General features: G+C 38.2%; 12 protein-coding genes across 13 annotated transcripts in view; 2 read left to right on the forward strand and 10 right to left on the reverse strand.

Annotated features, from left to right (window-relative positions):
* The window catches only part of ankrd34ba (ankyrin repeat domain 34Ba), a 5,016-nt gene extending 4,853 nt beyond the window's left edge, over positions 1 to 163 (forward strand). Inside the window, exon 2 of the mRNA XM_033989342.2 lies at positions 1 to 163. This exon is cut by the window's left edge and continues 2,637 nt beyond it. The gene's annotated coding sequence lies outside the window, so the exon portion shown is untranslated.
* Positions 30 to 8,304, reverse strand: marveld2a (MARVEL domain containing 2a). Its single transcript, XM_033989344.2, has 16 exons — positions 7,157 to 8,304; positions 6,809 to 7,029; positions 6,288 to 6,323; positions 6,021 to 6,187; positions 5,704 to 5,875; positions 5,303 to 5,353; positions 5,083 to 5,197; positions 4,058 to 4,139; positions 3,739 to 3,804; positions 3,005 to 3,668; positions 2,745 to 2,912; positions 1,939 to 2,069; positions 749 to 928; positions 502 to 673; positions 206 to 247; positions 30 to 128 (listed from the first exon to the last, which is right to left on the reverse strand). The coding sequence occupies exons 1-16, from the start codon at positions 8,076 to 8,078 to the stop codon at positions 30 to 32; spliced, it is 3,288 nt and encodes a 1,095-aa protein (XP_033845235.2). The 5' UTR covers positions 8,079 to 8,304.
* Positions 8,305 to 9,602: 1,298 nt separating this feature from the next.
* On the reverse strand, positions 9,603 to 29,291 carry pi4kaa (phosphatidylinositol 4-kinase, catalytic, alpha a). 2 transcript variants are annotated; one of them, XM_033988936.2, is made up of 54 exons: positions 29,081 to 29,291; positions 28,127 to 28,243; positions 27,959 to 28,052; positions 27,758 to 27,846; positions 27,531 to 27,603; positions 27,189 to 27,451; positions 27,051 to 27,117; positions 26,824 to 26,972; positions 26,670 to 26,735; positions 26,504 to 26,600; positions 26,235 to 26,426; positions 26,065 to 26,165; positions 25,431 to 25,560; positions 25,237 to 25,366; positions 25,073 to 25,168; positions 24,813 to 24,996; positions 21,160 to 21,260; positions 19,428 to 19,596; positions 19,168 to 19,218; positions 18,920 to 19,028; positions 18,694 to 18,830; positions 18,491 to 18,624; positions 18,334 to 18,416; positions 18,193 to 18,263; positions 17,996 to 18,120; positions 17,844 to 17,925; positions 17,578 to 17,661; positions 17,396 to 17,485; positions 17,191 to 17,310; positions 16,880 to 16,972; positions 16,643 to 16,799; positions 16,421 to 16,548; positions 16,177 to 16,335; positions 15,941 to 16,092; positions 15,760 to 15,867; positions 15,549 to 15,676; positions 14,608 to 14,763; positions 14,438 to 14,517; positions 14,124 to 14,323; positions 13,964 to 14,051; positions 13,713 to 13,880; positions 13,574 to 13,627; positions 12,982 to 13,102; positions 12,784 to 12,913; positions 12,635 to 12,705; positions 12,470 to 12,542; positions 12,196 to 12,376; positions 12,003 to 12,107; positions 11,786 to 11,911; positions 11,588 to 11,708; positions 11,350 to 11,509; positions 11,157 to 11,246; positions 10,976 to 11,059; positions 9,603 to 10,891 (listed from the first exon to the last, which is right to left on the reverse strand). In XM_033988936.2, exons 1-54 carry the CDS (start codon positions 29,177 to 29,179, stop codon positions 10,840 to 10,842), a joined length of 6,288 nt encoding a protein of 2,095 aa, XP_033844827.1. In that variant the 5' UTR covers positions 29,180 to 29,291; the 3' UTR covers positions 9,603 to 10,839. The 2 variants fall into 2 exon arrangements, with proteins under 2 accessions (XP_033844827.1, XP_033844826.1); XM_033988935.2 differs by having other exon boundaries at positions 15,456 to 15,676; positions 29,081 to 29,279.
* A 1,018-nt stretch (positions 29,292 to 30,309) lies between these two features.
* On the reverse strand, positions 30,310 to 34,852 carry slc25a1b (slc25a1 solute carrier family 25 member 1b). Its single transcript, XM_033990204.2, has 9 exons — positions 34,741 to 34,852; positions 33,113 to 33,220; positions 32,814 to 32,913; positions 32,596 to 32,734; positions 32,427 to 32,511; positions 32,034 to 32,138; positions 31,846 to 31,961; positions 31,694 to 31,767; positions 30,310 to 31,510 (listed from the first exon to the last, which is right to left on the reverse strand). Exons 1-9 carry the CDS (start codon positions 34,850 to 34,852, stop codon positions 31,396 to 31,398), a joined length of 954 nt encoding a protein of 317 aa, XP_033846095.1. The 3' UTR covers positions 30,310 to 31,395.
* On the forward strand, positions 34,711 to 39,194 carry zgc:56235 (Voltage-dependent anion-selective channel protein 2-like). Its single transcript, XM_033989127.2, has 10 exons — positions 34,711 to 35,214; positions 35,337 to 35,560; positions 36,323 to 36,393; positions 36,556 to 36,605; positions 37,240 to 37,392; positions 37,462 to 37,514; positions 37,614 to 37,835; positions 37,934 to 38,084; positions 38,168 to 38,225; positions 38,321 to 39,194. Exons 3-10 carry the CDS (start codon positions 36,327 to 36,329, stop codon positions 38,410 to 38,412), a joined length of 846 nt encoding a protein of 281 aa, XP_033845018.1. The 5' UTR covers positions 34,711 to 35,214; positions 35,337 to 35,560; positions 36,323 to 36,326; the 3' UTR covers positions 38,413 to 39,194.
* tor4aa (torsin family 4, member Aa) lies at positions 39,161 to 42,931 on the reverse strand. Its single transcript, XM_033989125.2, has 3 exons — positions 42,771 to 42,931; positions 41,163 to 41,615; positions 39,161 to 41,082 (listed from the first exon to the last, which is right to left on the reverse strand). The coding sequence occupies exons 2-3, from the start codon at positions 41,613 to 41,615 to the stop codon at positions 40,234 to 40,236; spliced, it is 1,302 nt and encodes a 433-aa protein (XP_033845016.1). The 5' UTR covers positions 42,771 to 42,931; the 3' UTR covers positions 39,161 to 40,233.
* Positions 42,932 to 43,951: 1,020 nt separating this feature from the next.
* On the reverse strand, positions 43,952 to 48,869 carry brap (BRCA1 associated protein). The gene is given in 13 exon segments (XM_033989132.2): positions 43,952 to 44,354; positions 45,264 to 45,403; positions 45,711 to 45,814; positions 45,900 to 45,989; positions 46,071 to 46,180; positions 46,379 to 46,517; positions 46,587 to 46,662; positions 46,851 to 47,000; positions 47,077 to 47,195; positions 47,904 to 48,093; positions 48,165 to 48,363; positions 48,445 to 48,609; positions 48,692 to 48,869. Coding segments are annotated over 13 exon segments (1,788 nt in total). The 5' UTR covers positions 48,771 to 48,869; the 3' UTR covers positions 43,952 to 44,127.
* Positions 48,870 to 50,719: 1,850 nt separating this feature from the next.
* On the reverse strand, positions 50,720 to 58,144 carry naa25 (N-alpha-acetyltransferase 25, NatB auxiliary subunit). The gene is given in 25 exon segments (XM_033989131.2): positions 50,720 to 51,318; positions 51,462 to 51,602; positions 51,695 to 51,805; positions 51,876 to 51,973; positions 52,059 to 52,089; positions 52,091 to 52,125; positions 52,197 to 52,326; positions 52,405 to 52,642; positions 53,227 to 53,352; positions 53,425 to 53,576; positions 54,049 to 54,148; positions 54,240 to 54,420; positions 54,481 to 54,570; positions 54,652 to 54,856; positions 54,939 to 55,051; positions 55,127 to 55,299; positions 55,403 to 55,492; positions 55,577 to 55,688; positions 55,977 to 56,055; positions 56,111 to 56,218; positions 56,307 to 56,381; positions 56,461 to 56,579; positions 56,662 to 56,800; positions 57,158 to 57,243; positions 58,003 to 58,144. Coding segments are annotated over 25 exon segments (2,913 nt in total). The 5' UTR covers positions 58,061 to 58,144; the 3' UTR covers positions 50,720 to 51,195.
* A 1,076-nt stretch (positions 58,145 to 59,220) lies between these two features.
* On the reverse strand, positions 59,221 to 66,489 carry pitpnb (phosphatidylinositol transfer protein, beta). The gene is made up of 12 exons (XM_033989130.2): positions 66,394 to 66,489; positions 64,715 to 64,745; positions 64,296 to 64,441; positions 64,018 to 64,109; positions 63,909 to 63,916; positions 63,718 to 63,792; positions 63,542 to 63,625; positions 62,783 to 62,860; positions 62,612 to 62,716; positions 62,414 to 62,536; positions 62,188 to 62,269; positions 59,221 to 61,077 (listed from the first exon to the last, which is right to left on the reverse strand). The coding sequence occupies exons 1-11, from the start codon at positions 66,411 to 66,413 to the stop codon at positions 62,222 to 62,224; spliced, it is 810 nt and encodes a 269-aa protein (XP_033845021.1). The 5' UTR covers positions 66,414 to 66,489; the 3' UTR covers positions 59,221 to 61,077; positions 62,188 to 62,221.
* Positions 66,490 to 66,749: 260 nt separating this feature from the next.
* ttc28 (tetratricopeptide repeat domain 28) lies at positions 66,750 to 104,528 on the reverse strand. The gene is made up of 34 exons (XM_033989123.2): positions 104,318 to 104,528; positions 101,461 to 101,820; positions 81,781 to 81,928; positions 81,044 to 81,316; positions 80,646 to 80,776; positions 79,612 to 79,833; positions 78,947 to 79,135; positions 78,779 to 78,875; positions 76,867 to 77,063; positions 76,647 to 76,800; positions 76,398 to 76,569; positions 76,147 to 76,315; positions 75,890 to 76,050; positions 75,318 to 75,806; positions 74,839 to 75,031; positions 74,677 to 74,757; positions 74,352 to 74,604; positions 73,670 to 73,779; positions 73,173 to 73,302; positions 72,515 to 72,742; positions 72,287 to 72,443; positions 72,020 to 72,160; positions 71,786 to 71,930; positions 71,538 to 71,717; positions 70,935 to 71,452; positions 70,588 to 70,835; positions 70,398 to 70,522; positions 70,232 to 70,309; positions 69,985 to 70,141; positions 69,836 to 69,912; positions 69,377 to 69,506; positions 69,163 to 69,270; positions 68,461 to 69,091; positions 66,750 to 68,063 (listed from the first exon to the last, which is right to left on the reverse strand). The coding sequence occupies exons 1-34, from the start codon at positions 104,345 to 104,347 to the stop codon at positions 67,007 to 67,009; spliced, it is 7,539 nt and encodes a 2,512-aa protein (XP_033845014.1). The 5' UTR covers positions 104,348 to 104,528; the 3' UTR covers positions 66,750 to 67,006.
* Positions 104,529 to 104,754: 226 nt separating this feature from the next.
* pla2g3 (phospholipase A2 group III) lies at positions 104,755 to 107,681 on the reverse strand. Its single transcript, XM_033989124.2, has 7 exons — positions 107,045 to 107,681; positions 106,808 to 106,940; positions 106,602 to 106,736; positions 106,218 to 106,513; positions 105,998 to 106,127; positions 105,568 to 105,678; positions 104,755 to 105,470 (listed from the first exon to the last, which is right to left on the reverse strand). The coding sequence occupies exons 1-7, from the start codon at positions 107,538 to 107,540 to the stop codon at positions 105,233 to 105,235; spliced, it is 1,539 nt and encodes a 512-aa protein (XP_033845015.1). The 5' UTR covers positions 107,541 to 107,681; the 3' UTR covers positions 104,755 to 105,232.
* A 1,427-nt stretch (positions 107,682 to 109,108) lies between these two features.
* On the reverse strand, positions 109,109 to 116,253 carry rph3aa (rabphilin 3A homolog (mouse), a). The gene is made up of 15 exons (XM_055231973.1): positions 116,088 to 116,253; positions 115,340 to 115,469; positions 114,969 to 115,052; positions 114,415 to 114,534; positions 113,588 to 113,759; positions 112,876 to 113,085; positions 112,596 to 112,675; positions 112,441 to 112,515; positions 111,431 to 111,540; positions 111,224 to 111,350; positions 111,092 to 111,145; positions 110,086 to 110,237; positions 109,914 to 109,995; positions 109,743 to 109,839; positions 109,109 to 109,669 (listed from the first exon to the last, which is right to left on the reverse strand). Exons 1-15 carry the CDS (start codon positions 116,204 to 116,206, stop codon positions 109,536 to 109,538), a joined length of 1,746 nt encoding a protein of 581 aa, XP_055087948.1. The 5' UTR covers positions 116,207 to 116,253; the 3' UTR covers positions 109,109 to 109,535.
* Between the last annotated feature and the right edge of the window lie 3,846 nt (positions 116,254 to 120,099).

Here is a 120,099-nt window from a genome sequence, read left to right on the forward strand (position 1 = left end):
TCATCTAGGACGGATGTGCTGCTTATACCTCAGCCACTGCGGTCATAGTCGCTCACCATCTTCTTGATGTGATTCAGTTTGGCCTTCAAGTATTTGCACCTGCGCTTCTTCGTCTGATAATTGGCTGTCTGTAAAGACATCATAATAAAGTTTATGACAAATTAATAACATAAAGCAGTAGGTTTTGTTTTTAATAATACAATACCTTTTTCAAATCCCTTATCCTTTTGTACTCGTCCAAAGCATCCTTTAGAGAAAAAATACATTTACATTTTTACTTTCGAGCTTGTTTGCATTAACTACCATAGTTCAGTAGCAAGCAGCTGAAGAGGCTTTGTTAACAAACTCAGGCCACAGATACTTTCACTTGTTTTCCATACATGTATTTTTTGAGTTTAGTGAAAGACCATGGTTAAGCAAACATAGTTTAAAAATTGTTGAATATTGTATAATATAGCTCTTAAATCTTTATAATCTCTGAATGGTGTGTAAAATTCTTACCAAGTATTGTGGGCTACCCTCCTCCAGCTCATCCAACTCTCGGTCCACATCAGACAGGTTCTTGTTGATATTGTCCAGTTCAGCCTGCAAATCCTTGTACTCCAGATGATCCCGGTCAAACTCTCGCTTGTAGTCACTTCGCTCCTGATCATTTCGAATTGGAGGAAATTCGCTGGAACAAAAATGACAAAAACAGTTATTGTCACTGTTTAGTAGAGGCATTTGTTTAAACGGTAAAGGGGCATACCTGCTAAAGTCATCGTCCTCAAGCTCGTCCCCTGAAGAACCATAGTCCGTGTCGTAGCCATCGATGCGACGTGGACGACCTGCTCTTTTCTTTTTAGGACGTCCAACAGAGCTCTCCGCCTCCGAGTTGCTGCTGTAGGGAACACCAGCATTAAGAGGAATGGCTTCCTCCATTGCAGGTCTGTAACAAAAAAATACAATTTATAACTAATGTGTAATTGCAAACCAATACAATAATGTAACATATTAAGTGAACATATCATCTCAGATAGTTTTCATGTTGTCTTTTTGAGATGTTTTGAACATTTGAACCACTAACAACAATCATCATTGCACCTTTTCAATTGAAAGCTTTCAATGACACTGTTCTGCTAGGGGTTGTTACCATGGCAATACACTACAGATAAAGGAAACATAATTAATCAACCAAACAAGTAAGTAACTTTATGTATCTTTTGGGTTTTCGTTTAAGCACATTGAGTAGGTTTAGATGGTTTGAAAGCAAAGAAAAAACAAGACATGAACAAAGCTAGCTAGTTTCTGACAAAATTGTTGTTTAACAGCTCAAATCAAAGCATTGCTTTGTCAGATTAAAACTCTGATTAAAGTCTAATGTGAGTAAAAGGGCATCAGACAGAGCAGTGCCTCATGTTATCCTTCCCTCCCTCCCTCCTCAAGGAATGTTGATGACATCACTTGAAAGGTATCAATACAACATTCCAGTGATGCACTTTAAATGTTTTCAGGGACAATTAATAGATTAAAAAGGTACCAATGTGTTTGTAAGAAACTAGCCAAATAGTTTATATTTTGTAAGGGTGGGTGATATTAACAAAAATTTGTATTTCAGTACTTTTTACATACAATATTCAGATGATAATTTAACAGTGCACCAGGAATTCGCTAAAATTTGTATATGGTTTTACACTTTTTTTTATAGATCACCCACCTCTATTTGGTACTATAACTTATCTTATGTTTGATTGCATTAATTATTGTTGTAACAAAATTAACTAACCACAAACAGGTATTCAAAATTGCATAGTGTTAAATTTGTGTTAACATAGTCAATTATTACTTTTAAGTAAATTTTAAATCTAGTGCACATATTTCAGCCTCTAGTTTTGTTTTTTTAATACATGTTCATATAAGTTCATATAAGTGCACATACATATACAGTGACAGACTCACTGTGGGGTGTAGTTGTATGGGGGTTTGTCATAGTTGGAGCTTTCATCATCTAGGTGACTCCTGGAGCTCCGCAGCTTCTCAGGATAATCAGAAATAGGAAGTTCCGTTGGATTTGCTGACACATTGTTGACCTGTAAAATAGAGATTGAGCATTTTTTTTACTAGCGAAATTGTATGTTCTCAAGAACTTCCTCTTGAGAACATACAATTTTTTTCCTTTCTGGAATGGGAAGCCTGCATGGACTTGTTCTGAGAGTATGTGACACGAGTACTGCCACACCTGTAGCACACACTTGAAAACTAGACTAGAGAGAATAATAACAACAGGCTGTTGAACAGTGTGCCTCAGCAGTTTGAGCTAAGTTCTCACAATCATGGCAAAAAGCACCCCCAGTATCAGGTTGCATGCAGGTGTTTAGTGTCATTAACTGGCATTATAGGGGACCACCAATCCAACCTGTTTTACATCTCCATAGAAGATAAATTAACCAAATATTAACTATCCCAACTTCTAAACATTTGATATGGCTATAAATTAGAATAAATAACAAAATGTTAGAGAATGGCTCCTAGGTAGATGGTTTCAACTTTTCAAGGACTATCACAGACTTGTTGCAGTTCCAGCATAAGCTGTAGTTTTCTATTACCGTTTGCTTCAATAGAACAAACAAAAGAACATACTATAAAAACTATAGACTATGTAGATGCCGCACCTAGAAAGAAGATTTTTACTTTGCACTTCCCCCAATGATAAACAGGTGACTGCTGCCAAACCGGTTGTGTGACTTTTCAAAGCACAAACTCACCCATGCTTCTACATCCTGAGGAGGCTCCATCTCATCTATAACCTTCACTCGCTTCCACAAAATGTTGCTCTTCCCAAATTCCTGGATTTTTTGTCGAGTCTTCAGGGCAAAGACAAGGATGATGATCAAAGCTACTGCAATAAGGAAGCCAAAAACGATGGCAATGGCCTAAAAAGATTGGATAAAGTTACTGACCCATTTTCGGTTTACTGCTACATTAACAATAAAAAAAAACATCAAAAGTTCAATGTTTGCATTACCTCCTGTGGTTCCACAACACAGTAATGGTAGAGGTACTGGTTCACCATCACTCCAGATACCTGTGGCTGTTGATACTGAGCACATAATCCTGCAATTTGGCTTCCATATGCTGAACTGTAGGACTGGGACATGGGGTTCACTGCTACTAGATAGACTATAGTAGCCACTAGCATTAACAAGGCAAAGAAGGCACTGATGATGACCACAGCCAGGTAGAAGCGCCTGCTCTCCGACAAACTCTGGTGGGACACAATGATGATGAAGATGACCAGGCAGTAGATGAAGACAATTGCTGCCATGGCAATGATGAACCCTTTGCCACTCCTTGGATCGTTGTAGTTTCCTCCAAGACTCCCATAGCCGTAGTTGGTGCCAGGACCATACACTCCTCCACCACCAAAACCTCCATATCCCCCTCCATATCCCCCTCCATATGAGCTTCCTCCGTAACCTCCTCCATAACTGCCATAACCTCCAAAACCACTTAAGGCTCCCTGGCTGTCATGAGCAAGTGTGGAGGCAACACAAGCAAAAGCGCCTACACACAAGACAACACAGAGGATAGCCATAATTTTGATGATCCCAGGAGGAGATGTCCAGCGGTAAAAATGCTGAAACTCATCATCTGGGTAGTATGAGTAGGCAGGCTGAGGGGGGCCAGCACTGAGAGAAGGAAAACAATGAGTCAGGTGAGTGTGTATTAAACCATAATGAAAGAAAAAGAAATACTCACTATCCATTGTCAGACTCGTAGGGTGGTGGACTCCCATTTGGCCTGGATGACATTGTGGCAAGATGGCTGAGGATCAGTGGAAAATGTGGATAGTAAGAATGAGTTACAACTTAAGGTACATAATGTGTTGACCTAATGCATGTTTTAAATAAAATACCCAGGGAATGTAGACAAATATTTTAAAAACAAGAATCAGAGAAAACAAACAATTGACAAGACAGGGGCTCAAAGCATTTCACCTTAGAACAAAATTAAAGACCGAAGTAAAGTTAGAAATAAATATTGTACCCAGTAGATTTGATTCTCCAAATGGACCTACTTGTTTCTTAGAGTGCGCTGGGAGTTGTTCGTTCTGTAATGTCTTGACTGAAACTGCAGCTCATAAACAGAGCGGGACACGCCTTGATGAGCTCGACTTTCAGCCAGGTGAGCCCCGCCCCCCGCACAGGTGTCACGTTACGAAACAAACTGTAAGTGGCCAATGATGCAGCGAGTGGGCAGAGTTTTGGCTCTGTGAAACTGAACTGTCCTCAAGACTGCTTGTAAAAAGTTTCGGTTAAAGGAACTGTACGTAAATTTTGTATTTTAAATCTCATAAACCTGACACACACACACACACCCCCCCACCCACACACACACACACACACACCCACACACGTATGTATAGAGTATACTATGTAAAAAACAACAAATATTTCAGTGCAAAAGTAAATATATTTAGAAAACAGAAATCATCAAAACACTTAAAATATGAAATTATGGACACTTCACAAGTACAAAGACAATGAACATAAAAAGAATATTGGTCATTTACAGGTCCACAGTTGATAACATTTGTAAAATTCAATTCAAGGGAAAAGTAGTGTAAAATAACATAACGACTCAGTAAGTTATGTTTAATGAAATGGTGGAGCCATAGTGGAAATCTATGCAAAAAGTTAAGTTAATACACAGATAATAATACTACAGTACAAGGTTTTGTTAATGTTACTAACAGATTAAAGCAGTTATCACAGCAGTTTGAAACTCAGCTCATTAAAGATCAGTCAAGGAATGTTAAATAGATACGAACTCTCGTAAAATATTTGGTATATGTTGCATCCAATAAAACATGACATAAGTGGTTATCCTCTTGTGCAAATACAGTCACAGTATCAAGCATAGCATAGTAGTTTTTTTTTTTTTTCAATAACTGAGAGTGCATATTAAGACCATCTTAAGTATAAAATATATCAAACTATATATTTACAAACACGCACAAACCGTAGTGTCAAACAGTTCTCTCAAGATTCAAAGTGTCATGTTCATGTTCACTGTGTCAGAACCAGGAGCTGTAATTTTAACTGTAGCCGTCGTTCCACTCCATGACTTTGTCGTACTCATGGATCTTCTGTTTGATATGAGCCAGTTTGTTCTTCAGGTACTCACAGCGCTCCTTCTTTTCAGTGAAGGTTGGGTCCTGTAAATTTATAGAAAATGTAGAAATTTAACTTAATTTAACACTGCCATTACACCAATGGTTTAAGTAATCACCATAATAATAAAAAATAAATAATTGGCTCACATTTTTCTTTCTCTGATATTCTTGAAGGATCCTGTTTATTCGATCCACTTCCTGAAAAAAAGAAATGCTTTCAGGCCAAAAGTCACACTTAAGGCTTGCCACAGAGAATATGATTAAGTGGTAAATCTTTTGATTTAGTGTAGTTCGGAGTAAGTACACATTCTACAAAAAGAATGAAGCATGAAACATGCTCTGAATATGGTGTAAATAAAGCTACATTTGACAGAATAAAGAGAAAAGACAACTGACAGTGAGAGAAACTCAGCTTGGAACAGGAAGCACTAAGAGAGCAAAGTGATACTGAACACATAACACTTCCTCACCGCTCACCTGTTTATTGGTCAAGAGTCTAAAACATTGGAAAAAAACAGAACCTATCTAAAGGTGTAAAAAGGATGTACCATCTGGCTGGTGGGATGTTGTGGCAGAGTGCGCATCATTGCATCCATCTCATCAAACTTTTTAAGTGTGACCTGGACATCTAGGTGCAGTTCTTTGTACTCGGCATACTGGTCGTTGAAAACAGCCCTGTATTGGTCCCGTTCTTCATCTGTTCGGATTGCTGGATATTTGCTGTAATTTGCAAAACAAGAAGTTATAATATTTGTGGGTTTCAGCTTCCTGTTATAGGAAATATTCAAAAGATACTGTTTTAAAATGTAACACATATTTGCATAAATAATCCTTTTATTATATTGTATAGCCAAAAAATACTTACGCAATGTAATCTGGCACAATAACAGGCTTTGGGATATATCCAGATGGTATGGCTCCCTGTAAAACCTTTTTAGGGGCTGCTTTAGGACTGGTTTGTATAGGAACAACTGAAGAACCGTGGACTTGCTCGGGAAGTTTGTGCACAGTAGTTGTTTCAGGTGCAAGCTGCTGAAAAACAGCCATATGGAATTGTACATCTCCTCTTGCACACAGAAATGTTTTCTCTGTTTATGAATGTTTAGGTGTGAAGGGATGGAGGAAAGCTTACCAGTGCCTGGGATCCTCGCATGGGTGCAGTCTGCATCTGTAATTAGAAAAATAACAGACGTCTATTTGCCATAAATTAGGCTCAAATATTTTATAAATACAATAGACAATTTAAATGTATCAGTTAATGTGACAAACTAGTACAATGTTCTGAACTGGACACCATGCAAATTATGTGGGAGGACTAGGCTCACAAATTAGGTCATGCTACAATAACGCCACTGAACATGTTTCTGTCAAATGTCTATGTAATCCCTCAGTCATCCAGGTATGATCCATGGTAAAAGAAAAATCCAAATCTATCAACAGGACAAACAGTTGTAGGAGTGAAGACATTTTGCTGCTCATCCAAACTGTTTCTTCAGTTCTGGTCAGATTACTGGTGGACACTGTCTTATATCTATCTGAAGGGAGGAGCTAATTACACTGAAACTAACACACCTATTGTTTACAGTTTCTGTTTAAGTAGCGATGGACAGATTTGAACTTTTCTTTTACTTTCTGCCAAATGAGAAAACTCACCTCCTGCCCATAGCGCTCCCTATACCGGCGAGCTGCTTCATGTCTCCAGAGCTTAAGACACACTATGGCTCCAATCAGATACACCACCATAGTGACAAAAAGGAAAATGATGGCTGCAGTCTGTCCAGCCTCTGTCCGGCAAAAAGCACCATTAATGCCATTGTTGAAGACTGGATAGGAGCAGAGCCCACCTCGTGTTGTGTCTCGGACGTAAACAATACCTTTCAAAACAGAGTACTATTAAAATATAAATTTGAATATTAATTGAATTTTTATACTCAAAGCACAACATTCTTTATATAGCACATATACTGAAATTATATTCAACTGTTAAAGTGTAAAGTGTACCTGCCGCCAAGTAGAGAACAGCCAGAGCCAAGTTTATAGTGAACTCTGTCAGAGGCCACCAGTTGGAGTCCAGGAGGATGGTGCGGTAGTACATAGTCATCCCGAGCACTAGCATAATTACAGTGACCAGCCAGGCCAGTCCCGCCACCACCAACACAAATGGTGTTTTAGGACCAGAATAGTAATCCCCACCTGTGCCTGCCCCATATGCCCCATATGCCCCCCCTGGGGATGAGTATCCAAACATATTAAACCACTCATTGTCTTTATGGATGTAGGCACACACACAGGCAAACACTGCAGCCCCAAGCAGAAGCTCCAGACAGCCCAGAATCCTCAACAACCCAGCCCAGGATTTCATGTAGGCGTAGCGCTGATGATACTGCTCCACTCGCTCGCTGTAGCTTAAGGCTGTGTGGTAAGTGCGTCCCGAAACAGAATGATGAGTGTCCAAGAGCTCCTTGTGGGAGTTGTAGCTGCCACCTGAGCCTCCATAAGGATCACGATAGGACCCTGGGACAGGAGAGGGTGGGGGAGAGCAGGGCACCCCCTCTGTGGTGCTGTTGTTGTTGTTGTATGAGGAGCCCGGCATGGACCAAGGCTTCTCACTGCTGCGATTACTTGCTCTGAAGAAGTTTTTCCAGGAGTCAGGAATAAAGCGATGCACTGGTTTTATGTCTATTGCAGGGTCAATGTCTGTGTCAGCATTATCCTCACTACCACTGGGGTCAAACTCTGGGCCCACGGGGGGCTGGTCTGGTAAAGGAGGTGGTGGAAGAGGATCTGCACTTCGAGCCAGACTGGAAATGTGTTCTCTCATTGGCTGAGCATCTCGAGGTAATGAGTCTTGGGGGACCTGATCATAGTACGGCGCCTGGCGGGCTCGCTCAGTGCGTCCGGGATTACCTCCTCCATAGGACATGGGGAAACTTGTGGACCCTAAGAAGAAGCCAAACTCATCAATAAAACGCTACTTACACAAATATCCTACATTTGGATCAGTTAGAATATAATTAAAAACACCATTAAATCACCTTAAGAAAGCCAGTGATGAGAAAATGCTTTATCAAACATGAAACAACACTTCACCAATGTCTTCATTGCACTCCAAAGAAAAGCCCTCAACCACAGCCTGCATGAGCAGCACCCTACCATGGCAAGTCCCAGAATGTATTTTTGTGCTTCAAGCTGATAAAAATGAATAGGCTAAAAACCACGTGCTTTTTACTTACCAACAAAAGCTGAAGGCAGTACAAAAATACACTCTTGGCTGTCAGGACGATTTTTACTATGCCAGTCTTTTAGTAGTGATCTTCAGCGGTAAATAGTGTGTAATAACAGTGGTTAAATACCTCTTTCACACGCAGTCACTCAACACGACTTACATTGTTTGCAGATCACTATGCAAACCATTCATGAACAGATGAACAATCTAAAAAGAGCATAGACAATTATGAGGTCAAATAATGCATTCAGTTAACCTCATTTGACTTAGTTTATTTACCACTACAGGGTAAGGTAAGATATAGTGCAAGCTATTTGTCTGTTTTTGCCCCCCTCCCCCTTTAGAGACCAAGAACAAATGCGTTACTAACTAGTCTGTACCTGTGTTGTCATACACAATAATGTATGGTTGAATAGTTATGATTACAGGCTGTAGAATGATCTTAAATATTCAGAGTATGTTACTTCAGGAGGCAAACAGAGGCCTATTGAACCTGTTGTTGTGCCGCTCGTGCGTAATGCTTTTTCACACCGGAGTATAGACAACAAGAGCAAAATGGGAACAAACATTGTATTGAACACGTTATAGGACTCAGTCAATGTGAGTGTTTATAAACTTTATTTTAAAAAACTACGCTCAGCAGTGACGCCCCGAGGAGATAAACTTTTAAGAGCTTTAACTGCTACTAACTTTATGGTCTTAAAGTGACCTTTACATCTGCGTCGCATTTAAGTTACATTTAAGTTTGAAATGGCTGCATCTGTATGTTTCAATGGTTTTCAGATGAGCGGAAAATGCAGACGTTTCTTACCTTGGCTCCAGTCTTCTCTTCCCTTTTCTTTCTCCCATTTCAGAAACGTTAAACCAGGTTTCCTCAGGAGCACCACGTGACCTGCCCATCCCTGTGACGTCACCGGTGCGAGGTACATTGTTTGTAAATGAACAACTCACCTGTGGTTTTGACAGCACGAGACACTAATGCAAATGTAGATTGACTGTAGTATGTATCCTCTTGCTGAAACGTTTCAATACATCTACATTTAATATAACAACTGGAAATAGTATTCATGTAATTCTATTTGTAGGCTAGTGGTCTAGTCTTTTTGGTACAGGCTACCACTCTTAACACTATTTTATTAATGGCTATAATATGAGACAGACCTTGCTTTCACAAAGTAAACCGATTTCCATTTTACAAAGTCAATGTAAAATAGCCCTATATAAGGGAGATCCAATATACTTTTATTGTTAAATCACTGTAAGACTGTTCCTGAAATGCTCTTCTGACAGAACATATTTGTGCTTGAGTGAGTCATATTTGAGATTACAACATACTGATGTCACATTAATCTGGAGACACAGGTGATTGTCGTCTTAACAGTACTGAACTGAGCAAAGACTTCACACTTACATTGACATACCAAACCAGTACAGGCCAAAGAAACATGGACACACAGTAACAGACATTTAAAAGACAAAAACAAAGGAAATGGCTTCATCCAAAAGTACTTTGAGTGACAGGAACCGCTTTACCTTTGCAACCTGATTAACCGTAACCATTTACCCTAATTACCCTTGATATGCAGCTACACGAAATCATATTTGCAATGAAAGGTGGGCGTTAGTTACAACACAGCCACAAATGAATACACTATTAAATATTGATATATTGCATAAGGTTAATCATCAAGTATTACTACAGGCTGCCGCAATGTCTGTCCTAAATGGCTTTTTAATCATTTGCAGTCATCAGTCTGTGCAACTCAAACAGCATGTGTGAATAGGAATGTGATATTTAAAATGGCATACACTCCTTTCTAAAGGGAAGTCTACAATGTTTATACTCTACATACATATTCTGACACACATTTACTGTTATATTAAAAGGAGTGCCATTTGGGAATGTCTAAAAAGTCTAAAAGATGAGGTTTGACCATAAAAAGAAGCACAGCCAAACATTCTCAAATACTGTGTCTATGCAATGTAATACAGTTTTTGAAGTGATTTTGATTTCTAAACACCAATTAATAACTAACAATGTTACATTCATACAATGTACATTTTTGATTTAGTCTTTGATATATTTCAAATCAACAGTGTGGATATAGTTAAAAAAGATAAATTTATAATTCTAAAATCTAACCATTAAGCAGCTGAAGTGAATTAAATACTGCGATTTGTAAAGTGCATACCAGCATTAAGTGGACACCAGCATAATGACAATGATAAAATATCAGCTTAAACACACACTATACAGAAATATGGCTCCCTTTTGGTCAGCTTCCACTTGTGTGAACACAAGCTATTCATTGTAACAAATACCAGCATTGTGAAGAAAACACTTAAAGGGAAATTCTTATACCTCTTCTGATTTAAATAATAAACAATCTAAAAAATTAACTACAGTAAAGCAGCAGACTGGGAGGTTTTGCATTGCAGTGACGTCCATGTAGACCTTTTAGTATGGGATTTGATTCTGATAATACTGCAGCATGTCATAGGTCTTGCTCCTTAAATTGGGGAAGTTAATAGAGAAAGGTTTAGTCAAATTAAATAAGTCTGTACCCAATCAAACAGCATGAATTATGTCTCACCTGCTACTAAGGAAACAGCTCTGAATGACTTTGATCATGAATGCTGCTGCCTCTTTCTCACTCATTTGTGGGTTGAATCGTCCTCTGAAAAGCAAAACAAAAAAAAATACTGTTAATCTTGAAGGTAGTTAGGTGCAATTAATACTGCATGAATTATATTTAAATGCAGTGTTGTACTTACTTTAAGAGCTTAATGGTTTGCCCTCTGAAGCATGGTAGTCCAGTGTCCAGCATCAGTGTCACTAATGAAACTACTGCATCCATGTAGGGTCTATTTAACAAGAGTGGATTTCTTTTTTAATAATTTCCATCTTTTCCATCTCTTTAATTCTTTTCTAAATTTGAAAATCTATAGTGTAGCATGACTGCCTTACCGTACAGCCAAATATCCTCTGACACACATCTCCATGAACCACTTGAAAGGTGTAGCTTCCATTTTGCCTCCCATAATCATGACCATCTCATCAGTCAACTTGATGTCTGGCTCCCAGCCGAGGTTACCACCAGGGGAGCTCTCAAACATGAAGCCAAAGTCTAGAGAAAAGCAGGTTCACAGTTTTAAGTGTTTGTTTATATGGAGAAACTGCTACTTTTAGAGTTCCTGTGTTGTACCAATGTGAATGAGATGGCCCTTGCTGTCTAACATGATGTTCCCATTGTGCCTGTCTTTGATCTGCAGCAGAAACAATAGAAGACTATAGGCAGCCATACTGCGGATGAAGTTATACCTGGCCTGTGAAAAGAAAAAGCATAAAATATAAACACACTGCAAATTACAAATTTACAAACATAGCATGACAGACTATGCACCTTTTGGAAAGCTAAGGTGGATTCATCTCCGTATTGGTTACGGAAGTAGTCATACATTCCAAAGTCTGTCTGTCTGCCAAGTTGGTCACGAGACTTGCAATCAGGGATGCATTCAATGACACCACACTAAGAATACAAAAACATTTTTACCACAGTGGTAAAAGTGTATTAAAATAAAATCCCAGTACATGCATTATAAATAATATTAAAGCTTTACCCCTGGAGCCGTTGCTACCACTCTATATGGAAAGACAAACAGATCCAAACCAACCAACTGGAAAATATTCTTGAAAAGGCCAATAATTTGTAGAGCAAGCATGTCCTAAAATGGTGGCACACAGCAACAATATGAGTTTACAATCAACAATATGTAACACAAATGTGGGCCAAAAGAATCTAAATTATATCACCTGTCTACAGTCATCTCCCACTTTAAAAATGGCTGCCTGCCAGCACACTTTTTGAGAGCCATCAGGATTTTCCTCTCCATCTTCTACTGAGTCCGAGGGGCAGCGCAGGCCTTCCCTCTCCAGCTCACTCACACCACAACGCTTTACTTTGAACTTAGCGAGGTATGGTGCTTTAGCGGCACTGCAAAAAAAACAAAAAAAAACAAAATCTATTCATTTTAATAAAAAACTTTTAACAATCAATTTAACAAATGTAACTTGCAATAAGTCACACCTCTGCATAGGTGTTCCCGATTTATAATCGATATCCAGAACAATTGCTTCAGGATTACTTGGCAAGTAGCACCCTGTATGCACAACAATAGTACCAGTTATTCAATGCACACAAAATGTGAAACCTGCAAAGTGCATGTTAAGAAATGTGTCATATATACTGTACCTGGTTGAACCTTGATGTCAGATAAAGCCTTGAGACAGGCCCGTTTTCTCTCCTCACCCTTTGGAACAGGCCTAAAATTACAAATATATAGACTGTACCAAGACTAATACGAAGAAAATACTGTATACTAAAATCGCTAAGGGCTTTACTTGATAATGGCTGACACATTGGTGATCTTGTTGAAAAAGTCAAACTCTCTCTGGTAGAAATCCTTTGCTGGTCCAGACAGTGAGTTGATGATTTCCTCAACCATTTGCTCCAGTAGCTCCCCAATGTCAGCTAAACGGATTCATGCAGAAGTTATAAATGTAATCACTTACATATCCTTAATAAGACTTTTCGCTTACGATCTTTCTGATGTCCCTCCTCATCCACAAAAATGTTGGTTTTCATGTTCCAGATAAACTGATGAGCAAGAAGCTGGGATTTTTGAGCTGCCCAAAGGATGTACTCCCGCACGTAACCCATCTAAAAAAAAAGAAGAAGAAATCCAAAAAGAAATCCATTATGTTAATTTAGTCACAAATCTAGCACATCTCAGGCACCTATACACTAAAGCCAGCAATGCTTAAAAAGTACTATGTAACTTTTCTAGTGGATGGTTGCTTTGCCTTAATCTTGCATCTTTTACATTACAGGATTATATTGCTCAAGTATACTTTGAAAAACATGTATTCTGTGAGTGTTGTTGTGTCTCACAGAGCTGACCTGTAACTTGGACTCGTGGAGTCACCTACTTGTCTCCGTGGAGAAAGACAAGTTCAATGCCATGCAGTGAAACATTCCAGCTAAGATAATAACATCCACATGGGGACAAGCAGGTGGCACGCTGACATTCCACCAGAAAAGTTACACAGTCCAACTTTAATAGGTGTAATATATGTTATATTAAAAGATTAGAACATACTTACACAGTTCACATAAACCTAACACATTTACCTTATCATAACGCAATGCTTGTACAATCTGGGGGATGTAGAACAGAATTGCATCCTAGAAAAAAAAAGAAAACAATGACGACATACACAGTGTTATGTATAACAATTCCATAGTACCAGTGAGATTTAATTAAACTTACTGGGGGGAAAGAACGCAGGACCTTGACGCCGTACTGTGCAGTGAGCGGATGTGGTGGGTACATGCTACTGAAATAGGACAGACCAGTGGGAGGGTCAGCTGGGGCCCAGCACAAGATATGGCTCAGCTCAGGGGAGTCAGCATCAATTGTGTGCCAGGTCACCAAAAACTAGGTAAAAACAAACATTTTAAACAACAAATGACAACCAAAACACTGAAATTATAATTACTTAATCACTTTCTAAATTTTACTTTTACAGCCTCTGGTACATCACTGACAGCTCCAGGGTCAAGTCTCACCAGCCGGGTCACTTCAGCAACAATGGCGTCATTTTTGAATCTATCAAAAATACCAGTTCATTTTGTAGAGGCTTGAAATGTACCATGACCATAAGTGAATAGAAAAAAATACCTTGCCGGAAGCTGCATTGCCAAGTATGGTGCAATACTCCAGGCCAAATTCACATTGTCCTTCCACTGTTTCTCAGTTAGACTGATGTATTTGGACCTCCAATTGGAGATGCTAGTTTCCACAGACTGTTCAGTGGCGATGGTTAGTTCCTGGGTGGAAAGGGGATTGTACCACGTAGTCAGCCGCTCAATCTCACTGGCCTGGAAAAACAAGACTTCTTTGTTACTCAATATTTTCTAGAGTTGTAAGAAAGGTCCCACATGTCAGATGATTAAAACAAGGGAATTAAAATAATCCATTATCAAAGCTCTCACCAGCAATGCCAACAGCAGAGTTCTACGTTTTGTATAATACTTATGAAGTTGTGTGCCTCTGTTACTCTTCTTTGATGTGCCTAGAAAGAGGACCAAGCAAATTCAAATGTGGCAACAGGAGTAGTTTCACATTTTCCTTTGCTGCAAAGATTGCTTGTAATTAAAAATACCTGACTTTTTAGATGCAGTGGACATTCCACTGGAGAGAGGATATGTGTTAATCCACCCCTGACTACTCTGCTGAGAGCGAGAGCTGGAGTCCATGTTGCTCCGGAGGTCAGCAGCATTCATCACTGACAGACTGTTCAATGATGGGTCCTGATTGTCTGTTCACAGAGAACACAATCAACAAAACCAACTCTATTGCTTTAAGTAAAAAACATGACCAATGCTGTAAATGCTTAAAAATGAGTCCTGTAGGTGCCCTGCTGTTTTAATGATCATGCAGGGAAAGCCAGCAGGAGATGATAGCAGTCCAAACCATTGGTCTTGGGTCAAATAGTGTTTACATTGCAGGGTTATTGTAACTTTGGCCCAGGATCAGTGGTTAAAGATAAAGTTGAACTAGAACATGAATGGATATATGGCCATGCGACCATGCCTTTGTCTGGGTTGTTTGGAATGAAAGGGACAGGATATTTGATGAAAAAGCACTTTTTCATTGAAATTTAAAGATTATAATTGAGCGATTTAGTAAATTGTGAGAAGGGGGCAGGTGGAGGGGCTGATAAAATGAATAATCATGCATCTTAACGCAGATGACAAATTTGCACTTATCCTCACAGTTGCTTTAAGTATTTTAGAAAACAACAAGTGCAATAGACAGTTGGAAAAAGAAACAAAATATTTTTAAGGATCACAAGAAAAACACACTATACGTTTCGGAAAAAAAAGGAAACTGAAAAAAGTTTGATAAGAACAATAAGTCAGCATGTGAGGATATCCAGTGACAAATCTGACATGCGTAACAGCATGCCCCTGCTGCAGTGCAGTCCAAACTCCACCACATTAGGCTTACTCAAGATAGATATCGGAGAAGTGCTGGACACAATTAGCGATCCAAAAATTCCAGCAGAGAGGGTGCTCGGGACAGGGCTAGTACCAAGCTCACCAGGTGGGACCAATTGACACGCAGCCAAATATTTCTTGTCAGAAAGGATGCTTGCGTAGAAACGGATCATTACACTGATGTCTTCACGTAGTCGCTTGTCGCACTGAGTTGGGAACTTCGGGGTAACACTAAATCAGTTTTAAAAGCAATGAGTTTGTATTCAATTTAGCATTACTTCTCAAAAATCAGTAAATAGATGGTTAAAAGTTACCTAAAGTAATCAAAAGCTGTAGAGTAGATTTTTTCACGAAGTACATTTCTAACAGTGGCATTTGTGACCACATCAGAATGAAGCAAAGCCAGACCCAGAGTAAGCAATCTGCAACACAAAAACATTACAACAATTAGAAGCACAAAATAAAACCCAACACAGTTGCATTAATGTAAACTACCTGAAGCGAGGTCCAATGGCAGCTACATGGCGATTGAGACTACTTTGATTGCCACCAACATTAAGAGACAGAGAACGTTGTAGCAAGCTGCCAAAAATCTCCACTTGATCTGCACTAGAATATTTTGCTATTTCAAACCTCTGGACTAGAAACTGTGGAAAGAAACACAAGTTACTTAAAAACAAACACAAGGTTTTGAAAAAACTTTGTCTATGATCAAAAATGTAAAATCAAACCTCTATCCAAATGTGGTGAGGGGTCACATCTGGAGGACAGGGGACAGGCTGACTTTCTTCAGATGCAGCCAGAGGATCAGCCTCAACCTGAGCATCGGAAAATAGGCCCATCTTCAACTCCACAGTCATCTGCCAAGCTCCTGCCATCTCTCGCATAAACTAAACAACCAACAATGCACCAAAGGTAATGACAAATATGTTTGTTAGAAAAAAAACAGGACATGATGCTGTCAATCATCTGTACCGGGACTTCAATTCCAGCACGGGCTGCCAGCAGCCACTCCCAGCATGCAATAGCAGTCTCCATTCCATGCTCTGTAAACATCTTGAGAGGAGACCAGCAGAGATGATGCAGGAGCTGAGGGTCACAATCTAAAGAAAATGGACGGGTGCCACAATCAACATAAAAACTAGAGAGAAACAGCAACCAAAAGTGTAAAATACGGATTTTGAAAGGAAACTGAACCCTTTGTGCTGATGAGCAATGCAGCCAGTTTGAACATGGCCTCAGTGAACACCTCAGGCTGTGCAGAGTCCAAAGCTTCCCCCATCTGTTTGATCATCAGTCGGCTTAAATCGGACTTGCCTTTAACTGCTTGGACAAAGTGGATCATGCCCGATACCTACAAAAAACAATTGTTCAAATATTACTTTATTTTTCAGCAATTTACTATGTTTTTTTTTTTTCTTGAAGGGTGATTACCTCTCCAGCATATCGGTTTCTGAGGTTTAGTGATGCCATGAAGTTGGAATAGTCTTTCTTGACACAGGCAGGCCTTTCGGACAATTGAGTGGACTATAGTTCGATAAGAAATGCACAAGAAGCTCATTAACTTTCATGATGTCATGTAAATTATAATATATATGTTTAGAATATAGTATATTATAAACATGTTCAATAACATTTTGCCACTTCTCAGAGTAAAAAAAAGTATTCATAGCTTTCTTCCCAGCCTTTCAATACTGCTGCACACTTGGTGCTGAAAAAGTGTTGGTGGGAGTGTCATTACCCACCCCTAGTGTGGTGCTCTCTCGGTTGTAGCCAGCAAAATGCAAGATACTCTCTGTGGCCATAGCCAAGCCTGTGTGCTGAGAGAGTCCTGACACCCAGTTTTGATGCTTGTTTAGATATTCCTAAAAATGAAAAAAAAAAAAAATACAGATTTGCTCTCCTAGTATATACAATACAAGTATACAGTATATGTTACAATTATGTTACCTGTAGATGTGATTTGGTCACAGATGGTGCCCACTTCATGGCTTCTTTAAGGATCTCTCCACAACGTGCTGCAAAGTCCTTCACTATACTCTGCAATGGGCAATTTTACATTATTGCAGCATTACTGTAGTTGCAGGACAACATTTTGCATTTGGTGACAATATTTAGTTGCAGAATAATACCTCTCTTGCTTCATATGTGTCTGGGACAGTGACTCTGTAGGGTGTGTCTGGGATATCATAGTATGGTTGGTCTTTATGGATGTCCTGCAGAAAAATGAAGCATAAAAAAAAATATAAAATAAAAAAATGTATATGTATGTGTGTGTGTATATATATATATATATATATATATATATATATATACACATATACATATATATACACCCCCCCCATCCCCCCCCCCCCCCCATCCATCCAGTTGTGCATGTAATGTGATTATAACTTACTGCACTGAGAGAAAGGGAGAGTGTCTGCAGGATATCTAACATGGTCCTGAGCACACGACCACTCCACAACAGATGAGGGAAACTGAGAAAAGACATATCATTAATGAAATTAATCATGTTTATTTTTTTTTTCTACAAAAAGGAATACTCACGTTTCAGCAAGTCCAGATAAATATTTGTCTGCTACTCTGCGGATTCTTTTATGTATGTGATTAAAGTTCACCAAGAGGAATTGAGCATGGCGCTCTAGCTCTTCCTCATGAGATTTGGTTTTTGCCTAAAAATAAGACTCTGTGAATTAAGAGTGTAATAGAAAATTCAAAAAAAGGACTAGTTGAAAAGATCTTACTTTTTCTGCCATCATTTGAAGAAAGACTTCAAAAACTTTATCACTGACAGCAATCACACACTGCATCATACCTGAAAAGTATGTGCAGTGGTTAACATGGTACTTTAAAGTTATCCAAGTATTGTGTCTTATAACCCCTACCAGATTTATCCTTCTGAATTGCTCTATCTTCAAAATAACGAAACATGACTTGAAACCGATCGGAGTCGAGAGAACGCAGCATCCTAAAAAAATAGTGTTGTATTATTTATTTATTAAAAAATAAAAGGTACACGGAGATGGTGTTTGCTTGCCATACCTCATATATTCTAATCTGTAAACTGACAAGAGATAAGTGGACATAGCGAAGTCCAACTTGTTGATCAGAACGGCCACATCTGGAGGGGGGTCCAGCAGGTTGATGATAGTACTCCGCAGATCATTCAGTTCAGCCTGCAATTTAATTTTTCATAAGTTTAAAAATATCTTTTGATGTACTAGCTCTTGTATTACATCACATACAGGGGTGACTGTGTCATTTTTGAGTGCAGAATTGTACTGCAGCTCAGAGCGCAGAGGTTCTCCACTGGGAAACGTGAGCAGGGGAGATTTAGTTGCAATCTCACAAACTCCTTCATACCATTCTTCTGGCCACAAACCTAGAGAACATTACAGTAAAAACATATTTAAGTTTAATCATGATAAGTGAGATTTTAAAGAATTAAGTTAAACAGTAATTATCTCAAACCTGAACCCTCTACTGCAAAACCCATGACAACAGAGTACAGCCAGAAGTCTCTGAAGAGCTTTTGCAAACGTGGCTTTGCTTCTTTAATTGGTGGAAGTCTCCTGGTCAGCTACAAAAGATAGTGACACTTATACTACCGTACATATAATAGTAATGTTATAATATGTTTTTCAAGATAATTATAGATATTGATATGTACTTCATGTATGAAAATAATCTAAACAAAACATTTAATTATATTTACATACCACAGCAATAACAGGGATCAAGACTCCAAGGTTTCCAGCACTGCTAGATGCCTAAAGAGACAAAAGAATGTGCCGTTTATGCTATTGTAAAAGCATCACTAAGTGGTGTTAACACATAATACCAAAATCAACTATGCTTTTGGGAAAGAAAACTACAGGTATGGGAAAGGTGTTTAAATAATGTTAAACATATTTGTTTAAGTATGTATTATAACTACATGAGCAAATTAAACAGAGATTAATAGAAGTATTTTATCTACCTTTAATGCCGGACCTTTGTCTGAGGCTCTCTCGCTTGCTCTTTTGCCCTCCAGACCAAGTTGAACAAAAAGTTCCAACAGGTTCACAAGTAACTCATCCACCATTTGCTCATTTTGGAGATTTGCTGCTATGTTACCCAGGGCATTTATCACAGCAAGGGAACAATGTCTAGCAACACAAAAACAGGGTAGTTGTTAATGACAATAAATTAAAATGGAGCTAAAACCCTCTATTGTCTACTTAGTCATATACAAACCTCTCCAGCACAAAGTTTGATTAATGATTTTACTGAGATGCTTTCTGTCGTATGCACAGACTTTGATGGTTTAGTCATTACACATGATTTTAATGTACATGTTGACAGAAATACTAAAGAGCTCAGTGTTGCCCTTGAAATGTTTAGTTTGACTCAGCATGTCAGCGAGCCCACCCATAACAGAGGGCACATTCTGAACCTGGTCATTACAAAAGGAGTAAATATTTCAAATGTCAATGTGGTAGATGTTGCTATGTCTGATCCTTTTTGTGTCTTCTTTGACCTGTGTTATTCCCAAACCAGTGGCTGGACATGCAGTTGTTTGAAGGAGACACATAAATGATACCTCTTTGGTTCAATCTCTACATGCTGCTGTTAGGCCAGTTAATATGTAGCAATAATGTGTTCTCTCACAAATATGCAGATGACACTGAGATCTATGTCTGGCTGCAGGTGAATATGGACAAGTGGATTCATTCTGCCACTGCATCCAACAGATCAGTGTGTGGATGCAAGTCATAGTCTTTGGCCCACAGTCACCTCCAGTCTCTGTCTCTAAAACCTTGAAATCAGGCTAAAAATCTAGGGGTAATAATGGACTTAGATCAGCCACATTAAATCAATAACATCTGCAGCTTTTTACCATCTAAAAACATTGCAAAAATCAAAAGGTATGTCAAACCAGACTTGGAGAGATTTATCCATGCATTTGTCTCCAGAAGGTTAGACTACTGTAATGTCCTGCTCACTGGCCTCTCCAAACAAATGTTAAGGCAGCTGCAGTACATCCAGAACGCTGCTGCTCGGGTCCTGACTAGAACTAGGAAGTATAAGCATACAAGTTCTGTGCTCTAGTTCTGCACTAGTTCCCTATGGCTCAGAGAATAGACTTTTAAGCAGCTCTGGTACTAGACCATGGAGATACGTACACAATCAAAGTGCATCTTTCACATGTTAGTGGCATATGAACCATCTCACACTAAGAACTTCAGGCATTGGTCTCCTGCGGGCGCCCAGAGTCAAGATTAAACATGGGGAATCAGTTTCAGTTTTATGCAGCTAAACTGTAACAATCTTCCTGAAGATGTGAAACAGGCCTCTACTTCGGCAATATTTAAATCCAGGCTCAAAACGATTGTTTAGCTGTGCATATGTCTGAAAGGTTTTTATTCTGCACCCTTCTCTTTTAATGTTAATTTTATGATGATTATTTGTGTTTATGTTTTGATTTGTTGTATTGTGATTTTAATGCCTTTCTTATTCTGTAAAGCACTCTGAATTACTTTGTGTATGAATCATGCAATACAAATAAACTTGCCTGTCTAGAGAAGTAGTACATAGTAATGTAGTTCTCATAGTGGTGGTTTCTGACACAGAAACTAATGCACACCCAGTTGTTTTCAAATTATTATGGAATTAGAGATTTTGGCAGTTTAGATAGATACTGGCTATTCTGATGATCAGATTAAGCTCACCTATATCCATGGTCCTTATAGTCCTTGGTAGAGTAAACCATGGAACTAGCTTTAACACTGATCTGCTGAAATAAATTCCATACTTCCTGGTAGATATATTGCTGAAAAAGAATACAAAAGGATTATTTGTAAAAAAAAAAATCAATATAAAACGAACTAATTACAAACTAAACCAGACATGGGCAAACTATGGCCACGGCCCTTACAGCCTAAATCTCTCTCTCTCTCTCTCTCTCTAAATCTCTCTCTCTCTCTCTAAATCTCTCTCTCTCTATATCTCTCTCTCTCTATATATATATATATCTCTCTCTCTCTAAATCTCTCTCTCGCTATATATCTCTCTCTCTCTATATATATATCTCTCTCTCTCTCTCTAAATCTCTCTCTCTCTCTAAATCTCTCTCTCTCTAAATCTCTCTCTCTCTAAATCTCTCTCTAAATCTCTCTCTCTCTCCAAATCTCTCTCTAAATCTCTCTCTCTCTCTAAATCTCTCTCTCTCTCTCTCTCTAAATCTCTCTCTCTCTAAATCTCTCTCTCTCTAAATCTCTCTCTCTCTCTAAATCTCTCTCTAAATCTCTCTCTCTCTCTCTCTAAATCTCTCTCTCTCTCTAAATCTCTCTCTCTCTCTCTCTAAATCTCTCTCTAAATCTCTCTCTCTAAATCTCTCTCTCTCTCTATCTAAATCTCTCTCTAAATCTCTCTCTCTCTCTAAATCTCTCTCTAAATCTCTCTCTAAATCTCTTTCTCTCTCTCTAAATCTCTCTCTCTCTCTAAATCTCTCTCTCTCTCTCTAAATCTCTCTCTCTCTCTAAATCTCTCTCTAAATCTCTCTCTCTAAATCTCTCTCTCTCTCTAAATCTCTCTAAATCTCTCTCTCTCTCTAAATCTCTCTCTCTCTAAATCTCTCTCTCTAAATCTCTCTCTAAATCTCTCTCTCTCTAAATCTCTCTCTAAATCTCTCTCTAAATCTCTCTCTAAATCTCTCTCTAAATCTCTCTCTAAATCTCTCTCTCTCTCTCTAAATCTCTCTCTCTCTCTCTAAATCTCTCTCTCTCTAAATCTCTCTCTCTCTCTCTAAATCTCTCTCTCTCTCTAAATCTCTCTCTCTCTCTCTAAATCTCTCTCTCTCTCTCTAAATCTCTCTCTCTAAATCTCTCTCTCTAAATCTCTCTCTCTAAATCTCTCTCTCTAAATCTCTCTCTAAATCTCTCTCTCTCTAAATCTCTCTCTCTCTATCTCTCTCTCTATCTCTCTCTCTATCTCTCTCTCTAAATCTCTCTCTCTAAATCTCTCTCTCTAAATCTCTCTCTCTAAATCTCTCTCTCTAAATCTCTCTCTCTAAATCTCTCTCTCTAAATCTCTCTCTCTAAATCTCTCTCTCTCTCTAAATCTCTCTCTCTCTCTAAATCTCTCTCTCTCTCTCTAAATCTCTCTCTCTCTCTCTAAATCTCTCTCTCTCTAAATCTCTCTCTCTCTCTCTCTAAATCTCTCTCTCTCTAACTCTCTCTCTCTCTCTCTAAATCTCTCTCTCTCTCTCTCTAAATCTCTCTCTAAATCTCTCTCTCTCTCTAAATCTCTCTCTAAATCTCTCTCTCTCTCTAAATCTCTCTCTCTCTCTAAATCTCTCTCTCTCTCTAAATCTCTCTCTCTCTAAATCTCTCTCTCTCTAAATCTCTCTCTCTAAATCTCTCTCTCTAAATCTCTCTCTCTAAATCTCTCTCTCTCTCTAAATCTCTCTCTCTCTCTAAATCTCTCTCTCTCTCTAAATCTCTCTCTCTCTCTCTAAATCTCTCTCTCTCTCTCTAAATCTCTCTCTCTCTCTAAATCTCTCTCTCTCTCTAAATCTCTCTCTAAATCTCTCTCTCTCTCTCTAAATCTCTCTCTCTCTCTCTCTAAATCTCTCTCTCTCTCTAAATCTCTCTCTCTCTCTCTCTAAATCTCTCTCTCTCTCTAAATCTCTCTCTCTCTCTAAATCTCTCTCTCTCTCTAAATCTCTCTCTCTCTCTCTAAATCTCTCTCTCTCTCTAAATCTCTCTCTCTCTCTAAATCTCTCTCTCTCTCTAAATCTCTCTCTCTCTCTAAATCTCTCTCTCTCTCTCTAAATCTCTCTCTCTCTCTCTAAATCTCTCTCTCTCTAAATCTCTCTCTCTCTCTAAATCTCTCTCTCTCTAAATCTCTCTCTCTCTCTAAATCTCTCTCTCTCTCTCTCTAAATCTCTCTCTCTCTAAATCTCTCTCTCTCTCTCTCTAAATCTCTCTCTCTCTCTCTCTAAATCTCTCTCTAAATCTCTCTCTCTCTCTAAATCTCTCTCTAAATCTCTCTCTCTCTCTAAATCTCTCTCTCTCTCTAAATCTCTCTCTCTCTCTAAATCTCTCTCTCTCTCTAAATCTCTCTCTCTCTAAATCTCTCTCTCTCTAAATCTCTCTCTCTCTAAATCTCTCTCTCTAAATCTCTCTCTCTCTAAATCTCTCTCTCTCTCTAAATCTCTCTCTCTCTCTAAATCTCTCTCTCTCTCTCTAAATCTCTCTCTCTCTCTCTAAATCTCTCTCTCTCTCTCTAAATCTCTCTCTCTCTCTAAATCTCTCTCTCTCTCTCTAAATCTCTCTCTCTCTAAATCTCTCTCTCTCTCTAAATCTCTCTCTCTCTCTAAATCTCTCTCTCTCTAAATCTCTCTCTCTCTCTAAATCTCTCTCTCTCTCTAAATCTCTCTCTCTAATCTCTCTCTCTCTCTAATCTCTCCTCTCTAAATCTCTCTCTCTCTCTAAATCTCTCTCTCTCTCTAAATCTCTCTCTCTCTCTAAATCTCTCTCTCTCTCTAAATCTCTCTCTCTCTCTAAATCTCTCTCTCTCTCTAAATCTCTCTCTCTCTCTAAATCTCTCTCTCTCTCTCTCTAAATCTCTCTCTCTCTCTCTCTAAATCTCTCTCTCTCTCTCTCTAAATCTCTCTCTCTCTAAATCTCTCTCTCTCTCTCTCTAAATCTCTCTCTCTCTAAATCTCTCTCTCTCTAAATCTCTCTCTCTCTCTCTCTAAATCTCTCTCTCTCTAAATCTCTCTCTCTCTCTAAATCTCTCTCTCTCTCTAAATCTCTCTCTCTCTCTAAATCTCTCTCTCTCTCTAAATCTCTCTCTCTCTCTAAATCTCTCTCTCTCTCTAAATCTCTCTCTCTCTCTAAATCTCTCTCTCTCTCTAAATCTCTCTCTCTCTCTAAATCTCTCTCTCTCTCTCTAAATCTCTCTCTCTCTCTAAATCTCTCTCTCTCTCTCTAAATCTCTCTCTCTCTCTAAATCTCTCTCTCTAAATATCTCTCTCTCTCTAAATATCTCTCTCTCTCTAAATATCTCTCTCTCTCTAAATATCTCTCTCTCTCTAAATATCTCTCTCTCTCTAAATATCTCTCTCTCTCTAAATATCTCTCTCTCTCTAAATATCTCTCTCTCTCTAAATATCTCTCTCTCTCTAAATATCTCTCTCTCTCTAAATATCTCTCTCTCTCTAAATATCTCTCTCTCTCTATCTATATCTCTATCTCTCCCCATCCTGGCCCGGCCCCTCTGTCACATTTTAGAACCTATTGTGGCCCGTGTCAAAAAGTTTGCCCACCCCTGAACTATACTAAAGATTTAATTTTGGTGTCTTATATTTCATATTTACATTGCCAGTGATGACCATGCAGCCCAATTGGTCAATGATCAGGACATCAAGCTGAGAAGGAGGCTGACAGAACTTTTGTTGTAGGATTTGAAGTATGGGTTCCATTACTCTGGGAGTGTCTCGTAAGGCCACAGCAATGTGACCCAAAGCCCTGATGGTGTGATCTGGGATCAAATGAGCATCTCTGATGATGAAAGAAAGAAAACTAGTCATTCTTCCATCTTCTGTCAAATTTGTAGTTTCGGTAGGTCAATCCTTACTTATCATTTTCTTGATAGATGTAAAGACGGTTAGAAAGACTTGCAAGAAAAGCTTCTACTATGACATTGTCCCAAGTGAGACCTGCTTTAAGACACCTAAAGGCATAAAAACATTCTATCAATACAACAGTACATGTGAATGTAATAGATCCAATATAACTTACCTGCAAATGTTATCTATTGAGATATCCCTCAACTGTTCATACATAGTAGGCTGGCTCTTCTTGCTTGTACTAGCACTCAGTGTTGACTGGGAATGTTCATTGGTTACATGGATTTTTATTTCACTGCCTCCTGCAAACAATATAATCTTAAAATTATTACCAAAACAAAGATTTATTTTTGCATTAATAGATACCTGTAGTGTACTGGCTGTGGTATTTGTACAACTTCACTAAAACCGGTGAAGGCACCACCAAGAAGTCTCTTAAAGACATGGTGACCGAGTGAGCAACAACAGGAAAGCGCTCACACAGACGGCCTAGACCCTAAATAATAACAAGAAATGTCTAAAGTCACACTCAACACCATGTTTAAAGTTAAATGTGTAATGACTAAGCCTGTCTGTCAAATTAAACTGCTCAATAATTAAAGGCAATTTAACTATAATGTAATCATCAATGTAAAATGTAACTACAATGTAATTATAAATCTCTTTGCAGCTCAACTTTTCAAATGCAAAACCTTATTGTGTTTGGCCCTTAACCCGCTAATGCGTAATTATTTTGTTCTGCAGAGGGTGGGCTCCCCTCAACTAAAGTCATACCTAACACCCTGATTATTCAACAGAACAAGCTAAAAGGGTTCCAGAGTGGTGTCAAATGAATACAACTATTTAAATATATTTTGACCTAAAAACAAGACTGCAAAATATATTTTATTCTATAATTAAATCTAATAAATTATTTATATTTGTTTAAATTAAAGAGATGGTATTTAGCATGCGCTTCTACAAAAAATGAATATTACAGTAAAACAAAATACATATCTACCTGAAGGCAGCAAATGAGTAGGGGCATGTGAGCAATAATGACTTTACTGGATGTTTTTGACTGAAGCTTCTCAGAAAGTTTAGTGCAGAGATTTTCAGCTCCTAGCAATAGAAGACATGTGGTTACATAAAATAAACAATACAAAATCAAGTTTAAAATGTTGCATTTACCTTGCTCCTCGGTCACAGCCCACACCATAAGGTCCACACAAGCCGCATTAGCCTGGCAGCGCAATTTGAGCGGGCTCAGTTCACTTTGCAGATACTCCACATCATGTAATATTCTCTGCAACTCCGACTGGCTGCTGCTAAACTGCTCCAGGACAAAGTCATGAACCTCTTTTACAAAGTCTGTCTGGAGATCTGGAGGGCACAGATACAGATATGTGAGACGCAAGCACTAAATATGAAAATTGAAAAACAAATCTGCAATAACCTACCTTTTAGATTATATAGAGTGTCCCGTAGCATTTTAAAAATAGCTACATACAGAGGATCACTAAAGGTTTTGTAGTATAACGGAAAATTTGGATCTGCCTACAAACATAAATTAAATTAACTTTGTAAATGGAATTTAGCACTGTCATAATGCTTTTAGGATCATACCTCTAAAAGTTCAGCCAAAGAGTCATCTAGTGATTTTAAAAATGACTCAGACACAAACTGTTCAACCTGTAAAGACAGACAACAATAATCACAATTTTTCTGTTCATCATCAAATGCATACATTTTCTTTTTCATTCAAATTGTGATGTCAAACCATGTGAAGCAGCTGCCTCAGTGTGTCAATGGGGACGTGAAACTCTCCTGTGCTGCTTCCAGTGAATAGAGGTGACAAAGAAAAGCTAGAGCTGATAGTGGAGAAGTAATATTCAGGGTCAACAGCACTGCCATCAGGAAGATAAGAGCCTGAAAACAAAGATACATGAACAATGTCAAACTGCTTGTTTTGAATTGAAGACTGGGGCTATGTTTCTTGTATTTCACCCTCAAAATACTGCACAGAAGGATCAGCAGGTGAGCTTGGTGTCAGACCTGCTCTTTCAGGACTGGCCTGCAAATGTATTGTGGTTTGCTCAATTATTCACATCATTTTATAAACATGTTTTCTATAATTAAATATACCTGTTGTGAGACACTGGACAAAGAGGAACCTTTACGCTTTAGAGTGTCACTCTGACAAACACTCAGCAAAGAGGTGGGCATTATTGAACGGAAATCATTAAATGATCTTCTGTGTGCAGAGTCACTCTCTTCATTTGTAGGTAACACTGGCGCCACTGGCCGAGGGAATAATTTAGACAGTAATGGCTCATCTGTATTGCTGTATCGCCCAAAGGCTCGAGCCACCCCAAGCAGAGTTGGCACTGTGTACCTACAAAGGTACTCTGAAGTCATAAGAGAAGATGACTGTTATTAAATTTGCCATAATGGACATATCCAAAAACAAATGAAAATGAGTTTTACCTTTATCGTGAGTATCTGGATTCTTGCAGATGTCTTGCAGCACCTGCATGAGATCCATGATAGCCTCCAGAATCTGGCAAGGAGATTTTATTAAACTTTTATTCATAGACCATGTAAGTGACAAAAACATTGTAAACAAAGAAAAACAGTTGGTGATAACTATATGGAAGATATATTGTTTCAAGCAACAACATGCAAACATAAATTTTAAACTAAAAAGGTTTTACCTGTCCATGTAAAGCCTCATCACTCTGGGCCACATCTGAAAGCAGTGTTACAAGACTAAAGCTGAAGTTTTCAGCAACAGGAAGAGTGTCTGCAAAACAGAACCAGAATATATGAAATACAAAACACTTCATAAACATATGCTCAAAACGCTTAAAACTTGGATGGAGAAACAAGCAACAATCTCCATAGCGTGACTTTACCAAGTCCTTTACGTAGGGAGCTTTCCTCAATCCACTGAACTTTGGGAAGGCCTTTCAGTAGCCCCAGAAGGTATGGAACAATGGAATCCTTGTGCTGTTTGAGGTGATTAAGAGTGTATTTAAAAAGGTTGGTTTTCAAAAACAAATAGTGAGGAAAACTATGTTTACCTGAAGATTTGATTCAACCAAAAAGACACCCAGTGCAATGACAGCATCTCTCCTCCTCTCATCCAGCTGGTAGACCCCACGGAAATCAACAGGACACATGCATTGTAACTTCTGCACCTAAGAAAAGAAAAAAAAAAAAAATCATTGTAAGCTCTTGAGTAAAAGCCGGATTTGCACCACATGGTTATAAAGACCCAGTGGTCATGCCTGGCCTCCTTAGTTATAATGATGATTTTGGCTGGCCTAAATGTGTTTCAAGAGTTGAGCCAGGAATCCAGTCTCTGCAATCAACTGACTTTTTACAGTTTACAGAGTTTAGAAATACAGTGTTCCCTTTAAATTGATCTTATAATTTCTATTATAAGTAACACTGAACATCTAAAACATCTGGGTCAATACCCACATATTATAACACAAAGGAAAACATTACTGTATGAAAAAAGTCATAATAGGTATGTGTTTTTCAAATGCACCTACAACGTTCTAAAACTAATTTGTCTATGTCTATGCATGCAGCTTTAAAGGGAGCACTTCATTAACTACAGTTAAGCTGGGATATCTGTGGTTATGTTATACCATATAATTATTAACACTCCTGTCTAAATACAGTCCTGCCATCACCTCTTCACAACAAGCTTTAAAGTTACACTTACAATGAACTGTTGTGGGCCTATAATGAACTAGGTAAACTAAAAATAAAGGAAGTTTGATTGAGCTGACAATCGTCTCATTTCCTGATGTTGCTACTCTGGTTTCTTTAGGTACCAGGTTAGCTTGAGTTTCTGTGTACGTTATTGGCAGGTTACAACTAAAAGACCGTTCTTATAAACCAGGCATACAAACAAACTTTAAACGTGAAAGAATTATGACCAAAGAAACGCTAACAAAAGCAAACGAGAAGTTAAAGACAGGCCGAAGGTCTCTAAACAGGTTTTAGCTAGCTAGCTGCGTTACCTTCTCTATTGGAGCTTGTCCATGCGCTGCCAGCGACCGTGCTAAAGATAAAACGGTGTTAAAATAAAACCCTCTGCTTCCTCCTCCATTGAAAGACATGATTAAAAATATCCAAGCACAGCTAGACAAATAGAAGCATCTTCTTTCATTTATCCCGATCGCAGCTGACAACTACGGGAAGCGCGCTGTCCAAACCGAACGAAACAAGGTCATAGAGAAAAAAGCGAAGTGCGCAGAAGAGACTCAAATAGCCTTTAGAGGGGCCCTTAACGATTTACTTTTGATTTGTCCATTATAAACTTGTCCACACACCTAGCATGTCGTAAACCAAATTCGCTTCAAAAACACTTCAAAACATGTAAATAAGTAATAAGTAATAATAAGTAAATTACAACTTTCAATTCATAAATAAATTGTAGTTATGAATGCTTTAATTTTGTACTGAAAAGTCCTTTATGAGACAGAACGTTTTTTCAATCAATAACAATGAATATATCAGTCAATTTGGCAGTGGTAAAAAGATGATTCAATTCAAACCCCTTCGTTATCACCACTGTAATATCCTAAGTAAATACAAAATGTTCAATTTCGACAATAAAATTTGTATTAAAATCAAATTATTCTAAATCATTAATAATGCAGCTCCACCTATAATGGAAAAAAAAAAATCTTCAACTTTGTTTAACAAACTCCCCAGTCCACTCGGTCTGTGAACCGAAATTGCATAAATCCAAATCCTTTTCTTTTCAAACCATTAGACAGTGAAATCAGCTCCAGTCTGAAATTGTCTGTAGATTTGAATCATTTTACTAGAAATTTTAGATAATCAGATGTGCCCACATTAGTCTAGTAAATTTGTACTGTCCTGTATTGAAACCTGCAGATAATGATTTTTTATAGTGTAATGAACTGTAGGAAACATGATGTATTGGACATGGGGACATTTTATTGTATTTAACTGCTAATGTTGACGATGAACTGATATCAGTATATATATATATATATATATATATATATATATATATATATATATATATATATATATATATATATATATATATATATATATATATATATATAGTCGAGGTTCGACTATCGGGGGGAATATATATATGTATATATATATACTTTTATAAGATGAATGAATTTGTACATGGTCCCTGACATATAAATAATAAAGAAAAAAACACTGTCCAGTAGCTTGTGTTAATAACAAAACAACAATGATAGATTTGTATATTATTTATTTGTTTATTTGTGAACATTGTCAGAATAATTTATTTAAAGGCACATAATGGAAATTACCCTAGGTTGATCTCCATTTACAAGGCAGTATGCATTGAAACCAAGGAAAATACATTTTAATTGCAAGTTATTGTAAACAGTGAAACAGAAGAAAGAAAACAATAAAACAAACTGCACGTGTTTGGCTCATGTATGATAAAGCAACAGTTTGGCACCAAAGAAACCAAGGCTTGATAAAATCTAAATGGAATTAGAAAATGCCATAATGTAAGGCATAAAATGAAAGTCTTGCAAATGCTTGGCTTGTTTTCATGGAATGAGGTGGAAGGCAAAAGCTGACTTTTTTTTGAAATACTGAAAAGTACAAAGAAAAAACACCACAAATGTTGCCTGTATTTTTACAGGCAGCACAAAATAATATATTTTCAACATTTCAGTTATCCACAATCTCAAAACATAAAATGTAGGCACTTAAGAGATAATCTATGTAAGTCGCTTAATTTAAAACATATGCAGGTATGCAACACAAAGAGAAAACTTTTCACAAGCCTAGAGCGGCTGTTTGGTTGAAGTTTCTAAAAGTGAGGTTTCACTTTAAAACCTGAATTATTACGGTATTCTTACTATTATTATTACTATTATTATTATTTTTATGTTTTAAGGCATTTTGTCTATAATGCACCTAAAGCCCTTGAAGATTAAGGACGAGTTATCCATTAGATATTTTTTATTACTTTTGTTTTGATCAGTAAAACATTTTGCATTTGGATATTATAATTTCAAGTACAATACATTTTTAAGTTAAAATCCTATAGTGTTAGTCACATTTTTCGGTATTGGCTTTCATTTTCAAAGTACTTGACACCCATTGTACAAATAGAATTAATACTCTGTTCAAGCGATTTTCATTCCTATTCATACCAGTGTCCTTCTCCCTGAGCCCACACTTCTTCAAGACCAGCTGATCAACGAGCTGTTCATGTGCATTAAAAGTACACTCCCTTTCTTGTATATTACAGGTTGGAGGTAGATATTAAAACCTGGAAGGTGGGTTTGTTTCTGTAGACATTTCAGTCTGTCTTCCAAACAATGTTCAGGACTTTGACAACTTCTTCATAAATTATGAAGACTATGGCTACATCCATGCACACACGACCCAGACGAGGGATAGTACCCTTGTAGAATCTGCCAAAAAAAAGAGTTAAGAACACTGAATTCTTTTGTGTGTAATTTTCATGGTAATTTGGGGCAATTACAGTATTAGGCTGTCGCAGTGGTATTATACTTTGGTGTAGCTGCTACAGCAAATAAATTGTACTACAAACATGTAAATTATAATTTACATTTGTTATCTAACTGTTTACTTACGCTGCTGGACCTTCATACTTCATTATCTTAACAGCACAATCCATTGTGCTTTTGTATTTGTGAGCTTCAAGTCCCTAGAGAAACAGACATAAAATTATGTAATCATAAGTAAGACCTTTCATAAACTTTATCATTTTAAAAATGCTATCCACCTGCATTCTAGTTTTGATGACATCTAGAGGAGTGTTTCCAAAAACGCTAGCAGCTCCAGCAACAGCACCAAAAAGCCCAGTTATCAGAGGGTTAATGGCTTTGTTGGGGTTATCACCTGTGTATTTGAAAACAGGTTATTAGAAATCATAATGTATTCTAGATTCATTAAAAATGGTTATTCACAAACCTTTATACCAGTTTCTCAGTGACGTCATGACATAAAAACGGATAGCCTGGTTTGAGCCCTGCTTCAGCACAGTGGCAGTTAGTCCTTGGTAAGTGCCCTTCAGTCCTTAAAAAGACCCACATAACTTGTTGAAACATTTTAACACAATTTGAAATGCACATAGATCACACATGGATCACATATGACAAAAAAAGATAGAACAAACACAAAGGTAAATGCAGGAGACAGGCATAAATGTATTGAACACAATTGGCAACTTGCATTAATTAAAAGTACAACTAAGCCTGCCTACGCAAAGTGCAAATTTCCTTAAATTAAAACTTATTAAAATTCAATAAAATACATTCATTGTCTTTAATATTATGTTATGTATTCATTAGATACAACTCTTACCTTGAGTTCTGATAATCTCCCTAACTCCATGGAAAAAACCTCGGTACTTCGGATTTGCTGAAGTCTGGTCATGTATAAATTTTACCTAACATAACAAGTGCAGCATATTAATTGATGCAGTCAGGGGTGAAAATGTAGTTAATGTTATTGGATGGTGGTGCTTAATTACCTTAACTGTCTCCATAGGACATACAACAAATACAGCCTCTGCAACTCCAGCACCGAGGCCACACATAAATCCTCGTTTGCTGTCTAGTTTCCCACTCTCATCGCGCATCTTATTACTAAGAAACTCAAATACCCCAAATCTGGCACATTAAAAGAAACATCACATGTTAAACTCAAGAGCATTTAGTAGATGAAAAGGCAGGTGAACAAAAACTGTACCTAACTGCAGCTTTAGGTATAGATCCATACAGAAGAGAGCTTAGACCTCTGTAAAGACCACGAACACCATGACTGTTCACAGTTTGCTTTACACAATCAACTGTAACAGAGAGAGAAACATTTCAAAGCAAAAACAACATTAAGGTGATAAACTCAAAATAAAAAATTCTTTACTTCAATGTTATATATATATATGTTGGTTGACCTATGGAAATATTTATTTGCAATAATTTAAATCCTTTATGGTAAATACATTCCCATACATTTTGCATTATGATGAAAATAGACCTTTAACTAACCAATGCCTTTGTATTTTGGGGGATTGGCCTTTTCATCTAGCTGCAGCTGGGTCTTTACATACTCAGTAGGGAAGGTGATACAGATTTCTATTCCTCCAGCAATCCCACCTGAAAAAACACAAGCCCACACAGTCCAGTGAGTTTGGGAAAATATATCACTTTATCATATCAAAGCACATTTAGGGAGGCCCACAACTTATAACAATTTACACAGACCTTTTACGTTGGAGGGAATTTTTAGGTTTAACTTCTAGACCACATATCTTGCCTTTGACCAATTTGGATTTAATAGTGTGTTTACCCATTGTACAATAAGGTTTGTTTTGCTGCATATTTGTACTGGAGTGTAAACTGTACACAGTGAGGGAACGTGAACATAACAGAACCATTCCACCTTAAAAATAATGTCACTCATCTGCAGTTACACAGCAGACACAGAACTTGCAGCTGATTGGCTCAGCTGACTCCAGTATGATTCTGCCTACTGATACACCCCTTGGCTTGGATCCAGTTCAAGGGGGTGTGATTTTCTACAGCACAAACTGTTCACCACAAAACATTTTAAAGCGACACATCCATGCAGAATGAGGCTGACCCCAGTGCTGCCATATCATACTCAAAAAGTAAGCTTCAAGACATGCAATGTCTTTAAAATGCCATGCATGAAAGTCCAACAAACATTCACTGTCTGCACTGTGACATGCAGAACAGATAGTTCATGCAGGACAGGACTTATGGACAACAACTTGTGGAATACAAGATAACTGGCATTAGCAGTTTTGGTTATGATGGGTGCAGAAACAGTGGTAGTTAGGAGTAGAACACACCCAGGCATTCCTTTAGGACTGGTTTTAACAAGCACAACAAGCACAAATTAATCTGGGTCTGGAACACAACCTATAATTTTCCTAAAGTCAGCCCCATTCATGGATTACCTGAGGTCCTGTAATTGTCTGAAAGTCTGATAGTCTGAAATCAAGAATAAAAAAACCCATTCATCAAAACTGGCACAAATTAAAGATGTCTAGTTGGCCTCATGAAAAATAAACCCCTATAAATAGTGAGTAGAGTACTAGTTACAGGGAAATTCAAAATTCCTTTATGACCCAAGCACAACAGGGACACTGGACTGAACAAGGTATCATTGATGTTTATATGTATTAATCGAGTATTATGTTTAAAAATGGCAAAAATGCCATCTGTACTAATTGGACATACGCCCAAATTATTTAGTACAAGGATTTATAATATTACCAAATGCATGTCGTTAAATTAACTTTGTCATAAATTTGCACATCTGTCAATCATTAACTTGTAAACTGAAGATTTGGGGTTCATTTACGTGAGTACGCCTCAGAAAATGATCTGAGAGCAGCCTGACAGAGCTCACTGTGAGCCTGAGGCACAGTCTATGTGACCTCTCACATTCTTGCAGATTAACACTGTCCTTACCCGATAAATGTCATGAAGCACATCAACCTTACTGACAAAACCCTTATCATTAATTACATGTTTACAAGCAGGTGGTTCAACGGTGCTGAACCTATGCGTAAACACTGGCTGCCGAGTAAATTATGAACAGCTTTTTAACTTTCTCTGAATAAGCGCAGGTTTATGAAGTTACTTACCTGCCAGGATCGCTTTACCGGGATGGGTAAGTTTGGCTTTCCCAGCAGGAGCAGCTGCAGCCAATGACTGCGGTCTGTGAAACGGATGCACGAATCTAGGATGTCCAGACATGACTGGGATATACCCCGGGATCTAACTTTTAATCACAACAACGACGACTGTCGTCAAAGATCCGCTGAGCCTACAAACCGTGTGCAGCAGCAGCCCGCGTGCTTTATGCGAGAGGAAGCTGCACGAATTCAAAGGCCAGTCCGCTGTGACCATTGGACTTAGTACTGAGCAAAAGTTGATAATGAATGTGTACTTTTGACAAGTTGCCTCACTGCACACTGCTTTGAGGAGGAGGAGAACGGTATCGACTCGAGTCAGGGGCGCCCAGGGAGGGGCCATAGGGGCCCGATACAACGCTTCCGCTTGCGCAGAAAAACGCCATGTTTGTCATAAAAAATAAAGGTGGAACGGTGCGAAGATACGTATGTATATATGTAATACTAAACAGCGTACAAACGTAAATAATAATCAAATAATCTTTGCAGAATTCCCACTAACGTAGATTTCCAAGTTTCTGATGTTACTACATTTAATTTCTTCACAGATGGGAAAGAAGAAATATTTAAACAGACATCATTTACGTACTGCACATGGCATCAGTCAAAGAAAATATGTAAAACGCTAAAATGTACTTTTTTTGCCGTCCTAATGTGGCGCATGCGCCCTGTGTCTCCTTCATTGTGCCCTATTGCTAAGCTACAGTTAGCTCCAGTTTGTTCAGCAGCATCACCACTTGAAGCTTTGCAGACTCCCACAGAATTTGAACAGGTAAGAAACCTCACAATATGGCAAATGTAGCTGCAATACCACGATGTATCGGACCAAAGTACTGTTTTCTTATTACTGTAAAAAATGTCTAGCCTGACGAGCAATTTAGCAAAACGCAATTAATGCATTATGTAATGATACTATGATATACACTTGCAATTTTATTCAAAAGCGGACTTTTATTAGCGTTATTCCAGAAAAGCCTGTGGTAGGGTTTAAAATGTTATCTGTTTTGTATGAAATGCAAATGCAGTGTATTAACAACTGAAGAAACACTGCAAATATAAGAGAGTTAGCAATGCTTTTTGCTAACGATAGCTAACCAGAGCTAACTGTCACACCCCATACATTTGATTGCTTTACTGATTTTAGGTTAAATAAAGCGAATAAAGCAGCATTTGTTTATGATTCTGGAGGAATATCAGAGTATTAAATGCACTCCCAATAATGTCTATTTTGACTCGTGAGCAGTGGTGTGGCCTTTTTCACAACCTTGAAACAACCCACCCCATGCAACGAGTTATCACAGCGGTTTGTTCACGTTTTTGTTTGTTCAGTATTTGATCGTTTCCATCTAGTAGATCTAGATCACACTGAGCCACGAAACTCCTCCTGATCATCTGCTAATAATATTAGTTGTTTTTCAACTAGCTTTCAAAGAACAGTTTGTTCCCTCCAGCTCGATAGTTAACGATAGTAACTTTCCAGCAAATAATACACTGCGGTACTCACCACTGACTGTATTGTCTGCTATCGTTACAGAACAATGGCTGTCCCCCCTTCTTACACAGACTTGGGCAAGGCTGCCAAGGACGTATTCAGCAAGGGCTATGGTAAGTACTTCTATAGCTAGTAGGTTATAATAAATTATTAACTGTATTAAGACATCATAACCTTTCAACATTGAATTATAATACATCTTCCTGGGAAGTCACACTTACTTGTATTGATCAGATATTGTTTGTATGAGTTTTCTAAGAAGTCTCATTATACAGGATTTGGGCTTGTGAAGCTGGATCTGAAGACCAAATCACAAAGTGGAGTGGTAATTATTGGACATTATTTTTTTCACTAGTTGTCTTTACACACAATTAATGTTGCTTTGCAACTCACACGTTTGTTCAATGTCTCTAACTTCACAACAACAATGTTATAATAACACAAGAATACCAAGGTATGCTCTGAAGTATTGTATGCCCAGTCGGTATCAGGGGGAAAAAAATCTATCAATTCTGTTTTGACCTGCTTTTTCCCAGCATAACTCCTGTTCTTTCCTGTTGCACTTTTCTGGATGCTTGTGCTCTGTTGTAGATGGTAAGATTGAAGTTTAAAACAAAAAAATTTAAAATATATATATTTTTTATCATCTGCCATGCCCCACTCCATTCATGACTTATTAACTTTAAATTATCTGTAGTTTTCAATGTATTGTCCCTTAATGCATGTTTGGTTTTCTACGCTTTGTTTGGTCATTTTATTCATCCATTGTTTTTGCAGCGTTATTGACTTTAAAATTTGTTAATACATGCATCAAGTCCTACTCATGCACTACATAGAAACTATGTCTCTTTTGTCTTTATACAATCATCCATTTCCCAAATTTATTGTGGCTACACCATCTTTCCCAAATGGATTGTTATTTTGATTCTATTTTTAAGTTGTTGTGTTGTACCCATTAGGAGTTCAACACGTCGGGTTCAAGTAACACAGACACAGGGAAGGCTGCAGGAAGCCTGGAAACCAAATATAAGATGAAAGAGCTTGGCCTCAGCGTCAACCAGAAGTGGAACACAGACAATACTCTGGCCACTGAAGTCACTGTTGAGGACCAGGTATAAAGAGCTCATTAAATGCAGGGATTTTCCTGATTATTTAGTAAACACGTGTATGTTTGCCTGCAGCTTGCTCAAGGACTGAAGGTGGCTTTGGATACATCTTTTGTACCAAACACTGGGTGAGTAAAAATGCAATGAAAACATGAGTCATTGAGTTAGTGATATTATAAACCGTGTCCAAATAACAATCCACACAATGTTGATTACATTTTGTGCAGTAAAAAGAGTGGAAAGCTGAAGACTGGTTACAAGCGTGACTATGTGAACTTGGGTTGTGATGTGGACTTTGAAGGCCCCATCATCCATGCTGCTGCTGTGCTGGGTTACGAGGGCTGGCTGGCTGGCTATCAAATGGCTTTTGATACAGCCAAGTCTAAACTGACCCAGAATAACTTTGCTTTGGGATATAAGGCTGGGGACTTCCAGCTTCACACAAATGTGTAAGTACGCTAGGTTACAGGGGAAAAACAAACATAATATATTTCATTATTTATTGTACACCAAATTGCTTATTCAGCTAATTTAACTTTTCTCATAGTAATGATGGGACAGAGTTTGGTGGATCTATTTACCAGAAAGTGAATGATGAGCTGGAGACGGCAGTAACTCTGGCCTGGACTGCTGGCAGCAACAACACTCGCTTTGGTATTGCTGCCAAATACAAGCTTGACAAAGATGCATCACTATCTGTAAGTATACTCTTTCCAGTTTTAGAGATATTTAGCGGTCCAAGTATATTGTCTCAAATATTGCATCGTATCTCTACCTACAGGCCAAAGTAAACAATGCCAGTTTGATTGGAATAGGTTACACTCAGAGTCTTAGGCCTGGTAAGTTTAAAATCATCTTCCAAAATGCAACACTGAATGAAACACATTTAAAAAGGAGAGCAGATTTTCAACTCTTCATTTCATCAAAATTACAGGTGTCAAAGTAACTCTCTCTGCCCTGATTGACGGAAAGAACTTCAATGCTGGTGGACACAAAGTTGGCATGGGTTTTGAGCTTGAGGCATAAAGAAGAAAACTTTATTATTCAATGAAGAAGTCAAAAGGTCACTGCTCACTTCCCCCCTGCCCAATTTTCTGCAGCCTGTTGTTTCTGGATGCCCCGTGGCACTTTCCTGCACATACTGTGAGCTGTCCCTAACCAGCTCAGAGCATATTTGACACTAGTAGAAAGTATATGCAGGAGTTATGTCATCTAAAAGCTGACAATACATATGTACTGTATTGTGATACAATGGGACAATATTTATTTCTCCATAGGTCTTAGAACAAGTAGTAGTTTGTGTAGCTCATTAAAGATTGTGTATTTAGTTGTTCCTCCCTACCCTAAAGCATGTGAGAATGAAAATATGAAGGCAAGTGTAAAGAATATTTGCTTGGTAAAAATGGTGCTGCGTGTCTGTTTTCTACTTTGTTGTAGCTTTTAGATCCATTTCCTGTTAAATCACACAACAGTTTGTTATGGGCTTTTGAATATTTTAATTGCTGAGTTATTTATACTTTGTGGCCATAGCTTTAAAAGGATAATAAAAGCTGTTCAGTTCTGATGATAGGCCCCCACGTGTATAAAGACGTTTTTGTTAGTGGCTCTGGTGCATTCTAAATTGACCAGCAGTCTCCCTAAATGTTTAGTTTAAAGTCAAAATACTTGACGACATCATGTCATCACTCTCATTTGTTCAGTGTTATACTTTATTTTTCCAGAATATACATGAATAATTCAATGTCATTTAGACACAGTACCTCATTTTTTCCAATGTCAACTAAAAAACTAATAAAATGTCTAGAAAACTGTTTGACAACAATTTTATTCCACGTTTATAAACATTTTTAAGAGCAATATTATTTATATTTGAAATGTAATAATTTAGAAATGCTGACTCATTCACAGTTTTTGTCATCTTAATAAATATTGCCTACAGACCAATCATACAGCTAGAATGAGAAGTTTAACAAAGGTCAGAGGTTACACTGCTTTCAAAGCTTGAGGGTATGATTGGGCAATATGGAGTATTTTTTGTTTTGGTAGATTTAACCAACCATATATGTTACTACACTATACTCACCCAAGTTTATATATACTGTACAAAAAAATAAAGTATATGTAAACTTCTGGTTCAAGCAGGAACTTCTGGTTCAAGCAGGATTACTTATGGCACACTAGTTTTAAATACTAAACAAATCACAAAAATAAAACATACCAATATATACCTTACCACACATTGTCAATGTCTCTGTCCAGTTTGCTGTGTTTACACTTAATTTGCCTGGGATCCACAATATACACTTCAATACTTTGAGAAGATGTGAGTCTGGTCACCGGTGAATCGCCCCGTTTTCAAATGGGCGTGTTTGACTGGTGGATTAGCCAATTGGGAACACGCTGAAAAATATTGCGGATTTCTGCAGAACCAATGAGCAAAGCACTAAACTGTTAATCTGAAGTGAGACAAACTTTATTTTATTTGTAAATCATAGGTGACCAATGAGCTTCTTCGTTTCACATGTGTCACTGAAATACGCAGCAGACCACATGGGGACTAGACTGATATCAATCTGTATAAAAATACAGAGGTCATTCTGGATTTGCCAGGCAAACACTTAATTTTAATAATTATAATAATTCATTCACTAATAAATAGGGCAGAAGTCTCAGGTTTTAGGTTTCTGGAAATGAGGTTTCTTTTTGCATGAAAACCAGTTGCCTCACCTCTTTTAAAAGGAAAACATTTTATTCATGCCATTCAAGTTTTGTAACTTTATGTCCTTCCCATGTTTTATGTCTTCATTGGTAAAAGAATTCTAAGCATTTCCTTCGAGCATTCACATTTCATAGCAGGTTGACTTTTGCCACCACCTGCTTGCAGCCTGTCTGGGCGTATTCATGTCCCCCTACAATAGGATAATATTCTATCTCTCCTGCCAGCCGCTCTATGTTGGCATGGTCTGGATAAAAACCTTCTCGAGTAATTTCCTCCAGAAAACAGTCCATCACGTGAACCTTTTCCAGAAGGCCCAGGGGTAAAATGTCTGCCTCTGCCCACAGGGGGTGCAGTTTATCCAGAGTGTTGCGTAGAATTGGGGTGAGCTCCTTGATCAGATAGCCATGACCAGAGGCTGTTACAGAGTCACTTGATGAGTTGTGAAGCAAATGCTTTGTGATTTGCTCATGGCCCAGGTTGCTCAGAAATAGGTAGATCACATTCAGGTACTCGTTCGACTGCTTGGTGGCGACAAACTGCCACAGTGCATCCAGTATCTCTTGTTGCATGTACTCAACCTCATCAAAAATCAATAATGGAATCTTCTCCTCCTCCTCTGCTTGCTGCACTATCTGAGAGATCAGAGCACACAGGTTCTGAGCACACTGGACCGCATCTGCCTCTTGGGGACAGTGGTGAAGGACATAGTACTGCAGCACCAAAGCGTCCCCAACCACTGAGCGAAAGTGTCCAGCCAGGAGACGACCCAGGAAGCTCTTACCCACCCCACTGGGGCCATGCACAGACACAACAAGAGGCTTGTTGTGGACATAGGTAGACAGATAGTCCTGTAGGTGAGACATGAGACCCTCCACTGCCCCCTGCTGTGCAAACACTTCCCTACGCAATGTCTTCTCCAGGCCCTCTAGGTCATATTTAAGAACATGATCATCAAGATTTTCTATGGCATTGTACACCTGAAAATTACAAACAAGTACAATTTAATAATTTAATAATGTCAACAGAAACGGTTTAAAAAAAACTAAATATGTATCACCTGAAGGAAGACAATGGCGAACAGTAGATACAGGCAGTGTTGGGCTCGGCTGCGCTCCTGTTTGGGTGGGACTCTGCGTCCTCCATTGTGAGGAAACAACACCCTTTTCTTTCGTCTCCTTTTTTTCTTCTGATAAATAGTGTTATCCAGTGAAGAGTCGGCAGATGTGTTCAGGGCATCAAAGGTGAAGATTTTGGGGCTTGTCCTGACCGGGGCCCCTGTCTGAGTCCCTGCTGCTGTAAGGCTCAGGGCCAGGTCTTGTCTGCGTTTCTTCATGGCCTGGTACTTCTGTTTGATGCGTATAACAGCACGCAGAGAGGTTGAGAAGCTGGACAAACTGGACACATGTCTGTCCTTGTGTCTATCATCTCTGTCCGCTTCTAATTCACTGTTTGTGTCTTCATCAAAGTCTCCAGTCTGGGAGGCTGATGCACTGCTGTCGTGGTCACTCATCTGCAAACAGAAGAAATACAGCCTCTTGTGTTGGTAAAGAGTATCAGCATTACTTTACATTGGAAGAGTTTACACCTCTGTAGAACATGTGAGAAAACTCTAGAATGTGGAGTATTTGTGTAAATACTGGTGACGTGGAAATGTCTGGGTGACTGTTGCTTCATGTGTGTGAAATAGTTTTAGACCCTTTCCTCTTTCTTTAAGATAAAAACCAAACCACAAAATGAACAAATAAACTTAAATATCACAGAAACATAATGTATGCATAGAAAAACTGTCCGAAACCCAAACATTTCCATTACATTATAAAGGCACAAAGAGACTTTTATTCCAGCACTTGGGAACACACCTTATGGGTGTACCATTATAAAGAATTCTCATTCATCATGTTTAATGTATTAACAATAAAATAAACAAAACAAATGTTTCCAGCTATATTTTCAGACTGAGCTGTTTTTACAGGTCTCTGTGTGTGAACATGCATTTGGACTGGTAAAAGGGGGAAGTAGTAGCCTGTCTGTTACAATTTATAGGCCATGTTGAATGTCATATCCATAAAGGTGCACTATGCAACTTTTACTTTTCTGGTGAAGAGTCTGCGGCTTACTAGTCTCCATGGAGATGTTATTGCTTTCCTGGAATGTATCACAGTAGACCAGGCAATAAACTCTTCTATCCTCATGACGAGGAAAACAGATCAGATCTATGGAGAGATGATCTTGCTCCCAGTAAAGAATGTTTTTCAATGTATTTTAAAGTAATATAAACATCCAAGTAATTTAACCATTAAAAACACAGGTCCCTAATATCTCTTAAATAAAAAGGAAATAAAGTTTAAATAAAATATGTCATGAGTGATCTGAGATGAATTTTTACTTGGGGAAAGTGTCTCTGTCATTACTAAACTAAATATTCACCATACAAGAATTTAGAGACAAAACCTGCGTTGGCAGCTGCGATGTTTGCATAGAAACAAAGCAAAACTTTAACCTAAGTCTACTTGGTAAACTATTGGGAAAAAAACAAATCTTTTGTAACACAAAGGAGACGGACACTGGCGCACACTCAGAGCACACACCCACTTGAAACTGTAATGTACATGCAGATAACCAACCAAAATTGAGCAAAGCTAGAAAAGGGAAATGAAATGTTTACCTTGGATGTGCCGTGATTGTTGAAGACAAACGTAACTTTATTACATTTTAAGAGTTGACGAAACAGGAACAGAAAGACAGCGTGCAGGTCTACAGCTGCGGGAAGAGCACTCCTATCTGCCTATCTTCACTCGAAAAATCCTTCACTCACACATCCACCACACTAGCCCCTCCTCTCTCTTCCTCTTTTCTCATTTGCCTTTTTTCAGCAGCGTTTAACCATAGACCTCGAAACTCAAAATGAAACATATATTTTCAGTATATGTTTCAGTTTAAATTTTCAGTTAAAGTTTGAGAGACAATGGTAGTAATAATAAAAATAAATAAAAAAGCACTGGCAAAATATGAGCATACATATTAATAGTACAGAGTTGTTGTAAAGATATAAATAACTCATAGGTGTGGCAAAACTTTGCATAAAGAACATAGGGTTACAGTGGAAAAAGGTCTTGATGCATCTTGCAGTTGATGAAGTAGTTTTGTACACAGTTTACTTTAAACAAGCTGCTGAATATAAACTGTTAATTTGGTGTGTAGGATGGAGTCACAAAATAAGGCATGACTCAAGCTGTGGATCAGTCATTCTGCTTGTATTATAGTTCTTAGGTTCACATAAAGGGCAAGATAATAAAATACAAATATCTTGTTTTAGAAATGTCAGTATAATCATTCCATTTCTTGTCCATCTCAAAACACCTTTCACAAACACATTTGACATCAGACTAAACAACGGTTTGCAGGAAAAAAACAAAACAAAAATATGTGCATGTGGTTGGTTGTGTTGTTATGCATGTATACTGTGTATGCACAGTCCATAAGGGTAAAGGTAACGTCTAGTGTTTTGAAAATAAGGAGGGTGTCACTGCAGTATTTTGCACAGCATTTGAAAAGGCTGTGTAAAACTGAACAAGTTATCTGTAATATTTTGAGTTTATATTGCAAATTTGTATAATTCTACATCAACACTACAAAATGTCCTCCTTGTTGGGAAAAAAATGTAATGTTAAAATATTTATGGTGAGATAATACTTAAAAGAAAGCTATAATCCATTTTTTCTTTTACAGCTTTTCAGTAATAAATGCTCACACAATAATAACATAATAATATACAAATAGAACACTTCAGCAAATAAAAAAAAAACTTTGATCATATAAATAATATATTTATATATATTTGTATAAAGCTGAGCATAAATTACACTGCTGATGTGTATGAAAACTAGAGGTGGATCTAACAACTGACTGATGGCAGCCACCAACCAACAATTGGGAGGAGGCAGACGTTAGACACAAGTTTAACAAATAGTGCAGTCATTTGCATGTTTTCAGCTGTTTTCTAGCATGTTCCAGTCCTACTATTACTTCCTCTTCCGGCCTCGACCCCTCCTGCCTCTAGAGGAGGGGCCTGCTCCATCTGAGCTCACAGCACTGTCTAAAGGACTGGCCCCGATGTTGATTTGTCCTTCTTGGATTTCACTGCGTGCCTCGGGGGGAAGGTGTTCAATCTGTTGTTGAGTCTCCAAATAAAACATCACGTCTCTGAGCTGCTCCTGTAACTCTGCTATGGTTGTCTCTTTACGCTCCACTGAAAAACATGACAAATATCTACTATGACACACATTGTAGAATTGCACTTAGTGACGTGTGTATGTGTATCACTCGCTACCCCTAAAGTAAGATAAACAACTGAAGTTAAGGATGTAACAACCTTTGTTTTACATGTATATTTATTTTTATACAATGTGGCTCTGTACACACCAAACCAGAACCTTTATTATTGTGCACTAAGTAACCTTTATGGAGAGAACGAGCTAGACTCCCCTCCAGAGACAAATTACTGATATGCCTAGAATGTTCTGCAGTATGGCATTAAACATATCTATAATATAATTTAATTAATTACAAGTATTGGATTAAAAACTTCAGTTACTAAGGTAACCAATTACAATTCTATACAGCAGGGATGAAATGGAACATGCTGTGAGTTGGGTCACTTCTCCACGGATCTGACCTCGTCCCCATGGAGATAAAGTTAATGCCATATATGCCAAATCTTTTATTCCTTCAGCCATAAAACATGTGTCCCACGATGCTCTAAAGTTGTCTGAATCTTTGTACATATTGTATGTACATGATTTTATTTATGGTCAGTACATGACCAGAGGATTACTTTAGGATTAAAACAAGTTGCTGATTGATCTCGACGGACTCAAGCAGTTAATAGACCATCCGACAGAAAATTTACATAGTGTATCTTTAAAAGAAATGGCACAGTTTGCCCTATTCCTAAAGATGCTCTACTTTGAAAAAAGATTAGCTTGTTGGCAATAAGATGTTTTATATGAAAATTATTCTGTCTTATAAAAACTTAAAAAGCCTATTTGGAATCACCAAAAGAACTCCACACTAGTGATGTCCATTTTACTTGAAAAACAGACATCACAATGTCAAGCAGGATGCATATTACATTTGGATTCTTCCATGGTTTACTCACCACTCTCTTTGGCTTTTCGCTCTTCTTCGACTAGCTGTGACTGTAGTTGAGTCTGATTGGCTCTCAAACAGCGGTTCATCTCCTGTTCCTCCTTCAGCTCCTGGCTTAGTTTTACCACTCTGCTATTAAGCTGGGTGCACCTGGACAGGTAGGCGTGTGCAGCACATATAGTTAAAGTGAGATATATACATAACACATTGTATAAAATGCAAATCTTTTCTCATTGTCTAACATGTCCTATGCAGTTTGTCAGTAAGAATTAATCAAATAATTTACTATATAACTATTACATTTTCCAGACATTATTGAATTCTGAATTCATTTTGGGATTCATTCTCTGAGGCTAGAATGTTACAGCCTTTTCCCTTTGGGGAAGACCAAGTGATCATGTTATGGTTTTATGGCTTAAACATATAAGCTGCATAAGAAAACTATATTTAACCCTACTTTTTCTCCATGGCCTGTTTCTCTTTAGAGAGCTCTCCTAATCGCCGCTCCAAGTTATCACAGCGTTCCAAGGTCTCCTTAAATTTGGACTTCATGTTGTTTATCTACAAAATTGCAAGTTTGTGAAACCACAAAGTTTAGGATTACAAATACATAAATAAGTGTACTATAGATTATAGTTTCCAGTACCTCCTCTGCAGTCTCTTTTTCCAGATGAGTAATCTTATTCTCCCAGTAAATTCTTTGTGAGTCCAGCTGACTAGTCAGAAGGTACGAATACTGCAGATAATAAGTCATAATTAGACATGTACATTGCTGCAGATAAACGTGGGTTTATAGGCTCAGAGGAGCCAGCCTTACTTCAAGCTGAAGTGCATCAATTTTCTCATCATGGCAGATGTCTCCTTCACATTCATATTGTACCATCTTGCCATCGGTCTTACTGGCCACTAGGCGGTGCACATAGTTATCTGCATCAGAACAAAACAGTGAAGTCATCAAATAGCAGACATGATTTCCACTGAAGAGACCTACACTACACTTTAACTGAAGTTATTCAATACACTTAATTAACATAAAAACTGAAATGCTATGAATCAATGTACACTTAGCTTAACTTCACATTTTTGTCACTTTTGGTGCCGTTCCACACCAAACTCAGACAGTACCTCCAGCATAGTCCCATACTCTGTGGTTGGTGAGCTGCATAGCGTATGTATGCTGTGTTTCTTCAAAGTGTTTGTAAGCGTGACGACTAACGTAACGACCACAACCAATATGGCCACAGATCAAACAAATCCATAGGTTCTATAACAAAGGAAACAAGTAAAGCAAAAAGTACAGACAATATAACATTTTAAGTGAATTGGTAGTTACCTCCTGTACTCCACATTCAAAGCACTTGTTCTCTTCCACTGGCTCTGGTGTTTGGCAATACCTGCATACTGGGCACCTAAGAGAAAACAATAGGCATCTATTGTCCACATTTGCAATAAGAACAGGCCAGAAACAAGCAGTGTTTTTACAATGTGGAAATAACCAGTTGAGAACTACAGTAAATTACAAAGCTGCTAAACACTATTGCACTATTAACTATTTGAAAACCTATTTTCAAAACCATGTGTAATTTCATCCACTTACGAGACATCCTCCCAGCGCTGAAGACACTGACTATGAAAGCTGTGGTTACACAGTGTTGTCAGGACACCATTCACAGACTCATCCATTCTCTCCAGGCACACTGTGCACTTAGGCAGCTCAGTCAACTCCATCACTGGCTAGGCTGGCCCCCTGGATTACAGAGAAATTATGGAAGTAAATTGTGTGCATGTATGTGGTCAATGCTTACCAAAATACAAGAAAATACTTACATTTTCAGATTTAAAAAACCTCTGCTCTCTCCACATAGACCAACTGACACACTGCCTCTTCTATCGAGTTGAACTGTCGACCATTACAGGCAGTGTAAAAACTGTCAGCATCAGCCTGTTTAACATAAAAGTAGCTTTTTTTTCCTCAGTCAGACGAAAATTGATATGATTATTATATGAGCTGAAGAAAGAGTGTGTGTGTTCTTCCTTCTTTAATTGCTTGTGCTACAGTGGACTGATAATCTGTATATTGTCCTTGTCCATAGAGGTCTGGGCATCATTCCTTGGATAAACTTTTTGTGCTGTATGATGTAAAATCCAGCATAATGATCTCCACAGCTTCTCCAGACCCTGGTTTACAAAAGTGTCAAGCCAATGCCTAACAGTGACTAAGTGGTTAGTGTAGTTGTCCACTGACCCAAAGGTCATTGTGTCCTTAGGCAAGACACTTAAGCCACCTTTGCGTAGTGTGAATGTGGTGTGTGCCCCTTCTATTAGTCTAACCGAGGACAGCTGTGGCTACAGCAGTAAATAATAAGTACAATGTCGCACTTGGAGAGGCTTTGTCAAGTTTGTAAAGCATTATTAATAGCAAAAAATGATATAGTTCACATTTGTGAATGCTTGGATTTTTCTTTCAAAAATTGTGAGTTTACCATGGAGTTATAGAGTACCCAACAAAAATGAAATATTCAAGAAAGAAAACCACAGTACATGCTCAGAGTGAGGCTCAACCCAACCAATCAACACACTGCTTGATGTTGAATGTAAACCATTACCTTAATTAAAACTACAGTAGGTAGGATTATATTACAAAACCTACCTGTGAACAAAACTTAATCAAAACCATGTACTGGTTTGGTGTGGAGTCTCGAATAATCTTCATGTGCTCCATGACATCATTAAAAGGAGCCAAGAGCTTCATAAGATCATGACTAGTCATAGTTGCAGGAACAGTAAGAATGCACACCATGGCACTGCGTCTGACATTTTCAGTCAGAGATGTCATCTTGCTGCAAGAAGAATATGTTATAGATATAGAAACTTTTAATATATAAAAGATAATTTGTTTTGTGTGACTCACTTTGTCTTGTAGAGGTGCATGATACCGTGAACAATCTCAACAGAGGGGTTTCCACTGAAGAAGGAAATCTGATCTGGTAACTGTTTGGAGGGCGAGTCTGGTGCCATGGCCGGAGTGGCAGTGTCCACTTCTGACTTTACAGCTGCACTTTCACTGCTGTCATCAGTTGAGCAACCACACTCTTCACCCCCGCCTTTATCTAGAGTAACACAGAGAAAGTCATAAACTGAATTAAAAAACATTGACTATGCAAGGAAGTTTCAGCTTGGTGGGTACTTACCTGGGCTGGGTTCAAAGGTTTCTATAACCATGTCACCCATAGCTCTACTGCCTATATGCTGGTGTAGTATAGCAGTTCTTTCTAGATCCGTCTTTCCACTAAGCGCCAGTTTGGCAATGCCCAAAGCCTTCTCCTCTTGTTCCTCTTCTGACATGCTCTCAGCTGCTGTCACAAGATAATAGCCACCTCAGTGCACAACATCTTTGTTATTCACATACGAACCAGTCTGGCCCCTTTGAACACTTACCCGCAGAGTACTGGAAACCGCGTGGAAAAGGAGATTGTTCGGCTACTTCCAGTCGAATAACAACCAGGGACACACTCATGTGTAATAACAAAAGCGACCGACTACACTAGCAAACAACAAATCAACGACCATCAAGCTAACAACAGACAGGTATTAGCTACTTTTATACACTTTCCAACAGAAATATGCGCTGCTACTACATTGCAACTATTTGCCCTGGCTGCAGTAATTATTCTTTTTTGTGTTGATTGTTCTCTAAAACACCAACACAATGTTTTTAAGATTGAAGTATGTGCTACTCATGGAAGGTGCTAATGCTAAGTTTCTTCTTCTTCGTTTTGTTTTATGGCGGGTGGCAAACATTTCCGCGCCCTACTGTGCTGGAGTATGAACCACAGTCTTATAAGTATTATAGTTTCTATGTGAAATTAAATTGTTTTTGCAAGGATCCACTTTCCTAAGAAATTAAATAACTTAAAATTGTCATGTGAGCCGTTTAGTATATTATTCGATTTAAATGCAACCCTGTCTCGTTTTGGAAGGGCTAATGCTACATAAGGCTATTTTAATAGATCCATGGATAACCCGGGGTGATGTCTGTATCACACTGCCCCCTGGGAATATCAGACACTATTACAAAAGACTCTTTACTGGAGGCAGAACAACTTGTAGTAACATCAGAGCTAAAGAGAGAAACAATGAACAGATTTATTCATTTATTTATTAGATTTTTTAATAGACGATCATTATATAGGCTACACTTAGCTTTGATTAAGGCACATCTTGATCTTGATTTTTTAATGTACAAAGCTATTAACTCTACAATATTTTTTTTTTATCTGAACTTATATTACACCCTTCACAACTAATTTTAGCCCAAAGGATTCTTGCATTATTCATTTCAGAGGCTAGAAACTGCATCCAATATCAATTAACCATTAAAAATAATGGTAGCCCACCACTGGGGTTCAAATGACAAATGCAGGTTTCTGTTGTAATGCAGTAAGTTCTTAGGTCTATTCAATAATAGAAATGTAAACATTTGTGCACCTTTTGGATATTTCAAGACAAAGTGAAATGCAATGAATTGGAAAAACTCCCATCTAGGAGTATGGCATAGGAATCTGAAAACCTTCTGATGACTTGGCATTTTAAAGGGACAGTAAGTTGTCCCAAGAAAGTTTTATTAAAAGCCTTTATTTATACGGATGATTGTATTCTTACACAATGCTAACGAGGGGGGAAAGGGTCACCATTTAGCACATTTTACATTACACTCGATTTTTCAATAAAAATATTTGCACAACAAAAATAGAAAAGAACACTCTCCACTGTGCCAGTAGTCATCTATCAGTGCTTCTTGTTTATAGCAAAACCACAGAACATCACTACTTGTATTTCTGAGTAAACAAAATTGGACATTGTCTGAAACAAAAGCTGATAACTTCTTTAGTTCACTACTTTGGTTAAAATTTGTAGTTTATCTTTGCACAAGAATATCAAAGTATAAAAAAATGTATAACTAATGATTCAACTGGAAATCAAACCTAGGCTTCTGTGATCAATATCTTCTGCAGCTTTATTTACAACCAGGTCCAATATACAACAAAGAGCTTACCAAGCAGGTTTTTACTCTTTTAATTAGGAATTGCATGTATACCCTTTGAGATCTGTGTGTATGTCAATGGTGTCAACAGATTCTGAGCGCAATAATAACTTGTCTTCTCTACATATGGCTATTCAAACAATGTCAAAATGTGACTTATATAAGTGGTTGCATATATTACATTTGTCACAAATAGATTTTATGGTTGCAGCTTAGAAAATAAATCATAAATTGAGTGAAAAAGTTGCACATTCATTTAACCATACATAATATATAATACAGATTAATCAGGTCCACTGTAGCACAAAATCCTAATGAGTGGTCTTATTGTTTTGACTGAAGACTTATTGTCAAAGCAGACTTTTACCATTTCCTTATTCTCTTAATAGAGCAAGGTACATTGTTGCTTTCCTTAATGACAAATGTTGTCCTTAATGACAAATGTTGGAAGTGTAGCTGCAAAGCTGTAGGCCAGATCTAAATAGAATAACCTCATGTGGACCATACATTTTATTGGAGTGACACAAAAATGAGAGGGACATGAAACATAAATGAGTGTATATTGTTGAATTGTGCAAAGGGTACAGATAATATGATTAATTTGCCTAAAATGTCACATAATTGGGTCAATCTGCTCATTTCTCGATATTTCTCTAATAATAAAATCTGTAATGGTAATTACAATTGTTTAAACTTGTTGGTTGGATTCTCCCAGTTCAGCATAGTGTAGCCTTGAAAAATGTCTTGGCTTGTGAATTCTCAAACCCCAGGGAGGAAAAGCAGACGTAGGAAATGGATCAGCATAGACTTTTGTTTGACCAACACAACATATGGCCTGACAGCAGATGATGTTGTAGGGCTTTCAGATATTAGGACAGTCAATGATTCATGATGACTTTCAGACCTTAAGATTCTTTAGAGTTTCTGCCCTCTTTTTGAGTAAATCCCCCACTTCTTGTAGTGAACGAATGTAACTACTTTGCACTTTGTCCATAGCAGACTTTGTAAACGATGTCTCTTCCTAAGAGGGGGGGAAAGAAAATGCAAATGTGATACCATTTTTTTTTTTTCTTAAGTCCTACAAGAAACAACTATTGTTTACCATATACTAGTGCACATAACATTTAAACAGTAATCAAACAGAGCCTCCGTCCTGTAGCTCACCTGCGAGTATCCTTCCAGGTTCAAACTGGCAAGTTTAAAGGATGTGATGTTCAATTCCTGTCCTCTAACATGCTCTGAAGCCTGGGTAAGCAAATCCAGCAAACTCCCTGTTAGCTCCTGGAATCCACAAACCACTGCTGGCTACAACATGAACAAAAATCAAATAAAACATTATATATGATCTTAATTCATCATGTAAATATTTACAAGTAATGTAAAAAAGAAAACTGCACCAGAGCAGTGCTGACATCCTTTTTCTTCTTTTTCTTTTTCTGTAGACTTGTCTTTAGTGGTCGAAGAATCTTGGCACAGTAGCTTGCCACCCATAGCACAACACACATGGTCTAAAGAGTAACCAGAATATGACATTTGCACTACAAAAACATAAATTGTACACTATTAGAAATGCCTTACCTCTACAAAGAAAACTAGATTTTCTAATAGGGGTGGTCTGGTTTTTAATACGCTCATTTTAATTTCCAATAAATCCCCCTTACATTTATTTAGCATTTCTGTGGACAAAAAAAGTGAAAAGTCCAGTAAGTCCTGACATTGGAGATAGACTGCCATTCTTATGAAAGATGTGATCATTTTTACCTTGAAGTTGAACTGTTAAGGACTGGAAAACCATTACAAATCTGTGCTTGAAGCTCTGTGGACTCATCTACATCAAGAACATTAAAGCCTACAGTTAATTGCACCAAAGCTGTGGGGAAAAACATTTTTTTTACTTACCAAGACCAGCAGACTCAAGCTCCTGTAAACGAACAGCTAGTTGGAAAGCAGCTGACTGGCACTGACAGCTTCCAATAGACAGAGCTGCAGTCAGTCGAGTAGAGGGTGGTCCCAACAGCGGATACTGCAAAAAGAAAACAATTATTACATTTTCATCATATCATAGTTAAAAATAAGTTTTTTTGCTTTTGGACAACTTGCTTGTATGTTTTTTTTCTGCCAACTGAATTGCTGACTGTAGTGTCTGGTTGAGTCGAGACAGCAGAGCACTCATTGTTGAGGTTTTGTCCCCGATACCATTCTCACTGGTCAGGGCAGAGTTTTGAGTGGACGGTGTGTGTCCAAGGGTTGCTAAGCAGGCTATAAGGCGGAGAGTTAATGAGCGTATCTTCAGCCAAACAGACTCTTCCTCCAAAGATTGGTGCCGGTTCTCCTCACTTAATTGTCTGTGGAAGAAAAAAAAATGAATAAATAAAGAGTGGTTGATTTTATGTTGGTGGCAATTCTGGCACTCTAGCTTGGCCACCTCGCTTTTCTTGTACTTTACAAAGATGTATAGTCTAGGAGCGCATCTCCTATCTGCTACCCATGCTTAGGCTTCTATGCCTGAGACCACAGCCCAAGACAAAAGAGGGTAAGTATTTAGTAGGGCTGGGCAATACAGTTAAAAGAAAAATTTAAAAGAAAATTCATTTCCTCCCTCTTGAATAGTAACAATTTACCAGAAGAGGTCAAAACAGACCATGTGACAGCTTCCACTAGACAGAGCTGCAGTCCTTTGTAAATAAACCTTTACTTAAAAAAACAAACAAACTTAGTGGTAGAGCAAGGCTGCTGCTATAGAGGAGCAAAAGACAGACCAAGAAATACCTGAAGGTTTTTCAGCATCTTGTGTTTTTCAGAAAATAGTACCAAATGAGATCTGTGGCTATACTGACCACATGCCTGCGATGCAAGTGACCTCAAGACTTTATTCTTCATATCAGGGCTAAGAGCCAAACTAAATCACAACATAATTAAAAAGACATACCGATCCTTAGGGTCCCAGCAGGTAAAAACTGTAAGATCTCGGTTGTCCCTTAAATTATTCCATGGGATATCATCTTCTTCTGCAGTCAAAGACATGGCCTTCACACTCTCTTCCAGGCTTAACACACTTTAACAAAAACACAAAGCATTAGAAAGAAAAGTGCACTGCACCAACTTTATTTGTGGAGTAAAGTCTTACATGTCAGCCTCCAAGGTAAGATCCAGCAACATCCTCTCTGTGCGGATTTGAGCAAAGTGCAGTGATTGGTTTAACCTGTTCCTGAGGGCAATGAACTCTGGGATCTTCTCAAAAGCACCATACTTATATGCCTGGATAATATATTCTGAGGTCTGAAGAGTGGAAAAAAACTTTCAGAGCTGTAGAACATGTAGAGTAGATTGCACAATTTAATGTCTGGATTAGATGAGGCTAACAATACTTGGAAGTGAGAACAGCATGTGTTGCCGTCAAAAATGATCATCAAATACCTTGTTGCCACTGTATATGAATATGACATACCAGCTGTGAAGGCTCATGCACATTTTAAAATTTTACCTGTTTATTTCTAAAGGTACTACTGACATGTAATTTCACAAGACATCAATATAACACAAGTAATCCACACATGCTTAAAACGTCCACCCATAGATTAGGGCTGTAACTCAAAATATTGATACAGCAATATATTGTGAAGGAATACTACGCAATGTTCACATTGATACAATGAAGTGTATCGTGATAATTTATAATGAATTTATGTTGTTTAGAAGTAAGTCATGGTAAACACTTACTACTCATCAGAATAGAAGGAATTTCACTTACATCTTTCTGGTTAGAGTGGAAAAACCTGAGGGAGAAGTTACAAGCCTGGGAAGCAGCAGCAAACTGACCCAAAGACTCAGCATAACGTGTCAAAAGATACCTGAAAAACAGATGATTTCAGCTACCAAAGAAACTGTCAAAAAGATGTTCAAAGAATACAAAAATACTTGAATACAGCATAACTGTCTTACCCTATTGTGTCATGCTGTACATGTTTGGCATCCAGGCTGGAGTATAGGTCTACGACAGGTTCAAAAGCGCCCAAGCGGCAGTAAAGAAGCAGTAGCAGTAACTTAAACTGTGCGTTAGAAGAACTGTGAGAAAGGCCTTCATGAAGAATGCCCAAACAGTGCCACACCATGTTTTCATTCCCTACAAAAAGACAAGTGCTTAAGGATACTCTATCCACATTATAGTACAATACTGTCATACCTGTTTCAATCCATAGATCTATGTAGACATGAGCTGCCATGAGACAATACATGTCAGAAAACTGCAGTTCTGTCTTCAAAGCATATTTCCCTGTTTTAGACAAATACATTAAAAGGTTTTGTGCATCATAAAGATTTTTTTTTTGTTGAGACCAAGAAACAGGCATCTTACCAAATATTAGTCCATGATGATAACGCGCTTTCAGCTCCAAGGTAAGCTTTAGTTTACCATCCACATCAAGAGAGTGATGCAGGCCGAGTGCACGACTTAACTGACAAAGGCACAAATGCCTCTGAAGAGCTTTGGTATCCTCCGGAAATGCATACCCTTCTCCAGATTCCCCTAATGGAACAGCTTCACTCAAGCGATTAATAAACTAAAAAAGGTACAAAGGAAGAGTCAGGACTTCATTCTACACTTACTAATGGATAACTGAAATAAACAGTATATTGTTTCACCTGAACATGTTGTTCAGGAGATAAGAGATGTAGATATATTTTCAAATCTGTGATGCAACAAGGTTTGTCCCCAAACTTTACAAAAAACTGCACCATCAATTCTAATGGATCACCTATGGAAAGCAAAAATGACATTTACAAACTATCGAAAATATTCACTAAGGGGTAAAATGACACAAAGGTTGTACCTATCAAACTTTCATCTGGGGAGCCACGTTCTCTTAGTCTGTGCAGTAACTCTAGACGAGCCAAATAGGGGCCTCTCAAAGCACGGGACTCTTTGCTGTCCTCACCTTCGATTCTCTCCTCCACAAACCTTGCTACTTCAGTCACAGTGTGATGAACAGGGCCCTCAGAGCAGCTGAAAGGAACAAACATCCCTAGTAAGTAAGTTAAGTTTCATGTAATAACAAAAAAAGAGCTCAAAAGCAGAGCGTTCATGTAAATAAAACATCAGTACATACTGTTCCCCTTCTTCAGGTGGACACCATGACTGGTCCAATATGTGGAAAAGAGAAGTGAAGTAAAAGCCATAATATTGCCATTCATCAGGGCTAGCAGGAGGAGAACACATATGTGAAATCCCTTAAGTATTGCTGTACATAAACACATTATAATGCACATGTATGTGCACTTACTTTTTGAGTAACAGCTTATGTGCTAGGGCATTGCACTCAGGCCAACGTTGAAGTCGCTGGTAGAGCATCATACATTTATTCTCTCGACTTTGAAATTCACTGGTCAGTTTCTCTATATATATATATAAAAAAAAAAAGAAAAAAAGAAAAGAAAGAACAGGTATTCCAACTGATGTTTTCATGTATAACTGAGGTGATAACTGTGCTTAAGCCAAGCCAACCTCACATAAAATAATTTTGAATCAACACCCTTTTATAGTTTGGGTCAGTGATAATGAGTAATGTCTGCCTTTATTTATATTTGTATTTATACATTTATATTTATAATATTTATAACCAAAATGTGTATCATTATATGGTTCAGTGGAATGGATGTGTATTTTTTGATAACACCGCATACCTCCAAGTGGTCCTTTAATAATTTTAAGGGCCTCCTCACACTTTCCCAAACGTTCCAGGATCATAAAATACAGCTGGACCTTTAAAGAACAGTGTTAAACATTTTCAATAAATATAAAACATAAATAAAATTACCTCTGCTTCAGCTTCGATCTTCTCTTCTTTGACCATTTTCTCCACCATGCGTTCAGCAAGAGGTAAGAACATAGTAAGGGCCAACTTCTCATCCTCTGCTGATATGGCCTGAAGAGTCACATTTTTTTTTAAATTTTGGAGCAAGTTTGTATTACAGAGTAAATGGTGTTAAAGAATAGATGACAAGAAATCTTACCTGCATAACCAAACTCATGACAGACCAAAAGTAATAAGGATTTTTAGGTACAATTTTATATAGGGCCATTCCTGCCTGTGAAAGAAGCAAAATACATGAAAGAACACAACCAGTGGACTTTCATAGTCATATGGCAGATGTTAGCGTGTCTTACCTGTTGCATCTTTTTGTACTCTCCAACTCGTGCATAAGCCATGAAGAGGTGAGAATGATACTCCTCACTGAGAGGAACCTTCTTTACTGCAGCTTCATACAACTTAGTAACCAACTCAGCTATTCACAAAAATACATGAATGTTTAACATAAATGTGTAATAAATAGGCCATATCAGGAATAAAACTGTAAATGTACATACGTCTATGCATCTCCCTGTATAAGATAGTCAACGCCTGAAGTGAGTTATCGTCAGTGGGCTCAAGTGTGGCTACTTCTTGGGCTAGAGTGAAAGCTTCATCTTGCTTTCCAGTTCTTTGCAGTCCAATAGCTTTGAGGACCTACAAAACAAATGGCATTGGTCTGAAGGATTATAGCTGCACCCACCCATGCCACATTTTAAAAAGCAAGCTATATAAATCATAAACATACAACCAAGTCTTTTTATGACAATTACACAAATCTGTACAAGTAGGTCCAAAGGTGCCTGTATCGGTCAATAGAGTGATTGGAAAAAGTCTTTCACAAATAAAAAAATAGACCACCAGAACATAGTTTGTAGAGTCAGAAACTCCAAATTAAATTACTTGTAAAGTCAAATTGAGGTTATTTTTGATTATGTTGCCTTGATTGGACTGGGAGTCTTCAGGGTCAATAGTAGAAATACTTGACAATAACAAGATTCATAATGTACCCACCTTTGCACAATGCAGTTCTTTGTGCTTCTTAAGCAGTTTGTCTGCTTGTTGAATTGCCATTTTATTATTGCCATTGTCAAGATAATCTGAAAAAAAAAAGAAAATATTGCAAACTGAAACAACAGTGTAGGCAATATTGAAAAGTTGTGTGCAGTTTATGTAAAATATCACTAGAATTGCTTTCAAAATGATCGTTCACTGTCGAATGAAAACAATGTGAGGGTAAAGCTGTATACTGACTTAGGGAGTCCATTGTTATTCTAAATATTGCACTGACAGCTGCATGCTATCAAATTAGCAAGCTAACAGCTAGCTAGCTCAAAGCATTGTGTCTGAACATAAATAGAACCTAGATAGAGTTAGTGGAAAGCAGTCAAGTCACCAGCAAAGATCTGAAGTAGGTGTAATATTGAAAAGGTCTGCCAAAATCGGAAACAGCCAGGTAAACGTAGGATATTTTATCTTACACTATTGCTCAGTGTCAATGGAGCTAGCAGGCACTGATCGATTCAGCAAGCTAGCTGTCAAATAGCCATCGAAAAGTCAGTGTGACAAAAATAATGAGATTTTTGAATACATACGCCTATTTCCAAAGAACACAGAGAGCTGTCTATAAATACGCAAGTTTTTGTAGGAGTATCCTACTGTTGCCTCCAATCTCGTGTCAATGGCAAACGGTTGAGGTGCACTGTCATTGGACACTTAAGCCAGCGCAGTCCGAGGTTGGAGACTGAGAGCGGCCGCGCTGCTGTCCTCCAAATCCAATGCATTATTATTATTGCACACCAATAGCTACTCCGTGATTGTTGATATCCTTTTAATCATCCACAAACTATTACACTTACCGTAAATGGGTCTGAGCCGTCTGTCGTTTGGGTCTTGCACATGGCCTCTCGCCGCCATGGTAGAGTTAACCTGCCGCTGATAGTTTACGCATGCGCAAAACCACCAGTTTGAGGGATGCACGTGCAGTGTCGACCTCTAATGGTATGAGTAACGTGCGCATGTACATACATTGATCAAAACAAGCAATAACTGTATTCCTTTAAAAATAGTACATTGACATTTCATTAACCTCTGTCTAATCCATGGATTTATTAAAATATCTAGTCTAGCCTGGCTACAGTGCCTCCTTTTGAAAGTGTGTGTGTGTGTGTGTGTGTGGGGGGGGGGGGGGTGTATTCATTTGGAGAACAGGGCACCATCTGGTTGTCTGACCTGCCAGAATGTCAATCAATTGCGTACCATACATTGAAGATCTATTTATGCTTTCACCTCTTATCTGTAATCAATGTTTGCCATAATAAGAGTATCTCGGCTATGGTGAACCCATTGTCTCATATCCTCCCCCACAGACCAAAAATCAAGCTGAATTGTATACTGGCATAGCACAATCACATTGTTGCTCATTGTGTTAACACGTGAAAGTAACTATACAGATCAAAAAGGAGTCAGTAAGTGGGTTTAACACTCCATAAATTGTATTAGATGAGTTCATCAAATAAAATATATTTCTGCCACCACTATAGTCTGAAATCTTCACTTGTGATCATTTGGGCTCAAGACGTTTGTCCATCAAAAGCACAGCTGAAATGATGTAACGCATGTTACATGTTAGGGTGACCAGATTTTCAAAATTAAAAACGGGGACACACCCGAGTTGGGGTGGTTGGTATTAATAAAATAGTAAAACGCGCTGGTAACTGTTATGCACCCGGCCTATTCTCAACTCACTTCTGAGTTGGTATATAATCCGATTTCTGTCCGTGCAACTAAGTAGATTCTTTTGTGTTCTGCTCATATTCAAGCAGAGTTTTCTGTATTTTAGCTAAATCAATGTCAATATATTCCCATCTTTACTGTTGGCGGGGATCAAATTGGGCAAAATAGGGAGACCTGGAACATTTTTTGTATAAAACTTGGACAAATCAATAGTTTAGGATAAATCTACTGGGACAAGGGATAAAGAGCTCAAAACTGGGAGTGTTCCGGGTAAATAGGGACGTCTGGTCACCCTATCAATGTACTCCATGTTTACCAAACAACTCTAAATAAATTTCATCTTGTGGAAAAGTAATGTATGGAATTTATTAACATTAAATACCAGTGACATATGGGTTCATGTCATGCTAGTACATGTGTATAACATGTAAGTCTCTGCAGTTCTATTATGACATTGGTCTCCATCAAAAAGCTGTACATTCATAAGCATGGATGAGGTACAGTAAACCATGGCATAAAAACAATGAACAATATGCATACTCATTCTATATAATGTAATTAATAGCATACTGTGCATTGCATTTACCTATAACACTACAGTAATGAGAAAGTGTTCACAAGTAACTATGACTATGTAATTCAAGTAAGTGGTATTTACACCTATACTTTGGGCCTAGTAAAAAGTACACTTATTAAATCTGCCTAATGTAAACCATAGAGGTTACATGAAAAAAGACATCTGTCATCATAAAAATCATTGCATTCCAAAAGGGTTTGAATTAAGTTAATAGCAAAACAAAAAAAAACTAAATTTAGCCTGAAAGCAGTGAAGCAAAATATACAGATCACTTTCAGATCACTGTAAGAATACAGTATAACTCACTTTACAAAGTTTATACCTTAACCAAGTTTAGATGGATAACATTGTCTAAAAGTTAAGGTACTGAAATGCTATTTTAATTAGTATACAGGGTGAAAATCAAAATACTACAATACAAACATCCACAACTGCAAAATCATTGCACATCTGCCTTGTCTGGAGCCAGTAGCCCTGTTAGTTCAAAGAAGATTTTATAGCCAGACGAATGGACACAAAGATGCACAAACTCTCAGCTTCAATTGTTTTAGTAAAATAGAAAAGCTTTTGTGAAGGCTGCAAGCGCTTCAAATAAAGCCCTGGCCAAGGAAAAAGGACATGCAGCATCAGCATGAGGCAAGGTCCACTGGCTGATCATGAGTGGGAGAACTAATAAAGTTGAACAGAGGAGTTCGCAGAATGACAATCAAGAGTGAAGTTTCATCCCAACCAAAATAAACACACAACTTAACAGACTCCTCAAAGGTCCCTTGACCTTCTCTTTCACTGACAAATGATTCAGTGTCATTGAAGAGTTATGCAATGATCGCTGATGAGGAGTCGTTATCTACATGCGCTTGTGAAAGGATTACACGCATGTGACCGTGTGGAAAAGTGTGTTCCCTGTGGTATAAGTATGAGATAAAAGTCCTATGCATGAAAACTTCAAGATTACTAGGACAAATACCTTCATTTAAATTAAAATACAAACAAATATACAATATGTATTTTCAGCTTAAAAAGGATAGACAAAACAAATGGATCATGACATTTATCCTGGTTTAAAAACACATTTAGTGGAAAGATAAGGTTTGAAACTGTAATTTACAGGGAGGGTGTGAATACAATTATTTTCTGTCACTTCTGTCACATAATACTACCTTTATGGGTACTTGTGTATAGCTAATAATAACATTCTGATTCTTAAAAAAAATAAATGTATGACTATCCAAGTCTGAGACAAATGAAGGTCAAGAAAGCCCATTGTTGTAATAATAATAATAATAATAATAATAATAATAATAATAATAATAATAATAATGATAAACTAACAATACATATTTCAGGCAATTTGAGTTCAGTGCAAAGAACTTTTTTTCTTATTTATAAACAGGTATATTTGTCTAAGAGTGGGAGGCATGTGATTGTGGTAGTATCTGTACAGTACGCATAACCAATCTGTCAAACCCCCCCAATGAATCACGGGAGACAAGAAGAGTGTCGGGGAGCCCTTCCGCATCAGCGTAGACGTGTCTCTGATGACATCATGCCGGGGTTTGGTTGTTTTGCCTCACTGCTCATGAGCAGCACTGGTGCCTCGAATCGGACCTGTTTTACGCAGCTATGAAAAAAAAATAGACCAAACAAAATTCATGTTTTATAGTGAATATATAAATATTTTCATGCATGAACAGACAAAAATGGATCCATGCAAATGAAATAACAAATTGAACAAAAGCACTTTCCAGGTGAAGGAGACAGAGCTGTGAATACTGTTAATGGTTACTTGACGTGACACCCATTTTCAGCACTTTAAAAGAATTTTTAAATAAACTTTTTCTTCCATAAATTACATATAGTTTTAGAATGAAGTTGTTTCATTTTTTGGTAACAAATTTCTGTAAAATGTTCTGTGGTGTGATTGGAATGCTTTTCCATAACAAAAATCTAGAATGAGTCTCTTGTGTCAGAGACAGTTCAGAAACTGCTGGTAGCTGGAAGTGTGTGTACATGACTTAATAAAAACACACCTTTATCGCTACTTTAAATCTATAAAATATATGAGCAGTTTAATGCTGTAATGCCGTGTAACATGAAGAATCACACATTTTAATAAAACTGAAGGAGCTCGTCTGGCATTTATGCACTAGGGAGAGCTCCGGGGTTAAGGGTTTAAGTTCCAAGTCAAAAGAAATAATAATGATATTCTTATTTTGGTAAATTAAACTTTTCTGAAAAATGTTGACATGACACCTGTATTTCCTGCGAAAAATACTATTGTGATTGTTAAAAAGATATTGTTTAAGATGGAACAGTAATTATTAAACAAGCACTATAGACATATGAATTTTTTGACATGGCAAATTTGTAGTGAATGTCCAGCGGGGTGACAGGAAACATCACACCAAAGGGCAGGTTAAAATACCTCAAATTAAAAGGGTTGCAACAAAAAAAAGGTTGCTTGCAAAATGGCTTCCTTACAATAGCTGTAGAACTGATTTGTTTTCGTAAATCTTTTTGCTACAAAAGACGTGTTACACCCCCAAATGTCAAGTACCCTAATATGTAAGAGGGTATGAAAGAGGGTTAATTGACAAAGGCAACAAAAAGAATAGAAAAATGATTTAAAAGCAACATAAAGATGGCAGCTGTGATGCAGAGGGGAGATTGTTAAGCAAATGAAAGAGACAAAGGTCCATGCAGTGCCACTAGTTGTACTTTATAGACTTACTCAGCCTGCTTCTAGAGTTTGAACTATTGGATCTTTAATCATCTGTTGCAGAGGTGCCTCTCACTTCTCCTTTTTGACGCATCTAATGAAATTCAGGAGCAAGTAATATTTTGTAAATGTACTCATTGGCCAGATGTTACATTACATCACTTACAACCCATTAGAGAAGAAAACATATTCAAATTTCAAAATTCAGAGTTAAATGTACAGCAATAGCAACTGGTACCTCTTCAAGTTCTTTCTGAGTCTCCTCTTCCATTCGCCGGATGTCCTCCATAGTCAAACCCACCCATTTGTCAATCCAGCAGAATAGTTGACGATGGAAGTTGGTGAAAATGCGCTTTTCTTGCTGTAAAATGTACAGAAAAATATTCTTATATTTCAAGTTGTACACATATAAAAGATGCGCTTAATATGACATTACCCTATGAATGAAGTTTTCCACTTTTGTTTGCAGACCCCACCATCTAAATTTGACAGTGACTAATTTGTATGCACACATGTGAGGACAATCTTCCTTCAGTTCATTCTGGAAAAAAGAAGAATTATAAACTATATTATAAATACTTTATAAAAAGTATCAGCGTATCTGTACCTTCCATTCTGGACCAAGGGGTCCTCTGCCCGTCTTGGCAGAGTGGAAAATAGTAGGATCTTCTTCTGGCTTATAATCCTAAAAAAAGAGAAACTGAAGTGTAACCTGATCATCACAGAGCACACCTAATTTGTTATGGAAATCGTATTTTCCCAAAAGAACTAGCAACATTGACAAAATACATGCATAACAACAGATGGTATTACAAAGGTTAGGTCACAAAGATCCATAACAATACAAATAAAGATTTAAGGTAAAGAAAGCTATAACAGTATATTAAACCAGGTGACACATTTAAAGCACTGCTCACAAACGCCTAAGAATCAACCAACACACTCTAGCCCCCAGTACAGGATGCAAAGAGTGCAAATCAGATTTGTTGGAAACAGTGGTACCTATCTGGAGCAGATGGACATTAAGATTAGGCAGAGTTCAACACTGATCCACTTAAGTCATTATTAACACTACTCATGGTAGTGGTACAAGACTGAAAACTTAATGTAATTTGTAAGAAGAATTTGAAGTTTTAATTCATGCATAAACTTACAAATCTAGGCAAATATCTCCTAAAAAAAAAAACTTCTCTAAACGTCTTTCTAGTTATGTAACAATATGATGATGGAAATATTATTTCAAATATTAATAGAAATTTGACAAATTCATTAAATCAATTGAATACTGTTGAATAATCGTTCACTGCTTCAAATAATTCACTCAAATTTAATTCAATGGGGAGAAAAAAAATAAATAAAAACTTACCGCTGTGGCTACTTCTTCATTATTTGCAATATCAATTGGGACCACCTCTACAGTCCCCCATGTCTGTTCATCTAAGTTGTGAACCTGCAACAAATACATTAGAAAACAAGAACAACTTAGACCTGCTATCTTAAATTAATGAAAATGGCCTGTGAATGTTGTGGTCAAATACTCGCATTTTCTAATGTTCCCATGTCTGGTTTGTGCCACGTTTCAATCTTTATCATGAAGTCATCTTTCATGTACTCATTCTAAAAATAAATAAATAAAACAGGAGTAATTCAAATCCTTTCAACTGATGAAAAAAGCTATTTACTAAACGATTGCTAATAGAAACCTACAGATAATCTAATATGAAGACACTCACCGTAACAACTGCAAATATAAGGAAAAAACACAAAATTAGGTCACAACAACGGCCATTTTTTTTGTTCAAGTATAATAAATTCTGAACGTAAACAGAAAATGATCCTTACTGGTGCGGCAGTATGGATAGGCATTCCAGGCTTTTTCATGAAAAACTAACGCACCTTCTGGTGCTATCATCTTTACATAAGCAGGTACTTTACTGAAAAGAAAGAGGAATAATAACTTTATTAGAACATGAATATTCAAGAAAGTGTGCATTTTTTTTATCAGTTACTTTCTAAATGTGTGCTTTGATGACAAATTGGCTCATTACATACAGTCATATTACACTCTCTAAATGTTGGGTAAAAATTAAATATATAAAAAATTTTCAATGTAAACATACCTTTTTAAATGATAAATTTTGTGTGTGTACTGTCCCTTTTCTCCATCCTCTTCATAGGGTTCATTCTTGAGCACCTCAATGCCTTCTCCTCCTCCGGTTTCATTTTTGCTGGCCTCAGCAACAGAATATAGCTGTCCCACTTGATACTGGCATAAAGAGTAAAAAATAAACATGACCACATATATATTTCAAAGAAAATACAGAACTGATCTCACAGAAATTATCACATTTTCAAAATCAATTCACTTTGTTTTCTGGTGTTATTGCAGCCCAAATAAATCTATCACAAATCTTGCATCAGTTGCTATAAAATTGGGCCTCTAACTTTAAACACAAGTATATTATCATACGACTCATATGTTATCTATGATGACATGTATTTCACAATGTAGTAGTGATTATCACGTCTTAATACCCACCTCTTCCACAGAGACTGGTAACAGCACACGGCTAGGAAAGTCAAGGTGCAACAAAGAACAAAGAGAAACACAATCACAAAATTAACATAGTTTTAAAAGATCTGTAAGATGCCAGTTCTTATATATTTGTATCTTAAATTTGACAAAATAAAAGGGAGAGCAGATGGACAGAATAGATTATTGTTTCACATATAAAAAGGTATGCAAATAGGGGTGGGAGCTATATTGAAAAATTGATAATATGGATGTATGCAAAATTATAATATCGAGTACAACAGTCTAATAAAAACTAAATAAATAATATAAAATAAAAATATAAACAAACTTGCAGTGTTATTTCCGCACTACATAAATCTGAAGTCTATTATGAGCATAGCTCAAACACGCCTCTTATTGGTTTTAGCACATTTCTTATAGATTAATAATGTCATCAACACATGTATCCAGATATTCTTTTTGTCGGTGTCACCCATCCCTTAAGGCCAGTTTTTCAAAAATATAAAACAAAAACTTCTCAAAAATGATGCAAGATTAATTTGCAATCATATCGAAATTGCAGCTTGAATGGAGACTATTAGTAACTCGCAAAGGTTGCAAGTACCAGATTTTCCTCCACAAACAACAAAACATTCTGTTTTATTCTGCATAAAAACGGCTAATCCAGTGCTTTAGAGCTGTACAAACATGCTCTGAAATATATTAGTTTATCAGTTCATATTTTTCTTCAGTCCTTCTGTACATGTTTAAATGCGAATTTTGAATAGAAACACATTATTACATTGCAAATCTAATATTAATTGCAAGGATTGTCAGAAAAATCCCAATTAGATATTTCCCATAGATCGTTCAGGCTCAATTACAGATGAATGAACTTCAAACAAAGTATCCGACTTTGCTCTGCATGTTTGACCCGTGAAGCTACGGTACACAAAGCTTACAAAAAGCAGTCCCTTTGAGCATTAAACAACTTAAAATGAGATGTGAGTACTGATGCAACTTACAGTACAGGTCTGATTATAGGATCCAGCTTGGGTTAGCAATGATTTTACAGCAACTAGAATGAGTGTGTTATTTTGTTGACATGGTATTTCTTCAAAAGATATACACCAATTGAACAAATAATTACATTCACCAAACACTATTTTGGTCATAGACAAGAATATGCTATAAGTTTAATGAATGAATTGTGGACAGCGGTCTTGGCAGAAAACTAGCAACTAGCCGGCTGCTACAGCTAGCGTTAATGTTAAATCCGTGGGAGAAGAAACCTTAATCTGTCACTCAGGGGACTAAAGCTTACGCGACTTTGGAGATATAACAAGCGGCCCACTGGGTAGGGTCGTGCATGTTTACGCAGGGCTAATCGATAAAGGTACAATTTATACACATAACGCATGTTAGTAAGTAATACATTTGATAAGGTTCGGTTTCATTAAGAAGCTAATTAACATTAGCTATAGCTAGCATTGCATGAAAAGACCGGTGTATGGTGTGTTCCGTTAACCACGTCCTGATCCGCCCGTTAAATCGGGCTTTTGTGGTTAGAAGGAGAGGGTGGACACGCGAAACACACCAAAACAGACAAACAGCTATAATATCTTTTTGAGTTAACATTTGCTTGAACATAAGATTGACTAAAAGGCACAAAAAGAGAATTTAGAAAGACACTTCAGACTCACTATTCCTTGATGAGCACCATCTTCGTCACCCCGCCTGCGGCTGCGCACTGGCGTCGACCAGCCCGTCAGAGGAGCTGCGCCACGGCTGGACCACGGGCAGAAGGCAGGGCAAGAGCTCAGGGCCCAGCCTGAACACTTGCAGTGCTTTAGTTTATTGTGAATGAATGAATCAAATGTTTAAAGCTCAAGCTTAATCTTAGGAACTTGACTTTAGTTAACTTGAATCCTGAGTAAGTTTTCCCCAATAGTTCCAGTATACAATTACAAATGAGTCAAAGCCTTGCTTGATTTATTATTTATTCATAAAATCTGATTATTGGAAAACACCATATAAAATACACTCATACCTATAGACATGTATGAATAGTTATCAAATAAAAAGTGGATATCAAATTATTTTAATGATAACAGCCTAAATAGCCTAAATTTAAATGTCTCAAAATGTATACACAGAATGTAACTTGCTCTTAACCTAAGAAAATTGTCCATCCTTATCAGTGGGTATTACTAAAATACCAATGTTTGGCAATTAAAGTTAAAGAAAAAATATGTAAAAAAAAAAAAAAAAAAAAAAAAAAAAAAAAAAAAAAGATTGATTGGTCCTATCTGAAACTCAGCATTTGGAAGATGGAAAGAAATTTCCAGGGGAAAAAAATTTGTATCCAAAACCAAGTCTGTCTTTAGAGTTTGTTGACAAATTTGATGTCGAGGGAGGATTTGCCTCTTGCCTTTGGTGACCATTCTGTCTGCTGTGATTATCAAGGTCATCGGGTCTTTCTGTATGTTTACTAGACTTGTGTTGAGGAGAGAGATTAAGCAAACCTAAAACATCTTTTTGAACAGTACTCATTTTCTTATTTCCACCTTGGAGTAAACTAGCTGGACAGGGCACATCATGTTTCTGAGCAGAATGGGCCCAAAAGTTTCTCAAGTTTTGAAATGTTTTAGTATCCTGAGTGGACTGTTTTTGGTCAGAGGTCTTGGAAGGACTGGAAGAAGTAATAATGGAGCCACTGGGGGAATAGGAAAGAGTTGGAGATAGGGAAGAGTCTGCAGGAGAGCTGCAGACATTACTGCTGGAGTGAGAGAGTGCTGATGAGGCACCTTCATAAAAGGTGTTTGGGTATTGTAGCTGAGCCAGTGTATGCACATTTGAGGAAGGACTTGACTTTTTTAGGTGAGAGAGAGATGAGGAAGGAGATGAATAATCAGAACTGACTTTCTGCAATGATGAGGAGCGGGGCAGTGGTTTTGGTCGGGGTGGAGGCGTTGATACAGGAGCAAAGTGACACGACAGATGTCCAGGGGGAGAAAGAGGGGATGATGTTTTTATACTTGCTCTGCTTGGGGGTCTGCTGAATGCACTTGTCTCAGAGGGTTGAAACTGTTTCTTAGAGTTCAATACTGGAGTGGCAGGGGTAGACAGAGGAAGTGGCTTGTTTTCCTGTGACCCCTTTACAGTCCTGCAATTGGCTGACTGCAGAATCTCTACAGCCTGCATATGGCTCTGGGTCTCCTCTAAGATTTTCTTGGCTAGTTCCTGTGGGTCAAGTGCCCCCGTGGGTCCTGTCCTCTCTTCTTGGGACTTCACTGTGCTGTCTGTTTCAGTACTGGACTGGTCTGACTCAGAGCTACTTGCTTTCCCCTTTCCATTCTTCACTGGAGAGAAGCTGGCCAAAACACAAAAAACTGTAATGTTAAAACAGACGTGTATATTTGATTTTACTAACCATTAATATGATATAATGTGACTGAGCAATTCGACAATTTAACATAAGATTTACATGATTATATTAGCACAGAAAACAATAGTTATGGGATAGTAGAATGCCATAGTCATTAACACTAATAAAATGCAATAGAATGTTTTGTTTAATCAATGTATATGCCAGTCCTGAGTACTACTTCATGTAGTCTAGGATAGTAGAGTTGCATGCAAGTTGTATACACATTTTTACATTAAACTTTAAAAACCTATATATAGCATAGACATTTACATGGCTGGAGATAAATCACTCAATCACATTTTTGTGTATCTGTAATTGTTCCAGTGAGCATTACACTTACTTGCTCTGTCTGAACTTTGGGCTTGTTGTAACTTTTAAAGGCAGTGCTGCTGCTTTAATAGGAGAAGTGGGTGTGCTAACACTTCCCTTTGACGAAACTGTGATGGGATATCCAAGTTCAGAAGCTGCTCCTCTACCAGCTGAGCCTCGGGCATGTTTGTGTCCAGCAGGTAATGGCAGTGTATCACAATCTCTTCCACTGCGTCCTAAAGGCTCACTGCTTATAATGGAGTATCCTTGGTACTCTTCATCTTCTCCTTCTCCCAACATCGCTCCACTATGATTGGTATGTCGCCCCCTGGTCAGCGCGCCTGCATGTCGAGGTGAAGAGTAGGGGCCAGCTCCTCTGTTCTGGTCTGGGGGGTTTGAGCGCTGGCTGATGATGTCACTTCCTGCAGGCTCTGGACGGGACAGAAAACTGAGGGAGGAGGCAAGTGAACTGAGACTGTATACAGAGATGGCATCACAGGAGAGGTTGTCTGGACACACAGGGCTTAATAAGGAGGACTGTGTTGGATAAGAGCCAAATGAGGCTGGAAGAGAGTGTGGCTGGGATGTGGACTGTGATGATGACAAGGATTCTAAAGAAGAGGAACTGTCCATGCTCAGCCTCTTAGGAAGCTCTGTTGAATCTAAAAATAAACATTTGCACATAAATGTCTATAAAGCAATAAAAGCTGTGTAATCACAATGCTGTTCTTACCAAACAGTGCCAGAAGTGACTGCAGGGCAAAATGCATACAGCGCCTACTAGCCTGCTTTCCAGTCTTTAAAACTACCTGTTCCTGACCCACCTCACAAAGATCAAACCCTAAAACAATAAGAAATGAGCCTTAGTCACCTATTCCATATGTATGGATCTATATAATACAAGTATTACAGACAATAAATTAAAAGAGTTAAATTGATTTATTCACCTAAAGCAGCTAGAAATTCATGGCAACCAGGGAGCCTCCAGAGCTGCACACTTATTGACACTTGAATAGGAGCCAGAGAAAAGTCTTGGTCTTTGTCAGATGACTGCAGCTGAACCAGGACTTGGTGTAACTAAACAGAATTCAAAATAATTACATTCTGGAAAAACATGAATCTCACAAGTGCTTTAAAAATAACTTTATATATAAGACAATTCTGATGTGCATCTGCCTTTCAGACCACACACTCACATATATTTTGGTTTGTTTTATTGTTGTATTTTATAGTTTTTGTGTTTTCTTACAAGGTTTAATTAATTTGTTCATTTATGGGTGTTTTGTTCTGGTCCAGTCTGACCGCTGAGTACATTAACAGCATATAGCAACAACACATATTAAAGTGCCATTGCAAAGCACCATGATGCTATGAAATAATATGATTTGATAATATTCATAACAAACCTTATGAACAAGCTGTTCCCCAGCTTCTCTCACTGTCACCAATTTGCACAGCGCCTGAAGAGCAGTAGGCGTAAGACCTAGACATGCACAAACAAAATAGTTTTATTTTACAGAAAACATAAAGAGACAAACATATAAGTAATTATTACCTAGTAGGGACTGAAGAGTGTTACTACACTGTTGTAAGCGGTCCCCGGGGTCTGAAGTTGGGAAGAAAACAGCAGCAGGGAGACCAGCTCCTCCAGAGAAATCCAACCGGAAACCCACAGCAGATAACAACGCTTGCCACCCAGGCACTCCTCCCACCTAACATGGACGAAAGATGGACACAGACAGTAAGTACAAAATCCAGACAATATCAACATACATTTAGTAGATTCATACATTTAGTATTACCTTATTTTCAACACTCTGTTGTGAAGTGTACATGGGATTACACTGTCCATTAAGAATACGCTGCAAAGATTTCTCAACCTAATAAAAAAGGAAGCAATATTTACTAAAGTACACAATTTTGTGTTTTGTTTTTATAAACAACTAATGATGATGGTGTATATTTTACCAAGTGCAACATTACTCTAAGGGCATCTCTGGCTTTTTCTGGATGTTGGAGGATCTCTGTCAGTGCTTGACCAACCAAAGACATGGTGCTGTTAATCTTGACGTCACTACCAATCAAAACATACCCTAAACAGCAAGTGGATTTAGTAAAATGCGACAACCAAATGTACACTGTATTCGTATGGGCTCACCTGCCCAGTTAGATGGATGTGAGAAGTGTTTGCTGCTCTGCAGAGCCTTCATAGCTTCTGTCAGGGCAGCACTGGCTTTGGTCCCATTCATAAGTGTGGCATAAAATGTGTGCATAAAAAGTTTTGAGGCAGCTGTTGGCACAGGCCATAGAGACACACACACACACTGCACTCCAGCAGCCAGGAATGCTCGGGTTAGTCCCACCACACCATCAGCTGTGACCTTACTGCTAGACTCTGGAAACAATCTGGATACAGCCCACAGGATTATGCAATGAAAAATAAAATGTATAAAATCATGAAAATGTAATAAATATGTATACATAAATAAGTACATATAGCAATACCTTAAAACTACCAATTTCACATTTAGACAGAGGCCCAATATGTCTGCAGCAGTCAGGAGAAAGTCCTGAAGAGGTGGGCTATAACATGCAGTCTCAACGTCACAAATACTTGCTCCATCGTCACTAATTGCATCAGCTGTCCTCTTGAGGCACTCCAGACTGCTCTGACTCTGTGTGACACTTCCACTCTGCCTAGAAGATGTTGTAACTTTTTCGGCACCAACATGATCCTGAAAGGGAGCCAGGACCAGGGCAGCAAGTTTCCAGGATATATGCGTAGCAAAATGGACACATTCAGCCTGGCTTAGAACTTTAAGAACATGCTCCTTCGTGGCATCAGTTCCAGTAAGGGGATGACAACCAAGTTGATCTCCTAGCCACAGAGCTTCTTCTTGGGCTGAAGGTAAGGGTCCCCAAAGCCATCGATCCATCACTCTCGGAGGAACATGTGGTGCTCCCACCACTGCTGCCACTGACCCATCCGAACAAAGTAAAGTTCCACCACCACAGGGAAGACTCTTAAAACATGACATATTGTAATGTTGTAATACATTGTCTATTTTCAACATAAATGTTTTTTATGTAGATGAGATATGAAGGTACCTTCACAGTGTCTTCTAAACTGGTTAATGATGGCACGGCAATAAGACTGAACCTTTCATAAAGGTACTCATTAGAAGAACTGCCTTTGAGCAAAGCAAATGGGATCAGGTACAATTCTCCCTCAAGCACCAATATCAACTGTCTGTGTCTTCCCACAGGTCCACTATTATGCATCAAACCCTACAGGAACAAGAAATGTTAAGCCAGAGGCACTGAATCAGCTATGTTTACACTTGTTCCTTACATACCACTTCCATTGGAGCTATAAGCAAATCATAAAGTGCTCGCAGTGGTGGTTTGCCTATGTTTGACGGACGAAGAGGAGAAGACAAGAACCCTTCTTTCACTGGAGACACTGTAGCACTGTATAAACTTGTCATGCTCTGCCAACTTCTACTAAGGGAAAAAGACATTATCAGGTTAAAAGATGTGATGCACAGACAGGACATAGTCATTAGTTAGTTAAATAAATAATTCAGTACCTGTTACAAAGGTGGTTTCTGGATACCATGCGGAGGTAGCCAGTGGGATCTGTAGATGATGTGAGTTTATTGTTAACCTCCTCAAACTGTTGCTCCAAGACCTCTCCTGCTTCACTCTCAATCTCACTGTTGGAGTACATTCTGTCATTAAAAAACAAACATTTGCAACAACAATTCATAAAACTAGTTAAAGTATTTAATACATGCTAATTAACTACAGACAAACTGCAAAACATATTCATAGTTGAAAATGCTTGACCAAACTACCTGCTATAGAGCCCATCCACTCCTAAAGCCTCCCTGGCATTGGTGATGTATTGCTCTAAAGTAAATGGCACAACACCAGCACCAAATCCTTGAGGACTACGATCTCCATCCTGGTAATCAGCCTCTCCAAGATACACCTCATGAAACTTTACAATGCCTGTAATTACAGAAATTGAGTCAACAACATATAATGTTAATATGGATTTTAGAAATATTAACTGGCTGTACCTGTCCCCGGAGAGATAAGCCAGCTATACAAAAAGCCTCCTGCTAGAGAATAGTAGAGAACCATGGCCTTCTGACTATTCACTTTTTCCAGGAGGTGCTCAACGGTGACTGGTGTGTACGGGTCAGTTCCTGGCATCTGCTGAGTTCCTTTCTGACGTTCCACCAATAAATCGGCAAAAGCTCGTGTGCGGCCCCGCTCTGCTATGGCCAGAGCCTCATCATGACGACCTATTAGTGAACACATCATTACAAAACACCATTATTGGAGAAGCTTTGGGGAGGAAAATCTGGAGACAACTCAAAAAAGGAGAACATTATAGTGATAAAACCATTACACATTAAAGGGGAGAAATAATGTAAACAAATTTCATTCGGTCATATATTTCTCTCACATGTTGGAAAGACAAATGAACATGTAAGGAAAATCTGCTGTTTGTGGAATGTCACTATGAAGAAACAGGGCTTCGTAGTTCTATAGTTTTGAACAGAAAGATAATGATTATGCCATTTTAGACCGATATTACGGTTTGCAATGAACAAAGAGTTAAATAAGGATCTAAATATATTATAGTTTCATACTAAATACCCGGAAAAAAGCATAAAATGTTCTTAATATCAAAGGTTTTACATAAAAACAATCTCCTTATACTCAATTTACCCATACTGACGAGAACTCTTTGAAGAGCCTGGTATGAGCTTGTTTGCAGATCGAACAAAGACAGTTTGTAGTCCATACTGTGTTGTGTCTCATGGCGGATTGTCTCAAACAGGACTGATGCTCTGTATAACTGAAACAACACAAGCAAAATGTCAGTACACAGACTGTTTTCTTATCAAACTATTGCCCTTTTGTGCTTTAGTCTACTTATTTTTTGTTAACGCTCATTTGTAATTCATGTTATGCTATCATTTAGTTAACATAGTTCTTGTTCAGAGCTGACCACTAGATGACACTATACACTACAAAAATAACCTGACAGTCCATTAATATCAAGGAAACAATGAAACAAAGCAGATAAATGTATTGATATTTACTTTTTATTAGCTTCATAATGTAGCTTGTTCTCAAATGTAAAAGCTATAGGCACTTTGCAAGCAGCTGATGATTGTTTTTAGATATGACCATGATCTGTCCAGATTGGGAGAATCACAAACCTGATGCTGGGCCTCCTCTAGGTTCCCACTGGCCCATAACGACAGACCCAGGTGGTGGCGTATCTTGGCCTCTTCTTCTCTGCGTCCCAGCTGCTCAGATAGACGAAGACCTGATATAAGCAAGAGAAAAAAGTTTATTTGTTTTTCTTTTTCCTTGTATGTGCTGTGTCTGTTTCTCTGCTCAGTAACATTGGGTCTCTTTACTGTATTGTAGAGAGAAAATGAAAGTCAGCTAACAAATGGCCACATTTTCACGCCTCTTTCATGTTTATAGACTTGAGCAGGATTAGTTCCAACAATGAAGTAGCTGCAGAAAGATGAAAGGCATATGCAAAAAGCTAAATCTTAGAGGATTATTGACAATGAGCAACCTGCACCACTCTCTCACCTGAGAAATTATATTTACGTTATGCTCTTTAAGTTATTTTAGAACTACAAGAACTATACTAGATTGGCTAATTATATTTCCAGTTGGGGTAACTGCAAAATTCTACTGAACCGTTTCACATTTGAGGAGTGTTCACAGCCTCATTCTTTATCATTGCTTGTTTGACCAGTCCTGTCCTATTGTATTCTCACTAAGTTGGAAAAAATTTACACAATATAGGACTATAATAAAGATAATTAAATAAAGAACACTGCAAAACAAATAAATGCACAGAAAGATGCCTCGGTCTCCTACCTTCTTGGAGATACATGACAGCCTGTGAATAGTTTTGCAGAGCATGGTGTGTCCTTCCCAGGCTACCATAGGCAATTGTTTTAGCTGTTAGATCATTAGCCTGAGCAGCAACACTTAGGTGCTGCTCCTGGAAAAAAACTGCCCTCTCAAAGTTTCCCAAAGCTTCATATGTGAGTCCCAGGTTTCCATATGCTCGACCTTGACTCCTTATGCAACCATTCTGTTCAGCAATATCCAGAGCCCTTTGATGCCACTACAATAGAAGAGCACTACATCTCAGACTTTGGACGTAAAACTGGGCATAAAACATAAAAACTGCACAAACCTGTAGTGCCGTCTCATTGTCTGCCATCATCAAATAGACATCTCCAAGTGAATCACTGGCCTCTGCTTCAAGAGATTTATCCTGAAAGAAGTTTTAATAGGTTTGCTATATTTGTATTTAAAATAGTTTGGTAAAATATTACCACATTATTATCACACCTACCCCTGCGGTTCGTGCTATAGCAAGCTGATGTTCCAAACAGGAAAGCGCCTGTTCATAGTTTCCCAACTGGCTGTGCAAGGTGCCCAGCTCACCATAGGCTTGAGCCTTACCTCCTCCCTCTCCACCGAGCTCATGTGCCACCACCAGACGCTTCTCAAAACACACTAGGGCCTGCTGCAAACTGCCCATAGACCTGAGTAACACAGTACACACTAAATTTACAGTTTAGAAAAATGGAAAAAAAAAATGAAAATGAAAATGAATGTTGCTTTACTCCAGTATGTAAATCACAAATAACACACTAACTACTGGACAAAATATTTTTCAAAGCAGTAGTTGTAAAAATGTATATACTATATTAAAGCAGCTATTATTCTGGCAGTATTATGTTTGCATTCAATATTTAAGGCATATTCAATATTCATTATAAACATCATCCACATTTAAATACTGAATTTATAGTATCCCTGTGTCCTGACCTGTGAGCATTGCCCAGTCCTCTATAAGCCTTCTCCTGGTCTTTGACATGGTTGAGGCTCTGAGCCACTGTCAGGTACTTCTCATAGTACTGAGTAGCTTCGTCGTAGTCTCCTAAAGCACTGTAGCAGTCTGCCAGGTTCCCATAGGCTCTGCCTCTGTCCAACATACTTTCTGTTCCACTCAGCTGCTGCAGCATGGCTAACTGCTGCTCAAAATAACCAATAGCCTCCTCAAACACTCCCATGTTCATTTTGGTGATGCCCATGTTGCCATGAACCCGAGCTTCTAAACGGGCATCTCTGAGCTCTTGGGCCAAGCCCAGTTGAGTTTGGTAACATTGAAAAGTTGTGGAATAATCTCCCAGGGCCATATGAACTGCTGCCAGGTGTCCAAGAGCATGGCACTCCCCCTGCTGGTCATTTAGGTCTTTGAGGACAGTCAGTTCTTGACTATGAAAGGACAAGGCAGCATCCAGCTGGCGGAGATGCCTAAAATAGATGAAAAAGGTGAGGGACAGTTTTAAATTAATGTGACAATGAGCTCTAGGAGGTTTGTGTTTTTTTCTTGAAACCTGTGAACTGAGCCCAGAGAGGAATACGCATCAGCTTCCATTTTGAGGTCTTTGACCTTCTGGGCAAGGCTTAACTGCTGCTGGTAAAACTTCACTGCTCCAGCAAGATCCCCTCGACTCACACACACATCCCCAAGGTTACCAAAGGCCCTAAACACAGCCTATCAAGAAAGGACAGTCATTAACACTTTATAATATTTAGATATATCTACTATAAAACATGTTTTTAACTCACGTGAGTTAACATGTGAGCTCACCTGTGAGTTTTCCAAGGCTTGTGCTAGAGACAGCAAGTATCGCTGGCACTCCTCTGCTTTATTGTACTCTCCCAGTGCTTTGTGTGCGAGTCCAAGGTTACAATAGGCTTTCGCTTGGGATAATTTATCATGAAGGTCCTTTGCCAAGGCGAGGTCCTGCTCATAATACCTAAAAAATTTAAAAGCGCAAGTAAAAACATAATTGAAATGCCAATTAAGAAAACAAAACAAAGTTGTAGTTTTTTTCTGACCTGACAGCATCCCTGTATTGACCAAGGCAGTAATGAGAATAACCAAGGTTGTGGCACACTTTCCCTTCTACTTCAAGATCCTGTAAACTAGGAGCCAGAATAAGGTATTGCTGGTAATATGGCAGGGCCTGAGCATATTCTCCTCTCCAGCTGTGAAAGTTACCTAGATTTACTGCAAGAATAAACAACAATATAACTTAATACTTGAATGTGAAATAGAAATGTGTTAATTTTGCAAGTTGAACATACCCAGTGCTCTTGCCTCACTCTGAGTATCCCTGAGCTCTCGTGCAATAGTTAAATGGTGAAGGTAGTGCTGTAAAGCTCTGTCATGAGCGCCCAATGCCTGGTAGGCTACAGCCAGGTTACCATGAGTAGAAGCCTGGGACTGACGGTCATTAACCTGAAATACAAGTGACTGTAGCTCTGTATGTTTTATAGATTCATAAAGTGAGGACAGTGTTGTCACCTCTAGTGATATCTGCAGCTCCTGACGATGGTAGCGTACAGCCTGGTCATACAAGCCCAGGGCGTGATATGCATTACCCATGTTCCCATAGGCTCGTCCTTGAGCAGCATAGTCCCCCAGCTCCTGGGCCACAGACAGGTGGGCTTTGTGAAACTTCATTGCCGCTTCAAACTCCCCTTTCATCTGATGTATAATTCCTTGAAAAAATGTATATTATATTGAAGCTGGTTTGCTTTTTCAACTAACAACTAACAATCACTTTACTTTAACTTGCAATATGTTTAAAAATATACATGATTTAGTGGTTATTTAATATGACAAGATTAGATTATAGCATGTTGCATTGCATGGTGAAAAGGCAGTGGCTGATAAGAAAAGCTCTGTTCCTTCATTGGGTTCTCAGTGTTAAGAGGATTACAAAGGTCTGCGGTGTTGACTGAGATCAAATACTGCACTGCTCTGAGACAGGTGCGGGCTTGTGTTGTATACACGAACAGCAGTCAGAGAAAAACTGTTGTGGCATTTGACTACAAATTAGTCCATGAGGAAGCGGGGCGTCTAAAGTGTTGAAGAAGTGAGGATTAGATGTGCACAGAATTTGCTGAGATCTGGTGACATTGTATCGCACTGAAACAGCACAAACAGGAAGTGATCTCCACACACCTTTCACCCAATGAACTCAATGTCAAGTAGCATCTCATTAGCAGCTACAAAAGGATTAGAATAGTATATAGCAGAAGGTAAGTAAGTAAAGTGAAGTAATATGTCTCTTTTTGCGAATTAGTTTAGTTTAGATCTTGCATTATCACTTAAAATTAAAAAAGCCCACCAGCAGATTTGTATTAAGTTTAGGCTTGATAATTCAGGTGGTCATTTTACTCTCTAAAGGACGAAGTAAACAGAAGAGCTTCAGAAGAAGTCAGCAAAGCGTGAGAAAAGTCATCATCTATAAATAATGAGCAAAGTCATTGATCTGAGCCTCAGAGTGAAACTTGACTGTCAGGAGAGTGTCAGCAACTTCCATCAGTTATCAAAGCATGTGTGTTTTCCTCTTCCACTTTTAGTGACTTTAGAAGTCAACAATCAACTTCAGATTTTCATTCAACATAGAAAATGTTGACATTTACTTTTATCAATAGGCTTATTTTTTGTCAGAGATTGCCATTCTTGCCCCACCAGCCGCATTACTAGGGCTCGAGTAGACAACTGAAGTCTCATCAATGGTTTCAAGAGCATGAACAACAAGCAAGGATTTGACAGGAAACATTCTGAAGTAAAGGCAAATGTTTACCACTTATGTCATATCTTTATGTATATTGTATAACTGTCAATGCAATTCGAATGCTGGCTTTGTACATTAGAACCAGAATTCATTTTACAGGTGTAATGAAGAAGAAAAGAAAAAGAATGGTCCACTCAGCATGGGGTCAGATTCACAGGAGCTTGGATATCACTGTCGTCGCAGAAACCAGAACCTGCTTAATAAAACATGAATGATGAGTGACCAGAGAGACTACAAGTGTAAGAGGAGCTCGGGCAGCTCTAGTACAGAGTAATTTAAGGACCATATATGGTCAGTAAGATTTGTCAGTAATAATAATGTCCAGACTGTAGTTGATTCAACACATAAGAGCAATGTTTGATATATGGATTAAACAGACAATTATTAATCAGATTTGTTTAATCTCATCCTCAACTAATATATGGTAATAACTTTCCTGACTTTTTAATTAAATACAATGTATTTGCCAATACTATGCAGTGATGATTTTTGGAGACACCCTATCTTTTTTTTCTCATCAGTTCCACTTTTGCCGATATTTGTTTGGTCAACTCAGAAGTGGAGAAAATTCTTGAGTTGTTTAAATTTTAAACAACAAATAACTACTTTAACAATTACAATTCAACTTACCTAGATTAGAAGATGCACGTCCCTGCGCTGATCTGTCTGGCAACTCTTCTGCGATTTCAAGTTGTCGCTGGTGGTGTTGAAGCGCCCTCTCCAAATCCTATGGACCAGTTGAGTTTTAGGTTAATCAAAAGAGGAGATTTTAAACTAGACTTTTGTTACTATACCAACTTGCATGCAGCGGGCAGCATGTCCCAGACCAGCATAGGCCCTCATCTCAATTGATTTATCCCCCAGTTCTTGTGCCAGCTCTAAAACACGAGTGTGGTATGAAATGGCCTTGTCAAAGTCTCGTTGAGAGTGGTAGGCACTGCCCAAGTTGCTGTATGCACGTGCTTCTTCACTTTTGTTTTTTAATGTCTGAAATCAGAAAAATCTGTTATAAATTTAAATACATATTAGCAAGCAATTTAAATGAGACACACTGTGATTTTGTGAAGCTTTTCTTTATTTTTAGAAAAGAAACTAAGAAGAAGAAGAAGAAACTAAAAGTAATTTAGCTTTAATTAAATGTTGCACTCTGCTTGGTTGTTCCCCTTAAATGCCTTCATATTGATGGCGAGATGAGCTCTGAATGAGTCTAGTGAAAGTGTATGGACTTTAAAAACACCAAATCAGGGGAGTTCAGACAAAAAAAAATCTTAAATAATAAATAATATTACACCTTGCATGTTTCATAATGTCTCTTTAGCAATAGTACATACTGCATAGGCTTATAATAATACTTTTATATAACGATTTATATATAACAGCTTTTACTTTTTTCTCATCAAAAACAAGAATGATAGAGAAATAGATGCATATTCAGTGAGCTAACTCCTCAGTTGTGATGGCACCTTTGCAATGTCTAGGTGTTGTTGGTGGCACTGAACAGCATTAGTGAAGTCTCCCAGGGCTGTGTAGACTGCGCCCATGTTTCCTAGCTGACGAGCCTCTGAGGTTTGGCACTGCATTTGCCGCGCTAACAGCACACACTGCTTATGGCTGGCCAGGGCATTGGGGTAGTCACCAATAGCTGTATACACATGACCAAGGCTACTCAGGGCATCAGAGGCAGCCTGCAAGATGGAAAAAAAACAATACAGTTGTCATTACTCTGATAATAAAAAAATGTAAAATTTAAAATCTTCATGGGGCGAAGCAGTAGGGTAGAAGCAGGCTGTCATAAGCTGAAACAATGAATGTGTTTTATATTCATTCCATTGCATTCATTCTGCTATTTTGACACCTTAGGATTTCATTTGTTTATTTTGTCAGTAACACACAGCTCTTGCAGAAAAAGGCTTTTGGGTGTTTCTATGAAGTTTACACAAACTGCGAAAAAGCACATATGCTCAATAGCCAAACAAACACACAGCAGGTGATATGGCTTTGTCGGCATGACAGTTTTTGAGATGGCTGAGTCTGTGCAGTGTGCACCTGTGGAGATCATAACCAATAATCATCTGTCACCAGAATATACACTTCTCTGCCTGTCCTTGTGTGTTTATTCAGTCTACACTCAATCGAGGGCCCCATACATGAACTAGGAATGTACATCCATAGAAATCATATGTGACTCAAGCCTTATATGAAGAAGTTCAAGTATATTACACAAGACACAGTGCAAAATTATTCTTGTGATAGGCAACAGTGAACAAGTCCAAATCTAGATGTTGTTTTCTGCCAAGGATATAGAAAGGATATTAATTTTGACTGTTTCAATACTAAAAATCTATTTTAATTCACACTGAAAATAAGTGTGCTAATAGCTTTCTATTGTTATGTTTATACCATATGGCATAGCAGTAAAAGCAATACACATATAGATGGCAAACTGAAAGAGCAAATAACATTTAAACAATTTAGATGTTAGTACATGTTTACATACTTCTCTGTCCTTGAGCTTCATGGCCAGAACCAGCTGATGTCTGTGGTTTGCCAGTGCTTCTCTATAGCTGCCTTTAGAGAATAATGCAGAGCCCAAATTGCCATGAGCTCGGCATTCACCTGACTGGTCACCTGTGAACAAGAGCACATGTTGAACTGAATTATTTCCATGAATGCACCGTGGTTCTCATTTATGAAATATGTCCAGTCTGCTTGGATATGCAGAACACCAACATGAGTGTAAGAAGCAAGCCAACCTATTATACATGGTGCACATAATTAGTGTTTTATCTAAAAAGTGTAAATTTAATAAATGTATCAAAGAAACTAACCTATTTTTGAATAAATCTTCCTTTTCCATCCCTGTAAAATTTATTAACAGCATAATTATAAGCTCACCTAAAGTTTTGGTGACCTCCAGGTCTTGCTGCATGTATGCCATACTTTTCTCTTTGTTGTTTAGAGACCAGTAAGCAGAGCTCAGTGCTGAGAAGACAGATCCACGCAGTTTCAGTGAGCAGGTGCCAATCTTCAGAGCTGCCTCAAGAACCACAATTGAAGCCCCGTGAAAACCGTGACTTAGCAGCTCCTGGCCAATGACAGACACAACCACAAACGGACTCTTGTCCAACTTCATCTTTTGTAGTTGCTGGTAGGTGGGCTCTAGTGTGTCTGTGAGTAAGAAAATGTAAACATATGCAGGATATGAGGAACTAAGTAATAAGGGAATTATAGATGTCATTACTTTTAGGGGATGCACATTTGCTGTAGCTGTTTGCTGAGTCGTTATTTGATATTTCAATACTAACATTATTAGAAGACAGATCTCAAACATGAAACAAAGTGCATAAAGTGCTGTAATAACTAATACAATACCACTGCCACTGAGTGAATACTGGAAACTAAATGAATGTATAAATCTCACCATCCACACTTTTAGCAGCAGAGACTATAACATATCCAAAGTTCAGCAGCACAGTAAGCAATCACTGTCTCCCTGCTAATAGAGAGTCTTTTTCAAGTGATATAGTTGTGACATAGTCACAAAGACCTTCGCTTGGGTAACAGCAAAAATAACTTTGAGAAGATCAAATAAACATGTATGGATTTTCAGTACAAATGCATCCTGGTCTTACCTCGGAGTGGTGACTTCATGGCAGCCTCCACCATGCCGACCAGCAGTTGGAGACTCTTTGGGTCCTGGGCCAAGCCAGAGGAAAAAGCTGCCAGAGCATCGGCATGACGACCCAGGTACTGTAGGGCAACCCCCTGGCGAAAGTAGGCCTGTCAAAAAAAAAAAATCAATGATATTAAAAAATAATAATAATTAAGAAATATTTAATGTATTTATTATTTATAACAACACGGATACAACAAACATCTTCTGAAAGTAATGCAATGCTGGTTATTAACCAGAGCCAAGGCTAATTCTCAACACAGGTCCCTTGTAGGGCTTTAAGACTTTATTAGTCAGTGATCACAGTAGCTCATACATTACAACAAAAATTTTATGTCAATAAAATTATAAATTGTAATGGCAAAAAATAGTAAATATCAAATGGATATATCAGATACAAGAGGTAGTGTCAAAGAAATATAATGCTAATTTAAAAATGGTAGCTTTGACATAACAAGGTTATCTATTAGGTGAGGGAGAAAAGTGAGTTGACAGATGTGAAAATGAAATAAGAAATTGAAAACTACACACTCGAATTCCTTCTCTTCTGCATTTTTTATTGTGTTTTTCTTCAGATGTTATTGTAATCCAACATGACCATGAGCGATTGGAGAAAAGTTAAAAACTTCTCTGTGCTGTCACTGTCTGCACTGTCTTAGTCCGGCTTATTGAAACAAATGGAGTCAGAGGTCGCGCTTCATTTAATGCACAAACATCAGGGGGATGTGGTGGGCCTTATTTGATGTGGTGATTATTTGAATCACTTTGATTAACCCAGAGTAGGATTAAAGCCTTTAAACAGATTTATTACTCCAAAATCTGCAATGAGAGGTGCATGATGGTTAGAACTCACGCCTTGAAGCCAGGATAGAAGAATGTCTGTCCCCTTGTTTACAGCAAATCACTAATCACTTGCCTTCACACACAGCATAATATTTTGCATCAGTGGTAGCTATGACACAGTGATTAGATGGTAAGGCTGGGCCATACATTATTATTAGGCAGTAACTGCCTTCCCTATAGCTGAAGCCTAGAGAAGATTACAAAAGGAATGTCTCTCTGCCGAAACTATAAACACTGGTAGTGACAGAGAAAGGACATAAACAATAGTCTGAAATGAGCTAGTACAAATATTATGAAGTAGTCTCAGTTATGTCATCAATTTAGGATTGTCAAAAGTATAAAAATCAGATACTATGTGATACTAAAACTAGAATCTAGATACTCATTAGGGCCAGTATCAACAGAAGGACAGAAATGAACCTGTCTTGAATAGCTTTAGAATGATCTTCAGCTATATCAAAACAAGTATAAGATTATATAGATTATTATACGCCCATGGATCACTATGGTCCTACTACCTAGACAATTTAGGGTTTACACAGATATAAGGCCACATGGTAATATAAAAGAAAGAACTTCAATTTAATGTTGTGAATCACACTCTATTGCCTAAATAAATAATATTTTTAGTACCAACATAGTATCGGATTCTGTATTGAAAATCTGTATTACCCTGCCATATTGCATTGACACAGGCATAATTGACAATATTTTGAGGGTATATCAGACATGTTTATTTTCAAATTGTGAATGTGAAACCATGTGTACACAATTTAGAAATGTAGTTCACTGTGGAAAGGGTGTTTTCTGCTGTGTAGGTCTAACCTTTTTGAGTTTGTCTCTAACTACTTTATTCATGGTATAGTTAGGCTGTGTTTAGACCTGGTTTAATCCTGTTATTCATGGTATGATACTCAGCCAAACGTTTTAGTTGCTACCTAACAAGTAGCTTTTATTTAGATTAACACATTTTTAAGGCACTTTTTTCCAGAGTAATGAATCTTATGAATCTGTAGAGAAAGAAAATAAAATTTATAATTGAAGGCATTTCAGCTCACTAACTTGGGAAACATTTAGGAAGATATCATTAGCCAGACAACCATAATTATCATGTCAGACAAGTTGAAATCATAGTAAGGCAGTCATTATCTCAGCTTGACAATGCATAAGTGAATGAACAGAACAATCTGTGACGCCCCTTGGTGTGTGATCCTGCTCACATGTCCATCTCAGGTGCACCCATGACAGCTCACGCCACATTGGCCGATTAGCTCAGTGTTTGTGGCCCTGTCTACAGCTCACCACGGAGAACATCAGTTCAGACAAACACCAGCACCAGCAGCAGGTTGAAAAGAAATCCTGCAAGAAATACACTCAAAAACCACAGGGCAGGATTCTGTTCAATATCAAACAAAACAAAATAAAAACAAAAGTTAACTAAACAAACATAGAAACAACAGTTCCTCCTTGCCACTATGTTTGTTGAAAGGTGTCAACCATGTGGGCCTAACACTACTTGAACAAAGTATTTACTGAGCCATGATGACATGTTTTGATCAATTATGCTGAAACAAAATTAATGTCAAATCTAGCAATGACTGGCATTTAACCATGAGAAATATACAGCCACAACAAAAAGGTCATTATGTCCAACAAACCTACAAATGAACAGATGCTTCAATCAGTGCCGCAACTCACATTAATTGAGAGCAGATGGTAACACAAGTGGCACAAGGCGAGCAAGGGGGAGCACCACATGAACCCCAAGTAATAGAGATTGATGTTTTTAAAACAAAAGGATCTGCTCCTGTTTTAAAGCACACACAACAAGGCACACCACCTATTAATCTGACACATCATATCTTCACAATCAAGCATACTTATAGTGTAGCATTTATAATTTCATAAAATCTTTGTGAATACTTGAGTTGGAGAACAAAACGTTTTCTGACTGCCTGCCCTCAGTGAGGAACTATTGATTTTACACAACAACAGAGGGCTTCTACTCTGCTGGGTCACAGGTGAGAAATGGCAAGTTGCTAACTCAATAGACCCTCAGTAGGTAATAAAAGTGGCATACTGGGTGAGTGGTGAGCTGTAAATTTCAGCGAGTGAGATCATTATTTTAGAGCCCATAAGGCACGGCTGCACAAGTCATTAAAGCTATGATCTGTATTTTGAGGATGGCGCTGCTGTAGACATTTTATGGGTCTTATACCCGACTAAAGTGCTATCACACTCAGTGGATTCCACTAAGCCTTTGTATGGTATTACTCAAAGATAATTCAAACAAATTCAGACTGAATTTTCCTTTTAATTACTAATTACAAAAAAAGAAAAAAGATGCCAACTAATCTAAAAGAAAATGTAATTTGAGTTCAAAAGACGGAGTTATACCAAAGAAGAAACAAAAACATTTGACCCACAAAAATATAGACAGCATTATAGACAAACACTGTAATGTATAACTGTTCTGTCCACATGCCAGATGTTCCTTCATTCATCTTCATGAATATTTATCATAGTTTCACTGGGACACTACCTAAGTTGCAATAATTGAGTTGGAGTGGTCATGACCACAGTTTCCCTTGGGGACAATAAAGATGTTACAGGGCCAGCTGTGCTTCTGTCACTGGCAGATCAAATACTAATGTCTGATTTGTGTGGCAATTGAGACATCATAAGGTGTGCTTTCTTCTATGAGTGAAATACTTTTGTATGCTGTTTGATATCAGCCTCAAAGAGCACATTCTAAAAATTAATTTCAAATGAGCAATTTACATTTTAAATATATACAATTAATTAAATGAGATGAATTTGCATTGAAAAGTGGAGGTCAGTGTGAAGTAAGTAGGGGTTTACAATAAGTGAGAGCGTACAAAGGCTCAGAGGGTCTCCTCAGTGCATCACACCTGATCTGCCCTTGACGCGCATGTCCTCTTCCTGGACATTCATGCCTGTAACAAACTAAGGACACTTGATTTCACTGTAGTCCTGGATCTGGCCGGATAACTACATTGGACTGTCAGCTTGTTAACCTCAGTCCAGATGTACACAGATACAGAGCCCGGCTTTCTCTGTTACTACACTTCTGTCCCAGTTAACCTATTGCACACAGAGTGAATCCCGGAGTGACCAAAAGCAATTCCCTTTTTCTCTTTGGACTTGACTTTATCTGTACACCCGGGCAGCAGCCGCACTCTGTAACATTTGAACACACATTCGCTCATGCACCAATCTTTCTTTCTCCATGTAAACACTAATAAAATGCCACACACAAAAATAGTCACGAAAGCACAGGCTTCTATGACACTTTATAATTAAGCTATCACTCAGCCAGGCCTTACTGTATATGTGTGCAACATTACAACAGTGAAGATAAGTGAAACGGTGCTGTGTGAATGTTTGGGTTAAGACCATTTTTGCAACACTAATGTAAAAAAAAAGAAGTGCTATGGTTCAGCACTCCTGTCTAACCATTTAGGGGGTGGCAGCATTAATTAAAGGCAAAGAGAGAGAAAGACAAAGAGAGAAAGAGATAGAAAGAGAAACAGAGAGAGACCTAAGGGACAATACCATGCAAACACAGTTTCTACTTGGCAAATCAGGCCGAGGCAAGATCAAGTTCCTAATGATTCCTCATAATACTAATTAGAGTCACTGTTATAAACCCAACAGATCCCATTCAGGCTGTGATCATTCATACAACTGGAGCTACTACCCAATCACTCATTAATAATAATTAATTCCTACATGCATACTTCTACTTGCATTACAAGACAAATGATAATAATCCTGTATGTCTGTCTTTGCAGTAGAATCAGAGTTATATCTTAGTTGAAGCCTTTCCATTTCCTGCAGGTCCTCATTTTCCTTCTTACTGCAACAATGGTAGAGGGATTCAAAATTCAAAACAGAATTTGATCATTTCGAACATTGTTCTTCTAAGTATCAACAATAGCAAACACATGTTATATTGAGGAGATCAGGGAAGAGGGAGCACACTTTTGTGAGTAAACATGGGTGAACAGTAGTATGGTTGCCTGGCCAGCCAAGACTTCTCTCCCAGAATTCAGGTAGGCATAACAGACAGATTAACCAATTAGAGAAATGCAAGATCGGCATAATCAATGTAAAGTATAAAGTCTGTTACAGAAACAGGAGAAGTTATAGGTTTTGTTCTGAATCATAATGGACGATATTCCGAAGGATATTCAAAAGCACCATGGGACACATGGTACAGATAATCTCTGTAATTGGATCAGCCAAAAAACATCAGATAAATGATTTGTTGAGAGCATGGCCCAGACCGTCCACCATTCAAACAAAATAGTATGAGGGACTGGCTCACCATGCTAGAATATAAGCTCTGTGGAAGGAAGTATCAAACATCGAAGAAACATATTATGTATTTTATGTATTTTTTATATTTCTAATAATAGCAACTAGGCATCAATGTCAGTTTGGAATAAAAAACAAGTTTTACTATTGTATACTACAGTTACAACACCAGTCAGGTGTAATACATCTAACTTTACATGAGTCTGCTTCATGACTCCTAAAACTACAAATGCATTATTGTGACACTGTCTTAAAGGGTAAATAAATGTTCCCTGTTCTCTCGTTTGTTATATTCTCCTGTTCATGAGAATGCAACGCCACTTTAGGCCCAAATTAGATGAGACGCATCTTTATGTGCCAGCAAATCATGGCATTGTCTTCCAATTAGAATTCAATTTAGCGGAAGAAACACTAGGGGATGTGATTATAGGCTATATATGGAAGATGGCAGCATGGACAAAAATGGGAATAGCAAAGTGCTTTTTGTCTAGAGCCATGTGTAATATTCACTGTGTCTCCCTTATGTGCTGTTCTTTATTTTTTAATTTTTTTTATTTTTGTACATCCCTGCCTAGTCACAGTACTGCAGTAAATATACAGAGCAGAAACTGCACATATATATATATATATATATATATATATATATATATATATATATATATATATATATATATATATATATATATATATATATATATATATATATATATATATATATATATATATATATACACACACACACACACATACCATACATATACATGTTAATGTTAATGATTGATCTGGACACCATTGCCCTGATGAAGATGAAAATGGTAAAGATAAGCAGAAAGCGGAGGAATAATGACTTAGGGCCCGAGTTTATGTTGAACAAGGGAGAACTATTTTTTGGACATTATTGCAAGTTGCAGTAACAACTCTCGTGTTCTGTTTGCAACAGTAAACACATTAACAACATCCTCCAGCTCCGCTGCCATTAAAACTAATTTTCACATCTAAGTGCAATGAGTTTGCAGTATTCTTTAATGGCAAGGTTTGGGGCATTAAAATGCCATAAATTCCACAACACAAATAACACCCCTGCAACCACCTAGACACTTAGAGCTGACTCACTTTGCACCTGTAACTGGCAAAACTGTCCAAGAGATTGTCACCAGTCTAAGTTCATCTACATGTTGCCTCAATGTGTTACCCACTAGATTTCTAAAGTCTGTGCTTAACAGTTTGTTATCACCACTAGTTAAAAAGTTGTTTACCACCAGCTTATTAACTTTCTCCAAATGAACAACTCCTTTGATGTTTTCCAGTCAGGTTTTAGACCCCACCACAGCACTGAGACTGCTCTATGACAAATTACATCCACCTGAACACTGATGCAAGCAAAGTCCCAGTCAGTGCTGATCTTACAGGGACTAGAGGGGTGGGTGGGCATCTCTGGTACTGCACTAAACTGGTTCAAGTCCTATCTAGAAGACAGGAAGTACTTTTTGAAATTGGAAACTGTGTCTCAGATCACATGGGCCTGACCTGTGGGGTGCCCCAGCAGTCAATCCTGGGAGCCCTTTTCTCTTTTGGTCGATCCCTACATGCTCCTGTTAGGCCAATTAATAAGCAGCAATAAAGTGTCCTACGACAACTACACAGATGACCCTGAGATCTTTGTCTCAGGTTGCAGAGGCAGCAGTCTGAGCAGGGAGGCCCAGACTTCCCTTTCCACACACACTTCCTCCAGCTCTTTCAGGGATATCCCAAGGCGTTCCCAGGCCAGCCGAGAGACATAGTCCTTCCAGTGTGTCTTGGGGCTTCCTTCTGGTGGGGCATGCTGAAACACCTCCCCAGGGAGGTGATAAATTGAGAGCTTTGCCTTTCAACTCAGCTCCTTCTTCACAACAGTCTGATACAGCGACTGTATCCGTGCACTGATCCACCTGCTCCATTCGTCCCTCAGTTGTGAACAAGAACCCCATGAACTCCTCCACTTGAGACAGGGACTCTCCACCCACGCAGCAAGCCACATTTTTCCAGTCGAGATCCATGGCCTCGGATTTGGAGGAACTGATTTTCATCCCAGGCACTTCTCACTCGGCGTCAAACTCCCCAACCCATGCTGCAGATCCTGGCCCCTGACTGCGCCTAAAAATTCTGTCCATAAATACAATGAACAGAACTGGTGACAAAGGGCAGCACTGGTGGAGTCCAACACACCCTGTGAATGAGTCTGGTTTACTGCCAGCAATGTGAACACAGATTCTGCTCTGGTCATACAGGATCTGGACCCTGGACGTCATACTTCCAGAGCACCCCCCAAAGGATATGGGGCCATGTCCCTTGTGGTGCATTCTCCAGATCCACAATGCACATGTGGACTGGTTGGGCTAATTCCTATGAGCCCTTGAGCCAGTTCAGTGTTCCACATAAATCCGAGGTTCGACTATGAATCGGATTCTTCTCTGCAGTACCCTGGAATAGATCTTACCAGGAAGGCTGTAGCTGGAACAACCCTCTGATCCCCCTTCTTAAACAAAGGGACCATCACCACTACAGAAGCATGTCAGCCAAGACAGCTCTACAACATCCAGAGACTTAAGATACTTAACCTCTGGAGCCTTGCCACTGAGGAGCTTGCCAACCACCTCAGTGACTTCAGCTTGGGTGATGGACGAGTCCTCCTCTGAGACCTCAGTCTCTGCTTCCTCCTCAGAAGACATGACGTGGGGTTGAAGAGACACTTTAGATGTGTAGTGCAAAAACCTAGACATTTTGAGATATTTTCCTCTTGGGGTGTCATAATTCTTGCTTTGTGTTTTGTCTTCTAGGTGCATTTCCAAAGTACTCTACTTCCCTATCTGAAGTCAGTCCAACTCCGACAGAACATGTTGAATATATGAGGCTATTCAGAGCCTCAAAGCATTAAAGCACAATGTAGTACAGAAAACAACAAAAACAAACTACTCACACACACACACACACACACACACACACACACACACACACACACACACACACACACACACACACACAATAGATAGAGTCAAACATAATATTAATTGATTCAACTATTAATTGATTCAACTCAAGAGAAAACTTAAGGCTATTTATGCTTGTAAATCCATGGCCACAGACAAATATCTATATGGGCCAAGGAGGGATAAATAGTCATAAATCAGCTCTAATGATGAAAAATATGAGCAAATATTTCAAAGCAGTCCATTAGAAGATAAATCCCCAAGAATAAAGTAATTGAGGCCACCTATAATTACATCTAGGATTGTAGAAAAAAAATGAAACACAGATAGTAATCAATATTAAAACTAGTATTGATGTGCGCAAGTATCAATACTATGAATGGGCTTGCATTTCAGTCACATTTAGAGAGGGTAAGAATCTGGAGTTTTCTGTATAGGATTATTACATTAAAAATATGTTATGTTCAATGAGAACATAACATATTTTAACAAGTGTGTATTGTTTTATCATTGTATGTATTGTTTTATTATTATTGACCTTTAGTATTGAGCTTAGCATCCAAATCTAGTTTGAAATGTTATTCTCATGACACATATTTAACAACATTCATACATAGGATGCAGAAATATAGTGGAAATAATTACATAAAAGTATAGAAAAATGATTTGTCTTATTTTTCTCTATATAGGGCAAGGACAAGTTATAATTGCAGATTCTAGATGTTGGTAGAAGAGCATGTGACATTACCTTGATAAATGGTAGGTCAAAATATAGCCAAAGATGAAATATTGAGTTGATTGTATAAAATCCCCAAGAATAAAGTAATTGAGACCACCTATAATTACCTCTAGGATTGTAATTATAATCGCATTCTAAAAAAAATGGCAATGCATGGTATTCAAAAATGTTCCAGAAAAGGTCATCATTTAGGTTTTAGCATTTTTACTGTTGCAGACAGGTTTTGAGTGGTACAAAGGAACAAAAAAAAATGAAAGTAGTCCATGCGTTTCTCAGGCTTTCGTCACCCAAGGATCCTGAGGCAGTGCACATGTAACTGTCAGGTCAGTGTGATCCTGCAGGCTCAAAGTGAAATTGAAGGGTGTGTTCATGGTGTGAAGTAACAAGTTCTAGAGATACAGAGATATGCCACAATACAGGTATCCCAGGTACTCTCTTGCCATTCTTTCATCCTTTAACACAATAGTTGGTGACGGTCTGGACTGTTCAGTTCACAGAAACCTCAAGGTGAGAGGAAACTTTGGTTTTCAGTCTGGGCTGGTTCTTGCTGAAAGTGATCAGAAAAAGGGGAAATGTCCAGACAAATATTTGAAGCTGATTGGTTGAAGTGTCACACCTAATGAACAAGCTGAGAAATCAAACTTTTGTTAAATACAGCTGAGAGAAACGCACAGACGTCTTCTCGATCCATAAATGCTCAACGTGATCCCTCTGCACGTTTGTCAGCGATGCTAACAGACATACTTCACCCTATTTTTGTTTTGGTTTGTTTGGGCACTTCACCTTTGGCTTCTGCCCAAACCACAATGCTGCTTTGTGATTGGTCCGAACCATTGGCAGCTCAGGCCCATTCGCAACAGCCAGAGACTGGCCAGATGGATTTTTGTGAGTTTGTGAACTCACAAAAATTGCGAGATTTCATCTTGCTGGCCAGGTTAAGTGAACACAGTCTATTTTCACTGTTAAACAGGCCGATCTTACAGTCTCTAAGTAAAGTAAAAGCTAATTGTTACATAATTATTCTGAAATGCTAATCTAATCCAACTTTATTTATAGACCACTAAAAACAAAAAATGCAAATGATGATCATTCCTTGCCTATAGGCTAATAACAAAAAAGGCACCTGTCACTGTTCACTCACCTTCTTTCGGGGCTGCCATTTCATCATATTTAAATGACAGGTGAGGTTTATCTGAAAATTGTGAGTGAACAGCCTCAAAGTGCTAATCCTGCATAAGGCGTAGCTGGAGGTATCCGTGGCAACAGCAAATGCATCTCAAGTCCGAGCTGCAAGCCTCTGAAGACAAAACTTGTAATACAGTAGAACAGGGAGAAAGCATCCTTGATATATCCCAAAAGCTGAATTTCTCCTCTTAGTTATACTTCAAAGACGTGGAGGCCAGGGAGAAAGATGCATGTTATGCGTTTAATGGGACATCTCTTCACTGCTAGTCCAAAGGTATCGTCTCTGTGCTGCGGCTGCTGCCTGCTCCTATGAGCCCCAACACACAACAGTACTCTAAACCTCCAGATCCAGTCTCCCCTCCCATTCTCTCTCTCTCTCTCTCACACATGCGCACATGCACACGCGCCCGTGCAGACACACACACACTCACACAGCTTAAACATCAGTTAACACTAGCACTTCAAATTTAGATTTCTGCAGTTCACAGACTGGCGTTTTATCTTAATTTGACTAATACACACTAAAAGTACAGTATGTAACTTTTCTGGGGGAGGATCTACCACCTGCTTGTCTCAATGGACATGTTATGTCTGTGGCGCTATTATGCCTAGAGACAGATCAGATCAGTGGAGAGGCAAACCTTTTCGAATTACTCTTTATTGGAAGGCTGTCTACATGTGTTTGAAAGGAATCTGTTTTACTTAAAAGTGAGTAGTAGTTAAGCACCAATACAGCAAATAATGGAAATATTGAATTGAATTGAAAACAAAAGCTTAGTGGTACCCAACTCTCCTGAGTGCATCTCAGTGTCAGGAGGAAACCAGAGCTCTTTGAAACTGGAGCTGCTGTATTATAGGGGATCACAGGAGCCTGTGAGCCTCCAGAAAACTATAGACACAGAGAAGGATCGCATGCAAAGTAAAGTGAATTTGAATTATATTTTATATCAATAAATGGGAGCTTCTCTTTCACACAATGCATCTAATTTGACACCAGCCTATTATAAAATTAAAATTCACAATAATTAACAATATTTAATATTTCTGTCTTATTGAGTGTTCATACAAAAAACATATTATTATTATTATTATTATTATTATTATTAATAATAATAATAATAATAATAATAATAATAATAATAATAATAATAATAATAATAATAATAATAATAATAATAATAATAATAATAATAATAATAATAATAATAATGCATTAGTCTTATATAGCACTTTTCCAGATGATCAAAGCCACTACACAAGTATTATGTCACTCCATACAGGTGTTAAGTTACTATTGTAGCCACAGCTGTCCTGGGGTAAATTGGAAGTGAGGCTGAAAATCTGTGAGACAACAACAGTATACTAAAGCACAAGCCACTGATATTCCGAGTGGTATCCCACCCCAATATTAACCAGGCCCAACCCTGCTTGGCAGGGGCATTCTCAAGGTGGTATTGCCACATACATACAGTAAATGGGAGCACAGGCAGATAACAAAATCCAAGGCAGCATCTATACAGGTATAATTATTAAGCCAATTAGTCTTTCTTTCAGAAAACATTTTAGTTGCAGTCTGATAAGGTACGAAAAACTGTGTGAATAAAAGACAGTGAGAGTAAACTCTAATGAAAGGTGCACCATTAAAGAAGAGATAGTGTGTTATTATTAGTGTCTGGAGCCAAAATGTGGTCTGGAGAATTCTGTAACAATATGTCCATGTAATAAAAACCACGAGTCTATCACAACAAGTTATCAGCTTTTAGTCTGAAATGTAATGCCTGAGGTCTAACAGAGCATGAAGAAGAACAATCAAGAAGAACTCAAGTATAATACAAGCTTTCATATTCAGCTGCATGTCTACAAAGAAGGCACAGCAAAAATGTTTAGCTTTTTTTTAAAAAACAAAATTAAATATAACATAGTAGTTATCCAATTTACCGTTTTAAAGTAAAGTATAGATACTACATGTGCATGGAAATAGTTAACAACACCATTGTCAGTTATCCATCATTTTGCAGACATATAAAACACTTCAGCCATTTCTGTGATAGTACTATTAAAGATAAATGAGCCTTTTGCTGTGATGCTTGGACTTGGAACCAAGTGCACCCTGAAGATCAAGCAGTGTCACGATGATGTAATGCAGCTGTAACATTCAGGTAAACGCAGAGACAGACTGTTCTTTAAGACCTTTACTTAATGCTCCTATCCTGATCAAACACAACTTACAGGAGTTCTATGACATTACATGTGACATGGCGTCATATTGAATATACCTACAGCTTGATACAGAATATACACACCTTAATTAGCGACTTGTTGCAGTAATGAGAATAATAAACTGGAATGAATGTGGAGAGATTGCTGTGTGGTTGGAGTTGCGTAATATATCAGACTGACAATGTAAAGTATATACACTTGATTGCATGCAAAAATCAGATTAACAACACTTGCAACACAGCAATGTTGCAGTGAAACTAAATCACTATATTTTAAATGCAAGCTGAATGTTTCTGAGATTCTCTTCATAACTGAATGTCACTCCATACACAAAGTTAGTGAGATATAACTCTTAAAAATACACCATAATAGCAGTTCAGTGACCTAAACCTTGAGCTTCAACTTGGCTTCAGTGTTTTGCGATGGCTGTCACTAAGCCCTGACCCTAATCCTGAAGAAAATGTGTACATAGATCTGCAAATGGATTAGTCTATGAAATGGGTCAAAAAGTTTTAATAATTATTACTATTATTTAAAATGCAGTATAATTTTCAATCAAAGGGGCATGGTGTTTGTGAAGTTTTGCTCACTGAACTTGCAGGACTACATGCCTGTAAAACTGGAGATAGATGCTAGACACCCACTGTGTTGAGTCCAACATCAAAGACAGGGAGATCTAGAGAGTTGAGGTTTGCACTTAACTTTACTATTCTCTCACATTATGCAGTTCAGTCCAGGTCTCCAAGTCATGTCTTAATGTTACTCTTCTATGCAAGTGCAAATGGGCATGCCATTGAGGGGAAAAGTGCACTGGGCTAAGCCCACAAATGGGGCAGGGGCTGGTGTTTAGCAATAATGCTAAGTGTATAGCAGTCGGCTTCAGTACAAAGCTGCAGCATTCTTTTCGTTTTCAGTTACCTGAATTATACTTAAAAATCATAAGGCTGATCTCAGCAATTCACAAAAAGACATTTAGTAATTCCAAGTTTGTGTAGCATTTATTTCACTTGTCGGTGTTTCTATGCCGCATTTTAACATCTCTCTTTATGTATCTTGCACAGATTTTTAAGTAATTTTTTATCAATATGCAGCATGATAATCTCTGTGTTAAAGTTTATCACTACAACCAGAAAAGGCATAATCATTTAAAATGATGCATAGAGCCCAACACTATATGTGTGGGCATTTATGATGAGACAGTCCTATCTGTTTGACCAGGCCTGCTGATCTGAAATCAGAGGCAGAGTGTTCTCACAGTGCATCAATAATGCAGCAGATCTTCTAGCGTATGTGTGTATTATTTGTTTAGGCTCATGGCTGGTGCCAAGCTCATTGGTTTTTCATGACAACATTAAATTGCATATTTACAACCTGAGAGAAGAAGCAGACAAAGAAAGCAACTTTTTACAGCAACAATTTACACAGCGTTTCGACAACAATGCACCTTAAATTTAATTTCTATTTGTGCGTATGTGTGAGGACTATAACCCCTGGATTATAGCCACAACATGTAAAGCAATTTTGATCAACCACTTCACCTTGCCAACATGGTCACTTAACACACACTTTGGCAGTGATTAATGTGGTTTCATGCTGGTGTCTGTTCACTAGACTGGAAACATAGCTTTACTCTATGTAACTATAACAGTTCAGCTAAATAACTTGCATAGCTTTAATGACTTTGTTATAATTAAACACTTGCAAAATGATGTCAACGTAATTATACAGTGATGTTGTTGTTAGTGTGGAGCAGCATGAGCCAACGTGTTTAACCGAAGTATGCCAGTCTGTACACACAATTGCTTTTGCAAGCAAGTAACCTAGCCATAATTGGCTAAATTCTTTAATCAAATTATAAAAAATACAGAACAAAATTACATATTTTGAACAACACTGAATTTTGTAACTAAATAGATAGTCTAGGTTTATGTATATGTTATGCTGTTACTATGCCGTCACTGTCTAGATGTGAAATATTCAGGTCAGATCAGTGGCATTATGTCACAAAGTTCTCATTTTTACATCCTAACATTGTGTGAACTGTGTGAGCTTCCACATTGACACAGGTGGTGATTCACTGGACTCCTTTATTCCACTATATTGGGGTAATGAGGCTGGCAGGCAGTTCCACCCTCCCACGAGACACATGTGAAGGTCATATTTAGCTTACTCACTAACACTGAAAATAATGGGAGCTTTGAGCCCCCCCTGATAAGGAGGTGCTGATAACAGGTTTGACAGTTTCACGCCGTTTTCATTGTTATACAAGATTTAACAGCAGATTGAATACGGAGTGTTTGATTTTTGAAATATATGTGAGAATGTATCCTATGATCTAAGAGAAATGTTGTTTTGTATTCACTGAAAAACACTCAGTTATGTGACACTTAATAATGTATGACAGATTACCAATTTACATGCGTGTTGACTGTGTAGTTATATAGTGATCTTTTTATTGATCTCCTAACAGCAAACTGTTGTAAACTGGCCCAAAAATATGGCTATTTTAGTAACTGTTACATCACATGGTTAAGTGTATTGATTTGACAATGTTTAAATCAAGGCTCAAAACGGTTCTGTTTAGCTGTGCATATGACTGAAAGTTTATTCTGCGCTCTTCTCTTTTAATCTTAATTTTATGATGAATATTTATGTTTTGATTAATTGTATTGTGATTTTTTTCTTACTCTGAAAATCACTTTGAATTACTTTGTGTACGAATTGTGCTATACAAATAAACTTGCCTTGACTAAAATAACTACTTAATGCTACTACCTCATTGTAACAAATTACTAAATATTACTGTATCTCAGCCTAGCAGCTATGTTTATAAAATGTTCAGTTTATTAGACAGTGGCTCAGAGATTAAAGTGTTCATCCACCGACTTATAGGCTGTCGGTCAAACACTGTTCAGACCAGTGATACTGTTGTTGTTTCCTTAAGTAAGATAAGTCAACCACCTTGCCTATAGTGTGGTCTATAGTGTAGTGTGTATAATGTGGTGTGTGAGTGAATGCTTAGTGGTCAACCACAATTGGTAGTGAAATTTCTTTATCTGATAGCCATGACATAAAAAGTAGTCAGTCAATGATAATTAGATTTACACTAATACTCAATTTAAATTGTATCCCCTTAGTTTGACATCGGATACAATAGAAGACTAACTTAAAAGCTACTCAATGCTTCCAACCTAAACCAATGACTTGTGACGCATAACCTCACAGCCTGTTTTAGCAAAGACACTCCCAGCCATTCACTCTTTCATTATCTTCCAGTGCTGTGTTCATTTCCTTTTCTCTGCAGTTCTCTCCCTTCAGACAGCTCCGACACTCAAATGCGAGCACAAGAGACAGATGCATGAGGAGGATACAGAAGGGGTGAAGAAAACCTAGCAGTGCAGTCAGGATAGGTCCTGAGAAAGCAATGTCTTAATGATACTGTAGCGTAGAAGAAAACTGGCTGAGAAATGACTGCATATGTATCATTGAATGCGAATTAATACTATTGAAATTATTAGAGCCTCAGATACATCAGAAGATAGATCTTAAAATGGTATGCAAAATAGCAAGTTAAATGATTGGTGTATTATTACCAAATATTGACAAAAAAGCAAAATATGAAAGCAGTCTTGAGTCTTATACTGGGTACCCCTGGAAGCCAAAATTGCTTTGGTGGATTATGTGAAAGTTTTGTTATTTCATTGCACATGTGATGAGGATTTGTGGAATCAGTGAAACAAAACAAAATTGAACTAAACTTGTATTTAGCACATATCTTTCTGATGACTAGTAACTCTCTCAATATGTCTGAGCTGCCCTCTAGTGGGTGACTATGTAGCAGCACTGTATTTTTCCAACGTCCCCATCAATGTTATTTATTTCTCTTTTTCTTAATAATAAACTACAATTGCCTCACAAAGCTTCCCTGAAAAGTCTGAAAATTGAACAGTGAATCAACTATAGACAATGACTGGGCAAAATCGTAATTTACTGGGTGATAACATACAATATTGAGATATCAAAAATGTCAAAATTGTTTTCATTTGAATGTCATTAATAATATAACATCTCAAACTCCAGTGATAAGTGATGTTTATGTGCTTTTGTGGGTAATTTTCCAGTCCATTCGCTATCATCTGATATTTAAACCTCAAAAACCTGTGGGATTGACTAAATATGGCCCTGAAAAATATTGAGAACATTATTTCTGGCAATATCACCCACCTCTAGTTGAAATTATGTGTATTTATTTGTGTAAGTCTAAGTGATTTTTTTTTGTGTGCATGTCTGTGAATTATAAAAGCGTCCACAAAATGTACCCTATTCCCCCACTTTCCTCACATGGTCACATAGTCCTCTTAAACTCCGGATTAACCTACTGGCCCAGGCTGAGGCCACCACTCTGAATACAGCATCTGCATAACCTCATGTAAACTCATATAAAGGAGCAGCTCAAACACATCTGTGGGGGCATGTGTGCTGGCTGGGCCCGGCAGGCTGACGTTAGTCTTGTGGATGTATGTGGATAATATCTGAGCAGAACAGGGTTAGAGTTTCTTAATGACAGGGGACATTTGAAAACCGGGGCAGATTCTGTGTCCTTCAGTGTAAACAGGCGGGCTGCCATCAGTTTGGTCTCTCCTTTAATCAAAATCAGACCTATCTGGAGATCTTCACTGATAATGTCCATACATGTCCTTAGTTTATACAGTAATCAAAGGTTTGCTAATAACAGGATAACATACCCATAACATTCACTAGTTACACCACTAACTTATCACTTGAGGTCAAAATACACAGACACATTTTTTTAAGATTAGGATTACCAATGTGTTAAAGGTACAATAGGTAACTTCCTTGAGGTAGCAGTGGCTCCATGGAGATAGATAAGTCTCCATGGAGACAAGCACGTGAAGGCCCTCCACTAGGCCAAATAAAAGTTTGTGGAGATGCAAGCCTGTTCATAGTAAAAATCTTGTTTTTCAGTGCAATAAATACAATCAAAATGAAAAAGCATCATTTTTGTTTATTTTTTTGGCAATTAAATGGTTTACAGAAAACTGTATATGATGCTAACCAGAGAGAGCAGCAATGTAAAGCAGGCATTCATTTAATTTAATTTGAAGCCCAAATGTATAAACGAATGAGAAATAAAAAAATGTAAAAAACTTCTGCATTTTATTTCTTTTTTATTGACAAAAACAATGAACCGATATTTTCTCAGAGCTTTGGAATGTGTCAACAGAAAATGCCCCCCTGTTCCCATGACCAAACTGCATTGACTTAGTGGGATGCAGACTGCGCCTCTTGGGCCAACAGAGCAGTCGGCGGTAGTAGCAATGGGCCAAACAGAAAGCAAAAGGGGAGTGAAAGCAAAGCAGCGCTAAGTGAAAAGCAGAAAAAGTCCACTCAAGCAGAAGTAACTGTTACTCTGTTGCTCACACACACAGACTCTTGAAGTAGTTCATTAGAAGTGAGCCCAATGCAATGATACGCCACACACACGCAAACACACACACAGAGGAATGCTGCTTCTGGTATTGTCTTCAAGAGCAAAACTCCGGCCAAGGCTAGCTGTGCTTTGAAAAACAAAATAACAGCCATGCACTCACACACTCCCGGGCAGCCCTTCCGTCCATTCTCCTCCACAGAGAGAGGAAGTACAGAGGGACAAGCACGGCCCCAGTCACCCAGCCAGACCAGGCCCAAATTCTGTTTCCCCTCAGAATTACTTTAAACACCCCACTCAATCGCTCTCTTTCTACAGAACAGCTAGAACTGTTGCTACCCAACCAAGCCCAATTTGAGTGGTCACAATTAGCAATTTACGAAGACAACATTTATTTAAGAACCATACAATTATGTAAACATTGTATTGTGTTGTCTGCAAACAGCAAAATATCCTTATGATCTAATTTTATCATGTGTAAAAATGCTATCCATGTAGTTCTCTAGCTCAGGATCATCTACAAACAGGTTTTGAAATGTTAATGTTCATTTTTTAGTCTGCTCTCACATTTAAATGCTCTTGGAGGTGATTAAAATGTGAACTTTGAACAGAATCCTACGATGGAAATATAATCACAATCCTACAAGTGTTTTACATAGTCTGTGTTTTTCCTCAGAACATGCTCAGTTATATAAAGCCATAACAAAGAATGTGACAGGATTGTAACAGGAAAGGAGGAAAAAAACAACTTCCTTCACTTTTTACTCTATTTTCTGCTGTGTGACATAGGTCATGTTTTACCAAGAGTCGCACACCTGGTTCTGAGCGTGTCGACCCTTTCATGAACTTTGATCAGTGCAAGGGGAAATTAAGGCTTTCACGGATCATACTTACAATTTAACTGCTATATTACTTAATACACTTATACTGAAATACAGAAAAGCCCAGTCTTCTCACCTACTTCCATTAGTTGCATCTCTTTCATTACGCTGTCATTTAGAGTGACCAGGGTTGGGAATAATGCTGCATAATGGGTATAACAGCATTAGTAACGGCATTATTTTTACCAGTAACAAATAATCTAACTAAAAGCTTTTTCCTCTGCCGTTATAGTTACTGTTTGTTATTTTACTGTGAGTCTCAGCAGCAATGACAGATCAGACTCAGCTCCCTCATCTCATTCAGAGGAGCTGCAAAATTTTTCCTTTGTTTTGAGAAGTAAATAAGGCCGGGACAAAGGATTAGAGACAATGACTGGCTAAAATAGAGATTGGCTGTAAAGGTGACCAATCAGAAGTCAAATACTCAATGTTTTCAGCGCACATGAGGAAATATGCAGATTTTTGTGGATTTTATGGATGCACATCGTTATTTGATGGCTTTTTTTGTGATGGGAGTACAAACTAACAACTACAGTGGGAGTGACAAGTCCATTTGGAGTTTGCAGATCGCTAAAAAAAGCTCTGTCATGTGGCGTGCACATGTTTGTAATGTTGTGATATCAGTGCGTTTAGTAAATGCTCTGTTTGGCCACAGTCTGCTGCTAAAAGGGGACAGTAGTTTGCTCTGTGTTGTTGTGACTGTACAGCTGCCTGTTTCAGCGCTTTTGATCTGTAGCTTACAACGCTGGCTCTGGGTTCGTTTGGTCATTTGCAGGCCAAGTAAGGCTGATTATAAGTTGTTTTTACTGCTGGGGTGTATTTTTGAGGATTTTTTTGTTAGCAATTTAATAGTTACTTTATCTGGTAATTAGTTACTTCCATCACACAGTTACGCAGTTACTAACACAATTACTTTGAGGGAAAAGTAACTGGTAACTATGATTAATTACTTTTTTTGAAGGATCTTGCCCAACACTGGGAGTGACACAAGGTTAGATGGAGTCCTGCCTCTTACCTTTGGCCATTTGGGGTTGATGAGTCGTGCCTTGATCGCATCGTCCAGGGCAGTGCTGTACTGGCCAAGGCGGAGGTAGGCAGCGGAGCGGTTACTGTATAAGATGCAGTTTTGGGGGTCCGCGGAGAGGGCCTCGCTGTACAAATGAACAGCCAACGCATACTCCCCCTGTTGACAAGCCTGGTTACTGCGGCGGACTCTCTCAAGGAATTCAGCTTTATTTAGGCCAAGACCAGGTGACAACTGGGTATCAGGTTTTTTAACTGCAGAGGACGTAGGCATAGGGGAGGAAGAGGAGGAAGAGGGCGAAGACTGGGCACTACGGGTCTTATTGTTGGAGCGGGAGCCAAAAAAAGAGAACTGTGGGGGAAAAAAGAACAAAAATTAGGGTGACATGTGGAATAATATTATAACAAAGCAATTGCTATGTTTATGATCCCTAAAAACTTAAAAACAGATCATTATGTGATTTCTGAAGTTTATTAAAATGTTGACAGTTTATATGTGTAATCTGTTGACTCTCAGGCACACTCAGGAAAAAATATACCAGAAATGGGCAAACTAATGTGGCAAAGACAAAAATGAAAGAAATGTTAGACTGGGTTAAGGCTAGGTTAGGGTTAGAGACTTAGTTTTAAATTTCAATGTACTTTGTCTTCCAAATATCGGCTATTTTTGATGGTCAGATTTGTTTTATACATGTAAACACACACCAATAATCAGATCTAGTTATTGTGTTATCTGATTATTCTAGTTATCTGATTTTTACTAACTGTGTAAATAAACTGTGTCTGTGTAAACGCATTGTACTGTGATTAAATTTTACCCAATCAGCATCATACTTTGTATTTCGGCTATTTCAGTAAGTTATTATTAGTATAACAGTACAGTGAATATTTTATTACTACTGTGTCCTAAATTCCACAGAGAGATCAAGAAGGATAAAGCCAAAATTGAGCGAAAGTCTGTTCCTCTCATTGGTTTCCGTCACACCCGCACAAACTGCACACTGAGGTTAGCTCTTTGCAGCGGCGTTCCCCTCCCAGATCTGGTGTTTCCAAATTTGTCTTTTCACCAGAGCACACACCAAGGCCTTCATTATCTCTCATTATTGCCTCTTTCTTTCTCCCTCACACACAATGTTTTTTATACATTATAACAATGGCAATGGGAGAGCTTAAAGTGCAACACATGATGGCTGCCATATTATTTAAGTAATAAAATTAACAATCCTATGGAAATCAAAATATCTGATCCAAAAAAAAAAAATAAAATCTTGGTTTGTTTTGTGTTTTTACCATGTTGTTCAATACACTACAACAGTTATTTGCACAAAGAGGGCAGTGCATCAGCAATCTTAAAATATGAACAGACAGATTAGCTGAAAAAACTATTTTCTCTGTTAGGTATATTTTATAATCGTTGGGTGCAATAATAGTGATTAATCAATTAATTTGATTAATTGTAACCACATAGTGTGTTATTTAGAGGTGTATTCATTGATATGACATAAACCTCTGTGGTATCAACATTGCTATAATAAAGCATAAATATATATGTCACACTTGACTTGATTATTCTAAAAACTGTTTCAGTACATGAAATGTTTCTGTGTAGAAACATTTTGGTTTCCAGAATCTGTGAACATAATCCACAGATCAAAGTCCATAAAATGAACGTTGTCGTATAATTTCACATTGCAAGTTGTTAAATCTGCATGCTTAAACACATGCAGCATTGTGATTGTTTCCCAACATATTTTCTAATATTGCTGTACAACCTAATGTGGGTTGTGGGAATCAATACTATATATAACTAATTGTGACAAAATTTGTTTTATACCGAGGAGATCTAAAATTGTCCAGGTATAAATGTGATGCTATGGTAGTCTCATAAGTTATAAGGTCTAATAATAGATCTATATGTTTAAATGAGAAAGCTGGCATCTGTGGTCTATTATTGCTCATTGTCATATTGGTGCCATCTTAAGCTAAGCAGCACCTTATTGACACAAAGCACGTCTGACAGAGGTGGACACTTGGATGAGCAGACAGCTCAAACTCACTCAGTGAGATGCTGCCTCTGCTCTGACAGCCCCTTATCAGGAGTGTCATGGTCATGACGTATGAACTGACTAACGCACAGCGACTGAAGGGTCATACAATGGGACCAGATCTGTATGGTGGAAAAACAAGAACAAAGCATCCATGTACACCCTGTCAAACACAGACACACTGAATCACAGTCTCTTTGTGGTCTGGGTCTAAGCAAAAAAAACCCAAACAAAAATACTAAACTCACAAATCCCTATGGAACTGAACCTAGTAGTAGCCTATTAAAGCTTAAATGCTCCATTGAACAAAGGCAGGTTGTTACTATGTCTACAATAGAGAAGTGTCTCTCTGCACTTGTGGTGATAAAGATAAGACCCTTCTAGTTTTGGGGTAAATGCTCTTTCTCTTGAGCCAAAATCATTATCTGACTGACCTTTCATTAGCGACATTGACTCTTGGGTAAAGTCACTTTTCTTATTCTTTGGACAATCTGTTAGTCTCAGCTGTGAACCTTAGCTTTTCTTTTGAGTAGAACCTGGCACAAACTTAAAGCATCCAAGTTACTCCAAGTGTCCACCAGATGACATTGTTGTCCGACTAAAGGTCCAAAAAGGAAAGTTATCATGAAAGATAACGACGCAAAGTCAATAGGAAGAAAGACAAACTAAATTGGAATAAACTGCTGAAAGTGGCAGCCAAAGTGTTTAGGGAACAAAGAAAGTGAGCGTATTAATGGCTTATGGTGCATAGTTTACCATATTGTTAAACAAAACAACAAAGTAAAGCTTTTGGTGCCCATTTACCTTTTCTTTCTTAGTTCTTGGCTTCTCCATCGTTAACTCCGGTGACGGCTGCTCCAAACTTTCATCCCATACCAACAGTGAAGGAGGGCCGGAAAACACTGAGCCACGGACACGGGACAATCCCTCACTGCTGGCAACAACAACACTTCTGCGGTGGGGCAATTATGTTTGGGCTAATTATCAAAGCTGCTCAATTTTCCTTGCGTAAAGTTGGTCCGATTTAAGTGCGCCATGTTCCCAGTAGCGGAATGTTGGTCCGATGAGAGGCGGGGATCCGGTCCTCAGCTCCAGTCCACAGCTCCAGTCTGCAAGCTCCAGTCTGCAGCAGAGGTTCAATTACTCCTCCTCATGACATCACAGGAGGAGTAGAGTTACCTGCGCGCTTTTATTACATCAAGTGATAGTCAAGACTGAAGAATGGGCTTTACCACTCTACTCATGTTGTATCCAACTTTATTATGAACATTTTTAAATAATAAAAAAGGAATGGAAAGAATCATACATTATCAGGATATCACATAAGTTTAGAGGTTATAACAACACAGTAATAATAGCTATATTTATTTACATCTATTTACATTATTTTGGAGTACAAATGGCAGTACAAGGTTGTGCATGACATCTATTAAGATCTTAACTAATTACAAAGGTTGACAAATGAACAGACATGGCATGGGTGTTGTAACAGCACAGTATTGAAGTTATTTTAAATCCCGGATAAGCATTTCTGAAAACAGGGTTAGTATTTTATAGCTTACCAAAAGTCCGACTGTCAGGATAAACAGTTCAGTGCACTGCAACCAAGTCAATTATTCTGAAGTCACGAGATGGAGTTAAAAAGGGAAGACGCCCAGGATACTTCACGTGAGTATTTTAGTTTGCAGATTCTTTTGCATCCATCTCACAGCTAAGCTTTCATTCTGGTTTCTTTCTGTTAGTTTCCTTGGTGTGATGTCTTCTGCGTTTGTGGATCTGTGGCAGCACCATTCTGAGGCACAGTCTGTGAAGCCTGGTGGATCTGCCTTTAGTGGCCCTCTTCAGGGTTGGTCTCCTGACATGTAGTCTCATCGCCTGTAGATGGCGCTGCTCTTTCACATCTGCACTGCTGGTGGCCTCCTGAGAGAGTTGTGTACCAACCACTACCACTTTGCAGCTGTTAGACCAAGGGACAGACACAGAAATTAGAGGATGTGTGACTGGAGCTGTGCCATGTAATTATATCAGAGAGTGTGCATAAAAAGTCCACTTACATTTGTCCCGCTGTACAGTCTTGTAACACAAAGCAGGACTGAGAGACATGGTCCAACAGAAGCGTCTGCACTTCAGTCAGGGCCGGGTGGGCTGCCAAACTCTGGAACAATCTGCAGGGACAACAATAACAATAACTCTAAAGTCTAAATGATTGTCATAGTCACACGAGCACATCAACAACATGCATGAGAAGGCAGTCCATGCAGTGTCACTCCTCGGGTATCATAGTGGAATCTAAATACATCTGTGTAAGCACTGCCACTGTGCCTTATGTAACTAAAGTGAATGTGTGGCCTAGTTCTGAATTACAAACCATCACATCATGTCTGTACACACACACATCCACTCCAATCAGCCATAAGGTCACTGCAACTAAATATTTACACTAGAGTTGAACTTATCTCTTTAAAACTAGAATTAGTCTTTTACCTATTGGTGCAATTACAGTGGTACATTGTCCTTGGTTCATTGTTGTGAAAGCCATATTTCCTTTGCAGAGGAAGGATCCTGTTCCCGCATTCATCAAGATACTTATAGATAGCACACGCCTGGTGCCTCTCTGGAAGATAAAAATACAAAGACGTGTTCAGTGCGGCCACATCACACATTAAATTTGATACAAGAAACAGATCTCTACATTATTGATTACCTGTAATATAAGTATCCGGCAGTGGGAGAGACTGGTTAGGCGCTCCAGTGGGTAGTACAGTGGTGGTCCTCACTGATGTGTCTGTGCTTGTTGGTGTGATGGATACAGTCAGTGTTACATGTGTGGTACCAGAAGACTCTAACATGGTAGAGTAAAGTGGTTGTGTGATGTTTTGGACAGGAGTGGCCGTGACAGTCGTGTTGAGGCTAGTGCCATTCATATCTTCTGTTGTGTCTGTCACATACAAGGTGGGAGAATGAACCTCTGCATAAAGAGCCATTTTGGTCTCTTTGCACCTACACAATAAGAAAAATCCAATCAAAAAGTTAATTTCAGAAATATAATACTATGGATTGCCATCACACACAGTGAAAATGAACTTACATCCCAAACCAGTTTCTCTCTGCACATTGCAGTCTATATGAGAACTCGAAGCAGTGCATCTTGAGAAGATTGAAGAAAGTATAACCAACCACATTAGAAATGCTGTCCTGGGCTTCCTTTAGACAACTGCGAAACCTATAAGATAATTTGAACACCTTGAGAAATGGGTTAAAATAATACAGAAATTGTATTTTTATTGATTATACCTGTTGTCACAGTCACAATGAGACATGGTGAAGATATTGCTGTTGAAGACTCCAAACTTGGAGTGAAAGGACAGAATGGTGTCTTGGCATTGGTCATGTTCACGGCAACATTTGTCTGTTTCTGAAAATACCCCTACATATATAGGATAATATTTAATTTAGGGATATGTTATGAAACTGTAAAAAAAAATAAAAATACATTTACAAAAATATTGTAAAACAAACTACATATCTTACCCAAATCTGAATAGGATGGTGCCTTGTTCCCAGAGCCACACCACAGTGTTCCTGGCACAATGAAGCCACGCTTGACGCGCGGTTTAGACTTGGCCCCTGACACAGCATCTTGACGGACGCTTCTCACCAGCCTCCCCCTGAAACTGCGCTCCTCATGGGAAGCGTGTGGCAGAGAATCCAGAGAGGTACAGTGCTCTTCCTCATAAAACAAACTGTCAAAACTCACGTCTAGTTGGTGTGAAAATGCCTGCTTATTCTCCTGACACAAAGTAGTGTACTTTTGGATGATTGCGTCGTTGTCGCTGAAGGAGCAGCTCGACATTGTACCTGCTGATGACCAGATGCTGTGATAGAGCCGCACAGACGAGTCGCCCCGCAGGAAACTGTAGTGCACTTCACCGTTTGACAAAACTTTAGTCCATGTGCAAAGGATGGATGCACCTGTTAAGCTGACTGTGAGGAGTGTCAAAGCGACCACAGGATAGACGTGCATCATGGTGCGCGCGGTTGGAAAAGACAAAAGAGGATGTCCTTTTAAAATCCCTGTGTCTGCGGGGAAGACTGACAGAAAAAGGCAGATACCAAGTTGAGTTTGGTTTAAATAATAAACAAAAAGGGGGTGTGTGTTCCGGTCTGCAGATAAGATGGTTGTCTAAAGGCTGGTTTATAGTCCAGCCCCGCTCAGAGCAGAGCTGAACCAGACGAGCTTATGTGGCGCTAATCAGGCTCCACGTGCGTCGTAGGATTTCAAACTATTTAACTTGTTATTTATTTATTGTGAGAATAAACATCATATTAGGCATATATTTCTGTGCCTAATTTGAGCTGTTCCGAATTGTTTTTAATCAGCTGTCCGTATAGTGTTTGTGGATCAACCCATCACAGCGTTTGGAGTTAATTCAAAGCGTGGTAACTTTTCGGTGGAGGTGCACGTCCTCAGCGGCGCACGGTACAGGGAGCACCGCGTTCATGTGCGCCCGAGAGCTGTGCAGCACATTTGCGTAGATTTGGCATGGACCATAAAGCAGCCTTAAAACACACGGCGTACCCATTTGTTATTTGAATAGATCCATGGATGCAGCAGTCACGTGATGTGTGTGAAGTTTCCATCAAACACAGCCTCCAGCCTCCACCCCCCACCCCCACACTCCAGTGATAACTGTGATAACTGTGACCGTGACATTGTATTGATCACAACAGTAGAGTAGACAGTGTACGCTCAGTCTCAAAAGCCCCACACAAAATGTCACTCACAAGGATATTTTATTTATTTATGTAAGCCTATTTTATTTATTTTTGTTAAAATAAACAAAAAAAGGATACGTGTCCACTCACTATCTTGTGCAAACAATTCAGTCACAGAATCTCACTATTTTTAATGGAAATGAATGTTATGTGCAATAGGGATAAGAAACCGTCTCAAAGACACTGTCAGCTCCAACTGTGGAATGATGTTTTGAAATAACAAAGTCCAACTGTTTAAATCATTATTATATTTTGGAAAATAGTAAGCGGCTTTATTAATCAATTTCTTTTGTACATAAAAAGTTAAATTAAGCAGCAGAAGTTTAACAGGTCCACAAACTTTCACCTAGTTGGAGCAGGAGCACGTTTATCTCAGAAAGTTCAAAGTTCACGGCCTTTGCAGCTGCGTGTCGCTCTGAGCTGATTGGTCAAACCCTCGCCTGATTCAGGCAAAGTTTGTGCCATGTCACTTTCCAAATCATCACAAAGAAATGTGCTATACTGCAGACAGTGTTTATTATAATAGCTGATGTATAATATGGGACAGAACATGCAGTCATTTTACAACACAGCCTGATCCGTGTGTTCAAATAATGAGATGTACAACGAATAATATATTGATATAATGAGGATTTATAAATTACATAAATGCTGTTTCATTCTTTATTACACTAAATGTCATGCAGATGCACATTGATTGCATGCACTTATAGGAGATCAATCAATGATTATCCACCCTGTTTACCTCTGTGACATAATTTATGTTGTTACACTGAACATAAAAATAAGATAACACAATATTTTATGCAATAACACAAGTAAAAAGACTGCTTGGATGATGCAAGCACTACATGTTGTCATGTATCAGCTGATTGCACAGACACAGTCTTGTATGACAGGAGCACAGCAGCAGCACAGGAAATGAGGTCAGAGGGAATTCCCCTTTTGCATCTGGGCTGAAGCCATAGTTCATCACAATTAATACAACAAGGCTTTGAAGAACCAGATAAAGTGTTTCAGGTAAGTGCAACTTCTGGGATAAGCTTTTTATTACATGTAATATTTATATTCTCCTTTATCAGATGTGTCCAGGGCACCTCAAAAGTTAATATTTATGTAAATCGGTTGAATATAGTTTAAACATTGCTTCAAAACTAATTACAGTGATGCAAGCTTTTGATAGCCTTATGTCTGCACTTTTCTAGGGAGCAAAAGAAAAGAATAGCTACCTATAAAGGGGATGGTCTCAATCCTCAAACTGCACTGAGCTGTCATTGGACAACACATGCCAACGCTCAATTTTCTTATCTTTGTTCTTCAGGCATTCATACCAATGCTTCAGACATTCACCTTTAGCCTGGATACCCAGCTGACATCCCCCTGTCAAGAACAAAGCACACTGTAACATGGAGAACAATCGGAGGAGCCTGCTGTGACCACACATGACACTTACCGATAAAATCATTGGATTTGCCCATGTCATAATCCCACACAGAGATGTCGAGAGATTTTTTGGCAAGTTCTCCATGTTTTATCTCATAACTGAACTCCTAGAGCACAGTGAACTCAGAGTCAGATAATAGGGAACAACTGAAAAAAAAATAAAGTTGTTTTAAAACAGCACCTCATTAAACTCTGGATTTAAAGTCTTCTTTTTTGTTTGTGTTTTGTTTTTAGCTTTCTTTCCCATATCAGGCTTGAGACATCTACAACATTCAAGAGATATGAACAGTAGAAACTTTATGAGGTTATGAGTTTTAATTAATTGTGATTTGTGATATATAACACATACATACATTTTGACAAAAGGATCAGAGTACCCATTGGAGTCCATAGCAGCCAGGTGAGCACAGCGGACCACACCTACAACCAGGCAGCTCTTCTGACTGTTGTACATCAGTGATACAAGGATGCGTCCTCTCTCCTCAGAATCATCACCGTCGTTCAGCTAAAAAAATGGACCATTAATCATCAGTGATAATAATAGAGCTAGTAGGATTACACTGGGATTATCTGTTAATGGGAAATGTAGTTCTGCTTAAGAAACACTACACTTGCATCGCATTGGGGCATAAAAGTTACTATCACACGTGACATCTCTACAGTTTAAAATCCCTATAGAATTGTTAAGCGCTGATGTCACTTCGTGGTCCAACTGGAACTTCACAGGTGATTTCTAGCTTTTCTAAAATTTTACCATAGTGTCGCTCTACTGTACTCTCACCTTATTACAGAAGTTGCCTGAGGGCCACCATTGTCATTTGGGTTGTATTATTTTGTACGAGGCTGGCGATTTTGACAGCAAATAAATTCTGTTCGAGCTACAGAGTCATTTTAAAGCCTCCCAGAGAATCAGTGTTGACTTGTTGACGCACATGAACATAGAATATTTTACACAAATCAACACTTTTTCCAAATACAACAACAAAAAAATGGGATTCCCTCTTAACCGGAAATGCCACCACAAAAAAGCATGGTTTAGAGCGTTTAGAGGCAAAACTGGGCGTGGTTGAATAAGGTCAAAGGTTTAAAATTAAGCTTGAAGGCAGATCAGAATTCTGTGTTTAATTGTCTGATTGCAGATTTGTTTACCTGGTTTATGGTTAATAATCTTGGCCTATCCACATGTAACAAAAAACACACAAAGTTCAATGTTGAAAGAACTTTAAGTCATAAGTTTGTGGAGTCAATTCCTTACAAAAATGATGAGGCTCAATATTTGGATAGTTCTTCACATTCCCATAGTTTCATACAGATACTCCTGCTTGCTAACCTAATGGTGTGTGCTTATACCGTACTTACGTCGTCTACATACAAAGCCATGCCTCTAGATGAGCCTCCAAGAGTCTTTTTCACCTGAGGAGGTATTCACATATGAGATGTATTTATGGAGACAGATAGAGATATTTTCTTAAGACAATGCAATTTGAATACCGGTATAACTCTCTCTAAGCAAATATTGAAATTTTTCTTTTGGTTGAATTTGAGTTTCTTGAGGGCCACCCGTGTTTCACCAATGAATTCGTTGTGTCCAAATGTGTCTTCATCGCTCACTGAAAGCCTTGGGCAGTGACAAATCAAATTGTTACCCAATTATTAATACACTAGAGGAGATAGTGCCAAGCATCAGTAAATTATTACCGAAGGGTTTTACGTGACATTTCTTCATCTGTGATCCCATGGTAGACCAAAGTTTCATTCCACACTGGATTCAACGTGTTCTTTAGCGTCTTGGTACGAAGCTTGTTGGACTAAAGAATACATCCAAGCACAGTGTAAACGACAAATTACTAAAATTATAATGTGAGGTGAAATGTTGTTCTTATGGGGACAGAAAAAGGTGTACATCAAAACCTGCTCAAGACCAGTGTAACAAGACCAAAACATAAGAAAAAAACACGCAGCAGCTCATTCACTCATAATAATTGATTAAAATAATGAATGGATTAATAATGCTCGCTAAATGATTTTCACCCATTGACTCCTGTGTGCCACAGTTTCCATTTCACATCTAGCCCTGTGTACATCTCATGATATTACTTTTAAAGATTTGAATATATAATAGCAAAGGGGTTTCTTATTAGTTAGTGTGAACATTATTGTGATGTTGTGTTTATACATGAACAGTGCTAAATGTGGACATATCAGAGTCCACAATAGGCCAACAACAAACAGCAAAGTCCCAGAAAGGCCGGGGGCAGCCAGGTGGTACCAGTACGCAACATGGCAATAGAGTACAAATCAATATGCTGCTATGGTACAATAGTTGAATCCACTTAATATTTTATCCAATCATGTGTTTTGCACAAGCAAATTCCAATTTATGAAAGGGTACAAGGACTAAACAAGATGTGTTCAGCTTGTGACATAAGCATAGGAATGTGATACAGGTGTTGTTATGTTTAGGAGATAAAGTCTGACCAGACCTTTTGACAAAAGGAGAAGAGTGAATACTGAATAAAATAATAATAAAAATAAAGAGAGGCCAAAAAGAAGACAAAATATGGGAGATTTATAGATGTGGTGAAAGTTAGAAATAAATCTTAAAGCAGCACTTTGTTACTTTTGGGAGGTGGCATGTCATGTGCATGATTCCATGGAACTAAAAAGTTGAAAATAATAATTTATAATAATAAATAATAAGTTAATACCTTACTAGCTCCGGGTAGGAGATGGAGTTTTACATAAGGATCAGCGAGGCCGTTGGAATCCATTGCTTTCAAACCCTGTTTCAAATATAAACAATCATGGGAAACAGACACAATTGATTTCTAATACTGTTACACTGTTTGCAGCATCTTTTCACCTTTGCTTTGATGATACAACATTGTAAAGTATGGCTCTCTTGTTCATAAAGAAGACTGAACTCCAGCGATCCCAATGTTGCTGCAGAACAGAAGCACAAACAGCAGTGTTACCACTATTCACGATGTGTATGGCAATTGTGGTGATAATTAGAAATGATGTGCTAAGTAATATTAGCCAAGAATGTAGTCAAAGACGAAGTAGTAGTTCATCATTAGTAAAGGTTTTAGTAGTTGTAGCTGTATGGGCAAGATATAAATCAAAGGAATGTTGTTACTCACTGGCATCGTCTGAGTCATACTCATTGTCGTCGTCCTGTGTTGTTTCTGCAGTAGGTCTCTGTGGAAGAGGGTGGTGGGTAGTGTTATTCACCACTGGAGTGAGTCTTGGAGCTGGAGTGTTGGATGAGATGGAACTGGCCACAAGAGGCTGGTGTTTTTCTTCCATAACTGCAGGGAAGGGGACCTCTTCTCTCTGTTTATTTTGCACATCTGTAACACAATAAGTAGAATATTAATGCATAATATTTGCCTCTTGTTTGTTTGCTATTGTGATTACATTGAGTTTTTCCACTCTTTAATTAGTTACAAAGCTATACCATTAAAACAGTTGCTTGGAAAGAGTGGTTTCCCGATATTTCCAGAAGGCTGGTGCTTTGAATCTCACTCTGATTATCATTCTCTAGAAAGTGATAGGATATATATTTATTTTATAATCATTAAAATTTGATATCCCATCTATGCTGCCTAGTGGTGTAGTGGTTTAGGGCGGCACACATTTGTTACCACTTTGGTTTGTGGGTTTGACATCTGTGCCGACTGTTTGTCAAATGTTTCCACCCCCTCTTTCCCTGTTTCACACTACGCTCTCCTGTCTAACAAAGCCAACGGGCCAAAACATCTTTTAGAAAGTAACTAACAGTAGTGTCCCATCTGAGTAAAGCTTTGTTAAGATTTTTGCAGTATGATGTTGATTCTTGAACAGCATATCCACCTGAGCTGCAGAGTGCCTGTTGAGTACTAGCCCGCAGGGGTTTGGGGGCTAGCACATGTCCCTCTGTTTTCATTACCACCGTTGGACAGGCCTGACCCTCATTACTTCTGTCAGCTGTTGTTCTCGCCGTCTGCTCCCATTGTTCTGATCCAGAGGACTGCGGGGCCAGTGGCTCAGCACCAGCCTCTGGGGAGACACAACAGAGATGCAATGATGCCTCCTAGTCTGCTTTCCTAAATACACTGGGGTAATTAGCATGTGTCACTGTCATTGTTGTATAAATTCATGCCAAAATACACCAACTGCTCACTTTGAAAGAACAATATTGTTGAGGACCAGTCATTTTGTGTATATATTTTCTCTTTGTTTTTTCACATTTAGTATTGTTTTTTGCAGTGAAGATTTTGCAGAACATTTTGTTTATGAATACATTAATGAATCTGGGGTTTGTTATGTCAGTGTATCAGTGTGTGTCAGTCTTGTGCTTGCTTTCCTTCAGTCACTGTCAACATTATGTGAAAATAATGGATGTGATTCTGGTTCGCAGTATGGCATTAGGCAATAACAAACAATGACATGCATTTGTGTAGTTTGGCAGCGCTTAATCTATGCCATCCCCAAAATGTTAAAACTTTTTATATTTTTGCAGCATCAAGTGTGGTCTGGTGCAATGTGGACATGTAGATGAGTGTGACAGTTATCTTTACATGTCTGCCAGAAAATGTCTACTTTAGTTGAGCAATGCCCTAAAATTATTTTAAAAGTGCATTACTTGGCTCTTGATGAAGCATGGGTTTTTCTTGTGGTCTGTTTTGGTCATCTGGAGCAGAACTGGACTCATTGCTGGACTCATGGCTGGACTGTTGTGGTTTAGACAGAGGGAGGAGGCCTGGTAGAGGCTGCAGCTCTCTTCCTTTGAAGAACCAAGCTCCTGACCGTTTCTGCACCTTGAAGACAGCAAGGAAGACACACAATAACTCTCTCTGTTGATTTGCAAATAAGCAAGTGAACAACAGCCATTTGGTTATTCATAAACTGAGCTAAAATGGACTTAATCAAAATGATCACAGAATAGTTTTATGGTATAATTGCATATTACAATGTTATGACTGGCAGAGAATATATTGGCATTGCTACAAACCCAAACAAACATATAGAGCCAACATTGTAACATAAATAAAGCTGCTAAAAGTGCAAAATGATACTGATTGTTGTAAATATTAGTCTACTCATTGCTTACTTCAAATACTAAGAACTATGAAAGATAATTTTGCCAGATCAATGGACACAGCACAGGACAAAGTACACAACTACAAACTCAGTGCTCAAAAATAGTTTGTGTGACAAAATATTATGACATTATTAGCCTTGTTTTTCTCACCTCTTGGTGCTCATTGCAGATTCGGCACAGCCACATTGGGCTGGCCCTGCTGTTGCTGTAGACTCCACATTTACTGCACATGTGCTACAAAGAACACAATTAACATGGTCAGATCTGGACAGATTCAATTTTCAAATGGAAAATAATTGGAATTATTCTTATCTTATAGTCAAGATAGCAATATCCTTATGTTTTGTGACTGACAACATAGACAGAAGGTGAAACATAATGCTATAAACAGCCTGTCATAAGAAGTTAGCATATGGCTGACTTGGCATGTATTATCTCTATAGGAAATCTCCAAGGAATGACATACTGCAACAATTGTATGTGTAAAGTAATGGGTGCATCTGCTGGGGCTGCACACCTACTTTGTTGCAGTGTGCACAGAGGACAGCTGTGACTCCCTGTGGTCCAAACCCTGCCCCACATATAAGGCAGAGCGACTGGCCATCACCACACGCAGTCTTCTTAATATTATCCAGCCGAGTGGAGAGGCGCCTGCAAACACATGCTCTGTAAGTCTTGATTCATATTGGCTAGCAAAGACACTTTCAGGTCATCTTCAGTTGATTAGAATGGAACAATTTGTTTCAGTGGTTCAGTAAAAAAAAAATATTTAATGATATTTCATTTGACTGGAACACACTGAACATTCATACTTTAAGGGGACCTTTTACTATTTTTCTCTTAAAATTAGTTTACTCATAGTTTTGATTAATTAATGCATGTTCAAGGGATTTTGCATCGCTCTATATTCAAGACTAGAGTGCTCAGAAAATTACTGTTTTCTCCCACCTCCCATCCCCACCCCTTACTCTGTGCTCACTTGTGATTGTTCAAAAAATTCAGACATTGGGTCATACATGTAGGGTTCATAATGTCTTGTAGCCATTTTTAACAATATAAACAGGTATGAAGATCTGCTGCTTGCTATGATGAAATAACACAGTTTTTAACAGAAAGTCACTAGACCCATTTCTATTATTATACAGTTTTAGATCTGTATTGCAGGTCACAATTAACAAAATTAAAATCTTGGATACGTTGAACTGAACTTTTTTTTTTTATTCTGTAGGTGTATGTAAACTGATATGACAAAATTAGTTAACATCTTACTCTATTCTCTGATGCTCCATGGCCTCCATCATAGCTGCACGAGCCAGTACACTGTTGATGATCTCCTTTTCCTCATCGGTGAGCTCTGCTCCCAGAGGGGCGCTGGACATGTTCATCATTCTCCAAATCTAGACCAAAAACACAACCACCCACACGCAGAGTAAGAAGCAGCTCCAAATGAATCTGCCATCTCCAATGGCTGCACTTGCACACAAGAGACATTAAGATCTGACATCAGCAACAAACTCTGTCACAAATATTATACAAATAATATAAATCTGCACTAAGAATGACATTTTTGCTAATTAAATGAAAGTACTGAAGACATAGAGGAAATAAATAAAATGCATGCAAAAAATGGTGTGTGAATCAGCAAGGCCATGTGGAATAAGGCAGAGGCCATGTGGAATAAGGCAGAGGCCATTTGGAGATGAAGAAAGTGGAGTAACTTGTTAGTCTTTTGTATTTTGTTAATGATGTCTTATATGCCCATTAAAGGGCTCAGCATTTTTGTGTGTGCAAGACACAATAATAAAATAAAAGCAATCAATCAATGTTTAGATCAATGAAGACTGTGGAAAAGAGTCGAAAAAAGTGGGTTGGATAGGCACAGGACTAGTGAGCCTTGGAAGAGGGATGATAATAAATGTGGCAGTGTCAAGGGTAAGATCATGAGGATGACCAAAGAGGGGATGGATGTAGGTAAAGACATTGTGTTGTACTGTATATATAAATTATGTATCAATGCATTTTTTCACCTATGTAATGCATTTTGAAATGATGAAAGGAGTTACTTTTCTCAAGTTGACTATAATATTGTCCAATTAGCATCTGTTTGATGTTTCCACAGAGATTGCGATGTAAGATAACACTGAGGTACTAAATTTATCTCATGCATAATTGCCATAAGCTTTGAAATTTTGTGCCACGGCCCTTGAGGCTATTCGGAAAAAAATATGAAAATGTAACATCAGTGTATGTTCTAACCCTCAATGTCAATGAGACAGAGTGAGACCTGCTTAGTATGAGCTCAAAGCAGTGCATCTTCAACTCAAACATGGCTAGAGGGAATTCCCCATCCGTCCAACTGTGGGGCAGAGGTGTTACTTGAAACACGACTGATGTAAGCTAATTTGAGCCATGGTCATTCCAGCTGAGCCACACTTACTGCTGTGTCATTGCCCCTGGACAATACAACTCCAAACATCTGCTGGTCATGACAAAATGAACACACCTTTCTCACTTGTACAGCTGCTCAGAAAAAAAAGGCTGTTAATTGAGTAGGAGTCAGATCTCTACGGATGCCTGGAGACATTGTGAAGAAGAACTCTCATTATCTTCTGACACAAGTACAGTTAAAAGAAAACTCTCTGACCCTCAGTGGCCCTTGCTGACAACTGACAATTTAGAGTAAGCGTATTCACTGGAAACAAGAGCCTAAAATCTGGGGCAAGCAACAAATTAACAAGTGGATTCAGCCTGTTAAGTCGTCAAAACAGTATGGTAGCAGATGTGCAGTGAACAGCAATTGAGTAGAAATATTTATTTGTAATTGCATTCTAGTTCAAAAGGAAAAATGTCACATGTTAATACCAATGATGGCTGATGTGGATACTGTGGAAAGCTGACAGATGTGTTTTCTGTGTTAAGGTGAGGGTCAGACACAAGAGCTGTGGGGGAGCTAATTCATTTATGACTCTGACAGTGCCAATAGTAATCAGTACAACCTCAGGACCGCTTAATCAGTAAAGATGTGGGACCGGTATAGGACAGTGAAAGCGTGAATTTCACAAGGTGCAACCAATTAATACTTTGTATCTTGCAAACTTTGTATACTTTTCTTTGTGTACTTTAAATCTTGCACAGTTGCCAAGTTGAGATAATGCTATATACAAATAAGCTAGATGATCCTTCACTCATAAATGGATTCTATGGACTCGCACCAATTCTTTAACAAAATCATCTTCAGTCATAAGCTCTGGTGGCATTACTTTTTCTGGTTGAATAGAATTTCCCACAACTGCAGCTCATTTGTTTTTTTGCTTGGACAGTTTTCCAGCTCTGGATCAGCTTCAAGTTCACTTGCATGTCTACCCAATGGTGAGATATAGTTATAGCTTACAGAGATAACGTAAATAACATGTTGGGGTCAGTGGTGGCTCTGAGCGGCAGTCATGTGACCTGAGCATCTAACAATAGATGAATGTACATGACAGTGCTATTTGATTCTCAAAATCACTCTTTCAGTGAAAGTGAAGACACAAACTGCTTTCAAACGGCAGTGCACAATAACACTGACCCCATTTTCACCCCATGAACCCTCAACTTGACCTCCCATGGGTGTACTTTACAGGTGTAGCTTTTTTTTTCTTTTTTTTTTTTGGTAATCTGCAGGTCAAGCTACAAGGCATTATGACCAGAGAGGTAAGCATTTCACAGTCATGAGGTTAGTGGTGTCCATAAACAGGGTGGAGTGATCTAATGAAGCTGAGAGGTGTAGGCTGCAGTAAAGACACAGGATGTTGCTGTATTGATTGTAGAAACATGAGAACTAAGCTAAAAGAAATGAGACTTGGAGTAATTACTGAACCAGTACAATCGAATGGACATTCAGCTGAGTAGGCAGCTGAGATTTCACATATAAACCACTGTATGTTATGTAAGAGTGAGACTAGTTAATGCTCTGTGTACTTAAAAGGGTCAAAGTGGGTCAGTGGGCACCGACTAAGAGCGTTGCTTTAAAGTAAGGTTTTCTAGTATTTTATTTTGGCATCTGTATTTTAAAATAATGTCTTTTAGTACATTTTAATTTTTATTTAATATTATTTACTTGTCTATTATGTGTATTAATTGATGGGCTAAAATTCAATTGTCCTTTTCTTCCACTAATACATTTACATGCATTCTTCATGCTGTACCATTTGTATTGTATTAGCCATTGAATTTCTCTCCATAAAACTAGTATTTATCTGTTTTAGCATAGCATAGCTATACCTATAACCATAGTGTTACAAGTTGGTCTCAGGCATGTGAAATATCAGTCAAACATGAAATCATATCAAGTACAAATTATGCAATGTTTACACGCCTGACCAAACAATGGACTTTAACCAAACAAACCTGTACACATTAAACTACCTTGTATGAATGAATTTTATAATTGTAAATTGTATATGGATGTGGTGACTGATGTTGAATGGGACTAGTTTTACTTATTGATTGACTGGATGAATAATTGTATTAATATACAGTGTATTTTATTGGCATGTATGCCAATTATGACATCAAGCTATCCAGAGACTGTAGATGTAAATTAGCAATTTTGCTATAACTTGCAAACATATTACCATGTTGTGTAGGTCAATCTTTTTAAGGTGCAATGTCCCTGATGAATAAACAAATAAATTAAACTAGCTAAACTTCTTTTAGCCTCCCTTTTAGTCATCATGTCTATAAATGTGCGTGAGATGTTTGCAGTGAAATATTTTCTAATTTATGACACCAATTTTGGAGCTTGCAAGACATCTTCTCGTACAATGTGTAATGGCAGGTAACATGCATTTATGCATTACAATAACAATGTCAACATATAGCAAAAAAATACAAGATGCTCATGTCAAACCTATAATTCTTATGACCACACAACAGCATTTTTGTAAGGCTTCTCCTTGACCTTCGCCTAAGTCACGTCTGTTCATGAAGGTATGATTTACACCTGTTTTATGGTGTGATCTGACTGTGAGGCAGAATAAGCCCAGGGGGCAGGTGTGTAGGTGTGAGAGTGGAAGAGATTATGGGTATTGCACACATTGTTCAGGAAAATCAGGAAGACACACTGATATTTAAAAACATATATATTTTAAGAACTAACACACAAAGGCAATGTGTGTTAAGTAAAGGTTTTGTCATGTTACAGCATTAATATAAAATGACATGCAAGTACCCCCTGAAAGCCAGTGCTGAGAGGAGATCTGTCACACATGGTCAGCAGCAACCGCAAATGCATGGCAAA

Source organism: Periophthalmus magnuspinnatus, chromosome 23 (genome assembly GCF_009829125.3).
Source record: "Periophthalmus magnuspinnatus isolate fPerMag1 chromosome 23, fPerMag1.2.pri, whole genome shotgun sequence".
Classification (NCBI taxonomy): domain Eukaryota; kingdom Metazoa; phylum Chordata; class Actinopteri; order Gobiiformes; family Gobiidae; genus Periophthalmus; species Periophthalmus magnuspinnatus.

Bases quoted from the DNA above. Each gene is read 5' to 3' on its own strand.
- marveld2a (XM_033989344.2), bottom strand. From the start codon at position 8,078: ATGTCCTATGGAGGAGGTAATCCCGGACGCACTGAGCGAGCCCGCCAG. The intron at 6,324-6,808 runs GTGAGTTTTCTC...TTCTAATTACAG, and splicing joins GGGAGCGCTATGGGCAGGAG to ATGCAGACTGCACCCATGCG. The intron at 5,354-5,703 runs GTACATCCTTTT...TCTTTTTTTCAG, and splicing joins AACATCCCACCAGCCAGATG to GAAGTGGATCGAATAAACAG.
- pi4kaa (XM_033988935.2), bottom strand. From the start codon at position 29,179: ATGTCTTTCAATGGAGGAGGAAGCAGAGGGTTTTATTTTAACACCGTT. The intron at 16,549-16,642 runs GTTCAGTTTCCT...CATTTTCTTTAG, and splicing joins ATTGCTCATCAGCACAAAGG to ATTGTGACCCTCAGCTCCTG. The intron at 11,247-11,349 runs GTAAGGCAGTCA...CTTGTTAAATAG, and splicing joins AGAGGATATTTGGCTGTACG to ACCCTACATGGATGCAGTAG.
- slc25a1b (XM_033990204.2), bottom strand. From the start codon at position 34,852: ATGTCTGGACATCCTAGATTCGTGCATCCGTTTCACAGACCGCAGTCA. The intron at 32,914-33,112 runs GTTAGTTAAAGG...TCTCTGTTACAG, and splicing joins CCCAAAATACAAAGGCATTG to TTGATTGTGTAAAGCAAACT. The intron at 32,512-32,595 runs GTAATTAAGCAC...TTGTTATGTTAG, and splicing joins GTCCTATGGAGACAGTTAAG to GTAAAATTTATACATGACCA.
- zgc:56235 (XM_033989127.2), top strand. From the start codon at position 36,327: ATGGCTGTCCCCCCTTCTTACACAGACTTGGGCAAGGCTGCCAAGGAC. The intron at 37,393-37,461 runs GTATAAAGAGCT...GTTTGCCTGCAG, and splicing joins AAGTCACTGTTGAGGACCAG to CTTGCTCAAGGACTGAAGGT. The intron at 37,515-37,613 runs GTGAGTAAAAAT...CATTTTGTGCAG, and splicing joins TCTTTTGTACCAAACACTGG to TAAAAAGAGTGGAAAGCTGA.
- tor4aa (XM_033989125.2), bottom strand. From the start codon at position 41,615: ATGAGTGACCACGACAGCAGTGCATCAGCCTCCCAGACTGGAGACTTT. The intron at 41,083-41,162 runs GTGATACATATT...TGTAATTTTCAG, and splicing joins TCGCCATTGTCTTCCTTCAG to GTGTACAATGCCATAGAAAA.
- pitpnb (XM_033989130.2), bottom strand. From the start codon at position 66,413: ATGGTGCTCATCAAGGAATA. The intron at 64,442-64,714 runs GTGGGTATTAAG...TCTTTATGCCAG, and splicing joins TACCAGTCTCTGTGGAAGAG to TATCAAGTGGGACAGCTATA. The intron at 62,861-63,541 runs GTAAGTTTTTAT...CTCTTTTTTTAG, and splicing joins ATGAAGAAGTAGCCACAGCG to GATTATAAGCCAGAAGAAGA.
- ttc28 (XM_033989123.2), bottom strand. From the start codon at position 104,347: ATGGAGAAGCCAAGAACTAAGAAAGAAAAG. The intron at 79,834-80,645 runs GTATGTAAACAT...TCCATCTTGCAG, and splicing joins TGAAGCTCAAGGACAGAGAA to GCTGCCTCTGATGCCCTGAG. The intron at 71,453-71,537 runs GTACCTTCATAT...TCATGTTTTAAG, and splicing joins GTTTAGAAGACACTGTGAAG to AGTCTTCCCTGTGGTGGTGG.
- pla2g3 (XM_033989124.2), bottom strand. From the start codon at position 107,540: ATGATGCACGTCTATCCTGTGGTCGCTTTGACACTCCTCACAGTCAGC. The intron at 106,128-106,217 runs GTAATCAATAAT...TTTATCTTCCAG, and splicing joins GCCGGATACTTATATTACAG to AGAGGCACCAGGCGTGTGCT. The intron at 105,471-105,567 runs GTAAGTGGACTT...TTGGTCTAACAG, and splicing joins GACTGTACAGCGGGACAAAT to CTGCAAAGTGGTAGTGGTTG.
- rph3aa (XM_055231973.1), bottom strand. From the start codon at position 116,206: ATGATGAACATGTCCAGCGCCCCTCTGGGAGCAGAGCTCACCGATGAG. The intron at 111,541-112,440 runs GTATTAACTTAT...TGTATTCTTTAG, and splicing joins TCCTACCCGGAGCTAGTAAG to TCCAACAAGCTTCGTACCAA. The intron at 111,351-111,430 runs GTAATAATTTAC...TCACTGCCCAAG, and splicing joins ATGTCACGTAAAACCCTTCG to GCTTTCAGTGAGCGATGAAG.